The 104,322-nt window shown below is 50.1% G+C and overlaps 4 protein-coding genes across 8 annotated transcripts; 2 read left to right on the top strand and 2 right to left on the bottom strand.

Moving 5' to 3' along the window:
- The first annotated feature begins 3,962 nt into the window (after positions 1–3,962).
- Positions 3,963–12,953, top strand: LOC114199549 (uncharacterized). Its single transcript, XM_028091484.2, has 4 exons — positions 3,963–4,348; positions 5,179–5,392; positions 7,685–7,786; positions 10,540–12,953. The coding sequence occupies exons 1-4, from the start codon at positions 4,334–4,336 to the stop codon at positions 12,432–12,434; spliced, it is 2,226 nt and encodes a 741-aa protein (XP_027947285.1). The 5' UTR covers positions 3,963–4,333; the 3' UTR covers positions 12,435–12,953.
- A 13,575-nt stretch (positions 12,954–26,528) lies between these two features.
- ZNF473 (zinc finger protein 473) lies at positions 26,529–44,635 on the bottom strand. Its single transcript, XM_028091479.2, is given in 5 exon segments — positions 26,529–29,297; positions 29,299–31,783; positions 33,010–33,099; positions 35,224–35,350; positions 44,567–44,635. Coding segments are annotated over 4 exon segments (2,745 nt in total). The 5' UTR covers positions 35,324–35,350; positions 44,567–44,635; the 3' UTR covers positions 26,529–29,227.
- Positions 44,636–45,122: 487 nt separating this feature from the next.
- Positions 45,123–78,335, top strand: VRK3 (VRK serine/threonine kinase 3). 4 transcript variants are annotated; one of them, XM_028091507.2, is made up of 15 exons: positions 45,124–45,375; positions 46,258–46,321; positions 47,928–48,073; positions 51,787–51,906; positions 52,854–53,174; positions 58,277–58,338; positions 59,910–59,976; positions 60,956–61,040; positions 61,299–61,404; positions 63,094–63,186; positions 64,797–64,929; positions 66,091–66,211; positions 71,918–71,976; positions 75,259–75,407; positions 77,979–78,066. In XM_028091507.2, the coding sequence occupies exons 3-14, from the start codon at positions 47,929–47,931 to the stop codon at positions 75,405–75,407; spliced, it is 1,461 nt and encodes a 486-aa protein (XP_027947308.1). In that variant the 5' UTR covers positions 45,124–45,375; positions 46,258–46,321; position 47,928; the 3' UTR covers positions 77,979–78,066. The 4 variants fall into 4 exon arrangements, with proteins under 4 accessions (XP_027947309.1, XP_027947308.1, XP_027947307.1 ...); XM_028091506.2 differs by having other exon boundaries at positions 45,125–45,296; positions 51,787–51,924; XM_028091505.2 differs by having other exon boundaries at positions 45,125–45,375; positions 51,787–51,924.
- Positions 78,336–84,181: 5,846 nt separating this feature from the next.
- On the bottom strand, positions 84,182–92,164 carry SIGLEC11 (sialic acid binding Ig like lectin 11). 2 transcript variants are annotated; one of them, XM_028091494.1, is made up of 9 exons: positions 92,074–92,164; positions 91,603–91,980; positions 91,125–91,409; positions 90,900–90,947; positions 87,532–87,789; positions 87,165–87,449; positions 86,831–86,927; positions 86,512–86,593; positions 84,182–84,944 (listed from the first exon to the last, which is right to left on the bottom strand). In XM_028091494.1, exons 1-9 carry the CDS (start codon positions 92,105–92,107, stop codon positions 84,762–84,764), a joined length of 1,650 nt encoding a protein of 549 aa, XP_027947295.1. In that variant the 5' UTR covers positions 92,108–92,164; the 3' UTR covers positions 84,182–84,761. The 2 variants fall into 2 exon arrangements, with proteins under 2 accessions (XP_027947295.1, XP_027947296.1); XM_028091495.2 differs by having other exon boundaries at positions 84,830–85,036.
- Positions 92,165–104,322: the final 12,158 nt, after the last annotated feature.

The raw sequence follows: 104,322 nt of genomic DNA, 5'->3' as shown, positions 1-104,322 counted from the left end.
GGAGAAGCAAGGAACTCCTTAAGATTGTTGTCATTACTGGGGTTTGTGGGTGGCTCAGTCAGTTAAGCGTCTACCTCTGGCTCAGGTCATGATCTCAGGGTCTTGGGATGGGGCCTGGGTTGTGCTCCCTGCCCAGTGGGGGGTCTGATTCTCCCTCTCCCTCTGACACCTATTCTCTCTCTCTCAAATAAATAAATAAAATCCTTTTTTTAAAAAAAAGATTGTTGTCATTACTATTCAATATGGACCTATTCTTAAATATATTAACTTTATGCAGAAATGGCTTATTACTGAAGGTTTTCAAAACCCTTTTAATATCCATGGATGTGATGGTATTACTTTGATATATCAATTAGCAAATTATGTGATAACCCAATATCAAACCATCCTTGCATTCCTGGATATACATCTTCCAGCTCCCACTTTAGGGGTCTGTTTCCTTTACCACACCACCCGTTAAGAGGTGATAGGTGAAACGGAGGCAAACAGGAAGCGGATGCCCAGGGATAGTGAGTAATTAGTGACAGAGGCTCAATTCGTTCACCATCAGTTTAGATGGGGCCAACTTCTGTGTGTCCTGTGGACTTCAGCTACAGGGGAAACTTCGTTAGATGGCTTAAATGGACTATGACGTCCCCTCCTGTGAAGGGCAGCAAAAAGACTGGCTATAATGGGTATATTCGCCGGGTCAGTACAGCCAGAAATTTCTCAATACCATGTTCCCTTCGGCCCCACATCGTACTCGCAGACTCCACTTCCCAGGATTCCCCCCGCCTTTAGAGACCTTAGCTCGGGAGGAGCGTGAGCCCGTAATGGTTTCTGGGAAATGTAGTCCAGCTGTGAAACCGCGTTTAAAGAACCAGGGCTTAATAGTTCCGAGACAGCGACCGCGCAGGCGCATTCCGCGACCCGCCAGAGGGAGGGAAGGCCTGGCAGCCCTGCGCGTTCCGCGGGGGCGCACAGGTGAGTCCCTACCTGCCGGCCGGGAGCCGGAGCGTGTGGGTGCGGGCCGAGCGGGGCAGGCCGGCGGGCGCTCAGGGAGGCGGGCCCGAGTCGCGTCTGGGTGGGCGCTGTGGGCGGTGTCCCGCCCCTTCCTATCACTCGCGAGGTGGCCCCAGAGCGCCTCTGCCACCCGCGCGGCTTCGGACGATCTCAGCGCGCAGGAATTGAGCGCCTGCTGTTTGCCAGGAGTCAGGCGAGCGCGGAACTGCTGCGATCTGCCAGGAGGGAGACGATGCGTTTCCTCACTTCGCAGATGAAGAAACAGACTCCGCGGCTTCTCGCAGCTCACGGTGGTCGGCCTGGGATCACAATCCGGGGTGTCTGACCCGAAAGCACCCGCGTACTCTGCACAGTCACGCCCTCCGTGTCTGTCCTCCTTATCCTGAGCATGCTACCCTTACTCTGGGTCTCTAATCTCTCTCTGATCTCCCCCCCCCCACCATCCCAACCCCCGTTCAGTCTCCCTCTCTGTGTCTGCGCGCCTCCCTTCCCCACGAGTCTGTGTGTTTCTGAAAACAGGGCCATTATCTTCCAAGACCACAGCACCATGATCATATCAGGACAGTAACATCGATACAGACTATCAGCTACTCTGCAGACCCTCAAATTTTGCTAATTGTCCCAATAATGTACTTAATGGCAAAAGAAAATCCCTAACTAAAGTTAGGTCTCTTTAGTCTCCGTGAACCTGACGCAGTTCTTCAGTCTTTCTTTGATCTTGATGGTCTTGGCAATTCTGAAGATTACAGACCAGGTACTTCCAGAATGTCCCTTGGTCTGGATTTGTTCAGTGTTTCCTCATGATTAGATTTAGGTTTGGTGGGAATACCTTGGGCGTAATGCTGTGTTCTCCAGATCAGAAGCCCCTGATGCCCGTGTGCCCATCACAGGTCATGTCAGTCTTGATCACTTGGCTGCGGTGGTGTCCTCCAGGCGTCTCCACTCTAAAGTGACCTTCTTTTTGTAATGATTAAGTGACTGGCGAGGAAATAGGGGAGAGTCTGTAAGACTCTGCTTCTCATTTCCTCATCAGAATTTCGCCCGCTGGTCTCAGCCTTCAGCTGCTTGTGTTCCTGTGTAACTGGAAACACGTGTGAGGCCAGGTCTTTTTATTTCTGGTTTGTGTTAGTTTCCCTTGCTCCTGTAATAAGTTACCACAAACTTGGTGGCTTCAAACAACACAAATGTGTTCTCTTACAGTTCGGGAGGTCAGAAGCCTGCAGTGGGTTTCACCGTGCTGAAATCAAGGTGTCAACAGAGCAGTGCGCCCTCCTGAGGCTCTAGGGGACAATCCGTTTCCTTGCCTTTTTTTTCAGCTTCTAGAGGCTGCTTGCGTTCCTTAGATGAGGCCTCTTCCTCCAGCTTCAAAGCCAGAGGCAGGCTCTTCTCTCCCTAACTCTGCTTCTCTTGATTTCCCTCACATGGCCGCCTCCTCCAGGTCAATATCCCCCAGCCTCTCTCTTCTAAGGACACTTATGATTGCATTTAGGACCCACCCAGATAATCCAGGATAATCTTCCTATCTAGAGGTGCTTAACTTAATCACATCCCAGGTTCATCCACAAGATACAGGAGTAGGGCCATTGTTCAGCCCCCCACCTGGCCTATGTCCAGGCCTGTCTCCCCCACCAGGCAGGGAGCCCCTTTAGGGCAGAGCCTCATCATCGCTCATTATTCTGTCCTCAGATGAGCCTGTCACTCTCACATGAGTTTCAGAGCATATTTGATGAATGGATGGAAGTGACCATAGTCCAAACACCGACTTTTCTTTTGCAGAGATTTTTTTTTTTTGCAGGGATTTTTTTTTTTAATTTATTCTAGCAGATGGAACCTTTCTTCAAACAACATCTTAAGTGGGAGATCAGGATTATTATGCAGGATTTGTAAGGCAGATAGGAGGAGCTCTGCAGGGGCGCCTGGGTGGCTCAGTCAGTTAAGTGTCCAACTCTTGATCTCAGCTCAGGTCTTGATCTCAGGGTCATGCATTGGGCACCACGCCCTATTAAAAAAAAAAAGAAGGAGCTCTTCAAAAAAGAGGTAGATCCATGCCACGGAATACTATTCAGCCATAAAAAGGAATGAAGCCTTGATATGTGATGCAACATGGATGAATCTGGAACACGTTATGCTAAATGAAAGAAGCCAGACACAAAGGGCCACATATTATATGATACCCTTCATATGAAATGTCCAGAATAGGCAAATCCATTAAGACAGAAAGATGAGGAGCACCTGGGTGGCACAGTCAGTTAAGTGACTGATTGGTTTCGGCTCGGGTGATGATCTCAGGGTCGTGAGATTGAGCCCAGAGTTGGACTCTGCCCTCAGTGCAGAGTCAGCTTGGGACTCTCTCCCTCTCCCTCTGCCCCTCCCCTCTCTGTAAAATAAACAAATCTTTTTTAAAAAGAAAAAAAGATGAGGGCGCCTGGGTGGCTCAGTTGGTTAAGCGACGACTGCCTTCAGCTCAGGTCATGATCCTGGAGCCCCAGGATCCAGTCCTACATCGGGCTCCCCGCTCGACGGGGAGTCTGCTTCTCCCTCCGACCCTCCCCCCTCTCATGTGCTTTCTCTCTTATTCTCTCTCTCAAATAAATAAATAAAATCTTTAAAAAAAAAGAAAAAAAAGATGAGTAGTTATCAGAGGCTGGCATTGGAGGGTTGGGACAGAACAGGGAGATTTGGTAGTGACTGATTAACAGTATAGGGTTTCCTTTTAGGGCGATGGTGAAAACATTCTGGAACCAGATCGTGGTGATGGTTGCACATCACTGTGAACGTCCTAAATGCCACTGAACTGTATCATTTAAAGTGGTTAAAATGTTATATTGCATGTTACATGCATTTTATCACAAGAAAAAAAAAGTAAGACTAAAAAGGTGGCTTAAATAAATAAATAAATAAATAAAAATTAAAAGGTGGCTTAGCTCTGCAGCCAGACTTCTGGGCTCTGATACTTGATATCTCGGTGACCTTGAGCAAGGGCCTTGACCTCTTGTGCCTCTATTTCATTCTCTGGACATAACTCTAGTTAAACTAGTCTTTCAGAGCTGTTATGTGGGTGCAGTGAGCTGAGCCTCCTGATTGCTAGTGGTTGTTGGTATGGATTTGGGGGCCTCGGGCAGCCCGTCTGGAGCCTTTGCTCCAGCTCCTGGGAGACTATAGAGCCCCCTGTCATGAGGCATCTTTGCAAAAGCATCTGTCTGTCTGTCTGTCTGTGGGAGAACTGACCCTCCTCTGTTCTCCAGTCTCCTCCTCCAGCTCTGCGGACTCAGGCCTGCTCCCGTCTCCTGGAGGCACATGCCCAGGACCACGCAGTGGCCACAGGACCCTGATGGCTGAGGACCAGGTGATTCTGGGCTTCCCCTTCCCCAAGATGATTTTGTGGACCCCAGAGGGCCATCGTCATCTCTGCCTGTGGCCCAAAGATCTGCTCCTCCCAGGCATGCAGAAGAGGCTATGGTGGGAGGGGCTCTAGGGCTGGGAGGTGCAGCGAGGAGGGGAGAGGGGAGGGGCAGGATGCTTTGAGTTGGGACGTTATGACCCGGTCTACAAACCAATCTAACTCTCAGCAGCCTTTGAGTTGCCAAGGGAAGTGGGCAGTGGATGGTTTTGCTTCACCCCCGAGCCTTATCCTTGGAGTAAGAGATAGGCATTGGGATCCCAGTTCGGGTCTGGGATGGAGCGCCACTTAGTTATCACTCTTGCACACAATGGCTTGATTTTAAAAAAAGTGTTTCTTAGGGCTGTCATATATAGGTACGCAGGTTGCACACTGCACAAGAGTGTCTCACCTCAGTGTCAGGTTTCACATCGCGTACCTCATACGCTGGTATATTATGGCAGTTTTCATGCAGATGGCAGGAAACGGTCATTTACTAAAATAATTGGCATATTATAACGATTTTCCAACAGATGGCAGTAAAGAGTCACGCAAAAGGGAGCTTGCTCCTACCTTCTGCCAGGAAGCCTGTGGGCTAGGAGCTGGCCAAAACTTTCTGCATTTCTGTGGGCCATTTTTATTCATTTATCTCAAACCTGCTGAGTCAGTATGTTCCAGCCTGGAGTGTTAGAGCTGGTTCAACCACCAGCAGGGGTAGGCTGTTGACCCATGACCTCTCCCGGCCCCAGAGTTCTAGAAGGATGTGCCCCTCCACCGTGTAAAATTGTCTCTTGCAGGAATCAGTGACCTTCAAGGATGTGGCTGTGGACTTCACCCTGGAGGAGTGGGGCCAGCTGGGGCCTGGCCAGAGGGAGTTGTACCGGGACGTGATGCTAGAGAACTACCAGAACCTTCTCTCACTGGGTGAGGCTCTGCCCCCTGCCTTCTCAGGAAGAGGCATGATGCCCCCCTTCTGCCCTCATCTCCTTTGTGCCCACCCACTACTCAACGGTGGGTATTCGCTGAGGTCATGGGGTACCCTCTCTGCTCCTCTCACCGGTCCCTCCTGGCTGGCCTCTGTCCCTCTGTCTCTCCACGCTCCTCCTAGAGTTCCTGCGTCCCCGAGAGCCCCGCGTCCTCTGCCTGTCCTGCAAAATCTTCAGCCTGTGCCCCCACCTTCTCTTCTCACTTCCCTTTCCACATGTGGTGACCTCAGCTTCCTCCCTGGAATGCGTGTTCTAGAATCTCAGACTCCAAGTGTTCCTTGGATGTCCTCCAGTCATCTAGCTCCATTTTAGAACCTTTCCAAGACACAGAAATGCCGTTCCCAACTGTGTCTCCCCAGTCCTACATTGTCTACCCACCCACCTCCTGTGCCCCCTCAAGGCCCTTCACATTTGTCACACTCACCCTGAGCTCGGCGTCTCCACACTGGCCTGCGCCTCCTCCTCTGGGTCCCCCGTCCCCAGACCAGACACCCCCAGCCCCATCCTGGCTCCTCCCAGCCCCTCCCCAGCAGCCCACCCCATCCTCTCTGCCTCCCAATAATCTCTGCCATCCCCTCCTCTGTCCCTGCAGCCCAGCCCTGATCTGGCCTTGTCTTCACCCCCTGACCCTACTCCAGCCTCCTCAGTGGTCTGTCTTTCGGTCCACCTCCATCTCTCCTCAATTTCTTTTTCTGATTCTTCTGTCTTGCCTTTTCCCTGTGAACTCTGGTGGTTTGAAGGTTCCTTCCTCAGCCATGCTCACTCATACACTTTCACTGGACAAACTCACCAAAAACCCGCTTAAACTTCTACGTCAGGGGCCCCAGGAAAGCCCCCAGGTTCGGGGGCTCAAGGAGGACCTGCAGGCCTCAGCATGCAGTTGTACTCACCGCCCCGATTCACTGCAGTGGAAGGACACCAAGCGCAGTCAGCAAAGATGTGGGGCGACATCTGGGGGAGACCAGGCCAGAGTCCCCTCCCGTGGAGTCACGTGGGACATACAAGATGTGACAACACGTGTGAGACATTGTCCATCAGGGACACTTGTTACAGCCTCCGTCAGCACCCTGGGGTTTCTCGTGGGGGCCAGACACGTCAGCGCCCTCGGCCTGGCACGTACCAAAATTCCAGACTCCCCGAAGGAAAGCAGGTGTTCAGCAGAAACCACGTTGTTTGCACCAACAGCTTAGGCACAGGGAGCCCCTCCTGGTGGTCAGGGAGTGCTGGGAACCCTCCCGAAATCCAGCTTCCCAGATGCCAGCCGCGGGCAGCCGTGGGAGCGGGTCTTTCCAAGGAGAGCTGGCAGCCTGCTGTGTGACCCCTTTTCTGTGCAACTTGGGTGTAAAGAACAAGGTCCCTTCCACCTGTCCCCTGCAGAAATGTATTCCCTCACAGCTCAGAGGCCAGAAGTGCAAAATCCAGCTGTGGGCAGGGCCCTGCTCCTCTGAGAGTCCTTCCTGGATGCAGCTTCCGGAGGCTCCTGGCGGCCCTTGCCGTTCCCTGCCCTGTACCCCCGTCACCCCGATCTTGTCCTCCATCTTCACATGACCTTTCCCCTCCATTGTGTCTGTATGTCTCTCCTCTTCAAACAAGGACACCGGTCTTTGGACTCAGGGCCAAGCTTGCTCCCGTAGGACCTCATCTTCACTAATTACATCTGCAAAGCCCCTGTTTCCAAGTAAGCCGTGATGTCAGGACTCAGGCTCTTTCTGGAATGTAGTAGGTACTCAACAAATGAATCTCGCATGGACCATTAGAGCTGCTGCTTTTTTTTTTTTTTTAAGATTTATTTTATTTATTTATTTATTTTTAAAGATTTTATTTATTAGACAGAGAGAGACACAGCGACAGCAGGAACACAAGCAGGGGGAGTGAGAGAGGGAGAAGCAGGCTTCCCGCTGAGCAGGGAGCCCGATGCGGGGCTCGATCCCAGGACCCTAGGATCATGACCTGAGCCGAAGGCAGACGCTTAACGACTGAGCCACCCAGGCGCCCTATTAATTTATTTTAGAGAGAGAGTGAGAGTAGGGGAAGGGCAGAAGGAGAGAGAGAGAAAGAGAGAGAATCTCAAGCAGACGCCCCGTTGAGCAGGGAGCCTGATGTGGGGCTCAATCCCAGGACCCTGAGATCATGACCTGAGCCAAAACCCAGAGCTGGACACCTAACCGACTTGAGCCACCCAGGCACCTGGACCATTAGACCTTCTAATCATTAGGCACCCAATGTATGCAGCTCCCCTGCAGACCCAGGGCCTGGGGCCCAGCCCCGAGGCTTCCCGATGACTGGCAGCCATGGCCAAATCTTGTGTCTTTTCCAGGGGTGGGCCCTCTTGGGTCTAAACCTGATGTGATCTCCCGTCTGGAGCGAGGGGAGGAGCCCAGAATGGAGAAGAAGGAAGCTCGGCAAGCTACCTGTCCAGGTGGGTGAGGTTGTCCAGCAGGTGTGAGCCATCTTCCTATCCTGTCTGTCTTGATCAGTGACAAGAATGAGGCAGCCCAACACCCGCCATAGTTGTGGGCGCTGGGTTCAAATCCCAGCTCCAGCACTTCTGGCTCTGTGACCTTCAGGCGGGTCATTTAGCCCCTCTGTGCCTCGATTTCCTCACCTGCAAAATGGGGTCAATAATAATACCCCGGGTTGGGAAAGGTCAATGAATTAACACCTAAAAGTGTCGCCCAGCACCTGGCACACTAACCCACTGGTCAGAATGGGCTACAGTGATTATTGGTGATTCTTTATTGGGAATCATCTATGTAAAGACCCAGAAGTGGGACCCCACCGGACATAGTGGGGAACAGGAGGCCAGATGTTTGCCCCCCACTGGCCCACAAACTCCATGAGGGGAGGGGGTTGAAGCATCTTTGTTCCCATCACTGTCCACCGTGTTGTGGGGTGGGACTTGCCCCCTCCTTCCCGTTCACCACAGCCCATTGGTCCCCGGTCCTGTCCCTCCTGCTCCCTACCTTCTCCCAGTCCCCTGTCCTCTCTTCCACAGCCCTGGCTCAGGCCTCAGCTTCCCTCGGCTGGACCCTCGTCCCAGCCTCCTCTCTCACCTCCCAGCCTCCAGTCTTATGCCCTCCAGTTCATCCCACACAGCCCAAGAGGGGTCTTTCTACACCCGGAGCTGATCCCACTCCTCCCCTACTCACAGCCCTCCCATGGCCCCCCAGTACCCCTGACAGCAAGCCCTAGCACTGTGGGTAGCACGTAACAATATGCAATTAATAGGTGTCCCATGAACAGATCTACTAGCATCAAAAAATCCATCCCCTTCAACAAATTCCACATGGCTGTGCTTCCTGCTTATCATCTCTTCTCTACACTTCCCTTTCTCCAGATTGCAAGACTGTGCTCTAAAAGCCTCACATACACTTAATATTTATTGACATCTTTTTTTTTTTTAGAGATTTTATTTATTTGAGAGAGAGCTAGAATGAGCAGGGAAAGGGACAGGGACAAACAGACTCCCTGCTGAGCGGGAAGCCTGATGCAGGGCTCCATCCCAGGACCTTGAGAAAATGACCTGAGCCAAAGGCAGACGCTTAACCAATTGAGCCACTCAGGCAGATCATTAATTTGATCAAAAGATATCAATATTTATTGATATCTTTTGATCAAATTAAAGTTATATGTGTTCTTCGCAGAAACTTTGAAAATGTAAACAGGGTGCCTGGGTGGCTCAGCTGGTTAAGCGACTGCCTTCGGCTCAGGTCATGATCCTGGAGTTCCAGGATCGAGCCCCGCATCAGGCTCCCAGCTCAGCAGGGAGTCTGCTTCTCCCTCTGACCCTCCCCCCTCTCATGTGCTCTCTCTCTCTCATTTTCTCTCTCAAATAAATAAATAAAATCTTTTTTAAAAAATATGAATAAAAATAAAGCAGGAAATGGAAATCTCCCCATAATCCTGCTTATCTCTCAAAAACATTTACTTTTCTCATTTTACCCCAAAAGCTTTACTGTATTTTTTTAATTATAAAAGTAAATAATAACAACGTGACTAAACCTGGAGGGCATCTGATGCTAAGTGAAATAAGCCAGACACAAAAGGACAAATATTGGGGCGCCTGGGTGGCTCAGTTGTTAAGCATCTGCCTTCGGCTCAGGTCATGATCCCAGGGTCCTGGGATCAAGCCCTGCATCGGGCTCCCTGCTCGGCGGGAAGCCTGCTTCTCCCTCTCCCACTCCCCCTGCTTGTGTTCCCTCTCTCGCTGTGTCTCTCTCTGTCAAATAAATTTTTTAAAAAAAGGACAAATATTGTATGATTCCACTTACATGAGGCGCCTAGAGTAGGCAAATTCATAGAGCCAAAGTGGAATGGTGGTGGCCAGGGGCTGGGGAAGGGAAATGGCATTAGTATTTGATGGGCAGTGTTTCAGTTTGGGAAGATGAGAACATTCTGGAGGTGGGTGGTGGTGAGGATTGCACCACAGTATGAGTATATACATGCAACGGAACAGCACACCTAAAAATGATCTAAATGTTGTATTTTATGTTGTATGTATTTTACCACAGTAAAAAAGTAAATAATAATAAATTGAAAACCCTCCATCCCACTATGCACGTGCATACACACGTTAACACATACATAAACATATACAACTTGGGGCACCTGGGTGGCTCAGTCGGTTAAGCATCTGCCTTCAGCTCAGGACATGGTCCCGGGAGTCCCGAGATCGAGCCCCGCATCGAGCTCCCTGCTCAGTGGGGGAATCTGCTTCTCCCTCTCCCTCTGCCACTCCCCCTGCTTGTGCTCTCTCACTTGCTCACTCTCTTAAATAAATAAGTAAAATCATTTGTAAAAAAACATATTTTCGGGTGCCCGGGTGGCTTAGTTGGTTGGGCGACTGCCTTCAGCTCGGGTCATGATCCTAGAGTCCCAGGATCAAGTCCCACATTGGGCTCCCTGCTCCGCAGGGAGTCTGCTTCTCCCTCTGACCCTCCCCCCCTCATGCTCTCTCTCTCAAATAAATAAATAAAATCTTAAAAAAAAACATTTTCATTTTTTGGATATTTTGAGGCCATCCTTCCATGTCACAACACAAGTCTCTCCTGTCTTTTGAAATAGCAACCTAAACTTTGAAACTTGCATTTTGAAGTTTTCCAGTGTCAGTTCAACTCGATCAGTTTCCTTGGTCCCAATGCAGACAATATTCACATTTTCCATGTCTTTCAGCCTTGCACACCAGCTCTGCAGCTCCTTGGGAGTCACTTCTGAAAAAGAGTATTTCTGAAGAGGCCACTTCCCCAGTGGAAAAAAGGGAGGGAGTTTTAAGGGAAGTGCTTGGAGATGCCAGGCTGGGGGCGTCCTGGACCTGGAACTGTCAGTTGGAGGACCAGGGAGAGCAGGAGAGGCGTTTGAGGTGTATGTTTGCTCCTCTCAAGGAAGCCACCTGTGGGGAGAGAGGCCTGGGCTGTCACGAGCTCGGGCGGAGCCTCAGGCAGACCTCCGCCTTCATCAGGAAGCAAAGAGGGCCTGTGGGAGAGAGAACTCGGAAGAGGAACGGGCCAAGAAAGAGCCTGAAACGCCAAAGAATGTTTGTAGAAAAGAAGCCACTTAACTGTGCAGAATGCGGGAAAGCCTTCATTTACCATTCAGACTATATTCTGCACCAGAGGATTCACACGGGAGAGAAACCCTACAAGTGTAATGATTGCGGGAAGGCGTTCAGCAACAGCTCATATTTCATTCAGCACCACATCATTCACACGGGAGAGAAGCCCTATGTGTGCAGCGAGTGTGGCAAGACCTTTACTCAGAGCTCATCACTTACTGAGCATCAGAGGATCCACACTGGAGAGAAGCCATACAAATGCAAGGAATGTGGGAAGGCCTTCACCCAGAGCTCCTCCCTCATTAAACACCAGCGGTGCCATACTGGGGAGAAACCCTATAAATGCAACCAGTGCGGGAAGTTCTACTCACAGGTGTCCCACCTCACCCGCCACCAGAAAATCCACACGGGGGAGAAGCCCTACAAATGTGCTGAGTGTGGCAAGGCCTTCTGTCACACTTCCTCCTTGACTCAGCACCAGACAATCCACACTGGAGAGAAACCCTACAAATGTAACGAGTGTGGGAAAACCTTCAGCCATAGCTCGTCCCTGTCCCAGCACCAGCGAGTTCACACTGGAGAGAAACCCTATGAGTGCTCTGAGTGCGGCAAAGCCTTCAGCCACAGTTCATCCCTGACTCAGCATCAGAGAATTCACACTGGTGAGAAGCCCTATGAGTGTAACGAGTGTGGGAAAGCTTATACACAGATTTCCCACCTTATGAGGCACCAGAGTGTTCACATGGGAGAAAAACCCTATATATGTAATGAGTGTGGAAAGGCTTTCAGTCACACCTCGTCCTTCACTCAACACCAGACAATTCACACTGGTGAGAAGCCCTACAAATGTAACGAATGTGGGAAAACCTTCAGCCAGAACTCTTCGCTTACCCGGCACCAGAGGATTCACACCGGGGAGAAGCCCTATGAGTGTAAAGTTTGTGGGAAGGCCTATACCCAGATTTCCCACCTCATCCAACACCAGAGGATTCATACTGGAGAGAAACCTTATGAGTGCCGTGAGTGTGGGAAAGCCTTCAGCCGGAGCACCCACCTTATCGAGCATCAGAAAATCCACACGGGCGAGAAACCCTATAAGTGCAAAGAGTGTGGGAAAACATTCAGTCACAACTCCTCCCTTACCCAACATCAGAGAATTCACACTGGCGAGAAACCCTACGCCTGTAAGGAATGCGGGAAAGCTTTCAACCAGAGCATCCACCTTATTCAGCATCAGAGGGTCCATACAGGAGAGAAGCCCTATAAATGTAACAACTGTGGAAAAACCTATACCCAGATTTCACACCTTATTCAACACCAGAAGGTACACACGGGTGGCAAACGCTATGTGTGTAAGGAATGTGGGGAGGATTTCAGCTGGAGTTCACACCTGACTGAACACCGGAGACTTCACGCTGTGCATGACACCTGCGTCTGCGATGATTTTGAGAAAGGCTTTGCGTGTAGCACACAGCTTGCTGATATTCAGAGAACTCCTGCTGACCAGAAAGCCTGAGAAGGTAGCAGATGGGCGGTTCTGATGCTGGGTATGGTGTAGCCTTCATCAGCACCAGTAACTTCCTCCCAGAGAAGAACCCTAACACTATATATTTGAGAGAGTTGCTTCTCTCTTTCCTACAAGGACCTGGAACAGTTTATCACCAGGTGGGACAGCTTCTGATCATTTTAGGAGCTCCCCCCCTAGAATCTCAGCTTCCCCCCTATTTTTCAGTCTTACGGCATCCCCAGAGGGTGGTGTAAATGGAACGTAACATCATCTGTTATCTTTAATAAGGTCTCTGTGAACTTTTTAAATTTAGCGATCATTCATTAAACTGGAGCTTGAAAATTCGAGAAAAAAAACCCTGGGAAGATTAACCCTTGAGAGTAAAAGTCTATGTAGCTGAACATCAACACTAGATTTTAGTATCCTTTAAAACTCTAGGCTACAAATTTCATGGCAAAATCCACATTTGGCTTAAACACAGTATGTTCCACTATTTGCAGTCATTTTTAAAGCCTATTTTTGGTGTCTTTCCCATGTCCAGGATTTATGCTTTATAAAGGAATTGCCCTCTTAAGCATCATTTTCTGTTTTTATTCATGCCCAAAGGGAAGTTTTTCTTTCATCATATTTTCATCATAAAAACATAGTATTAAAAAAGGGAAGAGGTAGTGCCTGGGTGGCTCAGTCCGTTAAGTGTCTCACTCTTGACTTCGGCTCAGGTCTTGATCTCAGGGTCATGAGATTGAGCCCCAAGTCAGGCTCCACACTCAGCGTGGAACCTGCTTAAGATTCTCTCTCTCCTGTTTCTCTCTCTCTCCCTCTCTAAATAACCACCAAAAACCAAAAAACAAACAAAAAATAGTATTTATATTTTATTATAAAAATAATGCACATACTTTTATAACAGGAAATATTTTAAAGTAAAATAACATATACTTATCATAAAGCATAATTTGGAAAGTGTTGAGAAGTATGGAATAAAATACCAGTTCCCCATAACCACACAGGCCAGGGAGAGCCTGTCAATTTGTGTGTATTTCTTTCTGGTTTTGTTTTACTCTGTCTCCCATATCCATATTTTTAAGCATAAAACAAAAGCAATATGGCCACCTCAGAAGTCCTATTGTTTTGATTTTTTTGTATTCCCTTTCAAAGATCATCTTAAAATCAATGTTATTTTATTTCACTGTGATCAGAGTGTAGAAACAATTTTGGCTTTCTCTGATTTGTCCCTATTATACCCCGAGCATTGTCTTTTGTAATCATATACACTTCATACTCATTATTATTCAGGCTAATAATATTTCACTGGTGGGTGTAAAATAGTTTACAGATCCATTCCCCCACGTGGATTTTGTTCTAAGCCCCTGATTTTCACAGGTGGTTCACCAATTTTCCCAATTGTGAATGTTAGAATGAGCATTTCCATACTTGCTTCCTCTGTCCTTCTGAGATTATTTCTCTAAGTCATGTTCCCAGGATGGAAATAGCAGAAGCATGATTCTAATGATTTTCCTGATTACTGGAACATTTTGTCAAATTGCTTTCCAAATGGCCTGGTCCCAGTCTGCCTGGGGCAAGCTGGGCATGAGGACCACAGTTCCACTCTATGGAACCAGCACTGAACATCCATAATGTTTTCCTATGTCAAACATATAAAATGACTAGTGTTTTCAGTAACTTAACTGTGTGCCAAGTTCTGTCCCAAGCCCTTGGTATGTCTGAATTCTCATTCTTTCAACAATCCCACCTCTTCAGGGCTATATTGTCCCATTTTACAGGTGAGGACACCAAAGCACAGGGAGATGAAGTGGCCAAAGCCTCACAGCTATGAGCTCATGGAGTATAGATTCAAACCCAGGTAGTCAGGCTCAGAAGCTATGCTCTGAACATCTATGGAAATTGAACACATTTCACGTATAACATTTCCTTCTTAAAATAATGTTTATTATTATAAAAATCAATACATGCTTCTTATAGAAAATTTAGAAGACCCAAGAAATCCAGAACATTTCACCCAAAGTTCAGTGCCACCCAGAGATAACTGTTAACATTTGGATACATTTCTGCTACTTTAAAAACAATATATAATATTATGGATGCTTAAATAAATTTGGGGTATACTGAATATGCAATTTAGCATACTTCTAGTTTACTTTATATCACGAGCCCCTATCATTAAATATCATGATTTATCCATGTCATTAAATCATCTTTAACAACCAGATGTTTGGGGGGGTTGCATAGTTAATTCACCAATCCCCTGTTGGACATTTTGGTTGTTTCCAGTTTTTGACTTTTACAAACGTCCCTTCTGCTGAAGTCTTTGGCTGAGCACCCGACCAGTTTCCAAGTGAAATCTGGGCAGGGAAGTCATGGGGTCAAAGGAAGAATGTTCCAATGATCCCAGAGACATGGGCCAGTGGCTTCCAAGAAGTTCTGTGTCCATTGGCAATCTGGCCACAGAGGATGGGACTGTCTCACCAACATCACCCATGGTAACTATTACCGTGTTTAAAGTCTTCCCAGGTATTTCTTTTAGTATATGACTCCTTTTGTGGTTGAAGAAATACGTTTATGGTGAATAATTCAGAAAACAAAAATGAAAGCAATGGCTCTCTATAAATCTTCATTCCAAAGATTCTAGACTTTTTTCTGTGAATATGAACTTCCTTTTTTGTTTTTATGAAACTGGTTGTGTGTGTATATACACACGTATATATCCACATACATATATATATATCCACATAAATACAGTATACAATTTGTATGGTACATGCACACATATGATTTAAGATTTTTATTTTTTTAAGTAATCTCAAACCCACAACTCCGAGATCAAGAGTCACATGCTCCACCCACAGCCAGCCAGGCGCCCCCACACATAGGATTTTAGGAGTGACTTTTTTCACTTGGTATAATGTGGATATTTTCCCATGATAATGCAAACATGTTTATATATAAACATACATATATATATATATCCTCATTTATAACAACTGCATAATACTTCATGCTAGGGTTTCTTGAATTTATTTGACTAATCCCTATTAATGGACATTGAGATTGTTTATCTTTTCTTTTCCATCGTTGGACATTTACCATTTGACACTTGTTTGAGATATTTCCATAAGATGAATTTCTAGAAATAAACTTATGGGACCATAGGATGCCCACGTTTAAATTTTGATAATTATTGCTAAATAATCCTCCAAAAAAGGTTGAACCAATTTACATGACTCCTGGAAATATATATGAATGCCTATTCTCTGTTGCCCAACTTCCTTCAAAAATTACTCAATATTAGCCTTTTAAAAATATTTCTAGGGGCACCTGGGTGGCTCAGTCGGTTGTGTCTGCCTTCAGCTCAGGTCATGATCTCAGGGTCCTGGATCGAGCCCCGTGTTGGGCTCCTTGCTCGGCAAGCAGTCTGCTTCTCCTTCTCTCTCGGTGCTCCCTCTCCTTCTGCTCTCTCCCAAATAAATAAATCTTTTAAAAGTTTTAAAAAATATTTCTAATGTAATAAGTAAAAATGTCCTGGCAATAGTGAGATTAATGACCTTTTATGTGTTTGTTAAGGTTTTGCTTTCTTTGGACTACTTATTTATGTATTTTGTCCAATTTTGATTGGGCTGCCTTTGTGTATTGATTTATAGGAGCAAGTCTCTATGTATTACACATAGTAACCCTTTGGTATATACGTCACTAATATTTTCTCCATGTTTGTTATTGCTCTTTCAATTTTGTTTATGATGTATTTTGCTACATAGAATTTTTAAATTTTTAGGTATTCAAATCTATTTGTATTTTCTTTTGTAGTTCTTGGACCTACTATCATGCTAAGAAAGGCCTTCCTCACCCCCAAGATTATGCTATATTGTATTCTAGTACTTTTATGACTTTTTAACAATTAAATTTTTATTCTATCTGCCTTTTTAAAAACGTCTTATGGTATGAATTTTCAGTCTGTAGAGTCCACCTGCATTCTTTGGCTTGTGGCCCCTTCCTTCTTGTTCAAAGCCAGCAGGGTAGCATCTTTAAATGCCTTCTTCTCATATATTCCACCACGTTTGTACCTTTCTCGGCACAATTGATCCACTTCCTTCTCAAAGACTCACCCTCACCCTTTTACTCACATACTAATGTAGAATGCTTGGATTTTTTAGTCTAAAAGAAGCTAATTTTGAATCTTGCCTTTGCCATTGTCTTGCTGTCTGATCCAGTTTCCTTATTTTTCAAAGGAGAATAATACAACTTTATTATGAAGGATGTTTTGGGTTTCAAGTCACAGAAAACTCAAAATACCTCAAACAAGAGAGATGGCTTACTTACTAAAGTAGCCAAAAAGACCAAAAGCAAGGCATTCAACCTGTTTATACTGGTACTTGAAGCTGCCTTCAATGGCAAGTAAAAGAAAACCCCAACTCAGATCCTCACAAACGCTAGAAAGAAATCTACAGGGGCGCCTGGGTGGCTCAGTCGTTAAGCGTCTGCCTTCGGCTCAGGTCATGATCCCAGGGTCCTGGGATCGAGCCCCGAATTGGGCTCCCTGTTCAGAGGGAAGCCTGCTTCTCCCTCTCCCACTCCCCCTGCTTGTGTTCCCTCTCTCGCTGTGTCTCTCTCTATCAAAGAAAGAAAGAGGAAAAGGAAGGAGGAGGGGAGGGGAGGGGAGGGGAGGGAAGAAAAGAAAAGAAAAGAAAAGAAAAGAAAAAAGAAAGAAATCTACAGGTAGGGTAACCTCTAGCTGCCAAACAGTAATATCTCTCTACAATTCACCTGAGATTTATTTGGCTTTTATTGCCCATGTATGTTCCCAAATATTTGTATTTCATGATCACAGAGGTGTCCTTTCATTTGTCTCAGCCCCTTGCCTGTTTAATTCATAGCACAAATCATAATTTCCCTTTATATGTCTCCTATGTACTGCCTGCTCCGACTCCCTGAAGGCCGGGTCCATGTGTGTCCTTCACTATATCCCCAGCGCCTAGAGCACTGCCTAGAACATAGCAGGTTCTCAGAAAATAGTCCTCAATTGCCTGATCGACTTCAAGGCTGAAGTCATTCCCCTCCCTACCTGCATGGTACAAGCATGGTTGTTTCCCCACACCCTCATTAAGACTATGTCATACAGCTTCACAGCTTCAAATTTTGACCAGATAGGTAAGTAAAGATGGTATTTTTTTCTCCGTTTCTTCTCTCTCTGGTGACCTCCTATTCATCCCTCAAAACCTTATTCAAAGATCCCCTCCTCTGAGAAACCTTCCTCACATCAACTCTTTCCCACCCTACCTAGTTTTCCTCCCTTCTTTGTTTTATAACATACGTTTCCCATTAAGTCTTAAGAGCAGAGCACGCTGTTTTGTTGAACATCCCTGCTAGTTAAAAGCGCCTGCAATGAGGGGCCTACTCCTAGCGCCAGCGCTTAGGCAGTTGCCATGGAGACAGCCCCGTCGATTCCAGCCAGCGGTTGCCCTGGAGACGGTCGCTGGCGATGCTTCTCCACTTCGCCTACGGAAGCCAGAAGAAGCCTCTGAGATAGGTGCATCCCAGGCGAAGGCCGCCCGATGCTCCAAGTTTCCTTCCTCCTTGACCAACGGAGGATGGTTGCCCAGAGGAGCCCGAATCCCGCGGGGCTCTGGGAAGTGTAGTCCATCAGGGAGTCGGTGCAGGCGCAGACGCATGCACGGCGCCGCCATCGTGGGGATTCCTCGTGGGGAGAGAGCTCCGCGTGGGAGGCCGACCCGAGGTGCAGGACACAACTGCCAGGTACTCGGGGCCCCGCGAGTTAACGACACTCATCGTATCCTCCCCTCTTTGGCCAGAAGAGCAGCTCGAAGCGGCCTCGAGGGCTTAGGCCACTTACAGGGATGGAAAGGCGCTAGAAGCCGGCTCCTGCCAATGGGGCCGCAGGGTCTTGGGCACGCGGTGGCAGGGGCGGGGCGGTGGGCGGGGCTCGCGCGAGAATTGGCTGGAGTAAACACAGGGGGTGTGGCTGTGCCCAGGAAAAGAGGCGGGACCCCAACCATGATTGGGCAGAACATGCTGACGTTTGTTCTGAGAATCCTCATGCCCCGGCTCCTTCTTGAGTCCAGTGGAGGAACAAGTTCAGAGAGCGTGGGGGTTCGACCAGGGTTGTTAACTGATTTTCTCGTGCCCTTGGCTTAGGAATTCACTGGCTGAATTGAATGGTGTGGAACTAGCTCAGTTTCAGTTTCTAAATCACTTTCTAAGGAAGGTGATTAGTAATTGTTTAGTAATAAAATCTACCATTATTGTTTTACAAATAATACATTTTTCAATCACTTATTAATCGCCAGGTGGTGTTCTATGGCCGAGCTTAAGAATAGGGTTCCAAGTTTGTAAGTCCTAATCTTACAAAATAAATCATTAAAATTTATGATAATAAAATGGGTTGAATGCTTATTATGAGCCAAGGGTAGTGCTGAAAAACAGGGGCTTAGTTTTAATGCTAATAATTACTAAAAAATCATTAATTACACCGAAACAGCTAATATGTATGCATCCTGGGAGCCAGGCACAGCTCTAAACATTTCACCAGCATTTACCCCTCACGACCTCCTGGTGGAGTCCCGACATTGTTATTGCCGTGTTGTATATGAGGAAACAGAGACTCACAGGGTTGATGGCACCCGCCCAGGGTCACCAGCTGTTTGCTAAAGGACAGATGAGAATCTTCCTCTTTCATATAGCAGTTAGGAGTCCAGGTCTGGAGGTTCAAAATCCTGGTTCAAATTCTGGCTCTAGCACTTCCACACTGACCAACAGGACAACAGGTTAAGTTTCCTTAACCTCATTGTCCCTAGGTTTCCTCATTTATAAGGTGGGAATGATACCAGTATCTGTCTCGTAGTGTTGCTCTGGAGGCTAGTTTGATTTATGGAAAGCCCCTGGCACATGGTAAGTCCTCAGTGAATGTTATATATCATCATTGTTTTGATTTGTTGTTAATTTTGGTGTATGGTATGAGGTAGGGCTCTTTTACATATGGCTATCCAGTTGTCCAGCACTGTTTGTTGAAGAGATTGTTCTTTTCCCAGTGAATTGTGGCACCCTTGTCAAAAATCCACTGGCTTTAAATTCCTTCTTTGTTATACTTGACTGGCACTAAAGGAGCAGTTAAGCAGCACCTGAGTGGCTGTCGGTTGGTCTGAGTCTTGATTTCGAAATGATCTCAGGGCCATGAGATCAAGCCCTAAATTGGGCTCAGTGCTGAATATTCTTGAGATTCTCTCTCTCCCTTTCTCCTTTCCCCCACCCTTGCCACTTGCACTCTCTCTAAACAATAAAATAAAATAAAAAATAAGCAAGTAAGAGCATGGAATTTCAAGGCTGGGCATGGCTGGGTTTGCTACTTCCTGGCAGACCTTGGTCAAGTCACCCAACTCTCTGAGATCTCGTTTCTCTCTCAAAACAGGCTGAGCAATCCCAACCTTAGAGGGATGTTGTGAAACTACATGGAAACCATGCATTTAAGGAGCACTTACAACCGGACAGACTGTGTGCTTGGTGACATTCTCCTGTTATCTTGTTGTTTTCATACCCATTATATAGATGCAGAAAACTGAGGCATGGAGAGGTGAAGCTGCCCACCTAAAGTTCTGGAGGCAGGAAGTAGGCAGAGGGCAGATTGGCTGACTCTCAATCCTGTGGTAAACTCCTACACCTATCCCTTCAGACCCGAGGTGACTCGCGGCCAGGCACTCATCGGCACCTGGCAGAGCCTGGCAGCTTCCAACAGCCTTGAGAACACTGGAGCCCAAGGGAGTCCAGCATGCGTGGTATGGAGGAAGGGGCCTGGCCCTGAGCATTACCCGGACTGCAGGCCAGGCTGGTCTTCCTTCTTTCTGTGGGCTCAGGGCTCTACCCTTCCCTAAAAGGGGAGCCCTGTGGAGGAAGGGGCAGCTTGGTGGGCTGTGGATGTCCAGAGCTCAGGTGTGTCTTGCCTGAAAGGCCCTCAAAGGTTGGGTTCACCCAGCCCAGTCACACAAGGTGAGCTGGGCACATCCCATACCCAGTGCCCACAGGAGACACAGCAGTCAGTGACCAGTGTGTGTTGGGCCCTGGGGTTCTGGGCACAGGGGACACAGTGGAGAATGAGACAGAAGCCCCAGCCACTGTGGGGCACACAGCACAGAAGGACAGCTGGTCCCAATAAAAGTCCTCTTGAACCACCTGCCTCAAAGGGACCACACAAAAGGGTTTGCTTGAGACAAAACTCTGCCACCCTGGCTCACACTTTTATACTCCAGACCAAACCCAGGGTGCCTTCTGAATATATTGCCCAGCTTCACTGAAGTGTAAGGACTGCACATCAACCCCTATGGGGGAGGGCTGTAGTATCACCCCATGCCACAGATGAGGAAACTGAGGCACAGAGGAGCCAAGCGACTCACCAGTGGTCACACAGCTAGTAGGTAGGAAAGGAAACTAAAACTGAGACATAGAAATGGGTCCATTTCATCCTAGAGTTCACAACATGTACATTTTATTTTGTTTTGTTTTATTTTTTTAATTTTTTACAGAGAGGGCACAAATGGGGGGAGGGGCAGAGGATGAGGGAGAGAGAGAATCCCAAGTAGGCCCCACGCCCAGCATGGAGCCAGACGCAGGGCTTGATCCCACGACCCTGAGATCCTAACCTAAGCTGAAATCAAGAGTCAGACACTTAACAGACTGAGCCACCCAGCCTCCCCACAACATGCAGGTTTTAGTCTCCACTGTGTAGCAAATCTCAGGACTAGGAGAATATTAATGATTTCTTCTGACAAAACTATAGGAGGGCTCCGTGGCACAATCAGGGGAGGCATCTCGAAGAAACATGCAGGGCACCTTCAGCTCTTCCCAGCTTGCTGGGCGGGCCGGACCCATGTTGGGCCAAGTCTGGGGGCCAGGCCCTGCCTCACACTTTTCACAAGCAGCATGTCACAGAAGCATCTCGTAACCTTGGAAGGAGTGCGTGCCATGGGGCCCAAACAGAATAACAAACTTACACTTATTTTTGTGTCCTCAAGAGTGCAGGGGTCAGGCCTGTGTGTTTAGCATTGTCATTATTTTTATACTGAGGGTTTTTTTGCTCACCTTTGCTGTGTGGCATACAGCCCGCGCTCAGGGAACACTGAGTCATCATGTGGGCGGTAGAGAGAGAGTCTCAGAGAGGATCAGTGATTTGCGTAAGGACACACGCCTCAGGTAGACGGTAGAGAAGGTTTTGAACCTGAGTCATCGGGCCCCAGAACCTGGGCTCTGAACCACTCACTACATAGCCCTCACTGAAGGGCATAAAGAGACTCCTCACTGGTGATGCCACCAAGGAGTTATGACGATCATTGTCCTGGCCACATAATAACAGTGATGGTGATGGTGATGGCAGAGTCGAATCCTTGGCAGGGCCGCCCTGGGGGGAATAAGCACTTTGCCAGGTTGTATTTTCATTCATCTTCTCACCAACCTTGTGAGGTGAGGGCCATTACTATCCCCATTTAACAGATGAGGAACACTCTGGTTTCTCTTCAGATCATATAAATCTTTCACCTTTTAACAGATGAGGAAACTGAGGCCTAGGGCTTGGGGAGCCTGCCCTATGAATCCTGAGCCCAAACTTGTAACCTAACTCAATGGTTCTCCATTCTGCACCCCCTTTTTATAACAGTTTTTAAAGATTTTTTTTATTTATTTGAGAGAGTGAGACAGAGATAGAGAGAGCATGAGCGGGGAGGAGCGGGAGAAGCAGACTCCCGCAGAGCAGGAAGCCCTACACAGGACTCGATCCCAGGACCCTGAGATCGTGGCCTGAGCCGAAGGCAGACGCTTAACCAAGTTACCCACCCAGGCGCCCCAACACATTTTTTTAAATGTCCCCTTTGCTTTCCCAACATGAAATTTATAATAATATAAGCTAACTCCACAATTCATCTCAAAAAATAAAAATAAAATCGGTGCCATTCCATAGCTGACTATAATACAGCAGAGAAGAAACAAGAGGAAAAGCACTGATTGCTGTAATTTATAATTTCCGTAGCGCTCAGGAGTGAGCACACAGAAGACACACAGGCTGGGTGATCACATCCGTAGTGAGCCAGTAATTACAGATCAGCCAGACGCAAGGCTGCCGTGTTGCTCTGTTGGTGGCCTGGCAGAGTCATTGGGGATGCCATCGTCCTTACTAGGTGGGCAAAGGTTATTGCAAACATTCTGATGAACAAAACACTGTCTTCTGATTTACCCACTAGTTGGATCCCTGGGACATTTAGTGATATTAAAACTGTGTTAAAAACACTTGGGCGTCTATATGGATGGCAGAATGGGATTCTTGGCTCGGGTAATGAGTTTTTCCTCCACATGAATGTTCCGAGGACATCAAGAAGTCGAGAGGGACCCGGGAAGTTTCTCTGTTACTTGGGGCCGTCCTGCCCCCTGGAAGGGTCTGGCGTTTCCAGCTCCCACCCACTTGTACGCTAGTCACCATGACAGTGGGAAGGGCCCCTGCAAGTCACCCGAATGCCCCAGAGGACCGGCAGCCTCAGCAGCTTCTGGGAGCTTGTTAGAAATGCAGAGTCCTGGGCCACTGGGCCTGCCAAGACAGAGGCCATAGGGTCACCTCCAAGGGAAAACCCTTCTGAGGAGCCATGTTCCCGGAGTTCATGAGCCACACTTGCTGGCGGCCACCAAATTGGACAGCATGGATGGGACATCTGCATCAGGACAGCACTGCCTGAGGTGACAGATGAAACACAGCAGGAGGGCTGGGGTGAGGGTGTGTCTGTCGCCATGGTCCCTGCCCCAGGCTGGTCAGAAAGGCTTTCCCCTCGGGGACGGCCTTGCCACATCAGTGCATGAGTATCTGTCTCTCGGGTGGGAGCGCCCACGTTCGGCTGGGGTGAGCTTTGATCCAGGGGTCTCCCATAGCTGTCAAACCCATGGGGTCCATCTGTGTGTGTTCTGAGGTCTTGTGAAATTCGAATGGTGGCTGAAGGCTGGCTCACCTTTGGAGCATTCAGAGCATTTCTTGTCTGCATGGCTCACCTGGGATCTGTCTTCTGAAACTGCTCTGAAGCCCTGTTCAGAGTGTGACCCTGGCAAGTCCGCTGTCCTCTGGAAAGGACATTGTGTTCATGCCACTAGTGTTTGTAAAGCCTGCAGGTCCCTAGGGACCATCCCCGGTTTGATGATTCATGAAGAGGCCTCGGTTTATAGTCATACTCACGGCCATAACTCATTACAGTAAAATGACGCAGAGTAAAATCAGCAAAGAGATAAGGCGTATGGGGTGAAGTCCAGGGGAGACCAGTGCCAGCTTCCAGAGTCCTCTCCCCACGGAGCCACACAAGCCACGTCAATTCCACCAGCAGTGAGGTGGGACAACGCATGTGTAACGTTCTCTACCAGGGATGCTCATCAGAGACCCAGTCATCGCCCAGAGTTTGTACTGGGGGCTAGTGCCATAGACAACCTCAACCCGGGATGCACCAAAATCAGAGACTTCCAGAAGGAGAGCAGGTGTTCAGCAGCAACCACATTAAAAAGTCACCTATCATATGATTCCATTTATATGAAAATTCCAGAATAGGTAAATCCATAGAGACAGAAAGCAGATCGGTGGCTGCGGAGGGCAGGGCTTTGGAGAATGGGGGGGAGTAAATGCTTAATGGGGAGGGGGTCTACTGTTTGGGTGATGTAAATATCTCAGATCTAGATAGTGACGATAGTCACACAACACTGAGTGTACTAGATGCCACTGAATTGTTACTTTTATTTTTTTAACGATTTTATTTATTTATTCATGAGAGAGAGAGAGAGGCAGAGGCAGAGGGAGAAGCAGGCTCCCCGCTGAGCAGGGAGCCCGATGTGGGACTCGATCCCAGGACCCTGGGATCATGACCTGAGCCAAAGGCAGACGCTTAACCATCTGAGCCACCCAGGTGCCCTGAATTGTTACTTTTAAAGGGCTGCTGGTTACTTTGATCTTTATGTGCACTTTTCCTCAACTGAAAAGAAAAAAAGAAAAACAAACCAGTTCCTCAGTTCCTAACAGGCAGAAAAGACACTGGTCTCTCAGGTGGGAGATAATGGGCCTCTCGCTCTCACTCATTATGATCACCAGTGCTCTGGGTTGAATTGTGTTGCCCCCAAAATATGTGTTGAAGTCCTAACCTCCAGGATCTCAGCATGGGACTGTATTTGGGAATAGGGTTGTTGCAGATGGAATTAGTTAAGATGAGGTCCTATTGGAGGTGGGGGGGCAATCCAGTATAACTGGAGTCTCATAGGGAGAGGGAAACTCAGATCCAACACCCACAGGGGGAGACCATATGAAGCCATCCAGGGAGAAAGTGAGAAGCTGGAGGCAGACACTCAGTGACACAGCCACAAGCCGGGGAACACCTGGGACGGTCAGAAGCTGGAAGACGTGGGGAAAGAGCCCCCTGTATGAACCCTGTTTTAAATTTTGTATAATATGATACTCTGATATTTTAAAAATATGTAAGTGGCCAGGCACCTGGGTGGCTCAGTTGGTTAGGCATCTGACTCTTGATTTTGGCTCCAGTCATGATCTCAGGGTCGTGGCATTGAGCTGCATGTCAGGCTCCACACTCAGCACGGGGTCTACTTGTCCCTCCCCCTCTGCTCCTCCCCCGTGTTCTCGCTCTCAAATAAATATTTAAAATATACTTATTTTATATTTTATACTATTATATATAATATACCGGGGCTATATTATATTATTATATATAATAATATGTAATAAATATATATTTTATTATTAATATATCATACTATATATTATTTTATATATAGTTTTGTATATTAGATATATATATATATATATTTTTTTAATGTGTCTAAGGAAAGGCTGCCTCTCCCAGAGCCAGCCAATTCCCAGAGATAGTGAAGGGCATGCCTCTCTGCTGCAAACCAACCCATCTGGAGCCCATACCCCCCAACCACCAAGCCACAACTTCCCCTGCCCTAAGTCATCCCGGGGCAAGTGGGAACAGCCCTGGTGCCTCAGAGCCCACTGGAATCATCCAGACTGGCCAGACCTGAGCTGTGCTCTTCCTTGCTTTGGCTTTCCTATGGAAACCCCCCCCCCACAAAACTGGCCTCGCTTTTCTCTCCTTTTCCTGCCCCCAGTTGACACTGGTACTTCCCAGTGTAGCCCTGGGACTGCAGGGATGTGCCACATTTTGTTTATTCATCTGTCATGCATGATCACTTTCATGTGCATTCAGAGTGTTTTCATGTGCATTCAGATGGTTTTCATTTAGGGGGATCCACCCAGTGGGGGCACTTAAGCAAACTTTTGGGTCTAGAGTGAGACCAGCGATCTCAACCATGATACCTTTCAGCCGCGGGGGGGTCCTGCTCAGTTATGAGGTCTTCTCTGTATAGTTAAAATGGCACCAAAGCTTGCAAGCAATCAGTTTAAAAACCTCAATGAGAATAGATTCATTCATGTCTCCCTCACTTGATGTATTAACATGCTTTTCTGACGGAGGGATGAAGTGGCGAATTAAACCAGTTTATCAGCCAGGAATTCTTTGGCTGGGATGAATAGAAAACCCACCTCTACCTCGCTTAAACAAATAGGGGAGTCATGGGCTTTGGCCAACTTCAAAGTCCAAAGTGAATGTGCTCAGGTAAGGTTTGATCTAGGAGGTCAGCAGTTTTACCAGATTTGTCCTGTCTGCTTACTTCAGTATAAAATAAGTATATTTTAAATATTTATTTGAGAGCGAGAACACGGGGGAGGAGCAGAGGGGGAGGGACAAGTAGACCCCGTGCTGAGTGTGGAGCCTGAGATCATGACTGGAGCCAAAATCAAGAGTCAGATGCCTAACTGACTTGGGGCTCATTCTCAGGACCCTGAGATCATGACCTGAGCCAAAATTGTGTCAGGCACTTAACCAACTAAGCCACTCAGGAGCCCCTAAATTGATTTATTTTTCAAGAGGATTTTCTACTACTGCCATGAGTGGGAAACTAGTTTCTCTTGTCAGTAAAGGAAAAAGGGGGGGGGGGAAGGAACTAAAATAAATACCGAGAGGAAAATAGTATTAATTTCTATCTACAATGACTGCCTGAACCTGAGGCCTGCTGTGTCTTTGTATCCAGAGAGGCGTGAACATGAGGTTGATGCTTCAGTCAGGATCACACTAGAACGAAGTGTGGTCTGATGATGTATCTGAGGACCAGCAAAACTGTGTGGCTCCCCGGTGTCCATGCTCCACCCACACTTTGGGACAATGGACATAACTATCCCCTCTCATGGGGCAGTGTTCACCGTGAGAAGCCCTCCTCCTCCAGAACGTGGGCACTTGGCAGGCCTGGGGGTCTCCGTGTGCCCAGCATCTGGCCAGGTATGTGGCAGCAGGCTGAGAGAGGCAACCAACGCTTATAGACTCAAAACTTTAATCAGAGAACCAAAGAGAACCAAAACGCACACATGAACGGCATTTCCGCACTGCCCCACAGCAACACAGGTCAGTAGTTACAGAGACTGCCCCCACCATGGCTGCCAATTTTCCACAGGGCCTCTGACCTCTCTCTTTGGTGTCAAAACTCTCGTTGAACACACTCATCAGTTCGAGTTCCTGCCTCTGTTCTGCCCCTTTGGTAGAAAACAGGCCCGTCACACAGACTACACAGCAATTGGAGGGCGGGGACCACGTGCGGGGAGTTAGATGTTTTGGCCATTTGAAAACCAGTATGTTCCCACCGTGGTGTGGGCCCAGTGGTCAGCCAATCAGTTCTTAGTTACAACAAAACTAACCAGCAGAACTCAAGGTGTGAGGTTTAAAAAGCTCAAGAGCACAGAGCACATATTCCTAAGCTTTTGTAGCACCAAAAACATGAAAGATATCACAAGTGTCAATGTCTTCATTAGATTCTGTTTGTGCTTCAGGAAACATGTCACTGGTCATTCAGTGGGTGAGACACAAAAACCCAGAGCTGAGGAGGTATCATCAAGAGGGAGCTGATCGTGTGGTTCCACAAGGTGTCTCAGCTGTAGAACAGGCCTGGCCAAGGTTAAGCAGTTGACTTGAGGGCTCCAACAGGATGGTGCCCTCCCTGGGCTCTCCAGCACTCCGCCACAGTCCCAGAACTTGCTGTGACATGAGGGAATTTAAGATGTCACTTGTCAATGAATGGTACTTCTCTGTGGAAATGGGGCCATCCACTTCCCTTTGATTCCAGAAGTTTCCAGGCAAGGGCAGGGCTTACCGCATTGGTATTCCCTACCCTGGAGCCTGACAAAGTGCCTGGTGAGTGGCTGGCTTGAACAAACAGTACATGAGGAATATGGTAGCTGTCATTTCTGTATACTAGAATTTCTACCACCAAGGACATCTGTGAACTCTGTGGCAATATAAAATGCAGCTTTCCCAGATGAACCCCACTGCTTCCAGTACCATTAACTCCCAGAGCAAACTGGGCCTCATGCTGTATAATCAACTTTAAATTATGGGACGGGGTGACATGTATATGTGGGAGGGTGTCCTTTTGAGTGGGAGGTTTTGGAGGTTAGGAGTGGAAAGTTCTAACTAGTTGGTGTTAGTTTACATGCTCTTCTTGGCTTCTGTGGGTTAATTAAGAAAGTACAAGAGCAGAGGGAAGGAAAAGACTAGACTTTTTTTTAAAAGAAAAGAGCAAGGTGCTGGGTTTCGAGAACCAAATTTAGCCAGGGGCATTTTGGAGAAACCTTTAAAAATGAAAGCTATGTGGGGCACCTGTGTGGCTCAGCCAATTGAGCATCCAACTCTTGGTTTTGGCTGGGGTTGTGATCTCACGGTTGTGGGATCAAGCCCTACATCAGGCTCTGCGCTTAGCACAGAATCTGCTTCAGATTCTCTCTTCCTCTCCCTCCCACTCACTCTAAAATAAATAAAATCTTGAAAAAAAAACTATCTAAAAAATAAATAAATAAAAGTGATGAAAGGGCACCTAACTGGCTCAGTCAGAAGAGCATATGACTCTTGGTCTCAGTGGTCAGTTCAAGCCCCATGTTGGGTATAGATATAACTTAAAAGTAAAATCTTAAAAAAAAAAAAAATGAGGGGCACCTGGGTGGCTCAGTTGGTTGGGCATCTGCCTGGCTCAGGTCATGATCTCAGGGTCCTGCGATCGAGTTCTGGGTCAGGCTCCCTGCTCAATGGGGAGCCTGCTTCTCTCTCTCCCTCTGCACCTCACCCCTGCTCGTGCTCTCTCAAATAAATAAATAAAATCTTTTTAAAAAATGAAAGCCACTGCATAGTTTTAGCAAGAACATTAACTGCAGTAAATAGAGGATTGCTAATTCTTCCCTTTTCAATATATTTGTCGTGTATTGTAAGTATTTGTAGCTCACATTTGGTGAGTACTTGCTATGTGCTGGGCACTCAGTTCAAAGTGCTTCTTTACATCTATTTATTTATTCTCACAACAGCCCTCTGAGGTAGGTAATTGTCTTGTGCCCATTTTACAGATGAGGATGCCCTAGGAGGTCCCATGACTCTCCCCAGATCACTCAGGTAGCACGTGTCAGAGCTGGGATTTAACTCAGCCAACTGGCTCGGGTCTACCTCTGAATTCCCATGTTCTCAACTACTGTGTTTTCATGAAACTCGTGTACAAATTTTCTAATCACTCTTTATGGATAAAGAGATCTATTTATTTGGAGAGAGGGAGCTTACAATGTGATTTCAACTTTAGGACTCAGATGAACCATGTTCAGATGTCTGGGAGTTTGCTGCCACCCAGTACTAGGAAGTATTGCTACTTGTTACTTTCTACTTAACTCCTTGTTACCTGTAAGTGTGAACTTGCTGATGTCTGCTGAGACCTGCAGCAAAGGGCTGACAAGGTTGACATTGCTAGTTTCTCCTGGGTGTGAACTCTCTGGTGCTGACTGAGATGGGCACTGAGGCCAAAGGCTTTCCCACACACCCTACAGGCATAAGGCTTCTCCCCAGTGTGAACTCTCTCATGCTGCATCAGATTTGCTTTCTGGGCAAAGGCTTTCCCACATTCAGCACACACATAAGGCTTCTCCCCAGTATGAATTCTCTGGTGAACAGAAAGGCACGAGCTCTGGCTGAAGGCTTTCCCGCATTCCTGACAAACATAAGGCTTTTCCCCGGTGTGAATTCTCTGGTGAACAGAAAGGCACGAGCTCTGGCTGAAGGCTTTCCCGCATTCCTGACAAACATAAGGCTTTTCTCCGGTGTGAACTCGCTGGTGAACAGAAAGGCACGAGCTCTGGCTGAAGGCTTTCCCACATTCCTGACAAACATAAGGCTTTTCTCTGGTGTGAACTCTCTGGTGTTCAATGAGTTGAGCACCCATGCTGAAGGTTTTCCCACAGTGACTGCATTTGTGGGATTTCTCACCTGTGTGATCTCTCTGATGCTTAGAAAGGCACAAGCTCTGATGGAATGATTTTCCACATTCGTTACACTCAAAGGACTTCTTTCTAGAATGAGCTTTATGATGCTGAGTAAGGTAGTTACCAGGGGCAAAGGCTTTGTCACATTTGTTACACTGAGATAGTTTCTCTGCAGTGTGAATTAACCAATGTTCTGAGAGATGTGCACTTTCACTGAAGGTCTTTCCACATTCATTACATTTAAAGGGGTGCTCGCTTTTGTGGACAGACTGATGTTTGGTAAGGGAAGTGCTGCGGATGAAGGCCTTCCCACAGTCCCCACATTCATACCGCCTCGCCCCAGAGTGGATGCTCTGGTGGCGAATGAGCTGTGTACTTTGGCCAAAGGCTTTTCCACACTGGTTACACTCAAAGGGTTTCACCCTGGTGTGAACCCTCTCGTGCTGAGTCAGGTATTTGCTGCGGCTAAAGGTTTTCTCGCATTTTTTACACTTAAAGTGCTTCTCGCCGATTCTTGGTTGCTCTCTCTGCTCTGAGTCCTGATTCAGGATCCTCCTGCTCTCACCAAGTCCTTGTTTTTCTCTGGTGTGAACAGTCTGGTGGCAAGTTAGGGTGGAGCTGCAGATGAAGCGCTCACCACACTCCTGACACTCATAGGGGGTCTCCACATTGTGCATTTTCTGGTGTTGGACAAGGTGTTCATTGTGGCTGAAAGTTTCCTTGCATTTGGCACAGCTGTAGGGCTTTTCTGTGGCATGGATGGACTGGTGTCGAATCAGGTGGGAGGGCCGGCTGAAACTCTTGATGCATTTGTGACATTTATAGGGCCGGTAGCCAGTGTGAATCCTCTGATGTTCATTAAGGTGAGTGTTCCGGTAGAAGGCTTTCCCACACTCACTGCATTTGTAAGGCTTCTCTCCACTGTGAACCCTCTGGTGGATCTTTAGGGTTGAGATATTCCTGAAGGGTTTCCCACACTGATCACACTTGTAAGGCTTTTCTCCGGTGTGAACAGACTGGTGTTTGACAAGCAGCAAACTCCGCCTGAAGGTCTTCCCGCATTCCTGACACTCAGAGGGCGTGTTCGCAGCATGGATTTTCTGGTGTTGGAGGAGGTATTTGGGGAAGTTGAAGGTCGCTTTGCATTTGGCGCATTCATAGCGTTTCTGGGTATGGGTCTTCTGATGCCGACTAAGATGAAAGGTTCGGCTGAAACTCTTGCCACACTCGCTACATATGTAGGACTGACCCTCCGTGTGGGTTTTCTGATGCTCAGTAGGCTGTAAGCCGAGACCTGACAGCTGGTCACCATCTTGATTCTTAGATGGTTTTTCTCCAGTGTGAATTTTCTGATGCCACAGAAGGTGTGTATTCTGACTGAAAGTTTTCCCGTACTTGGTACACACACAGGATTTGTAGCCTGTGTGAGTCATCGGAGGCACAAAGAGGCAAGAACTCTGGCTGAAACATTCCTCGTACTCTTGATGTACAGTGGGTTTCTCTCTAGTATGAATAATCCAGTGCTGGATAAGGTGGTAACTCTGGCTGAAGCTCTTCCCACATTCACTACATTTATACAGTTTCTCCCCTTCCTGGACAGTCTCCTGCCGGCTCTGGTCTAAGTCACAGCCAAAGTCACTCCCATGTTCTAGAGACGTAGCTGGTGCCAGGCTCTTTTCAGGAGGACTGTGAATCACAGAATCCTCTCCTGTGGAAAGGAGAGACTCAGGATCAAGGTCTCTCTTGAGTTCGTGACTCCTGCATTCTATGGGACTTTCCTTGTTGGTAACAAAGTCAGACCTCTGAAAACTTTCTGGATCCTCTAAGATACTATCTAACCAACTCTCGCCTACACAGACTTTCTCCCAACTGGAGTTCCAGAGGCCATCCTTGGAAAACGTCTCCACGATCTCCTGGGAGAGTTCTTCTTCCAAGAAGTCTTGGGCCAGAAGACAGTTCTTGACCTCAGCTGTGTCTGAAAGAGAGAGAAAGTGTAGCTGTCTCCCGTTCCCAAGGGTAAAAAAGTCTGGAGCTGCAGGGTGAGAACACAGACAAGAGGGAGAACGGGTGATGGCTCCTCAGTAAGCCTGTCCTCAAGGTGATGAAGGAGAAGGGGCCAAAGTCGTGACCTGGCTGGAACTAGCATCACAGGAAACAAAGAGCCCATTTCCAGGACAGTTAAGCGGGGAACTGGGCAGCCACAGGGGCTCCACTGGGAAGGGGAGCCTCTCAGCAAATACTCTCTGCCATTACCCCCATCAGCTATGGCCCACTTCCTGGAGAAGGGCACTGTTCAATGGGGAAAAAATTATAAATAATAGTAACGCAGTACCGTTATTACCACCGGAGGACAGATTTGGTTGGTAAAGGCACAGCTACGTGTGCTTGGAAACAGCATATGTTGTTGAGGTGGCCGGATTCTGTGCCTGGGCTGGTCACCTATGCACTTGACAGGAGGCTATAGAGGGTCCACATTCATGAGCTCACGAGCAGTGAGCCAAGAACAGAGCTACATCCTGACTGGGTGGTGGAGGCTGAGACCAAGCCATGCGGCCACCCCCCTGTGATCTCTGATTCGGGGGCCCTTCTCGTGTTAATGATCTGACCATGAGAAAAGCCTCCTGTGCCCCAGGCAAGGCCCCTGCTCTGCCTTTTCCCACTGGGGACATCTCAACCAGGTTAATACCCTCACTGCCTAACCTGCTCCCCCCGGAGGAAGCACAGCCTAGGAGAGACCCAAACAAATGTTCTTGGCTGCATTAAGGCCTGGGCTTGCATTATTCACAGATGCAGCCCCCCGCTGTGCCCTGTGGGACGGACTTGTACAAAGAGGGGTGAAACAGACCGGGGGTTCACAGGGCTCAACAGGCACAAGGCAGGAAGGTGGACAGACTGAGTCAGGGCCTGGAAGGCCACCTCCTGCTCAGCCTGAAAAGATGGACGAGGGGACAGAGGAAAGGCACCAGAACAGCTGCATGCTGAACACTGATGTAGACGGAGACAAGACAGGCCGGCAGAGGGACGGTCCCAACCTGCCAGGATGAGCGGACAGAAGCCAGCACATGGCAGAGTGACACTCATCAGTCCAGGGTCAAGATGTCTGGATAAACATTCTGGATCTGGATGGAAGTTCCAAAGATGGATGGCACACAAGGGGCCATGTGGCACGGGCCCACCGCCCTCCCCTCCCTGCCCACTCACCAGGGCCCGCCGATTCTGGGCTTTCTCTCACCCGGACCTTCAGCTCCTCGGTGCCATCTGTATGGGAGGTCAGTTTGGGTTTGGAGGGGTCTGCAGGCAGAGAAGAGCACTGTCATCAACTAGGACATGGAGGACCAGGCAGCTGCGTAGCGAGAACCTCCTGGCTCTCCTGCCTAGCCAATGCTTTATCCAGCGTACTGCTCCTGAGGGCCAGACGCTGCACTGGGCGACTCCAGGGACACCTGCCCTGCTGGGTTCCCAGTGGAGGAGAGGGACGCAGACAGTCACGATCTAGGACAATCGGAGCTGTGACATCCGGGGCTGGGGATACAAAGGACTTGCAGCAGCTCTTGAGGCATGAGCGGTTTGCCAGGTGGAGAGGCTCGTACTTACTCAGCCATCCGTGGCTCACGCATTCACCCAGGGAGCACGCATCACCTGAGGCCTCCACAGGCCGGGCCTGGGATGGAGCATGCCGGGTTCCCACAGCCCAGTCAGCCCCACACGCTGCCCCCTGCAAACTAACTCCTTAAGGAAGGGAGCAGAGTCGTAATACTGGGGGTCCGAGCTACAGTGGAGGAAAAGCCCCTTCTGGCTTGAAAATGAAAGGGCCGTGAGCCAACCAATGCAGGCGCCTCTAGAAGCTGAAAAGGGGCAAAGAAACACTCTTCCCTGGAGCCTCCAAAAGGATCGAGCCCTGCCAACACCCTGATTTTAGCCCCCTCAGACCCATTTCATACTTCTGACCTCCAGAACTGTAAGAATTGTTTTAAGCTGCTGTGTTCGTGGCATGAGTAAGAGCAGCCATAGGAAGCTAATACGCTGCTCGGGTGTATACACACGTGTGCAGGGGAGTCAAGGGAAACATGCATTTACTGTGGCCCGTAGTTTAAAAATAGAAAAGACACAGAGGTCTGAGCCAAGCTGCTTCTATAGCACACATTGGGCAGAGTTGAGAGAAAATCTGCAAGGCTGGCCCTTGGCTGGTGTCTGGGAACCTGGATTTGAGGAGGGTGCCAGATTTCCCGAACCAAGATGAGCTGTGCCCCAAGGGTCATGCTGAACACCTGCTTCCCTTCTGGGAGTCTAGAATTCTGGTACATTCCAAGCAGAGCGCGCCTCTGTGACCAGCCCCCAGTAAAAATTATGGGCACTGAGTCTCTTTAACAAGCGTCCCTGGTAGACATTTCCCATGTGTTGTCACCTTGGTACACAACCTGTGGGACTCCACAGGCAGAGGGCTCTGGAAGCTGGCTCTGGTTTCCCCTTTGCTGCCCGTGCTGGGTCTTTTCTCTAATATGTCGTGGCCAGGAGTACAACTACATGCTGAGTCCTGCGAGTCCTCCTCGTGCACCACCAAACACAGGGTGCTTGTGGGGACCTCAGCATAGCTGAGATGGTGACTTCCCCTCTGTGGACCTCGATTTCAGAAGGGCCCACAAAACAGGGAGTCAGACTTCTTCGTGGGGGGGATGGTAGGATTGAAGGGCAGTTCTCAGCACTGACCCAGCGTGAGACACGGCTCCTGACCCAGCTGCTCCTGCATTTACTGAGCTGCCGCTCAGTGAGTCCCCACAGCAGGTACAGACTGTTCCAGACACTGGGGATATACCCGTGAGCAGCATGGGCGAACAGTCCCTACCCTCAGGGGGCACCCGTCCCAGCTGCAGGAGACAGAGCATCAAATGAGCAGTTAGCAAGTGCAGGGGTGGTGGGTGAGCAGAGCAGGAGACAGAGGAGGACTTGCTCACAGGCCGTCCTGGGGGCAGGGAGGGGACAAGTCTTCCAGCAGAGGGGAAGGCAGACGCGAGGACTCTGCCTATCAACTTTACAATGACAAAGAGGAAAGTGCTGACGAAGCCAGAGCAGCAGGTGGGGGTGATCAGGGTTTCTCAACCTTGGCACTCCTGACATTTGGGGTCGGATAATCCTCGGCTGTAGGGGCTGTCCTGGCATTCCAGGACATGTGGCAACAAGCCTGGGCTCTACCTCCAAGATGCTAGGTGCATACCCCCCACTCCCAAGTGCTGATAATCAGCAAGGGCATTGCCAATGTCCCTGGAGGGGGGTTTGTGGCCAGAACTGGCCAGCTGAGCACTGTTGGGCCATGTTATGCTCGTTCTCCGGCACTCAGGAGCCGGGAGTTTATCCTGGGGGACAGGAGCCACTGAGCAGGGCAGTGACCAAGCCCCCGGGGCTGGAGTGGACACTCACTCAGCAGGAATAGGTTCTGGTAGTTGTCCAGCGCTGTGTCCCAGAACAGGTCCCCCTGGTCCAGCCCCAGGTGCTCCCAGTCCTCCAATGTGAAGTCCATGGCCGCATCCCCAAGGGGCACAAATTCCTGAAATGTGACACACTGTCAGTGACACTGGGACTGGGGTCAGGGAAGGACCCAGTGGCTCACTCCGTGCAGCCCGCTCTCAATATACCAGGCCTTTGACAAAAATCATCTCCTGGGAGTCCTGAGACATAAGAGACTGGGCATCCCCATATTTTATAGGCAAGATATGGAGTCTTGGAGAGGGGACGTTGAGGTCCCCTCAAGGTCACACAGGCAGGACTTAAATCCACGTCTGCCTGTTGCTAAAATCTACATACTGTGGCTCTTGCTTTTGAGTGTTCATTCAAGATTTTAAGTTATTATGGAAAATTTCAGACATATACAGAAGTAGAGATTTGTTTGTAACAGACCGCCATGTACCCATCACCCAACTTCAACCCTTGTTAACACTGGTCTATTTTGTTCATTAGGTTTTTTTGCGGGGGGGGGGGAGACAAAATATTTCAAAATGAATCCCAGGCAGCATCTGATTTCCCCTGTGAATACTTCAATATTTACAAGAGAACTCCTTAGTCACTGAATACCTAGACCATATTCAAAGTCTGAATGTAGATTTGTCTGACATCTCAATGGTGGTTTTTTCCTTTTTTTTAATTGTAAAAAAAAAAAATGCCACTTCATCCAGTGGCATCAAAGGCATTCACATTATGCAGCCATCACCTTGCAGAACTGAAATTCTGTCCCCTTTAAACACCATCTCCCCACCCCCAGCCCCAGCCCAGCCCCTGGCATCACCATTCTGCTATGATTTGACCACTATGGGTTCAATGGTATGTTTTTCTGGCTGGCTTGTTTGAATCAGAAGCCAAAGTGGCCCACGCCCTGCACTGGGTTGACATGACTCTGAAGGTTTTTAATCTACAGCTGTACCCTCTGCCCTCTCATTCCTCCACCGTCCCTCCACCGTCCCACATTATAGATGTGGCGATTCCTCTCACTGTCATCTGGCTGCTCCTTGGCCCACTGCATCTCCCAGAAACTGCTTGGTAAGTGGCCTGATTAGATTCAGTACGACTTCTGAGGGGAAGCAAGAGCCCTCATAGGTGGTGCTAGGTCCATTTTGGGCTGCATGACTGCCTGAGGCACCCGAATGTCCAACTGTAAGTGACATCATCTTTCTTAATTTGAAAACTTCCTAGTGAGTAGGTACTTAGAACAAACCCTCAAATACTTGAGAAGTATTGATAATAAAGGGCCAGCCTTTGGGTGCCTGGGTGGCTCAGCTGGTTAAGCATCTTACTCTTAATCTCAGCTCAGGTCTTGATCTCAAGGTCATGATTTCAAGCTCTGTGTTGGGCTCCACACTGGGTGTGGAACCTACTTAAAAAAAGGGTTGAGGTGGCTCAGTTGGTTAAGCGACTGCCTTTGGCTCAAGTCATGATCCCGGGGTCCTGGGATGGAGCCCCACATCAGGCTCTCTGCTCAGCAGGGAGTCTGCTTCTCCCTCTGTCCCTCACCCCTCTCTCTCTCTCAAATAAAATCTTAAAAAAAAAAAAAGTGCCAGCCTTACCCCAAGCACCCCGTCTCCAGGAGGACCCATGGCTCTCTGATGTGCTCCCTCTAGACTGCTATCAATGCACACAAAGGCATGGGTTTTTTAAAAAGATTTATTCATTCATTTGAGAGAGAGAGGGAGAGGGAGAGGGCATGAGGGGGAGGGGCAGAGAGAGAGGGAGTAAGACTCTCAAGCAAGCTCCATGCTGAGAGCAGAGCCCAATGTAGGGCTTGATCCCATGACCGTAAGATCATGACCTGAGCCAAAACCAAGAGTCAGACACGTAACCAACTGCACCACCCAGGTGCCCCTACAGGCATGTTTTACCTAAGAATGGAACCTGAGTCTCTAGTTGGGCTTGGCACCTGGCCCCGCTACCTTCCGCTGTGGATGACCACTGGCAAGTAAGTCACATGCCCCTTCTGAACCCTGATTCCTACCCCATTAGTAAGATGGGACTAATGAGCCCCATGGCATGAGTCGCTGCTCCAAGAAGCGACTGAGTCCTCCTACCATGTAGAAAGGACCCAACCAAAGGGACCAAAGGACAGTTCCACACCTCTCCATCCCCATCACAAATCTCATCCAGGAGTCCTCACTCACCAATTCCTTGAAAGCAGGATTGTCCACAATTTATAGAAGGTAAGATTGAGGCCCAGAGAATCAAATTCACCTGCCCCGAGTCACACACTCGCTAAGTGGGGGCAAAGGAGTGAGAGTCCCCTGTGTGACCCTAGGAAGCCAACTAGTTAGAGGCATGACTTTGTAGTCTGTCAGACCCCCAAATCAAATTCTGGTTCTGCTATTTATTAACCATGGGACCTTGTTATTCCCTGTCTCTAAGGCCCTGTTTCCTCATCTCTAAAATACTGCTGCTGTGGGGATGCAGTGAGCCGAGGACCGTCTGCACAGCACCACCCATCGTCCAGGGACCACTGAGCACCTGCTCTGAGCCTGCTTCATGCCAGGCATATGGCAGAGCAGAGAAGAGTCTAGTTCTTATGGAAGTTAGTCTGGGTGTGTCATATTGATATTTGTGGAAAATGCTTTGTAAAACTCTTAATAACAGTCAACACACACATGTGGGTATGTTAAAAAAAATGCTCATCTTCAAAGGATGATAGGAACTGATCTTATATTGAAAATTGGTAAATAAGAGGAAAGAATCAAGCATTTATCCCACCTCTGCTATATGAACTGTACCAGTGGGTTACCAAATAGAAGATGAAAGGAAATATCTTTTTTTTTTTTTTTTTTTTTTTAGAGAGTGAGAGAGTGCATGCAGCAGGGGAGGGGCCGAGGGAGAGGGAGAGAGAATCTCAACAGGCTCCACGCTCAGTGCAGAGCCCAATGCAGGGCTCAAACTCAAAACCCTGAGATCATGACCTGAGCCAAAACCAAGAGTCAGACACTTAACCAACTGAGCCACCCAGGCACCCCAAGGAGGTATCTTTTTATAAGAGTATTCCAACTAATGAAAAGGAACGAATTAGAGCACCACCATCTTGCAAGCCCTGAGGAATGCAGAGATGAGAAGGCAGTAAGTATCAATTCCTGCCAGGATCACAAAAAGAGAGAACTGGACATTCTGGGCCTCCCCGAGTTCTTTTTTTTTTAAGTTATCCAATCATTTTTTTAAAGATCTTATTTATTTTTTGACAGAGAAGGACAGCACAAGCAGGGGGAGCAGCAGAGGGAGATGGAGGAGCAGGCTCCCCGCTGAGCAGGGAGCCCAACGTGGGGCCCAATCCCAGGACCCCAGGATCATGACCCGAGCCGAAGGCAGACACTTAACCAACTGAGCCACTCAGGCACCCCTCCGAGTTCTCCCAAAAGGACTGGCTGAGGCTGATCTAAGCCCCTGAATCCAGCCACCAACTGGGAGCATGCTACACAGCACCAAAAGTAAGTAACCAGCAAAAAAAAAAAAAAAAAAAAAAAACCAGACTGGGAGAAATTCTACAGGTCAAACAGCCCTGGTTCTTCAATGGACAAACTATTAAGAACAGAATGGGATAGAGGAGGAACCTATATGTTAAGAAACCCCCAAAACATTAAAAAAAGAGAAGGGGCAACAGGGACATGCATTTGGGTGATAAAACTATTGTTCAAAAAACCAGAAGGAAGGGGCGCCTGGGTGGCTCAGTTGGTTGAGTGTCCAGCTCTTAATTTCTGCTCAGGTCATGATCTCAGGGTTGTAGCATGGAGTCCAGCATCAGGCTTCATGCTGGGCATGGAGTCTGCTTGAGATTCTCTCTCCCTCTGCCTCTACCCCCACTTCTCTAAAAAAGGAAGTGATGACTACAAAAACCAGGTTATTTATGGGTACACGAGAGGGCTCTAGGATGGCCAAGGTCTCACTCTTGACCTGGTTGGTGTCTGCCTTCACTAAGTCATTCATTTGATGTGCATGGGTTTCTGCATTTGTGCTTTATTTTACAACGAAGATTTTGGGGCACCTCGGTGGCTCAGTTGGTTGAGCGTCCGACTCTTGATCTCAACTCAGATCTTGATTTCAGGGTCATGAGTTCAGGCCCCGTGTTGGGCTCCGTGCTGGGCTCCGTGCTGGTCATGGAGCCTACTTAAAAAAAAAAATACAACAGAAAGATTTCTCAAAAACTAAGCGTATTAATTAAGCATATTCTAAACAGGACCCTCCTCCTGGAAAAAGATAAAAGGTGGAAGGGCAGAGGCAGGGAGATGAGCAAAAAGATGAATTCCATGACCCAGGTGAGAAATGAGACAGGGATGGAGAGTGGGGTGGCAGGACAATATGTAGACATTCTGATGATGGTGCTGACAACATTTCCTAAGAGATCAAATGTAGCAGTGAAAGAGAGGAGCCCAGACGTCTCTAAGATTTTAGCCCAAGCAACCGGAAGGATAGAGCTGCAGCTTCCGGAGACGTGGGATAAGCAGGTTTCCGGGCAGAGTCTGAGTTTGGTCTGGTGCGAGTTAAGTTTCAGATACCCTTTTAGACCTTAGACATAACAGTCCCCCAAAGACATCCACGTTCTAATCCCCAGAACCCACAACTGTTACCTTGTATGGCAAAGGGGACTTCACAGGTGTGACACGTTAAGGATCCTGAGATGGGGAGGTTCTCCTGGATGATCAAGGTGAGCCCTAATTGCCATGACCAATATCCTTATAAGAGGCAGAAGGAGACAAAGGAGGGAGAAGGCAAGGTGATGACGGAAGCAGAGGTGAAAGGGATGTGACCATGAGTCAAGGAACACAGGTCCCTCTAGAAGCTGCATGAGGCATGGAAAGGATTCTCCCCCGCAGCCTCCAAAAGGAAGGGGCCCTGCAGACACCCTGACTTCAGATTTCTAGCCTCCAGAACTAAGACAATACATTTCTGTTGTTCAAGGCACTTTGTTACTACAGCCCTCGCAAACAGACACGCTCTTACCCCCCCATAACATATGAGCTACATGATGGCAGGGACCACATCAGCTGGTTCCCTAGTGTGTCAATACAGCACCTAGAACAAAGCCTACCTGTAGGAAGCATGTGGGGGCATGCAGTTCTGACAGCTGTTTCGGGACAAGGATGGAGCCAAGAGGTAGTGGGGCTGAGAGATGGGGACGATAAAGTGGGTCTTGGTCACACTGCGTGAGCTGGCGGATCAAACCAGCACCCCCGCTGGACTTTTCGGTTATGTGCCCTACAGAATCTACTGACAGTTTAAACTGGGTTGAGTCGAGTGTTCTGTTATTTGTAGTTGAAACTGTTGCTGTCTATATACCCTGTCGGAAGGGATTAGCCAAAGAGGTTTTCTCACCAGGAACCAGATTAGAGAGTCTCAAGAAGCTTCCTTTCCTGGACTCCTTGACTTTGCTGGACAGCAGCACCCCTGGAAATAGTGGTGGAGGGTGTGGGAAGACCCTGGACTTGATTCGTGGGGCACTGGGGAGCCACAGAGTTTTTAGACTGGCCAGTGACAAGGTCAGAGCATGCATTCATTCATTCAACAGTCATTTCTCCTGTGTGCCAGACCCCTCTGAGGATGCTGGAGGCACAGAGGTGTCAGACCCTGTCCTTGGCCTGGAGGGGACATTCAGGGATGCTAATAGCATAAGGAGATAGGGCTATAACAGAGGGCAGTATCCAGGGCTGTGGCCAGGAAAGGGCGTGAAAACACTGCCTTGGAGTTAGGGAAAGCTGCCTGGTCGGGTGAGATATTCAAGTTGGATCATTAAGGATAAGCAGATATTAGCAGGTAGAGGAAGGTTTTCTTTCATCATTCAAGCAACGCCTCAAGAACTCCTGTGTACTGGGCCTGTGCTGTTCCCTGGGGGCCCAGAGGTGAGTCCCAATCAGTACCCATCCCCAAGGAGCACCTTGTCTGGTGGGGCTGACAGACAGGGGCAGGAACAACCACATCCAGGTGGATCTGTGCTATGGTGGAGGCAACAGGGGACGCTATGGGAGAGCAGAGCCGGGAAGAGCTGACTGCCCAGAGAAGGTGGGGGTACTGAGCTGTGTCTTGAAGGCTGTGTAAGACTTACCAGCCAGAGATGGCGGGTAGGGTATTCTGGCAGAGGGTGGAGCCTGAGCAAAGGCTGCAAATCTGGAAAGTACAGTGTAACATTTTACCACCAGGCCAAGAAAGGAGTTTTCGTTACTTAGGGAGACAGAGAAGATGCCGTGGAAGGTGGTGGGACTCAGATCATGCAGGATTGTGCTGAGATATGTGGATTTTATCCTATAAGCAGCAAGGATTCCTGGAAAGGTACTGCACAGGGAAGCAATAGTATAAAGAGAGAATCACTTGGGGGCCACCAGAGGACAATGAGCCCAGAATAAAGGCAGGCCAGCTGTGCAGGCTTTGGGGATGACTGATTAGGACAGAGGGGCCCTCAACTCACCTCAGTCACAGCCAACTAGGGCCCAGCAGCTGGAGGTCTCATTTAAGCTCCCTCTCCTTCCCCTCCACGTTCCCCACTGGTAGAGATGCAGGGGGGACAAGGGAGCTGGGGCAAAGTCTCCCTTCCTCCAAGGGTTGACTCCCTGGCCATGCTGGATGAACCCCCAAAATGTCCTGAAGTAGGAGGATCAGGCTGAGGGCACCTGGGTGGCTCAGTCGGTTGGGCGTCTGCCTGCCTTCAGGGGCAGAAGAAAAAAGGAGGATCAGGCTGAACGTGAGGCTCCCTGCAGGAATCACAACAACTTTGTATTGGGGTGCCTGGGTGGCTCAGTTGGTTAAGCGACTGCCTTCGGCTCAGGTCATGATCCTGGAGTCCTGGGATCGAGTCCCACATGGGGCTCCCTGCTCAGCAGGGAGTCTGCTTCTCCTTCTGACCCTCCTCCCTCTCATGCTCTCTCCCTCTCATTCTCTCTCTCAAATAAAGAAATAAAATCTTAAAAAAAAAAAAAAGAAACTACCCCAGCCCTTCCTTTCCACTGTGCATCAGAACCTACAAAGCAACTTCATAACTGTTCTTGGCACTTGTTACGGTCAGTAGATACGTGTTTGGGAGAGGTGCCCATTTAAGGTGGTGGGACCTTCCCTCTTGCTCACTACTGTGTCTCAGGCCCAGTACAGTAGATACTTTTTACATGTTTTCTTGACAGGACACAATGTCTAATTGAAACCCTGGGATGACCTTTCTGGGATTTCTGATCTACCATCTCTAGGATCTCACCCAGGTGAGTTGGCCTCCAAAACCTGCTATTTCTACAACAGCAAGATTTCTCCAACTATTTTTTTTTTAAACCATGACCCACAGTAACAAAGACAATATATACCATTACTACTCCTTCACACACATAACTAAACAAAAGCTTCATGAAATAATACTGAATCTTAAAAAATAGAATGTACCAGGATCTTTTCTATTCTGGTCTCTTCTATTTTACTTCATTAAAAAAAAAAAAAAAGGATTATGGCCACTGCCCATTGAGCTATTTTCATGACCTATAATATACAAAACACTGTACCATAGGGCTATTTACACATCGGTAGCCCTGTGAACTTCCTAATCAGCACGTACCTATGAAGTGAGGAAACTACCCCTATCACAAAGCAGCAGGATTGTCATAATGACCGGCCCACAAGTCTTAAGGCTCTGGAGCCAGATGTGCTTTGAAGTTCAGAAATTTTCAGATTTTTTGGAAGGTGATATACCATATATACAATATATTTCTTTAAAATCACAGTGCAGTGTGGGACAAGCAGCATTTTGTAATTGAACACGTCGATATTTCTAGAGTAAAGGGTATAAATATTCACTCTAGGTAGGATAATTAAAGGTTATCACTTTTAGCAGTTCCAGTCAGGTCTGGACACGAAATTTATGGAAAAATATGATCTTCAGGGCTTTCCAGATTTTGACTGCAGATTAGGCAATGTGGCAGACTTGTAAGTGCTAACATCTACTCATCAGTGTCTTCCTCACATGACGGAGGTTAAGCCTCAACTTGTGAGTATAATTTGGTCCACAGATGTGGTGTTTTTTTGTTTGTTTGTTTTTGTTTTTGTTTTGCCCACAGCGTTGGCAGATAGGAGGTTTTGAAATAAATTATTTTAAGTAGTCTCAAAGTTATTTCGCTTAAAAATTATATTTCCAGTGTCCAAAAAATCCTAGATTTGGCCCGCTGATCTGTCAGTTGGTGCCTACTTAAAGCGACCCCCCCCTTAGATGGGGCAAGTGCTCCCTGATGCCCCACAGCCCTCCTCCAGACAGGTTCTCTCCTTTAACTTATCTGCCTCTCAGAGACATCTGAGCTTGAGACCTCCGTCTACAGTTTTCACATCACGTTCTGTCCACATCTCATACACTTTGAGCCATGGGACAGAAGAAACAGGAGCCCGACTGTGAAGTTCAAGGTCACCCAGCCTGTCAGAATAACTCGAGCCGAACAATTACAGGACTGAAAAATCTTGGGCCCTGGAGTTGGGAAGTCTTGCTGCTGCTTAGTGTGGAGCCATGGCTAGATCTAGATCATTCACGCTCTCTGTGCCTGGTTTCCACATGTACAAAATGGGACAAATGAAACAGATCCACAGTCCCGTATCTGTTCATTCTAAAAACCAAAAAAGCTCTGAAAACCAGAACTTTATTCATAAACTGACAGCAAAACGAACCCGAATCGCCACAGGATGCGTGTAGTGTGAAGATTCACGCCTTTCCCTGCAGAAATCAATTTCCAAGAATTGCCCCAGATCCCTCTGGGGTGTTGACTAACTATAAAACATGCACCCTTTTAACTTTCTAAACTATGAAAATATGTGATTCCCGAGATCCTGCCAAGGGAGCCGATAAAAGCGAGGAGCTGCACTTAGCGCTGCTGCGGTGATCACAGAAGGAAATCCGAGAACGGCGCGGCGGCCGCCACACAGGAGGCGCTCGAATGTGAAATACTTCGACCTCGTGAAGAAGTCCTCCCATTCATTCATCCCTCGAGATTTGCCTCGCTTCAACTTCGAGCAACTCAACCACTCCTTCGGCCTCAGACTCCTCGCTCAAAATAAAATCTAACCGCTCCTCTCAAGGGCTCCGGTAAGGACTGGAAACCGTTTCAGGTTTCCAGAAAGCCCGGCCCGGAACAGGCTCTAAACAAGACAGCCTTCAAGACCTCACCTAGACACCTACCGCCCAAGACGGCGCGCCCTTTGCCGAAATCGCCCCGTGAGCATTCCGTCACCCCTCAGGAAGGACCGAGCCCCCAAGCCTCCGAAGTACTCAACGACGCCACCCTCGGCGTCTCCTCACCTGAAGACTGTAGTCCGCCGGATTAACAGACGCTACTCCCGCCGAGAAAAAAACGCTGACCCAACTCCTCTCACTAGCGCCTCGTAACCACTTCCGGCGTCGCGTGAATTTCCTCAAACTACTCCACCCAGGAGACTCCGCGCCAGCTCGAGGACTCCGTTTCCCAGAAGACTGTGCGGGTTCCGCCCCTTGTCTTCCTATCTCCACCCGCTTCCTCGGCCTTACAGGTTCCGCTGAGCACTCTGGGAAATAGAGTAGAAACAAAATCGGGACCAGGTGGCGTGTGGGTATTGTAGTCCAGTTTTTTTTTTGTAGTCCAGTTTTTACCCTGTTGAACGACAATCTAATCAGCGCACTCCGGCTTGAAGGCGACGGAGGGTTGCCATGGAAACGCGTTGAGAAGGCAGTTCCTGAAAAGACGCTTGGAAGTAAGGGGCGGAGGTGAGGCGGGAAAATGATAATATGACCTCTCTCTGATAGGTGGAGAGATGGCTCGTAGTTCATACCTCCTTACGATTGGCTCTAAATTGGCACATGCGCAGTAGAACAAGGAGCCTTCCAAAAGAGGGTGGAATTGGGGTGGACCCTGAGGAAATAATCCCTCCCCGGCACGACCCGAGGGCGGTCTGGCGGTCATCAGCGCCTGCGCTGGCGCTGTCCTCCCTTCGGGTGGAGGATGCGCGCGCAGCGCTTTCCGCCACCCGGAAGTTTGCGCGGGACAACAAAGAAGGTGAGTCTTACTCTCCGGGAAGGGTCGGAGAATTTGGCCGCAGACGTCTGGCTCCCCATCCCGCGCACAGAGTCCAGAGGTGAGGGGAAAGTGAGGCGGAACAGGAGGAGGTCTCCCGATCCACTACCCACAGTCCAGTTGCGGTGCCTGTGACGTCAGCACGATCCTTCCTGGGAGACAGAGTCCCCGGGGGCTGGGGTCTCGATGAAAGAAACTTCTGGTCGCCGGGATAAGCGACCTACCCTTGCGACCCCTGCAAGCCACTGTGGGCTCTTGGTGGTCGTGACTACGACGGAGGTGGGCGGAGCTAGTGGAGAGCGTGACAGATGCCCCTCCTTGGCACTACGTCATCCCTGGTTTCTCTGGAGGGCGGGGCCTAGGCGAATCCTGGGCATCTGGACACTTGTCCCTCCTGCGGGAAGGTGGAGTCCAGCCCTTAGCTCTTTTGCTGTGCTGTGGCTGAGAATATTCTAGGAGGGACGCAATTCTTAACACATAACAGATGTTCAGTAAATGTTTGTTGAATAAATAAAATAAATCAGTGGATGGATGATAAGGACCCCTGAGTGTTGGAGCCTTGGGTTTAAGTCCTAGCCATGTGACCTTGGACAGGTGACTTCACTTTGAGACTCCCTTCTTGCATCCATATTTCTTGAGCGTTGACTATAGCACTACCTTCATCTGACCTATTAAACAGTTGCTCATTTGTTTATTAATTTCCTTTTCTGCCACTAGAATGTGAACTTTCCCCGGGTCAAGAGGCTGTTTGTTGCCTTTGCTACTGTATCCTCAGTGGTTAGCACATATCAGGAGTCAGTGAGTGATTACTGAATGAATGAATGAATGAATGAACTTAGCACATGCTGGCTATGTTGCCAATGATCAATAAACACTAACCATTATCTTCCACTCATATGTGAAGTGGGCCTGAGTCAACCTCTCCACTTTTATTCACTTACAGGATACCGTTAAGATGGACTCGCCAGCCCAGTGAATCTGAGGGCCAGACCGTGACCCCATAAAAGGTACCATCCCCTCAGGGACATGCCCCTTAAGGCCTTTTCACCACCCACAGCTTGCTCCTGTTCCATCTCCTCTATATTCCTGCTCTCAGACTTCACTCCCAGGAGGAAGGTTACCATGGGCATGGCAGGGTCACTGAGTTAGGCTCTTGCCCCATCCTAGAGGCTGTCTTTAGCCAAAGCACTTGGCACTGGGGAAAATTCCAGACAAAGCAAAGCACTTAAAACTGTCATGGATTTTCTTTTATTTATTTATTTATTTGTTTGTTTATTTATTTATTAGAGAGAGAGATCATGAGCAGAGGTGAGGGGCAGAGGGAGAGGGCGAAGCAGACTCCCCGTGAACAGGGAGCCCAATGTGGGGCTCAATCCCAGCACCCCAGGATCATGACTGAGCTGAAGGCAGACGCTTAGCCAACCGAGCCCCCCAGGTATCCCATTCTCACACCTTGATCTCGCACTTCTAGCCTCCAAAACTCTGAGAAAATAGGGGCGCCTGGGTGGCTCAGTCGGTTAAGCATCTGCCTTCAGCTCAGGTCATGATCCCAGGGTCGAGCCCCACATTGGGCTTCCTGCTCGGTGGGAAGCCTGCTTCTCCCTCTCCCACTACCCCTGCTTGTGTTCCCTCTCTTGCTGTGTCTCTCTCTCTCAAATAAATAAAATCTTAAAAAAAAAAAAAAAAACTCTGAGAAAATAAATTCCTGTCATTGAAACCACCCAGTGGGTGGTGTTTAGGGACGGCAATCTAAGTAAATGAATACTCCTGCCCTGTCCTCATTTGTAATGGGCTCTGTGTGTGGCTTTGGTTTTGATTTTTACAAGTATTAGGAAATATTCCAGAGAAGGTCTAGAGGATAATGTGTCTAAGTACGTCAGGATAAGACGGGCTGTGTAGCTTTAACAGACTGTAAAGTCCTGGTGGCTTCATGCAACATAAGTTCATTTGCTGATCATGAGATTCCAGTGTGGACCAGGCCACCCTCTTCCATCTTGCAGCTATGCCACCCGGAGCATGTGGCTCCCAGAGGCCTCCATGCGTGGACGCGCGGATGGAGGAGGCCGTCCAGCTCTTAACTGCCTCAGCTGGGAAGTGACTTCCACTCACATGCCATTGGCCAGAACTAGTCACATGGCCCCAGTCTAACTGCAGGGTGGGGGCGGGGGAACCTGAGAAGTGTAGGGGAGCATGTAGCTGATTGGCAAACATTCACTGTCTCTCCGATTCCTATCGTGTGTTTCAAAAAATGAACATCACGGATAATGGCGGGAGACCCTCCGTGCTCCCATGACTGGAGCAAATCTCCTGCATGACTTCCCTGGACTCCGAGGCATTCCCGTGTCTCCTGTGAAACCTGCAGTTTCACATTGCATTTTTCTGCTTTTTACCCACCCTGGGCCACGAGGGAGAGATGCATGGCTAGAGGCTGGATGCAGTGGGCAGGAACTCATTTCTGAAGTGGCCACTTCCTAAGAGAGTCTGTTCCAACGGGATAACTTCCCTCCTTTTTGCAGTTCTGTCACTACGGGGAGCTCAGATGACAACTCACTGGTGGTGCATTCAGTTTTGCTTTCAGCTTCCTTTTCCCTCCCTCCACCGATTGTTTCCTAGCATGATCACCTTCTGTCCAGACTGTGGCAAAAGTATGGAAGCAGCATTCAGATTCTGCCCCTACTGCGGAAAATCTTTGTCTGAGCCATGTTTTGAGCATGAAAGTCCCCAGACCCTTGTCAGACCGCTTACATCATCCTTCAGAGGTAAGAACCAGGCCTCCGAGGGATGATGAGTGCATGTGTGCATGCGTGCATTTGGAGAGGGAGGACAGTCGCCTTTGCAGGCTGTCTGACCCTGCATTGATCCCAGAGCTGCCCAGGACTCAGGCTCTGTCTACACTCAGTTTCTTGGCATCTGATCGGCCTCGTGGCTTTAAAGTTGACAACTCACACATTTCTGTCTCCAGCCTGGACTCCTCCCCTGAAATCCAAATTCATATGTGCATATCAGATTGCCTGCAACACCTGTTGTGTGTCCCATACGCATCTCTACACATGCCCAGAGCTGAGCTCCTGATGTAACTGCCACCTGCCTGTCTGTCCCTTCCGTAGACTTTGAGTCGTGGAATGGTAATCTTAGACCAGACCCTGCAGTCATTATCCTTTAGGCCTCTTTCTCTTCCACCCCACAACTTCAGCCCTCTGGCAAATCTTGTCCGCTCTCCCTTCAAAATCGATGCCCGGTCAGCCCACTTCTGCCACCTCCTGGTCCGTCCCTCCTTCACCTCTCACTGCTCTCTTGCTTGGCACCCAGGACCTGGCAGAGTTGGGTGCTGAGAAATCTCACTGATTGACACACTGAATGAATGAAATATCAGCTGTGGGTCCTGGCCAATGGGAAGCCCAACCACAGGTCCTGCATTGAAAAATCAAAGTGAGTTTACTTGTCTGAAGGCCACAGAAGGAATTCGGCATACATGACATTTTATCATTTGAGGTTGCATTTGGCTGCAAGTAACAGAAAAATGCTTCCTCAAGAGTTTAAAAAAAAAAAAGGCTGTATTTTTTTCATACCAAAAAAGTCTTCAGGGGCCAGTGCAGTGGAGGAATGGTGTCCCTGTGATGCCACAAGGGACCCAGGCTCCTCCTGTCTTTCTGCTCAGCCATCCTGAGGAGATGGGTTCCCCCGCCATGCTTATTGCCTTGAGTTTTCAAGATGGCTCTTCATCTCCAATATTTTTTCTGCATTCCAGAGAGATGCCAACAGTATTTACCTTCACTGAGTTCAGAGCCTGAGTTTTTTTTTTTTTTTTTTTAAGATTTGTTTGTTTATTTCAGAGAGAGAGAGCTCACACAAGCATGAGCAGGAGGAGAGAATCTCAAGCAGACTCTTTGGTGAGCACAGAGCCTGACTCAGGGCTCGATCTCACGACCCTGGGATCATGACCTGAGCCGAAGCCAAGAGTCAGACACTTAACCAGTGGCGCCCCCAGAGCCTGAGTTTTAACCACAGCCTTCTCTAATGTCAACCTAGGACTCGGTTCATTATTCATTCACCCAATCATCAGGCAACAAATATACATGGACTGCCTACTGTGTACTTAGGTGCTGTCTGTCCCAGGGAGGTAGTAACACACATGACAGGTACCTGGTGTCTGGTTTCTCAGAGCTTTTGGAAGCCAGTAGGGCAAACAGACATTGAATAAGCAACCTCCGGGAGAGCATATGATAACAGAAGGGAAATGGATGGACCGTGGAACCCAGATAAGGGAGCTTTTCTTCTGGGGGGGATTGAGGAAGGCCTCCCTCAGTGGGTAACATTTAAGCCAAGACCAAGGGATGATAAAAGCTAGGTAAGTGAAGAGTGGGGTTGAGGTGAGGGAGTCACAAGAGTTCCAGGCATTGGGGCATGGTAAAGGGAAAGGCCGTGTGGTGGGAGGAGCCATGCATGTTGGAAAAATAAAGACAGACATCTTGACTGGGGGTAGATGGGCAGGGCTATGTAGACCATGGGTAAGCTTAGTAATCACTGATGTAATCGGGAGCTGTGGAGGGTTTCTACCAAGTGAGAGATAGAATATGATTTGCATTTTGAAAAGATCTCTCTGGAAAGCGGGAAGTGGGGGCGCCTGGGTGGCTCAGTCAGTTAAGTGTCTCGCTCTTGATTTTGGCTCAGGTCATGATCGCAGGGTTGTGAGATGGAGCCCCATGTCGGACTCCATACTCAGTGTGGAGCCTGCTTAAGATTCTCTCTCGCCCTCTGCCCCTCCCCCCACTTGCACTCGCATGCTCTCTCTCTCTCTAAAAAAAAAAAAAAGAAAGAAGAAAAACCAGTTAGGAGGCCATTCATTCCTGCAGTCCAGGAACCAGCCATGTTAGTTAGGTTAGCAGCAATTCAAAGAAGACTTCTGTTTTTAGTAACATGGCAGACTAAATGATCGGCAAAAGCCCCTTAAGGTTTAGCACACCACAAAATGCTGGATAAAATATAAAGTATCTGCTTTGAAAAGCAGAACTGAGTGGGTCCTATGACTCAGTGAGTGAATTCCGTGGAAATGAGAAACAGTAAGAAAACACAGACCCACGGGGCTGAGTGTGTGCCACGGATGGTGGTGGTCCTGGACTGTTTGCCAGGCACTGGTGGTTTCGAGCCTGGGTTTTAATGGAGTATAAGAGACAAAACTTATGGCCTGAACAGTGTAAGAGATGAGATTGGAAAACTTAAAATCCGGGACTCCTCAGTGGGTAAACTGGAACAAAAACAACAAAAAATTTCCATGGAGAAAGTTGGTGAAGACATTTGTCTGTCTCAGCCTTGGTTGTGAGTGAAAGATGGAAGAATGTCCTCTCTGAGAATTCCTAACCAAGAACTCACATCCTCACCAGTTTGGGGCCAGAATTTGTACTGATACATGTAGCCCCTAGAAAAACCCAAGCAGGAAAGTTAGTGTAAAAGCCATGAGGTATGGGTGCCCCTCTCCAACAGAGGCAAACCTTCTCTTGGGGAATACCCTTTAAAGACAGGCCTTGGGGGCACCTGGGTGGCTCAGTCAGTTAAGCATCCAACTCTTGATTTCAGTTCAGGTCATGATCTCAGGATCATGAGTTGGAATCCCGAGTCAGGCTCCATGCTCAGCAAAGAGTCTGCTTGACATTCTCTTCCTCTGCCTCTGCCTTAGAGAATTCTCTTAGAACCAGGAGCTCCCAGTCAATCAGAAGGCACCAGGAAGGACACCTGGGTGACTCAGTCAGTTGGGCGTCTGCCTTCAGTTCAGGTCATGATCCCAGGGTCCTGGGATTGAGCCCCACACCAGGCTCTCTGCTCAGCAGGGTGTCTGCTCCTCCCTCTCCCTCTGCCACTTGTGCTCTCTTGCTTGCTCACTCTCTCAAATGAATAAATAAAATCTTAAAAAAAAAAAAAAAGACACCAGGAAAAGGCCAGTGTCAGGACAAACAGCAAACTACAGAATCACACCCACAATGATCAGATACCTCAGAATTAACAGATGAGAATATGTCCAAAACACATTTAACATGTTTAAAGAAATAAAAGAAGAAATTCAAAATACAGTGAAGAAGCAGAAGTTAGAATTGAAAAAGAACAAAATCAAACCTACAGTGATAAAAACAAACATGTGGCAACCAGAAACTCGCTGGATGGTTTAACTGCCGACCAGACACAGCTGAAGGGAGAATTAGTGAACCGGAAGATAGGTTCGAAGAAATTACCTAGTGGAGAGCAGGATGACAAAGCGATAAAAGGCACACAAGAGACACCAAGACCCAAGGAGGAAAAAAAAAAATAACTAAAATGAAGGGACAGTTTGCTTAGATATTTAGGTGACAGGAGAAGCAAGGCTTGGCTCTAGGGATCAGAGGGAAGAGAGTGGTCAAAGGCGCCCTCGGGGTTCTTGGTTTAGAGGTTTCTGGAAAAGGCCTTTGTAATCCCAGTCTGCATCCGATCTCCCTTCCTCTAGGCTCAAGGAGACAGAGCAGTGCCAGTCCTGAAATCCCTTCCAAGAAAGTGAAATGGTCTAGCTCTGTCACCTCCCCCTCGTCATCCCGCTGCTTGGATGGTGACAGTTCTGGGTCTGAAGGTACTGTGAGATCCAAAGGTGAGAGTTGGGGTCAATCTGGCCTGACTCGATGGGGAAAAGGTGGGTGGTTGGTCAGTTTGGGGCTTTGTTACCCTGCTCAGGGATCCCCTACCCCGCCTGGACCCTCATCCTTTCTGCCTCACTTGATGGACTGAGAGTCCTGCGTGGGCAGAGACCAGGTAGACTCATCTGCATAGGCCTGGTGCCAGCCAGCGAGCATGGGAGTTTTGAGGACCATGTGCCCATCTCCTTCCTAGGGGGCCCTTGGATTTAAAGTCACAGCCCTCGGTGCCTCCCCTCCATCCCTTGTTATGCTCCAGACCCCTCTGCCTCTTGCTGTTCTGTGCCTTGGGTGGATGGTGGGGGTGGGGGGAGGAATGGAGTAGATAATATCCTTTCTTGTGTTCACACCTCTCTCCTCACCATGCCATCCCATTCTCTTGCCAGCCTGGGAGCCCCTCAAGGGCAGGGTCTTTGTCTAACAAATTTCTGAACCTTCTTTATACTCAGCACAAGGCCAGGTCCTGTTTCAGGATGTCTTTGGTTGAATGTCTGGAATGTCTTTTTTCCCCTTGGTAAACCTCTGCTCATCCAACAAGACCCAACTCAAATGTCCCCTCCTCCCGGAAGCCTCTCTTGACTTCTCAAGGCATTATCAGTCTCTCATATTCCTCTTTACTGCCGTGTTTCAGACTCAGTTCTGACCAGCTGTGTCCAGGTCAGATTCCCCCACCAAATTAGGGGCTCCCAAGGGAAGGGTCCAGGTCTGAGTCATGTCTGGATCTCCAGCTTTATCACACAAGGACCGGACTCATGAAAGGTCCCAGGAAGCATGTGTTGAATGAGCAAATGAATAAATGAACTGTATGACAAGCGTTGTCCTATTACCCGTCCAACTTTTCTCTCCTGGATGCTGTTTTTTCTTTATTCTGACCATCCTCCTGCAGGGTCCTGGAGCAGACCCCCAACCCCCAAAAGCAGCCCACAGGCGACCAAGCAAAGCCCACAGGCAACCAAGCGAAGCCCACAGGCGACCAAGCGAAGCCCGCAGGCGACCAAGCGAAGCCCACAGGCGACCAAGCGAAGCCCACAAGCGACCAAGCGAAGCCCACAGGTGACCAAGCGAAGCCCGCAGACACTGAAGCGGAGCCGGGTGACTTCCTCACTTGAGGCTCTGCCCACAGGGACAGTGGTGACAGACAAGAATGGGCGCCACTGGAAGCTAGGACCCCTCCAGACCAGGGACGACCAGGGCATTCTCTATAAAGGTACACTGTCCGCAGGCCGGCAGGCACTGGGATGGGCCGGGGTGTCTTCGAGCCAGGGCAAGGGGAGGGGAACCCCTTTTTGAGAATGGAAATGGAAGCCATCTCCCAGCTGCAGACCTGCCTCTGGACAACTTTCTTATAGACTTGGGACTGCAAAGCTACCCACCCAGCCCCACGGAGGCTGGGCTGGTAGGGTAAATGTGTGCAGGAGTCTGAGAATGAGCAATTGGGAATGGTGGGGACTGTGGCCAACTGAAAGCATGTGCCCTGTGTAAAGAGGCACTCCCCACCTCCACCTTCGTCGTTGGGGAGTGCAGGCCCAGGGTGGGTGAATGAAAAGGATGATGTTGAGTGTTCTGTGTCCTGCAGAGGTGGCGTGGAACCCCCTCCCCCTGAAATTTGGTTTGAATGTTGAGAGTGGTGATGGAGGATATGCATGACCAATTGCTTGCATAATTGAGGTTTCTGGGGGAAAGCAGTTCTTCACCCCCCTGAGGAGAGGAAGGATAGGCGCCTGGTTTGGGTTTTTATTTGTTTGAGGGGTGGGGCTGGAGTGAGGGTTCCCACTCTGGGGCCAGGGCCTCCCATGATTTGCATCTCCCACGAGCAGCAAAGGAGGGAGCCCCACCCCCCACCCCCCAGGCTTGCTTATCAGCCTGCCCAGATGTGGGGCCAGAGAGGAAGAGACAGGACCTGGCTTAGAGGCTGGTGTCATCAAACATTAAAAAATGGAGTCAGACACCTTGTTACAATGCAGAAAAAAAGATCTATGCTGGAAGCATTAGTATTAACCAACCTAATGTTTATCAAGTGCTTATTCAAGGCCACACTGTGTTGTAAGTGCTTTGTGGGAGGTTTTGTTATTTTTTTAATTGAGATAAAAGCCACATAACATGAAATTGACAATTTTAAAGTCTGCAGTTCAGTGGGTTATAGTCCATTCATGGTGCTGTGCAGCCATCACCTGTATCTCGTTCCAGAACATTCCCATCACCCCTAAAGGAAGCCCCATACCAAAGCACTCGCTTCCCATCCCCCTCTTCCCAGCCTCGGGCATCCGCTAATCTGTCCTCTATCTCTGGGTTTCTCTGTTGTGGATGTTTCAGATTTTGCATCTGTACTCTTTCCCCCAGCATGATGTTTTCAAGGCCCATCCACATCATAGCATCTGTCGGAACTTCATTCCGCCTTGTGGCTAAACAGTACTCCTCGGTGTATGTATATCGTGTTCAGTTTCCCCATTTACCGGTTGGTTGGCAGACGTGTGGATTGTTTCCGCTTTGGGCTGTGAAGACTAGTGCTGCCGTGAGTGTTTGCTTTGTACTTCCTAACTCACGGTGGGCACCAGCACTGTCACTGTCCCCATGGCCTAGAAGAGGGACATGAGTCCCGGAGATGTCAATAACCAGCCGGGGATCTGGCTCCGAGATCTTCCAAGTTTGCAGGAAAGGCCAGAAATCTGGTTTTGCCCAGAAATCTTTGATTTGGAAGTGCCAGATGGGCACAGGCCACTGTCGGGGCGGGGAGCAGGGCTCGTAAGGGCTGCGAAGCGTGTTTGCATGTGTCCCGGGGCCGCGTCACCCCTAGGCACATCGCCTTTCTCCTCTGCCAGCTTGCACCAGTCAAGAAGTGGTGCAGTTTTATGTCCTGTAGTTAAAACCATGACAGTTAAACAACAACAGCAGCCAGAGTTGGGATTTTTTTTTTTTTTTTTTTTTACAGCCACTGACACTGTTGGCCACTCTGTGCCCCATCCTCAGTTCATCCCACCAATCAGCTCATCTTACTCCCCCTTACTCGTGCAGCCCTGTGAGTGGGCACTCTTTTCCTCGTCAGCTCCTGAGTTATGATGTCATCCTCCCTGTCTCCCCAGAACAGTTTGGGAGAACCACTAGACACCACTAGAAAGACCATGGACGCCAATAACACCCCTCCCCTCCCCTTATCGTGACAACCGAAACTGTCTCCAGACACTGTTGGATGCCCACTGGGAGTGACAGAGACCCACTGAGTCAGGCCATCCCAAACGTGCCTCCAGCTGTGGGGAGACTCCATCAGTTGCTAACTGTCAGGCGGAAGCACTGTGATTTTATTTTATTTTTTTAAAGATTTATTTTTTGGAGAGAGAGTGCACATGAGTAGGGGAGGAGCAGCAGGAGAGGGAGAGAGGGAATGTCAAGCACATCCCCACTGAGCGTGGAGCCCAAAGCAGGGCTCGACTCCATGACCGTGAGATCACGACCGGAGCCGAGACCAAGAGTCAGACACTCCACCAACTGAGCCACCCAGGCGCCCCAGCGCTACAATTTTATTAAGCACCTTCCAAACTGGGCCCATGACAAATAAGTTAGGAAAGAGATGGGCATGCCAGACGAAGGCAGGGCATAGGCAAAGACTCAGAGGCTAGAAACCCAGGAACAGGAGCAGGAAGCGTCAGGACCCTAGCATTGCTGGCAGTGAGAGGGGTGTGGGGTGCCCAGAGTCTCCAGCAAGCCCTCCCCTCACAGGGAGGTGGGAGAGTGTAGCCCGACCTTGTGAGCTGTCCGCCTGCCTCTGCTGCCAGCTAGTTGTCTGACCTCATTCAGGTTCGAGTGATGTCATGACCTTATGCCTCAGTTTCCTCACCTGCAGAATGGGATGATAATAGTACTGACCTCGCAGGGTCGTTGTTGGGAAAGTTACATGGGTGGACCAACGCACAGGAAAGCAGCAAGCACAGTACAAGTGCTTCCTGTCGCCGTTCTGGTCATGATGGATCCCAGAGCAGCTTTCTTGCTCCAGGTTCAACATCGCTCATCTTCTGGCAGTCAGGGGCTTCCACCTGCTCGCCTGCTATGCCCTTGTCGGCGTTGGGAGCACGTAGGGACTTTCCATGTATCAGGTGTGCATCAGACAGGGGTCTCCCTGGGTCCCAGAGTCTGGAGCCCTGGGTCGATAGCCAGGCTCTGCAGGAGCCATTGGCCAAGCGCACTGCCCCTCCTGGGCCTCTGTTGGCTCCCCTCTATAATGGGAATGGCCCACCTAGCACCCCAGGCTATTGGCAGGGGGGCCGGTTAGAGGAGTGGAAGAGAAAAGCCCTTCATAATCCACAGAGTAGTGCAGGAGATCGTATTTAAATTACCAGCTCTTCCCACTTGCTTCTGAGCGTCAGGCGTGTACCTGTCACCTGCCCATGAGGGAACTCTGAGCAGGGTTAGTATTCGTGAGAGGTGCCACAGTGAGCTCCAGACACCTGCTGACAGTCTCCCCAAGCCCCCTTCTCATAGCTGGAAAGGACCCCTCTGTACCCTGAGATCTGAGCCCTTCACACATTTCCCTCTTATAGACTGGACTCAGGTCACCCTTGGCCCTGAATTTGTAAACCCTGGGCTCCCACCCTGCTCCAACCGGTGCTTCTTGAGAGCAAGGATGGGTAACTGTCACCTTCCTGTCCGTCAGCTCAGCATCCTAGACAGCACCAACCTGGATGATGAAGGAGTAGGAAAGACGAGAGAAAGGGAGGGAGGTCTCAGAGAGCCGCGGGGATGGACTCCAGTGTTTCAGTTCGTGGGCTCTGGGTGAGCGAGGCGGAGCCGGCTCTGCCACTCACCGGCGGTGGGCCCTTGTGCTACCTACGATATCTTGAGAGCTGCCACACATTAGCACTCCCTGTGAGCCAGGCTTAGTGCTCGGCTCTGGGACCGGTGGGTTCATCGAGTGGTGCATTTGAAGGAGGAAGCTACCTATGATGCGCGCTCAGCCACTACCGTGATCGTGCCTGCGGGCCCGTCTGAACCCTTGCGTCCAACCCCGGGGGCGGGCTTCATCACTCCTATTGCACAGACGTGGCAGTGGAGGCCCAGAGAGGTCTAGCACCTCGGGCGAAGTCACACAGAGGGTTGGTGGCCCAGTGTGTCCCTCGGCTTCTCTGGCCCGCCTCTCTTATCTACTCCAGCAGGCGGCGTTAACGACGCCAGCGACAGCAGTAATAATAACATCGTAATAGACCCTAAAGGGAAACCATCTGTGTAAAGCCCACACTTAGCATGGGGTTGGTAACTGAACAGAATGGGACAAACATGCACAGTGTTTATGAGGCAGAGGGGAAGAAGGAGGTGGATGGTGGGTGCAGCCCGGCCCTATAGCCTCAGCTGGCCCCATGGGGACTCTGGAGCGGGAGTGGTCTTTCAGCATGGTTCTGTGTCTGGCCAACACAGCTGGGCTTTTATATCCCCCTTGAAAACCTGCTGGATATGGGCCACCCCGGGATTGCAGCTGAGGGGACTCCTCAGGGGCCGAAGGCTACTTGTGACAGCACTCCCGGGTGGGCGGGGCTGGGGCAACAAGCCCTTCCTTGCAGGGGATCTACATCTGTACTTCCCCATATGTGTAGACAAATGCAAAAAGCTGGTGTGTTGGGGGTCCCCAGGACCACCCCCCAGGCTCAGTTATTCACAGAGAGGACCCATCCACAAGCCTCAGCACATAGCTGTTCTCATGCCACGATTCATTACAGCAAAAGGACACAGAGCACAGGCAACAGGGGGAAAGACACATGAAGTCTGGGGGAGACCAGCACCAGCTTTCAGGAGTCCTCTCCCCGTGGAGTCACACAGGATGCTCAAGGAGGTGTGACAGCACGTGTAATATGTCTAACAGAGACACTCCTGAGAGGCTCAGCACCCAGGGTTTTTACTGAGAGCTGGTCACATAGGCGCACTCTGCCTGGAACATACCAAAATTCTAGACTCCCAGAAGGAAAGCAGCTGTTCCGCCTGATAGTTTGGGCACAGGGGGCCCCTGTTATTGTTAGAGAATGCTGGATCCCTCTTCAAACCCAGGGTCCCAGACACCAGCCAAGGGCCACCCTTGTAAGCAAGTCTTTCCAAGGAGAGCAGTCAGGCCTTCTCGTCAATAACCTTTTTTATGTAGCTGAATATTAACAAAGAAAAAAAACAAGAACCTGTTTGAAAATAGGAAGGAAGGGGTCTTGAAAGCCAAGAATACACTTGACCCCGAGTGAACCAGAGAAGCAGAAGTGCCACTCGTTACCAGGAAGTTTGAGGCCCATGACTCTCATCTTCCCTGTAGATAATAACTTGGCTCGTTTTGTCCACCCGCAGCTGAGGCTATCTCCACCTTCGCCTGCAAGTCAAGTCAGAAACAGACATTCTCGCTTAAACTCGTGAGTATTCCCAGGGGCGGTGCCAAGAGGAGAGGACCTGCGGCTTGGGCACCGTCAACCTCAGGGCCCCTCCGAGGGCTGGCACAGGCTGCAGAGCCCTGCCTTGGCCTGTGGGGGTCAGTGGGACCTCGGGCTGGGCACATCTCCCTCCAGCCTCAGGTTCTTTATCACGGTGGGGGGCCTCGGAAGCTGCCGTGAGGTCTGCCCCACACCCTGGTTCTGGTGCTGTCTGGCTGTGCAGTCTAGGCAGGTGTCTTCTCCCCTCCTGGGGCCGAGTTTCCTCATCTGGGTGAGGGAGCCCCTAATATCCACATTGTGTGCCCCACTTGCCTGTCTGTCTCATAGTGTGTATTTCTTGATCATCTACTATATATCGCTGTGCCGGGTGATGGGGCCCATCAGACAAGCAATCAGATGGGGTGCCTGCACTGAGGAGTCTGTGAAATCACGCACAATCTTAGCACACAGGAAATATGCACTCGAGGGGGCCCCAAGGGAAAACCAACCAACCAAGAAAGAGAGCAGCCAGGCAGGCGAGTCACATCCCTCATCATAGAAGAAGAGTCTGATAAGAGCGTATCATCCTGGCTAGTAGCCTCATTATCCCTGAGAGCTGGACTTATGGGTGACTTTTATTTTCTTCCCTTCATTTATTCGGATTTTCTCACCCCCAGAAACACTGGGGCAGCCAGTCCTGGTGCCCCACTGCCATGGCCCTAGACGGAGGCTGTGTGAGTGGGCTCTGGAGCCAGGCTCACAGATGAGTAATGGCACCTGCTTGTTGAGAGCATGTTCTGAAAAAATAATCATCATAATAGTAAAATTTTAAAAAATTAAAAAAAAAGAGACAGCCTGTTCTGTGCCCAGCCCTGGGCTAAGAGTCTCACAAGCAAGCCTGGGGGAGGTAGTTACTTTTAGTTCCCCCCATTTAACAGATGAGGAAATGGGAATTTGATCACTTGCCCAGGGGCACGCAGCATGCAAGTTCCTGTATCTCCAATGCCAGTAGACTACTCAGCACATAATAGGTGCTTTGTACAAAGAAGGAATGAATGGCAGAGCTGAGATTTGAACCTAGCTCTCTTTAACCCTGTCCTCTTAAGAAGCCAGCTGTACCACTCGTGTATAACCTCCATTTCATGGGCTGAGGTGGCTGCCCCAACTCCTGCCATCTCCTCTGCATTCTAGCCAACTGGAACAGAAGAGGAAAGGGAGAGCGTGCCCAGCCCTTTGAGGGCATAATCCGAAAGCTGCCCACATTTCATCTGCTTACATCTCTATAGACCAGGAGTTGGTCATAGGGTCATTCTTCACTGCAAGGGAGGCTGGGAAATGTAGTTTCTAGCTGAAGGCCACAGGCCTAGGAAAACCTGTGGATCCTAGCATAAAAGAAGAGGAATCTGGGCAGTGGGAGATCATGTGTTCACATGCAGCACCCTAGGGAATTTGGTTCTGATATGGGGGTCATGGTGGCAGTTGCTGGCATTAACCTGGGGTGATGCATGGCCAGTGATGACCTTGTCTAAGAACTTCCGCTGTGACAGCCTTCTCCCCCTGCCATTCCCAACTAGGATGCCAAGGATGGGCGCTTGTTCAACGAGCAGAACTTCTTCCAGCGGGCTGCCAAGCCTTTTCAAGGTATTCTGCAGGGCAGTGGGCAAAGGGGGAGAGAGTTGGGGCTACTAGCTTGGTCAAAACAGCTTACTTCCCCCTGAAGGGGTGGGAAAGGGGGTGGTGACAGTACAGGCCCAGTTGTGCCGCCACCCGTCAGGCCTTAGGCCTCAGAAGACAGACAGCACGGGCTGAGGCCGGCTATACCAGCTCTGGAGAGCCAAGCGTTCAATTTTCAGGACCACAAGGCAGTTGCTAAACAGAGTCATTATTTAAAATTAACTACATCAACTTACAATCAAATACATTATGTCAAGATCAATAGTAAATATTCAGATCCTCAACACTCTTCACTTCCTAATTGTTTGTCTAGGTACCTAGCAGCCAGCAGGCCATTTGAAACACAGACCTCATCCATTGCTCACATCCATTGTATCTGCTTGGTGAAAATACCATATGGTGGTGTGCTGGTGTCTCTCCCAGCTCCACATTCTGTGATCTGAGATCCGTGGCCTGAAATGGGCCATGGTGGGAAGTGTTCAGACCACAAAAATTGGCAAACACGAGCAGTCAGGGAGTATTTTTCCCTGGACAGCCAGTCATTAAACTTTTATCAGCACACCACTGGCTCTGTACCATCCACCTGAGATCCTGGGAGACAGGCAGACCTCTGATCGATGCCATGACCAGCGAGACATTTCCTGACCTTACTAATGATACACGTGAATTCAGAGGTCACTCTGTTGTCCTTGTCCCTTGCATGCCAGCTTTGTATATGCTTTTGGCCGGGCTCACCCCCTGTCCCTTGCAGATGTAGGTTACAGTCAGAGGTCAGTGATGCGCACCCTGTCACCACCCTGCTGTCACCCACCCACAGAGGTGGCATCTCTAACCAGGAGCCTGACAGTCTGGCCTGGGCTCAGGCACTCTCTGATTCTGCCCTGAGAACGGGCCCTGGGCCCCGGGACCGGGGGGCTCTGAACTCTCGCTCCCCTGCCTCCCGCAGTGAACAAGTGGAAGAAGCTGAATGCAGTCCCCCTACTGGCCATCCCCACCTGTGTCGGTTTTGGCATTCACCAGGACAAGTACAGGTGAGTCGCTTTGCTTGCCAGCCACGTCGCTGGTCCCGTTCTTTCTCTCTGTGTCATGTTCCGGGGACGCTGGAGCCAGTCCGTGGCTTCCTTCTCCCCACCTTTGAGCCAGGCTGATCCCCTCACAATCAGGAACCCTTGGTCTTGCCCGGGACTGGGACCTTAGAGCCACCCAGCCAGGGTCCAGCCTCGGTGGCCTATATTCTGCCCCTTCCCGTGGTCATCTCTCCCACCTCCTGGGACGCTCCTATCTTCCAGGTTCTTGGTGTTTCCCATGCTGGGGAGGAGCCTTCAGTCGGCCCTGGATGACAACCCAAAGCATGTAATGTCGGTAAAGTCTGTGTTCCAGATGGCCTGCCGACTGGTATGTACCTAGAAGCTGCTGGCTCCCGTCCAGGGGGTGGTGAACTGGATCCTAAATTATCAGTCGGCTTGTTCACTGACACATTCAGCCCGTGCCTCCCTCTCCTGGACACTGGGGGCTAGCACTTGACTGGAACAGGTGCACACTAGGCCATTAGAGCCAGAGAGATAAACATTCCCATGTGGGGGTTGGAGGAAGGGGCCCCTGCCTCAAAATGAGGGGCTCCATTGGGCTTCCTGGTGGAGGTTGTTTCTAAGCGATGAGTGAGAAATAGCAAGGTACTGGGTGGAGTGGGAGTGGAGATACGTGGGGAGAATATCCCCGGCCAAGGTTACAGCTTAGGTAAAGGTGTATATAGGAGAGGGGAGCATAAGGCATGTGTTCATTGATTTATCCCCTTGTCCATCCATCCTTTTTTTTTTTAAGATTTTTTATTTATTTATTTGACAGAGACACAGCGAGAGAGGGAACACAAGCAGGGGGAGTGGGAGAGGGAGAAGCAGGCTTCCCGCAGAGCAGGGAGCCCGATGCGGGGCTCGATCCCAGGACCCTGGGATCGTGACCTGAGCCGAAGGCAGACGCTTAACATCTGAGCCACCCAGGCGCCCCCATCCGTCCTTTCATTAAATATTTATCAGGTTGCTGCTGGGTGTCAGACACTGTCCCAGGGGCCGGGAGTAATGGTTTTTATGTCTAGTGGGAGAGGATGGTATTAAACAGTTTCACAAGCTGTGAAAGTTCTCTGAATAGAAATATCCCTTTGCTATGACGGAGGATATGAGGACCCGATTTAAATAGCTGGAGACCCGGGCGTGGCCAGGAAGTGACCTATTAGGTGTGTCCTGAAGGTCTCTGTGCTGACATGTGTGGGGAGAAAGGGTAAGGTAGGGTTGGCATGGAAAGGTCCATAGTGACCAATCACGCAGAACACCAAGCTGAGGACTCTGTCCTGAGGGCACTGGGGAGCCACGGGAGGATTGGGAGCAGAGGAAAGGCAGGGTCAGCTCTGGGTACAGAAAGACCCCAGGGGCACATGTAGATGGACTGGAGGGTGTGATAAGGAGGCCAGGTGAGGTCGGCATGAGAGGATGGTCCTGAGGAGATGGGCTGTGGGGACGGAGAGTTTATAGAACAAGTAGAACCTAGTGGATAGGTAAGCCTTGGGGTCAAGGTGGGCCTGGGGATATATTCGGGATATAACTAAACCCAGGCAGTTCAGTGTATGAGTCTGGAGCTCAGTGGAGAAGTCAGAGCTAGGGATAAGAAATACAAATTGCTTAACTAAACATATTTCTGCTCTTCGGGAGAAATGAGAAGTCTTTAGTATACGTGGGTGTTGGGTTTTGCTTTTTGGGTTTGGGGGGTACAGCGTGGCAATAAGTAACCGACATCTTCCCCTCCTGAGTTTGCGGTCAACTGAGAAATAGGTAAAAGAGATAGATGGAAAACCAGTATTACCTTTAATGCTGATTTTTCAGAAGTCTAATTAGAAGACATGCTTAGGTATGTCGTCAAGAGTAGGCTTCCTACTGCTTCACGCAGAATTAGTAAGGTTTAAACACCTTTCTCCCCTCCAATCACAAGTAGTACCTCCTGACCCCAGGCTTAACTTGGAGGTTCCTTCACTGGGCTTTGCCTCAGAGCCTCTTTCTGTTTGTCATCATGGAAATGTTTGCTTTCTTCCCCCAGCTGGATGCCCTGGAGTTCCTCCATGAGAATGAGTATGTCCATGGAAATGTGACAGCTGAGAACATCTTTGTGAATCCAGGGGACCTGAGCCAGGTAATAGCCAAGTCCCTTCCACCCTAGGGACTCTCTGGGCCCGGGATCTCATCTGCCTCAAAACCTCCATGTAACTCACAATGCTTACCGCAAAGGATTGCTATCCATCATATGTAAAAGGCTCCTTTGAATAAATAAGAAGAGATAAACAACTTAGTAGAAAAATGGACAAAGGTTAGGAAAAGCAGTTCATAGAAAAAGAAATCCACAGGTTAAATATGTGAAAAGATGCTCAGCCTCGCTAAATAATGTCGGTAATCATAGAAACAAAAAATTAAAACTTTCTATTTTAGGGGTGGACAAAAAAGAATGGTCTCTATTGCTGATAAGGATGTAAGGAAACGGAAATTCTTTATATGCTGTTCGAAGTGTGAATTGGCCAACCTTTCTGGAAGGTCATTTGGATATAGCAGTCAAAATTTTAATTTTAATTTTTATTTTTTTTTAAGATTTTTATTTATTTACTTGACAGAGAGAGACATAACGAGAGGGAACACAAGCAGGGGGAGTGGGAGAGGGAGCAGCAGGCTTCCCGCCGAGCAGGGAGCCCGATGCGGGGCTCGATCCCAGGACCCTGGGACCATGACCTGAGCCGAAGGCAGACGCTTAACGACTGAGCCACCCAGGCGCCCCTTATAATGTTTTAAAGTAAATTCTAATTACTTTATTAGTTGCAAATGACAGAAGCCCAATTTAACATGGCTTTTAAAAAAAATGTTTAAGGGGGTATTGCAAATTACTAGCCCATTGAGTGGGAAAATCCAGAACTTCATTGGCTTCAGACATGGCTTGAACCAGGTCTGTCTGGCTCCAAATGTTAATGCCTGGAACCACTATTAAAGTTCAGGGCGCCACCCAAGCGCCCCAGTCGTTAAGCGTCTGCCTTCAGCGCAGGTCATGATCCCAGGGTCCTGGGATCGAGCCCCACATCGGGCTCCCTGCTCCACGGGAAGCCTGCTTCTCCCTCTCCCACTCCCCCTGCTTGTGTTCCCTCTCTCGCTGTGTCTCTCTCTGTCAAAATAAATAAAATCTTAAAAAAAAAAAAGTTCAGGGGCCCCTGGCTGGCTCAGTCAAAAGAGTGTGCAACTCTTGATCTTGGGGTTTTGAGTTTGAGCCTCACATCCCTTTGTGGGAAACTAGAGGGGCGCCTGGGTGGCTCAGTCATTAAGCGTCTGCCTTCACCTCAGGTCATGATCCCAGGGTCCTGGGATCGAGCCCCGCATCGGGCTCCCTGCTCAGTGGGAGACCTGCTTCTCTCTCTCTCACTCCTCCTGCTTGTGTTCCCTCTCTCGCTGTGTCTCTGTCAAATAAATAAATAAAAATCTTTAACGAAAAAAAGAAAACTAGAGCCCACTCTACATCCATCTGTGTTTACCAGTTATTCAAAGGAAGTTGATTGAAACACGGCATAAGAAATTAGTATTATTAGTGGTTACTAATGAGTGATGGGTTGGGGGCTGGAGGTGGTTGGTTTAGTTCTTTTCACTTCACACCCTTCTGTACTGTTTGGCGTTCAGTTGTTTCACATTGCACCCATGATTGACTTCTCTGACTCTGGAGTCCAAGCTCCTAACCTCCAAACTATATGGCTTCTCCCCATGTCCACACAGGTGATGCTGGCAGGCTACGGCTTCACCTTCCGCTATGCCCCCGGCGGCAAACACGTGGCGTACGTGGAAGGCAGCAGGAGCCCACATGAGGGGGATCTTGAGTTCATTAGCCTTGACCTGCACAAGGGATGTGGTAAGAGTCCGGAGAAGGGATTCAGGACCATGGAGACATGCTTCTCATACAAGGGCAGCTCTAGGTTTTCATAACCACAGACAGCAGGTAGCCAGACACAGGAATCACGCTAAGCAAGCTAGAATAGGGATTCAAAAGCATGGACAGCCTGCATTAGGGAGTTGTAGGGCAGCCATTCGGCACCAAGGACAGCAAGCAGCTGGACACAAGGAGGTTCCACAGGTCCAGGGGTCAGATTCAAGGTCTGGTTTAGACTTGGAACCCATGAGAGTTGCCCAAGAGTCATTCAGGAGAGGCTGTCAAGGAGGCATCTAGCTGTCCATGCCTGGAGCACAGGAGAAAGTCTGGATGGAGACCCACATATCAGCAGTATCTCGGGATTTGTCAGCTGAAGCCCTGGGAGAGGAATGAGATTATCCAAGGAAAGTGTGCAGAGTAAGTATGAAGAGAGTACTTTAAGGAGAAGATTCCTTGAGGCTGAGCCTCTTTCCCAAATCCCTTGATGTCATGGCCATCCACGTGTCAACCCATGTCCTCCCACCAGACTGAGCTCCCCCAGGAAAGGGGTGGTGCCTGTGCCTCCAGCATCGAGGAGCAGAAGGTCCGGCACAATCAACTCTTGGTCCTTGTTATATGCTTACACAAATGGTTGTGTAAATCATGCCGTTTAGGAAGCATAAAAAAAATCCCACAGTCTCTGTTACTCTCCTCTATTGAGGCTGCATTCGGTGTCCATCCTTCTGGGCTCCCTCAAGCCTCCTCTGTAGCTCAGGTAATCCCACACCATACTTTGTCTCCATTAGACTGTCAAGGGTTTGACTGGTTAGGAGCTAACCAAATTCTTGCCTGGGATTTAAGAATGTGGAATGGGGTCTGGTGCACAGAGCTCTGAGGACCCACTGAATGAATGAGTGCATGAATGAAAGACAACTAGACGAGGGAGTAAGCTAGTGAAAGCAGGGAGGTAGGGACAGCCGAGAGAGTGAACGAGAGTAATTGAGAGACTCATGAGAGCACAAGAGCAGGTGAATGAAAAGTGAATGAACAGACAAGAGCCTGTGTGCATGGATGGTTGAGTGCATTGAGTCAGAGAAAAGGAGTGGAGGCGTCGGTGCATGGAGCATTCGGATTGAGCTGCCACCTCTCGCCCTCCCTCCCCAGGGCCTTCCCGCCGCGGTGACCTCCAGACCCTGGGCTACTGTTTGCTGAAGTGGCTCTATGGGACCCTGCCTTGGACAAACTGCCTTCCCAACATCGAGAATATCATGAAGCTGAAACAGAAGTGAGTCCGGGGGTCAGCAGAACCCAGCACTGGCCCAGCACCCCCGAAAGTGGGGCAGGAGCTCAGAACCCAGCAGGGAACAAAAAGAGGGAGGCAGCGTCCAGCAGAGCCAAGGCCTCTGCAGTACTCAGGTGTGTCCCGTAGCGTCCATTCCACCAGACAAGCGTGGACTCTGGAGTCACGCTGCCTGGGGTCAGATTCCGACCCCACCACTGCAGTGTGTTGGGTGGGCAGCCTAATAACCTCCACAAGTCTCGGTGTTCTCTCTGGGATGAGATCTTATTAGCACCTACGTCAGGGGAGTCAGGTACGTAGCACTCAGCACAGAGCCTGACCTGTAGAAAATACTCATGGTGCACAGGACGCCATGACTCATTCATTCCTTCACAGACAAGTGGGCAACCTGGGCAGTGAAGCCTGGGCCCTGCTTCAGCATGTGGCAACACTGGCCACCCGAGTCCACACTTCCTGTCCCCGCCCTCTGCTTGTAAAACCACCCTATCCTGCTAGCTCTGGTTTAGACATTCAGTACCAAGGACAGCGGGAGACTAGCTGGCCCTGGAGAGACATTCAGCACCAAAGACAGCAGGCAGCAGGGCTGGGAGGGAAGTGCACACGGCCACTTTGGTCTTCAGCGCCAAGGACAGTAGACAGCCGGGACGAGGGAAGCCCTGCGGGAGGTTGGGATTCAAGATCTGGTACAGCTGCGGGGGTGGGGGTGAGAGTTGCCCAGGAGTCATCCAGAGGGCCCATCTAGCAGATGGTTGGCCATCCATGTGTGAAGTGCAGGAATGAAGTCTAAACAGAGACTCAGACCTCATTGCTATCTCAGGAGTCGTCAGCAGAAGCCCTGGGAGAGAATGGGATTATCCAGGGAAAGTGTGCCTGGTGGGAGGAGGGAAAACTCCAGGGAACAGCATCGAGTCCCTCGTGCTTCTCAGTTCTCTGTGTGCCGTGTCGCTGGTTCATGCTGAGCCTCTCTCTCGTATTTTTCCCTTTTATAACCCCCCACCATCTTGTCTCAACCATGGACACCCACTCAAACGTACTCAACATATGTTCTACTAATACATTTGCTTAAGTATATCTGTATCCTTAACTCGTGTGGTAGTGGCGGCACTATGTGCGTTTGACCTGCATAAATACTATTCTGCTCTAAATGTCATTTGTTTCTGGCATTTTTCACTCAGCACCGTGTTCTTCAACTTTAGCCGCATCGTTACACGTGCATTGCGTTTACTGCTTCTGATTCCTGCTTTTCAATGAGTTGTATAGACATGTTTGTGACCTTGAATAATCTATGATGAGTGTATTTAATTTGCATAAATAGTACTGAGCTCTAAATTTCATTCTGTTTCTTGCTTCCTTTCACTTAGTGCTGTATTTTCTAACTTTAGCTAAGTTGCTAGTTCAGTGCCTCCAAATACTGCTCCTGGATTTGTTTGTTTGGATGTATCTAGATCTCGAAAAATCTGTGATGTTGCTGTTGGGTGTGTATTTGGTTGGCACAAATGGTACCATGCCCTGAATCTCCTCCTTCAGATTTCTGCTCAGTCACTCCCCAGGGGAGGGCCTCAGGTTTCCTGCCTGTGGTGCTCAGAGGAAGGGACCTGCCCCCATCACACCGGCTTGCTCATAATGACCTGTTTGAGGCCAGCATTTATCATACATTTGTCTGTGCCAGGCACTGTGCCAAGTGCTTCCTGTGTCATCCTCCGAACAATTCTGAGGTAAATGCTCTTATGACTGAGGCACAGAGAGAATCAGCCCAGGTCACACAGCCACTAAGGAGAGGTCCTTAGACTCACAGCCAGGCCATTTGACTCCAGAGAAGGCTCTTTCACCTCGTAGCTGTGTGGGAGGCTTATCACAGATGGATTGGTGGCATTCAGATGCAGCCTTCCTTCACTCATCAGATACTTACTGAACACTTATTATGCACCACACCGTGGTCTAGTCCCTGGGGTTACGGGAATAACTGAGACAAATGCCCTCTGGGAACTCATATCCTAGTGGAGGTGACAGTAAATAGACAAAGAGTGAAACAGAGCATGTCACAGGCCAGACTGGTTGGGACCGTTGGGCCAGAGCCCTGGGTACCCACCAGGAGGACTGTCAGGGTGTGGCCACACACCACTCCTTTAGATTTAATGGCCGGGGCAGGTCTCATGGCAATGGTGACAGGTGAGTCGCCTCCAGAAGGGCAGTGAGGCAAGGAGGATGTCTCACTTTGGCGCTGATATGCCCTTGACCTCTCTGCAGAAGGAGAGAGAGACACACAGAGAGAGGCCCTGGGCTTCCAGGCTTCCACAAGCAACCTCTGCCTCAGAAGCCAGCCTCAGAACCCACCAGAACATGAGCCCATTGCCCTATTTTCTCAGAATTTATTTTTGCACTATCTTTCTAGTTTTCCAGTAGCTCTCCATTTTTGAAACGAAGCCAAGTAAAAAGGAGTCAGAGAATTGGTAGCAGTGGCAGTAGGAGCGTATGGCCCAACTGCTAAAGCATTAAATGTGCCCGAAGCCTGTGAACGGCTCCTTCACGCACTTCCGTTGTATTAAGGACAAAGCTGAACTGCTCTTACAAGGAGATCCTAAACCGCGGTGGCTCAAACGAGGTAGATGTTTACTTCCCTCTCGGGAACAGAGCCTTGGCCGCTTCAACATGCATATATCCTCCTGTGGGGCTAGCTCTGCCACCCCCGTCTCTCGTTGCTTTTGAAGGGCAGGACTGGGAATGGCATGCGTCTCTTGGTCACATGGTCACCCCAAGCTGCAGTGGGGGCTAGGAAACATCTCTGGCCTGGGGCTGCTGACCCTTGGGATTGTGCCCTTAAAGGGGAGAAGTGACAGTGGACAGCAGGTAGAGACCCCTCCACGGTGCCACCTTCAGCCAAATTTCTGTGCGGGCAGGGACCGCAGCAGCTCTCCCCCTCACCGTGTTGCTCACAGCACAGCACTTGGCACATGGTGGGTGCTCACGGAATAGTTGCGGAATGAATGAACAAGGAAAGCATGCGTGAGCCTTCATTCACCGGCCCAGGCTTCCATGTGGACACACAGGTCAGGCAGATGCGGCCCCGGCCTTGGGGAGTTCCCAGGCTGGGAGGAGACGCCTGGGCAGGAAGCAGGTGCTGCCCATGAGGGTGGAGGCAGCCCCAGGAGCACCGTGGGAGCAGAGGGGAGGCAGGTCACCCGGCCTCAGGCCACTGGGTGCCTTTACCCAAGAGATGCCTGACCCAGTGTGTACAGAGCAGAGGGCTCTCCCAGACAGGCAAGGGAGGCAGGATGTCTACGCAGATAGGATAGCACGTACATGAACTACTCATTCATCCAGAATCTGTTTCCCGAGGGCATTTATGTGCCGGTCCTTGTGCTAGGAAATGCTGAAGACCCAGATGTGAATTAGCGGAGGGCACCACTTGTCATCGGTGAAATCACCCCTCGAGGCTTCACTGGGTTGAATCCTCCTTCCACTGCGTCCTCTAATTCCTAAGAACAGCCCTATCCCCCTTTTCACATCTCTGCCACCTTCACTTCACAAGAGATCATCAGTGAGTGGGACGTGCTTCCCTAAGAGGCTCTGCACTCACCAAATTAGTGCAGAGTAAATAAGATAGGTCCTAGTAATAATTTTAAAAATAGATGACTTAAGATAACGGTTCATTCCCTGAGCCCCGGCTCCCAATCACAACCACAGAGGGAAGGTCCGAAACATCAAGATGCTCCACAGGGGGATGGGGTTGGTGGTGATGAGCTCATTATAGGCACTGCGCCCAGCCTCGAGTGCACTAACACAAAAGACTACGAGGGGCATTGTTGCCACATGCACATTTTCTGGAACCCTAACTTGTCCTCTAGGGCGTCCTCCTGGTGTGCATGGCCTTTTTCCATTCATTCAACATTTATTCATTTTTTGTACATTCTAGTTCGCAATGGAATGAATGAATAAAAGAAACAGGAGAGACATTTTGGTTCTCCAGGGCTTTCTGGTGTGCAAATCCCCTCTGCGAAAGCCCAGGTGCCGGTGGGATTTGGTCCCCGCTCTTAAGGCTGCGGGTTGGCAGGGAGGTTCCACAGACACCAACAGCCAGTGGTAGAGTTACTCGTGCAATTTAAGGCATTCGAGGGCCACAGCTCTTTGGTGCCATCACTCAGCCATTCGCCACACATATCCTGAGGCTGCCGGGAGAGATGAGGGTCAGACCTGCATGGCCCTTCCTGTGTCTTTTGACAATTGCCTTAGGGCATCCAGGGACTATGCACACAGTGCCCAGGCACCCGGGAAGGATCTCTTTCTCTGTCTGGAGGGGTTATGGGGAGGCTTCCAGGAGACCAGCCCTTGAGCAGTGTCCAGAAGGGAGAGCAGTCACCTGCTGGGGGCCAAGATGGGGGAAGACTGTCCAGGGAACAGTATGTGCCGAGGCCAAGAGACGTGGGTGGATGCTGGACCTAGTTAGGGGACCTGAGAGGGTTTGGTGTGACCGGAGCATGAGATGAAAGGAGGAAGTCAGAGCGGCAAGGCCAGAGGGCCTGGCAGCACTGCATGCTAGGGGTTTTCCCCCAGGGCACTGGGGAGTCCCCTGAGGGCTGTGAGCAGGAAGGGGCAGAGTCAGTTCTGGGCATAGAAACTCCAGCGCCATGTGGGGGATGCACGGGAAGCTGGGGAAGAGGCTGAGCTCCAGAGAGAGAGAAGATGAGCCCTGAAGTGGACAGAGAGGGTCAGGGAGCAGGAGGGTGGAGCTTAGGGACTTCTGGGCTGTGGCAGGGGGAGACACGGACAGCACCCAAGCACCTGTGTGGATAGTGGGGAGCCACGCTGGGGGTCCAGGCCAGAGAAGACACAGTGGGCCAGGACTGTGAGGACGGAACAAAGGAAGTAGATGAATGTCTGTTTTTTCTTGAGTGGTCCAAGAGGTTTTGCGTGTGCGTGCGCGTGTGCGTGTGTGTGTGTACAAATACATGTGCGCATTTATAAAGAGGAAGATAATCGATCCTCATGATTCACAACTTCCGTATTTGTGAATTTGCCTGTTCACCGAAAGGTATTTGTAACCGCAGATTCTGCACTCACAGTGCTTTCCAGATCATTCTCAGACACACGCAGAGTAGAGAAAATTTTGAGTTGTCTGATGCACACAATCCCAGCTGAGGTCAAAAAAGGTGATGCTCTGCCTTCTCATTTTGAATCTCACCCTATAAATAAGGGTCCTTTATGCGGTCCATTTAATGCCAGATTTCTGTGCTTTTCGTTGGTGATTTTGCCCTTTAAAATGGTCCCGCACATGGTGCTGAAGAGCTGTCTAGTGTTCCTAAAGTGTAAGAAGGCTGGGATGTGCCTTACAGAGAAAACAGGTGTGTTAGGTGGGCATCCTTCAGGCACGAGTTATAGTCCTGCTGGCTGTGAGTTCAATGTGAGTAAATTAACAATATATTAAGCAAGGTATCTTTAAACACAAACACACGTAAGACAAAGTTAAGTAGGGATCAGTTGAAGTCACAAGGAACACATTGTAACCAGAACCTTGCAGGAACCTGATGCTGTGTTTCCCCTAAAAGCATTCACTGATTGGGTGTTGGCAGCCCCACTATAGGGCATAACTACCACAAATAACAGGAGTCTATGGTACATCTGCTAGACATTCGGCTTTAAAAGTTTGCTCTCCCTTCCCTAAAAGACCTCTTACATACACCTCTGTCCCGTCAGGTTTCTTGACAACCCGGAGACCCTCGTGAGACAGTGCAGTCGCTGGATCTGTCCCTCAGGTATGTCCTGCAGGGCAACGGAACAGTTGGGGGCCATGGTGGGGACAGGTGGCTTGGGGTCCATCCTGGAGTTGCCTCTCCAAATTGTATGTGCATCTATGCTCTTCTAAAAAAACCAAAATCTTCCCCCCAAAATCCAGAAGTGTCTCTGAAGAACAACACATACACACACACACACACACACACACACACACACACACACACACACAGCCACACACAATATTGTATTTCTCTACGAAAATTTCTTTGGGATAGCAATACGGGCGAGGTTCTGTCAGGTGCTTCTTTTCCTGGTCCCACGGGGCAGGGGAATGCATGCTGATGCCACCATTCGGCAGCTCGACCGGGGCGGGCTTGTTCAGTGCTCCTCTCTCCTGTCTGGCCATTGGAGCTGGCTTGTCACTGGCAGGTCTGGGAGGCCTCAGCTCTAGGCTTCTCCTCAAAACTCTGTCAGAGGCAGCTTTCTGCAGAGCAGAAGAGGCCCAGAAATCACTCTGCCATGTTCAAACAAGTCACCAAGGCTGTCCCAGACTCTAGAGGTGGCCAAGTAGCTCCACCCCATGATATGGGAGAAGCAGCAGACATTGCAAAGGGACACGGGGCAGAGATGGGAGGTGCTGCACCTCTGCAAGCTGCTGCCGGGGCTTCCTCTATGTATGAAGCAAACACAGATAAATACGCGCACACCTGGCTTTGTCTTACAGAACCATTGTTTTTACAAAACCATTTTTTTAAAGATTTTATTTATGGGCGCCTGGGTGGCTCAGTTGGTTAAGCGACTGCCTTCGGCTCAGGTCATGATCCTGGAGTCCCGGGATCAAGTCCCGCATCGGGCTCCCTGCTCAGCAGGGAGTCTGCTTCTCCCTCTGACCCTCTTCCCTCTCGTGCTCTCTATCTCTCATTCTCTCTCTCTCAAATAAATAAATAAAATCTTTAAAAAAAAATAAATAAATAAAGATTTTATTTATTTATTTATTTGAGAGAGGGTGGGGGGCGCAAGCAGGAGGGAGCAGCAGAGGGATTGGGGGAAGCAGACTCCCTGCCAAGCAGGGAGCCTGATCCGGGGCTCCATCCCAGGACCCCAGGATCATGACCTGAGCCGAAGGCAGACGCTTAACCAACGGAGCGCCCCACAAAACTATTATTTTTAAAAATGAAAATAGGCTCGCCTTACATACATTTTGGTCAACATCTTGTTTTCATTAATTGACACTGGCTTTTCTGTGTTCTTACTCCTAGATCCACCGCAACCTTTTTTTTTTTTTAAATAGCCACACAATATCCATGATTTGGCTAAACCATCATTTTTTTTTTAAGATTTTATTTATTTATTGGACACACAGAGAGAGCATAGGCAGGGAGCGGCAGACAGTGGGAGAAGGACAAGCAGACTCCCCGCTGAGCAGGGAGCCCAATGCGGGACTCGATCCCAGGACCCCAGGATCATGCCCCGAGCTGAAGGCAGACGCCTAACCAACTGAGCCACCCAGGTGACCCAAAACCATCATTTTTATTTTTTTTAAAGATTTTATTTATTTGACAGAGAGAGACAGCGAGAGAGGGAACACAAGCAGAGGGAGTGGGAGAGGGAGAAGCAGGCTTCCCGTGGAGCAGGGAGCCCGATGCGGGGCTCGATCCCAGGACCCCAGGATCATGACCCGAGCAGAAGGCAGACGCCTAACGGCTGAGCCACCCAGGCGCCCCACCAAAACCATCATTTTTAAAGCCAATCCCCATGACTGGAAATTTAGACTGTTCCTTTTTTTTTTTTTTCCTAGTGTCCCTTCTGTAGAACTTCCACATTGCTTTCTAAACATGAGGCAGAAAAGACAGAAGTAGCTTGTCCCTTCTAGCTCCGTAAGGGCTCATTTTTTTAGTTACCTGAAATCCTGGGTTCAGATCATGGCTCTGCTCAAGTCACTTTCCCCTCCAGCCCTGGGTTCTTGGGCCATGAGGAATGAGCCCCTGGGTTAGTTCCCTGAGGCTCAGCCATTCTAAACCAAGCTGGTCACGGGGTGTGGGGGGAGGAGAAGGTTCTGCACCCCACCACCACTCCGCTCTGCGCTACCGGCCAGGGGACTTTCAGTGGGTAAATGCCCCTCTGAGCCTCAGCCTCCCCATTGAGTAAAATGGGGCCCATGATAGCCCCCACCTCCCAAGTTGCCCTGAACACTCAGGGGCGCTGCCTTGGCTTCTGCCGCAACCCTAATTAAATGTACTTTCTAACTGAGAGCCCAGCCTGCGATAGGTAGTCCCCAGGTGCAAGCTCTTATTGACTGTTGTTGTTAGTATCATAATTGGCACTTTTTAAAAGTGTGATAATGCTATTGTATTTATTTAGGGGGAAAAAAAACAAGAGGACCTTTATCTTTTATCCTTTATCTTTTAAAGTAGCCCTTTTAAACTGTATCTCTGGCGCCACTGCCTGTTTTGTGGTGGGGGGAGGGTTGTTTGGTTAATTTGTTTTACATTTTGAAATAGCTGAGGTTAAGCATCTGACTTCGGCTGGGCTCAGGTCATGATCCCAGGGTCCTGGGATCCAGCCCTGGGGGGGACTCCGCACTCAGCAGGGAGTCTGCTCCTCCCTCTCCCTCTGCCCCTCCCCCCACTTGCCCCAGCACCCCTGCTTCTGCTTGTGTGTGCTCTCACTCTCTCTCTCAAATAAATAAATAAAATCTTTAAAAAAATTAAATAGCCGAGGGAAAAAATCAAAAGAACATCTCATGGTACGTGAACCTTGCCTAAAATCAGCCTGCAGCGTCCATAAACAGACCTGTGTTGCCTCACTCACAGCCGTGCCCATCGGCTTACATGTCATCTGTGGCTACTTCTAGGCACACAGACCCCACCCCACCCCACCCCCACACACACACAAAGCCATAACTGTCACCCTCTGGCACTTTACAGTGAAAGATTGCTGGCCCCTGTTTTAGGAATACCCACTGAATATTTATAGGGAAAATGATATCATTAGCTGGGATTTGCTTTACCCCAATGCCAGAGGGGGAAGTGACGGGGGTATTGATGAACAAGATTGGCTGGGAGATGGTAGTTGTTGAAACTGGGTGATGGGGTATACTGGTGCTGGACACCACTCTATTGTTACATATGTTTGATGTTTTTTTAAAAAAAAAATTTAATCGAAGTGCCTGAGGCAGTTCTAGGCACAGAGGAAGCACTGAGCAAATGGGTACCATGGTGGAGACTGGGCACAGCCCCCCAGGCTCTGGGTTAGGGGCCCTTCTCAGGCCTCTCTCATGGTGGGGGATGTCTTGACCATAGAGACCCTGCAGGAGTACATGAAGGTGGTGATGACCCTTCAGTATGACGAGAAGCCGCCCTACACCGTGCTGAGGAACAGTCTAGAAGCGCTGCTGCGGGATCTGCGGGTGTCAGCCTACGACCCCGTGGACGTCCACATGGTTCCATAGGTGGGTTCTGATAGGAGGAGTTTGTGAGTCTGAACCCCAGGCCCCCATACCCCCACCCCTGCTTCCCGGACACCATTTACTCCAGGGCCAACTTCCCAGTTAAATGCTGGATTTTTCCGCAGGGTTCTTGAACCTTCCAGCCCTCGGGAATGGCAAGTAGCTTGAAGCTAACTCAAATTGGCTTTAAGGAAAAGGGGGATTGATTGGCTCTTGTAGCAAGAAACTTCCAAGGGGAAAGCTTTAGGCGTGACTGGATTCAGGGCCAGGAAAATAGAATCAAGACACCATCGCTCTCTCCGTCTTTCTCTCTTTCTTCATCCCTCTGTTTCTCTACCCCCGTATCCATCCATCCATCCACCTGCAGCCTCTGCTTTCCTTTGGGTTGACTCCCCACCCCCTCGTCCCCTGCCCCCATCACAAAACTCGCTGGCTCTGTGCCCGGTGCCACACCCAGCTCTTCCCTGTGCACACAGAAGGTCCACGACCTTGTTTATGGCGGCACCATATTCCCCTGTGGGTGGAAGGCTACTCTTCATAACCAGCGGCTGGGCTGGTTTGCTTGGTTTCCTGGGTGTTTGTTCTACAAAAGCAACGTTGCCTTGAACACCTGTGTGCACGGGCCTCACTCGGGTGTGCGTGTGTGTCTGTGGAGGGGGTTCTTATTTTGAAAGAGAACTGGATCACTCTCTGTCAGAGCCGTGTACCTGTTTGCACTCCCGTTAGCCCCTGGGAGGGTGTGCAGAAATTTGGGGGAGGTCAAAACTACATAAACTAAGTTCACTCACCAGTTAACTCCGGCAAGGCTGCGTGGACGGGTTCTGAAGTGAAGCTTCCCCGGGGCCGGAATCAGAGCTCAGTGTTTGTCTAAGCCAGGGGTTCTCAGATGGAGGCCATGTTGCCCCCAGGGGGTGTCTGGAGACACTTTTGGTTGTCACGGCTGGGGAAAGGGTGCTGCTGGCATCGAGTGGGTGGAGGCTGGGGACACCACTCAATGCCCCATGATCTACAGTGGGCCGCCACCACAGAGACTCTCCAACAGTGACGGCGTGGCCCTCTCCACCCACACAGCTTGCCCGCTGCCTCTCTCCAGCTCAGCAGACAGCTGTCCAGGAGACCGCCTGCCCCCCACCCTGTCCCACAACCCTCATCTACTCATCCTGTCCCTCCAGGCAGTGGCCAGCCTCCCTGGTCCATCTCCCCCGGGTCTCTGCCTCCCCGCTTCTCCTGGGATCTCCCTGGGGGTGGCCAAGAGCGGCACAGTCACTTGGCAGAGTCGCCTACTGGTGGTGAGCTCCATGAGGGCGGGTGTCCTCTGTCTGGCTTGTGTCTGCGATCCCGCCGGCCGCTTGATGGCCACACGCACGGAGACCCCACCCATATTTACCGACCGAGACTCCGGGCTTCATGTCAGTGCTGGCCGGTCCTGCAGCACCTTCCTGTCTGCGCGGTGCAATGGAAATTTTATTTTATTTTATTTTTAAAGATTTTATTTAGGGGCACCTGGGTGGCTCCGTCAGTTAAGCGTCTGCCTTCGGCTCAGATAATGATCCCAGGGTCCTGGGATGGAGTCCTGTGTCGAGCTCCCTGCTCCGTGAGGAGTCTGCTTCTCCCTCTCCTTCTGCCCCTCCCCCCGCTTGTGCTCTCTCTCTCTCTCTCTCTCTCTCTCTAACAAATAAATAAAATCTTAAAAAAAAAAAAAAACTAAAACTAAAAAAACCTAACAGCCCCTTCCCAGGATCATGGTGGTTTGGGGTCTAAAACTGAGTAAGTCCCCTCAGTAGCAGGTTTGTGCCATAGTTAGGAACTTAATGAAGAGGTGCTATTCAAAGGGCCTGGTGACCTGGAGTAACTGGAGGATTATCCCACCTCAGCTTTATGGCAGCTCCTTGCCTTGGCCTTCGAGGCTGACCTGCCTACCTCCCCTCACCCCCAAGTCCACTCTGTGCCAGCCACACCGTCCTCCCCTCAGATTCTAAACCAGGCCAAGCTTGATCCCACCTCAGGACCTTTGCACTTGCCATTCCCATTTTTTTCCCCTTCATCTTTGAATGACTGGCTCCTCATTATTGACTCTCAGACCTGAGCCTTCCCTGACTGCCCCAGGGAGGCACCTCCCCACCCCCTCTCATCACATTACCGGTTTCGCGCACAGCCCCATCCCGTTCAGGAGGGAAGCGTGTGTTCAATTTGTAGCGTCTCTACCCCCTCTTCTTTTTTTTTTTAATTATTTTTTTTAAGATTTTATTTATTTATTTGACAGAGAGACACAGCGAGAGAGGGAACACAAGCAGGGGGAGTGAGAGAGGGAGAAGCAGGCTTCCCGCGGAGCAGGGAGCCCGATGCGGGGCTCGATCCCAGGACCCCGGGATCATGACCTGAGCCGAAGGCAGACGCTTAACGACTGAGCCACCCAGGCGCCCCTCTACCCCCTCTTCTAAATCATAAGCCCAGCAAAGGTTCTTGTTTATGGTAGTATTGCCTGTCTCTAGAAAGTGCCTGTCACACAGTAGAGGCTTCATGGGTGCTCCTTGAATGAATAGGACACTAACAGCCATTTTTATTGTCTTCCAGAACTTTTGACTCGAGGTTTGAAACAGAAAAAACAAAACAAGAAATGTGACTCAAGGCCTGCTGTAGTATCACAGATATGCTTCTAGAAAGATCCCTCGAATGTGCATACCTGCTACTTTAAGCAACACTTTGAATCAGTCTTGCTTAGCATCAGGGAACCCACAGTTAAGCTCCAGATAATGTGAATTCCTCCGTTCGACTGTCCCGGCCTTTCAGCTGTCATCTCTCACCAGCCACTGGGGTTGTAGACAGAGAAGACCCTGAAACTCGTGGTTGGGGGTGAGCCACCCCCTCAGTGGGGACCCGTCCTGCTACTCTTATCACCACTATCCTTTGGTAATAAATTGTTTCACTGCAGTTGGAGAGTTGAGTGTCTGTAAAAGGAGTTCCTTTTGGAAAAGTTTACCTTTTTTCCTCCATCTATCCAAAGTTTCATGCAGATATCCATCCATCCTTCCTTCCTTCTGTCCTTCCTTCCTTCCTTCCATCCATCCATCCATTCTTACATTCATCCAACAAACCACCCATCTACCCATCCATCTTTCCATCCATCATCCATCCATCCATCTTTCCATCCATCATCCACCCATCCATCCATCCATCCATCCATCCATCTTTCCACCCATCCATCCATCCATCCATCTTTCCATCCATCATCCATCCATCCATCTTTCCATCCATCATCCATCCATCCATCTTTCCATCCATCATCCATCCATCCATCCACCCATCCATCTTTCCATCCATCATCCATCCATCCATCTTTCCACCCATCCATCCATCATCCATCCATCCATCCACCCATCCATCTTTCCATCCATCATCCACCCATCCATCCATCCATCCATCCATCCATCTTTCCACCCATCCATCCATCCATCCATCCATCCATCTTTCCATCCATCATCCATCCATCCATCTTTCCATCCATCATCCATCCATCCATCCACCCATCCATCTTTCCATCCATCATCCATCCATCCATCTTTCCACCCATCCATCCATCATCCATCCATCCATCTTTCCATCCATCATCCATCCATCCATCTTTCCATCCATCATCCATCCATCCATCCACCCATCCATCTTTCCATCCATCATCCATCCATCCATCTTTCCACCCATCCATCCATCCATCTTTCCATCCATCATCCATCCATCCATCTTTCCACCCATCCATCCATCCATCCACCCATCCATCTTTCCATCCATCATCCATCCATCCATCTTTCCACCCATCCATCCATCCATCCACCCATCCATCCATCCATCCATCCATCCATCCATCTTTCCATCCATCATCCATCCATCCATCCATCCATCTTTCCATCCATCATCCATCCATCATCCATCCATCCATCTTTCCACCCATCCATCCATCCATCCACCCATCCATCTTTCCATCCATAATCCATCCATCCATCTTTCCATCCATAATCCATCCATCCATCTTTCCACCCATCCATCCATCCATCCATCCATCCATCTTTCCATCCATCTTTCCACCCATCCTTCTATCCATCCATCCATCCATCCATTCTTCCATTCATCCACCCATTTTTCCAGCCATCCACCCATCCATTTATCTATCCAGTCATCAGCCATCCATATACCAATCCATCCATCCATCCATCCATCCATCCATCCTTCCATATACTTTTCCATCCTCCACCCTGCCACCCACCTTTCATCCTTTCATCCATCTCATTCTCCCATCCATGTACCCTTCCTCTTCCATACGTTTACCCTTCTTTGTAGGAAACAAATATTCAGCAGGCATATCTTGACACTCATCATGCTGCAAGGAGGATCCTGATGAACAAGACACACTGAGGTCCTTGAGCTAATGAAGCCTCCAGTCAAGTGGAAGGAGAAGGCATTAAATGAGACAACTTTGGGTTGTGCTCCACACACTGGAGAGGAGGCACGGTGCTGTGATGGAGACCAAGGGTCCCAGGGAGGGGAGGCGCCTTTGCAGAGAGCCTGGATAGAGAGACGGTGGAGGAGGCAAGCACAGCCGTCGCCCCTGGGAGCGTGAGGCCTGGGCAGTGGCCATGGCTGGAGGAAGGGAGGGCTTGTGGAGAGATTTTGGAGGCAGCTCAACCAGCAGTGTGTGGTCAGTGACTAGACTGGAAGGGATTCAGAACAGAGGGATACATTCACCTCCAAGATTTGCTCTTGAGGATCTGGAATCATCCACCATTACTTTTTCTTTTTTAAAGATTTTATTTATTTATTTGAAGAGAGAGTGAGATAGCACAAGCAGGGGGAACAGTAGAGGGAGAGGGAGAAGCAGGCTTCCCGCCAACCAGGGAGCCCATTGTGGGGCTCGATCCCAGGACCCTGGGATCATGACCTGAGCTAAAGGCAGACACTTAACCATCTGAGCCACCCAGGCGCCCCTCATCCACCATTACTTTGGCATCGGGGAGGTCAGAGGCCGGGTCGGGGAAGAACTTGCTCTGATTCTCCCCGATTCTTGCCTGCTCAGGGGACGCAGGCTAGATTAGCAGACTGATGATCATTTCCTACTTGAAAGCAGATGTGTATAGAGCTTTCCAGAAGGGGATGTTTCTCAATGAGAGAGAAAACCCACCTGAAAATCTCCTGCTTAAAGAGTCTTGTTTACGAGTCCACAAAAAAATAGGGACGTCAGCTGCCCTTCAGGGCCCCATATCAGGTCACGGGATGGTCACAGTGTCAACATCTGGCCCTCCCATCCCCCTGCCACGTGGTGCACTGGCCCACAGCCCCTCTGCCCTTTGCCCTCTGCCCTCATCTCTGAGCTAGCAGTCATCTGGGACCCAGCGTTGCTCAGGCAGCAGGAGAATCGCACAACCAGGCAGAGCAGGGAGAGTGTAGACAGTTTCCCTCTGCCTCCGAACCCGCTTTTGTCTGTCTGCAGAGCCCAGGTTCTGGACCTTGTGTGTCTTGGCATCTTGTACCCCGACCTCTGCAAGAGGACGGTGTTGTCATCTGCATTAGAGGAGCACCCCCTGGCCCAAGGGAGTGGAAATGACTCGCATGCCACCCTGTGGTGGATGGTGGCTGGAACCCATTTGTCCTCTCCACCTCGCCTCCGCCCCCAAGTGAAACTCTGGCCCAAAGTTAATCAGATGTTCATGGTGCAGGGGCTGGTGGTGGGTTTTGGGTTTTTTTTTTTTTTTTTTTTAATAACTTTTACTACAGGTTGCCTGGGTGTCTCAGTCGGTTAAGCACCTGCCTTCAGTTCAGGTCATGATCCCGGGGTCCTGGGATCGAGCCCCACCATCAGGCTCCCTGCTCCGCGGAGAGTCTGCTTCTTCCTCTCCCTCTGCTCCTCCTCTCTCTCACTCTCTCAAATAAATAAATAAAATCTTAAAAAAGTAAAATAATTTTTACTACAGGACACCTGTGAGCCTTCAGTAAATGCAGGTATGTGGTATGTCTCCAAGAGGGGCCCCCAGTAAGCAGCTGGGAAGGACAAAATCATTTCCCCTGACTTCTGAAATACTATTCTTGTGATCAAAGCTTGTTTCTAAGACTTGTACAAGTAGAATCCCTTCCAGATGAGACCCCAGAAACAATAGCAAATGTTCACGGAGACTCCCTTACTGAGGTTAAAGAAACAAAACTCCACCAAGCAAAGTTTAACGATCTTACTGGCTCTAGTCCATGATTCATGAATTGGGCAGCATCCAATGGAGCAAAGAGAAAGGTGCTCCAGCGAGCTGGACGAAGTGAAAGACTTCTATGGGCCGAAGGGGGCAGGAGCAAGGAAGTTACAGGAGGCCAAAAAACAGGTTGCTTGTTGCAAGGTTGCTTTCCTTCAGGGGTCTGTCAGGCAGATTATCTGACGTGTGCCAATCAGGGCGATTCCTGAGTGACTCAGATTCCGCATATGAGAGAGCCGAAACTGTATGCCTGGGTTTGGGGACATGGGGCTTAGCATAAGCAACTCCATGTTGGGACTGTTGTCCTATTTTTCACAATGAGCTGGCAGTAAACAGGAAGAATTTTACTGCTTTTGATGGGAGATACTACAAATATAAATTTTGCTGGCTGTTTGTGGAAGATGTAGACAATATTTATTCAGAGCAGGATTCTGTGGGAGGCGTTGGCTGCCCTGCCTTTCTACACAATGCCGCTCAAACAGCCTTGTGGGCTCTTGTACTGACACTGAAGTGTCGGGGAAACCTTTCTTACCCTTTGTGCTGTTGCAAATGAGGGATCAAAGGATTGTCGCAATTTGTTGGCAAGCAGTATTTTTCAATTCTCTCTCATTCAAAACCCCCCAGTGGCACTCTCTAACAGCTAAAGTTGAGAAAATCCTCAGTTTGTTTATCTGAGGTGCTGAATTATATTTTCATTCTGAAGAAAATACTCTTTAACAACTAAAGTTGAGAAAATCCTCAGTTTGTTTATTTGAAGTGCTGAATTATATTTTCATTCTGAAGAAAAGCCACCCAAATTCTTGATGTTTAAAATAAGCCACGGGGACGCCTGGCTGGCTCAGTTGGTGGAGCGTGTGACTCTTGATCTCGGGGTTGTGAGCTCAAGCCTCATGCTGGGTGTAGAGATTACTTTAAAATAAAATCTTTTTTAAAAATAAAAATAAAATCTTTAAAAAATAAAGTAATCCATGTTGGGAAGCCTATTTTTATTTTATTTTTTTTACTTTTAATTTTAGCAATAGAATTATGCAAATTGAAAGAACAGAGAACAGTGTTAAGTGCTCTGTGTTAAGCGTCCCCACTCTTGGTTTCGGCTCAAGTTGTGATCCCGGGGTGGTGAGATGGTGCCCCAGGTCAGGCTCTGCACTCAGTATGGAGTCTGCTTGAGATTCTCTTTCTCCCTCTCCCTCTCCCTCTGCCCCTCCCGCTCATTCTCTGTCTCAAAGTCAGTCAGTCTTAAAACACACACACACACACACACACACACACACACACACACACACACACAAACTTTCTTGAATATGTTAAAGAAAGAATTGATGAAAATTTTATCTCTTTATGGATCAAGGCTATTTTTTTTAAGATTTTATTTTTTTATTTGAGAGAGAGAGAGCACCAGTGAGCACAGAAGGAGAGGGAGAAGCAGACTCCTTGCTCAGCAGAGAGCCCGATAAGGGGCTCCAACCCAGGACCCCAAGATCACAACCTGAGCTGAAGGCAGACCCTTAACCAACTGAGCCACCCAGGCGCCCCTATCAAGGCTATACTTAGAACAGAAAGAGAATTTCTGATTTGAAGTGGATAATTACTGCAGCCTTTCCATGATGACCTTTCCAAAACGGTTTTAATCCCTGAAGAATTTTATTCTTTTACATGAACATCACTAAATACCTGCATGGGAACAAATGGAATCAGTGTTGAAGAAGGGAATAAGAAATGAGAAAAATGCTTCTATTTTGTCAGTAGACACCACTTTTAAAAAAGCAATGTCGATCAGGTGATGCAGCATAATCCTGAAGAAGGGCAAAGCGAATTGTGCTGTGAAAGATGGAATCTGGCACACTGAAATTTTGTTTAAAGATTTTTATTTTTAAGTAATCTCTACACCCAGTGTGGGGCTCGAACCCACAAACCCGAGTTCAAGAGTCACTCACTCCACCGACTAACCCAGCCAGGCGCCCCTCGACACTATATTGGGTCCTGATGCTAAGGTTGAGCGCGTTTTCTCATTAATGCACACAATCGAAAAAAAAGTAAATGGACATTCAAAGGAAAAAAGGAATAAACTGGATGTGATCACTGCAAAAACTACAGTGAAAATTAGTTAACAAGAAACCCACGCTGAAATGAAGTGGGTGGGTTCGGCAGGGAGCGCTCTAATGTCCTACCACGCATAGTCAATTGCAGACCCAAATGAGAAGCCAGAATACTTCCAACTCCCAGTTTACTCCAATGGACTTTTAGTTTATAACAGCCTTCCCCATTTGCCCCTTTTCTCCATAAATACGTTCCTCTGTTTTGATCCTCAGACTTGCCTATGGTTTGGGGGCAGGCACTTTTTTTGTTGCACAGCTCTCGTTTATTCACCCAATAGATCCATTTTCGCTGGTAAAGGAGCTGGCGGTTTTTACTTAAAGGTTAACACCATATTGCAATGTTAATGGGACACAGACCATAACTGCAAGGAGTTTTATAAGCCAGTTCTACAAAAAGAAGACACTGTTGAGGAGAACGAAATCATCCGGGACGTATAAAGAAAATGGTATATAATTTAGATAACCTGTCGTTTATTTCAGAAAAGCCATGAATGATTTTCTGTGTGGTGAAAATACACAAGTTGGGTTCCCAGGAAGCAGGCTCAGAGTGTTCCTGAGGAAGCACCCCAGGGGTCAGGGATCCTGGGGGGTGGGGGTGGGGCCTCTGGAGCTAGAACATCCCTGCAGAATGTCCCCGCCAGAGCAGACCCTTACACCAGGTGGGCTGCCCTGGGAAGAGGCGTGAGCTCGGGCAAGGTGCTCTCCACACCTGCACCCTTGTTGGGCCCTTCGTGTTCACTGCCACCTTGACGCCCCACAACAACCCTGTGAGTCAGGTTTATTGCGTCCGCTTTACAGAGGGGGAGACTGAGAAGTAAAGTGACTTGCTCGAACTCAGGCTTGTAATTGGGGCCGGGCTGAAATTTGAGCCCCGTTCTGCCCATCACCACACCAGTGGGATGCCCACTCACTAGTTGGTAACCCGTTTCCACGGCAAACTATTCTCTGAGGAATTGTCCCCCGATGTCTCCCTTCCTGAGAAGCCCTGGGCCCTCTACCCAGAGGTCGTGGGAGCTCGCTGGAGTCTGGGGTCATCACTTGCAGATCTTGATCTCTGAATACTTGGGGGTGCTGAGGCCCTCAGGGTCCTGAGGCGTCCAGGGCCTCAGCCCATGGAAGGTGAGGGAGGCGTAATGGAGCTCCTGGTCCTCCTCCAAGGTGGGGGCAGCCATGGCTGGGGGCAGGCAGGCTAAGGGGATACCTGACGGATACTCAGGCTGGTAACCCCGAGTGGAAGCGAAGAAGGGGGTCCAATTAGGGTAATGGGAGCTGGCAGACAGCAAAGAGGATCCGCACGCAGACCTAGAAACTGAGCACTTAGTCTTTCATCTATTCATTCTGCAAACATTGGCTGCGCCCCTATTCACTCATTCATTCATTCATTCATTCATTCATTTCAATAAGTATTTGAGAATAATAATGCCTGGTCCTTGGTAATCAATTGCCAGACTCCTAGAGTCCTCACAACAAACCATTAGGGAGACACGATTATCCCCATTTATCAGGTGGAGAAACTGAGGCTGAGTAAATATCCCAAAATCACACGCTGAGTTGTTGGTAGGGCCAAGATTAGCACCCAGGTCTGTCTGGCCCCAGTGTCTGCCACTTTCTGGAACAGCTGACCCGTGCCAGGCCCTGGCTCTTTGGTGGGGAACAAAGCAGACATCATCCAATACCTCCAGCTAGCTCGCACTGGGGGAAGCTGACATTATGGTAGTAGTCAATTATATTACTATCTAATAGCAGATTGTGATAGGATGCTCAGGAATGGGGTGGGTGGTGTGAGAAGGACAGGGATTTGCTCAGAACTGAATTGCCCTCAGGGACCACTCAGCATTTCAGAATCAGAAGTTCAGGCAAACACAATCACAAAATGATACGATGAACCTCTAAAAGCAAAAGATACTGCGCAGTAAATGGCTCATCATGCCCAAAGAAAGGTTTGACCCTTTGCCCCAGCACTGGGAGGGGACCTCTAAGCCAATGGAAGGTCCTTCCTGATGCGTACGTCTCTGTTCGCCTGGGGCCTTGGGCCACACAGTATCAGCTTGACCTCTAGAGGGGCTGGAGACCGGGTAACAAAGGTCAGACATACACGTGCTCCATACACACGTGACCAACCCCCAATAGAAACCCAGGAGACAAGGCTAGGGTGAGCTTCTCTGGTGGCAACAGCACTGCCCTCCACCTCTTATCACACACCGGGGCTGGGAAAAATCAGCGATGTCTATGGGACTCTGCCGGGAGAGAGACCTGGAAGGTTCGTGCACGGAACGTCCCTGGGCAGAGTCCAGGTGGCTCTCCCCTTGGCTGCTGTAATCTGTGTCCTCTCCCTGTAATAACCTAACCACGAACATAACAGATCCCAGTGAGTTCTGTGAGTCCTTCTGGTGAGCTCTTGAACCTGAGAGTGTCTTTTGGGGGGCCCCTGAACTCTGTCATTTTGGGGTGATCCCTCTAGCATCCTGTGTGGGGGAGGAGAGAGAGGAAGGAGGGGAAAATGGGTCTGGGGTCCAGGAAGGGATGACGAGGCGGGGGTAGGGGAGGGTCCAGGTGAACACAGGAAGATGGACAGACGTGAGTGGTCCTTAGCTCTGCAAGACATCAGAGAGCAGAGGGGAGAGGGACTCCCAGGTCGCTGGCCTGGGTGACTGAGTCCATGGGGACCTGGGAACAAAAGTCTGGGGCATGACGACCATCTAAGTCATCTAGAGGGGTGTGGCCGTGGCCATCCCGGGGTGGTGGCTAGATGATATCCTGATGGACAGAGGACTCATCACTCACCTGGGAGAGGGGACCCAACGTGCAGGCGGCATCCTTCCCACCAGCTGCAGGCTCCGGTGCCTGCTTCCTGCAGATCTTCACCCTGAGGGGGAGGCCAGGACCCGTCAGCTGCCCAGCTGACTCACTACTGTCCCAGGCTTAAGAGGCTGACAGGGGACGTACAGAGCCTGTCGACTTGTGAGAATGGGCATGGCTGGGATCCCCAGTTCTCAGGGCCTGGGCGCCATCCAGGCTCCTCCGGCTGGGGCTGCCCAGGACCCCAGGGCACAGACCCCTTCCGCCCCACACACTCACCCTTTCTCCCAGGGGCAACACTCACATGAAAAAGATGAGGCAGAGACAGAGACTGAGCAGGCCAGCGACACCAGCGCCCCCGACAGTCCCCAGAACGAATCCTCCCCCAAGCTCAGGCTTCCCTGCAGGTGAGTGGGGTTTCGGGTGAGTTCCCTCCGAGCCCCAGGACCCTGGTGCTCCCTCTTCCCAAGGCTCTCAGTTCTTCAGCCCCCGACCAGCAGAAAACCAGGATTCTGCCCCCCCCCCACACACTTCCTCTCTCTCACCCCTTCCCCTGCAGGCCCCAGCCCCACCCAGACCATCTTTTCTAGGACCCAGACTCCCTTCCCCTACACCTCGGCCCCCGACAGCCCCCGGACCTGGCAGCAGCAGGAAGGCGGCGCTCTGCTTCCCGTGGGCGTTCCGGGCCTCGCAGCTGAGTCTGAGGCCGGAGCCCAGCGGCCCGCTGAGGCTCAGGGAGCTGTTGGCCCAGGGCCCCGCAGAGCTGGAGGTGATGGTCCAGGAGGCGTTGCTGTGGTTCCCCTCCAGCAGCCCCTCCCCCAGCCGCCAGCGCAGGGTGGGGGCCGGCTGGGCTCGGGAGGAACAGCTGCAGTGCAGCCCCTCGCCCTCCCAGGAGCAGGAGGGGCTGAGCAGCCGCGGGGGGTCTGCGGGAGGGAGGGGAGGGGTCAGCGGTGTCTCTCCTCCCCAGGCCCCGGGCAGTCAGCCCCCAGGGGTCCCCACACTCACAGACCACAGAGAGACGCAGGGAGACGTGCTGGGAGCCCAGCGGGTTCTGAGCTTGGCAGGTGAATTTGCTTCCGTGGCCCAGCTGCACTCGGGGCAGCTCCAGGACCCCCGGCTCCCAGGGCTGGGAGGGGCCCAGAGTCCGGCTCCCCTGGGCCCAGCTCAGTGTGGCGGGAGGATTGCTGTCAGCAGCACAGACCAGGAGCAGAGACTCCCCTTCGAGGACTGGAAGAGACGAGCCATTCCCCGGGTATTTCAGTTCTGGCGGGGAGGAGAGAAAATGCGCACTCTGAGTCCAGGCCGAGGAGAGAAAATGCGCACTCTGAGTCCAGGCCGGAGGCTCTGAAGCCCGGATCCTATTTCTCTCTCCTCTCCATTTCCTCTAAGTTGGGAAGGGGTCTCCACGAGTAGTCTTGCAAGCAGCTTTATAGTGATATAACTCACATACCAGACAATTCCATTTACACACCACTTATGGGGAGTCGTGGGGTAACCATCACCACTATCAATTTTAGAACATTTTCGTCACCCCCCAGAAACAACCCTGTACCCCCCAGCTGCCTCCCCCCTTCCTCCCAACCCCCAAGCCCCGAGCCCCTGGCAACCCCCAACCTACTTTATTATGTCTCTATGGATCTGTCTATTCTGGACATTGCCTGTAAATAGAATCATGCTCCACGTGGCCTTTTGTGTCTGGCTCCTTTTGCGTCGCATGACATTTCCAAGGTTCTCCCATCTTGTGGCGCCTGCTGGGGCTTTGCTCGTGTTCATGCAGAATCATGTTCATCGCACGGACAGACTGCGTTGTGCTTATCCATCCGCTGATGGACACTGACTTCTTCAAGGTGAGCATTCTTTTTTTTTTTTTTTAAGATTTTGTTTATTTATTGACAGAGAGAGTGTGTGCACAAGCAGGGGGAACAGGAGAGGGAGAAGCAGTCTCCCCACTGAGCAGGGAGCCCGATGAGGGGCTCGAACCCAGGACCCTGGGACCATGACCTGAGCCGAAGGCAGACGCTTAACGACTGAGCCACCCAGGCGCCCCGAGGCGAACATTCTCAACTACACTTCTCCTTATCTGTTCTGAAATGCTGAACACCCCTTACTCAAGTATCCAAAAGTCAAGTACCAAACACTTCAAGGCTCTTCAGGACGTGACCTCTACCTCTTCAACTCCTTCCCCCTGCCTTCCCCCTTGTCTCAGGATAAGTAGGGCATCCACATTGTGCATTCTAAAATTCACAGAGGAAGAAGGGGAGTTCAGAGCAGAGTCTCCCTTCCATGCTGACTCCCCAGGCAACAAACCCCCGTCCTCAAAAGCAACATTGATTGCCGTTTCTTGTGCGGCCTTCCAGAACTATTCTATGACAGCCTTATCTAGGAGCATTGAAAATATACATCCCCGAGACCCCACAGTTTTGTTCCTGGGCATAAAATGTACAGTCCCAGCCCTCAGAGCACTGGCACCCTCCAGGAGCTGGTTAGAGATGCAGAACCAGGGGTGCCTGGGTGGCTCAGTCGGTTAAGCATCTGCCTTCGGCTCAGGTCATGATTCCAGGGTCCTGGGATCGAGCCCCACATCGGGCTCCCTGCTCATCGGGAAGCCTGCTTCTCCCTCTCCCACTTACCCTGCTTGTGTTCCCTCTCTCACTGTCTGTCAAAAAATAAATAAAATCTTTAAAAAAGAAAAATGCAGAACCAGAGGCCCCTTGGGCCGCCTGAGTCACATCTGCATTGTCACAAGATCGTTGAGAAACCTGTGTGCTCAACAGGGCTTGTGAGGTACGGCCTAGGGAAACACTCTTCTGTTCACGAGGGGAATGTTTGAAGCGGCATCATCATGAAAACTAAAATTTGTGGACAACTCAAGTGCCCATCAAGAGTGGAATGTGAGGGGCGTCTGGGTGGCTCAGTCGTTAAGTGTCTGCCTTCGGCTCAGGTCATGGTCCCAGGGTCCTGGGATCTAGCCCCGCATCGGGCTCCCTGCTCAGTGGGGAAGCCTGCTTCTCCCTCTCCCACTCCCCCTGCTTGTGTTCCCTCTCTCGCTGTCTCTCTCTCTCTCTCTCTGTCAAATAAATAAATAAAATCTTTAAAAAAAAAAAAAAAGAGTGGAATGTGAGGGGCACCTGGGTGGCTCAGTCGGTTAAGCATCTGCCTTCGGCTCAGGTCATGATCCTGGAGTCCTGGGATCGAGCCCCGCATTGGGCTCCTTGCTCACTGGGGGCCTGCTTCTCCCTCTCCCTCCACTGCTCCCCCTGCTTGTGTGCACTCGCTCTCTCCCTGTCTGTCAAATGAATAAAAATCTTAAAAGAGTGGAATGTGAAACTAACATGTGATACCTACAGACAAGGAGAGGCAGAAATTACAGCCACAAGCAACACAGATGAATGTCGAGAACATGAGGTGGTGCCACATCAGAATAGGGGGTCATGACCCCACAAATCCACTCCTAGGAGTAGATCTGAAAGATCTTGAAGCAGGGAGTCAAGCAGATCCTTGTAGGGAAATGTTCAGAGCAGCCCTGTTGACAGGAGCCCCAAGGTGGAAACAACCCAAATGTCCATCCGAGGACAACGGATGGATGGATGGATGATGGTCTCTCCATACAACGGAATAATAGTCAGCCTAACGAGTGAACCGCTGACCTGCGCTACAACAAGGATGAACCTTGATCATGTCATGCTGAGTGGAAGAAGGCAGACATGTATTTCGGAAAATTATAAGAAAATAGAAGATACATGGATGTGTTAATTAACTGGATTGTGTGCATCCTTTAGCAGTGTAAACGTATATCAAATCTACATATATGAAATCATCACGTTATACACTTTAAATATATACAGTTTATTCATCAATTATACCTTCATCAAAAATAAAATATAGAGAAAGGATGGTAACACAGCGTCCAGTGTAGTGGCTTTCTGTGAGGCCAGATGGAAGGGGCTGAAATTGGGAAGGAGCACTTAGGGTGTTCCAAAGGTGGAGTTGCTGTTCTTTTTTTTTTTTTTTTTTTTTTTAAGTAGGCTCTACGCCCAACGCAGGGCTCAAACTCATGACCCTAAGATCAAGAGTCGCATGCACCACAAACCAAGCCAGCCAGGTGCACCTGTTCTATTTCTTAACCTGGTTGGTGAGTAACAAGGTGTTCATTCGATGGTGATTCTTTGTAACTTGCATGTATGTGACAAATAGTCTTTACATATACTGAATAGTAAGCAGAGATCATCTGTCACACAGTGACGGGGGGGCCTCCTGACTCTGCTCTCCCTGTGTGTACCCTGGCCCTCCCGGCTTGGCTTCGAGCCCCAGGCTCTGCTCTCTTGAGGGGATCTGCTCCCATCCAGCCTTAGGGAGGGGGCCTCCGGACCTACCTGTGCAGTTTCCTTGACAGATGCCAATGCTCAGGTTCTGTGGGGCATCTGGGACAGAGAGACACAGTGACTAATGGGGTCGGAGCTGGCCCTTCCCCTGCCACCCACCCCCAGGAGACACAGGAATGGGAATTGACACAGACAAGTCCTGTGTCCTCCCTGCAGCCCCTCTGAGCACCCCCCCACCCTACCCTGCAAGCACCCGAGTCCACGCCCTGCACGCACAGGAGACGTTGAGCGTAATGGTGCTTTGGGTGCTCACGCCAACCCTGGGGAAGGTCACCCGACAGGTGAGGTTGGTTCCGTGGTCCTGAGGGCGGGGTATGAGCAGGATCTCCGAGGAGTTAGAGGCCTCCAAGTCCAATTCTGGGGCTCTGAGGGCAGCCCCTGTCCAGGAGATGGTGAGGGGCATCGCCCCATCACAGGCCCCTGGCACAGAGCATGTCAGGTGGCTGGGGCAGCCAGACTCCAGGGGCTCCTTGACCCGGATATCCGGGGTCTGTGTCAGTGCTGGAGAGGAGAGAAGGAGAGGCCGGACCCCAGAGGGGACCCCCATGTGTGCCTCTGAAACAGGCTGGGTTCACCCCAATGTTGAACGGACCATGCTCCATTCTCCCCATTAAAGATGAGCAGCAGAGGGTCCATTTCTGCCCTTGAGGACATGCCCCCCTCCCCGTGACTGACTCTTGGGGACCCTCCCTACCTCTCACATGCACAGTGAGCCTGTTACTCTTGTAAGTGTGTCTCATGAGACCTCTGTCCAGGTGAAAATAATAGTTTCCACCGTGTCCCCTCTGCGCATCCATGATGCTCAGGGAGCAGTTGCCAGCCCCAGGATCTCCGGGAAGGTGGAATGGAAATTTGTTTTTCCTCTTTGCTTCTCTGGCTGGGTTGTTCGTGGCCATGAGAACTTCCACTTTGGGATTCTTTATCCGGTACCAGGAGCCGTAAGCGGGTGTAGAGTTGCTCCCGCCGACCCCGGGGTAGGAGAAGGAGCAGGGCACGTGGACACACAGACCCTCCTGCACCGTCACCGATTCCTGCACTCGGAGCTCGAACCCCGGATCCTCCTGCGGGGCCCCTGGGGGGACACAGAGGCTCAGCAGCTGAGTCCGGACCAGCACCCCCCCACCCCCCAGGGGACCCCCCCCCCCCCCGCCGTCGGCCCACTCACCGGCCCACAGCACGGACAGCAGTGGCAACAACATCTCCACGATCCCAGGGGCCTGTCCTCAGACCGACTGGCTTCTGGACCCGCCTGTCTGTCCCAGAAGGAAACTCTAACAGGAAGCTTCTTGGGGGAAGAAGAGGGTAGTGACTGTCCATGGAAGAGGAACCTCAGAAAGGGAACCACAAAGACCTGACAAATCCCTTCTTCCCACTTCTCCTTTCACAAATGGAAGCAGCAGAGCAGAAAGGACACGGGGCTTGCCCTACACAGGGAAGGAGCCCGGCCTCGGCCCAGGTGAGGTGCTGGGGGCAGGATTCATTCCCTCATCCATTCATTCACCAGGCAAACATCTACTCCCTACAGGGGCTGGGACACAGGGAAGAACCTGACCCGCCTGACTCCCGCCCTCAGGCACCACACCTCATGTGACCTCCAAACCCAATGCCCTCTGGCTCCCCAAGGGCACTCAGTTCCCCACCAGCCTTGGGGCTGTCTGCTGTCCACACAAGCTCCCAGCTCCACAGTGAAAAGCTGGCAGGGACACAGGGTCCCCGCACTCAGAAGGGCCTCACACTTGGGGTGGGATGCTCTCTGAGGTCACCACCTCGAATACTTAATCATTTTATTCCTTCTTTAAGGGCTTTTTTTTTTTTTTAAGGACGCAGGGCTTGACAACCCTGAGATCAAGAATTGGACGCTTGATTGACTGAGCCACCCAAGCGCCCCTAGATTTGAATTTGTGTTTTGTAACTGAAGTCTAATGGGATGAGGAGTACCAGAGGGGGAAATTGGATCCTTGGATCACACGCCTCTCCCACCCTCCACCTCCCCCATCCCCCATCCCCCGGGGCAGGTTCTCAGCCCCATTCCCACCCCCAAGCCCTACCTGGGCACAGAGAGGATCTGAGCTTTGCTGAGTTGAGAGTTGGGAGCCCCAGACACCTGTGAAGGTCTACACTGCCCACCCCCGAGTCAAACCTGAGGGGCAGGACATTAACTAGCTGTTGGGGAAGGTCATCGAGAAGATGGGACCCAGGCCACTGGAGGCACCTCACCCCCTCCCTGTGCTTGGAATGTGGGTTCTGCATGCCTTTCCTGCTCCCAGATGCTGTTCCAAGGACTCACAGCCTTGAGAACTCCTGCAGCGTGTAGGTGACTGAGCCCAGTTAAGGCCTCCCTGTACATAAGATTTAAGATTTGGAGGGCGGGTGCAGGGTCCACTGGTCTTGCTGCTGCCCAAGATAAGCCCTGTATTTAAGTTCCCTTTGCTTATTAAAACTGCTGCCTGGGGCGCCTGGGTGGCTCAGTCGTTAAGCGTCTGCCTTCGGCTCAGGTCATGATCCCAGGGTCCTGGGATCGAGCCCCACATCAGGCTCCCTGCTCGGTGGGAAGCCTGCTTCTCCCTCTCCCGCTCCCCCTGCTTGTGTTCCCTCTCTCTGTGTGTCTCTCTCTGTCAAATAAATAAAATCTTTAAAAAAACAAAACAAACAAACAAACAAAAAAACCTGCCGCCTACTGGGGCGCTTGGATGTCTCAGTTAAGCGGCTGCCTTCAGCTCAGGTCATGATCCCGGGGTCCTGGGATCGAGCCCCATGTCAGGCTCCCTGCTCAGCGGGAAGTCTGCTTCTCCCTCTGCCTCTACCTCCTGTCATTCTCTCTCTCTCTCAAATAAATAAATAAAATATTTTTTTTTTAAAAAGGTGCCGCCTGGGGCACCTGGGTGACTCAGTCATTAAGCGTCTGCCTTCGGCTCAGGTCATGATCCCAGGGTCCTGGGATCGAGCCCCGCATCGGGCTCCCTGCTCCATGGGAAGCCTGCTTCTCCCTCTCCCACTCCCCCTGCTTGTATTCCCTCTCTCACTGTGTCTCTCTCTGTCAAATAAATAAATAAACTCTTTTTTAAAATAAATAAATAAATAAAAATTAAAAATAAAGGGGCGCCTGGGTGGCTCAGTTGGTTAAGCCACTGCCTTCGGCTCAGGTCATGATCCTGGAGTCCCGGGATCGAGTCCTGCATCGGGCTCCCTGCTCAGTGGGGAGGCTGCTTCTCCCTCTGACCCTCTCCCCTCTCATGCTCTCTCTCACTTTCTCTCTCTCTCAAATAAATAAATAAATAAAAATCTTTAAAAAAATAAAAAAGGTGCTGCCTACCAACACATGCTATGACATGGATAAACCTCAAAAAAGTATGCTAAGAGAAAGGAGCCAGACACAAAAGGCCACATACTGTAAGACTCCATATTTATGAAATGCCCAGAAGAGACAAATCCATGGAAACGGGGAGCGGATTAGTGGTTCCCAGGGGTTGGGGGAGGAGAGGGTGGGGAGTGACTACTAACGGGTATAGTGTCTCCTTCTGGGGTGATGGAAAAGTTCTGGAACTGGATACAGTTAAAATGATACAGAATGTATACAGAACTGTATACATTAAAATGATAAGTTTTAGGGCACGTGGGTGGCTCAGTCGGTTAAGCATCTGCCTTTGGCTCAGGTCATGATCTCATTGTCCTGGGATCGAGCCCCGCGTCGCTCCCTGCTCCGCGGGGAGCCTGCTTCTCCCTCTGCCTCTATCCCTCCCCGTCCGTCTCTCTCCCCGCTCTTTCTCTCTCTCTCAAATAAATAAATAAAATCTTTAAAAATAAACTAATTAAATGGTAAATTTTATCTTATGTGCTTTTTTTACCACAAATTTTTTTTTAGTGTAAAGAAGATTCAAAAACCAAACCACACCACAGGTCAAGAGAGACAGTCCCTGGAAGAAAGGAAGGAACTTTTTCCTGCTTTTTGTCACAGGGCCCCCCACGTTTTCGTTTTGCTCTGGGCCCCACAAATTACGTAGCCGGCTCTGGAGAGAAGCCTCCAGGCTCAGACCTGCCCTGACAGGGGGGCGTGGTCACCACCGCCCAGGGGTTGGGTCCACGAGCATCTCTCTCTTGAAGAGTTGGGACAACATAGGAATTCAAGACGCATACACGGGGCCTCCCTGCTTCTCTGCAACCCAACTCCTCAGCTTCCTAGCTATGCATGTAGTAAAGAATTAGCCTGAAGCAAAGATTGGTCTGGCCTTTGCCTGGGCTCCTGGGGGAGAACCCCTGAGCTCTTGCAATGTCCTGCCTGGTAAGAGTGCCCTGGTTTACCTGGGGGCCTTGGGCCACAGCAGATGGGCCACAACAGATAGGCACTGGATCAGTCCGACCCCTGGAGGGGCTAGAATCTGAACAACTTAAGTCACCATGCAGTCGCTGCACGTCTTTGCGACACCGGGGCTGCCCTAGCAAAGTAGTACGGGCTAGGTGGCTTAAAACGATAGGAGTTGTTCTTCGGGTCCTTCTAGTGAATCATCGAACCTCAGGGTGGTCGTGGGGACCCCCAGAACAGACTGTCTCCCTCCTCCGGGGTGGGGGCAGGAAGTCAGGGGGAGGCGGTGCCCAGCGGCCTGGGTCCGCGGGTCCGCAGACCGGGGCTCGGCGCGCCCCCTGGTGGCCCCGCGGCGGTCTGCTCGCAGCGAGCCCCAGCGCAGAGCCTGCCTCCGCCGGGAAGTTGCTGACCAGGAAAATTGCTGAGTTCCAAATCGAACAAGCCCAGTCCGAAACCGCACACAGAAAGCTTCAGTTCCTTTGCATCTGTAACCGGTTCCTCACTTAACTCCTCAACCACTTCTCCCTCAAACATGAGGGAACTTGTCACTTTTAACTAAATGGTTCTCAGGAGGTACCACAGAGACACCACACAGCATCAGCAGAGCACGTCCCCAGCCCATGGCGTGTGGATCCAAGGGCATTGTGTTCCCTGCCCGTCCCTCCAGTGGCCATTGCTACTATATGGTCCACAACCCGACCTGGGCCCCGTGGACAGAAGCCCTGAAGGGTCCCCCCCCCGGGGGGGGAGGCTCTGTGGATCAGGGACACCGGGACCTCGGTCTCCAACTCAGTCACTCGGTTTGAGTCAGTTTTTCGATTTCTGCAGAGTTGCAAGATGGGCCCCTCAAACTTCCCTTCTTTCAAATCAAGTAAGCAGTTCGTTGCTTTTCCAGTAGATGAGCAGAAAGAATGAGGGGAGGGGGTGAGCCACCGGCAGGATTCCAGGGACCCAGGATCACATAGCATTGACCCGTTGTGGGTGCTGAGGACCGAAGAGTCACCCAATGCCAGGCAGCGTCCAGGAGAAGAGAAGAGCCCTAATTCTTTCTCTTCTCTAGGAGACATTATTGCCTCTGGGTCTCCTTGGCCTGACAACCAGGATCCAGTTGCCTGGATACAGAGGCCACCCTTCCTGGGAGAAAGAGGAGGGTAGAGAGCCTCCCGGGACTCACAAGGAATAACATCCAAGTGTGTGTGTGTGTGTGTGTGTGTGTGTGTGTGTGTGTGTGTGTGTGTGTGTGTCAGTCTTGCGTGTCTGCTTTATATGTATGTGTGTGTGTATATCTGCCTGTGGGTGTGCATGTCTGTGTCTCTGAGTGTGTTTTGTATACATAGGGGGTGAGGATACCTAGTTGTGCACACATGCTCAGTATTTGATATTTTTAAGATTTTTTATTTATTTATTTGAGAGAGAAAGAGAGAATGAGCAGGGAGGAAGGTCAGAGGGAGAGGGAGAAGCAGACTCCCACTGAGCAGGGAGCCCGACGCAGGGCTTGATCTCAGGACCCTGGGATCATGACCTGAGCCAAAGGCAGACACTCAATGACTAAGTCACCCAGGCGCCCTGTGCTGGGTATTTGAAACCAACCTCAGAAGCTAATATTGAGAGAGACCATGTATATCTTGGGTACCATATTAGGGATTTGGATCATTATTTCTGGAGCAACGGGAGCCCCATTAAAGTGTTTAAAAGCAGAAAAATTGTGCTTCTAACAGTGAAAATATGAAGTGGTCCTGCAGAGCCTGCTCACTCATTAGGGAAGACTTAGCAGTGGCTGCCCCCAGCCTCTGGCTCGTTCTGCACATGAGACTCATTTCTTCCAGTCTTGGAAGGGGTACCTCCACACCTGAACATGCCTGTCAGGCTGAGCTGGGCTGGGGAGAGCTGAATCCTGAGCCCCGCACAGCCTTGAACCCTGGAGACCTGGAGCTGCCCCGGGTGGGGTCAGGGCATGAAGGTGGATTCACCTGTTGAGCTCAGGTCCATCAACTAAGGACCTGCAGTTGCAGGGTCAGCATGTGACTTCCCCAGACTCCTTGCAGGGTCCTGGCTGTGGTTCCTGGGGGCCAAGGCGGGGGAGGGGCTTAGAACAGGTGCAGAGGCCAGACATCTAGGACTATGAGATGTGACATTGCCTGGGGAGAGATGGAGGGGGTGGCGAAGGGGTAGGGCTGAGACTGTTTCTTTCTCTCCCCTCCCACAGACAGAATCAGAAAAAATGCCATATCCTGGGCAGAAGATTCAAGGAGGCAGTGGATATAACAGACAGAATAGTGGCCCCCAAAGATGTCCACACTCTAATCCCCAGAGCCTGTGAATATGCCAGCTTGCAGGGCAAAGGGGACTCTGTGGGTATCATGATGTTAAAGATCTTGGGAGGGAGAGATTATCCAGGTGGAACTTAAATGTAATCACAAGTTTGTAAGAAAGAGGCGGAGGGAGATCTGACAGCAGAGTAGATAGGAGCATATGTGACAACGGAAGAGCTTGTAGAGAGACCGTCGGTCTGGGAATGCTGGTGGTCACCGGGAACCTCAGGAAACTAGAACCTCCAGAAAGAACCGACCCTGCCAACGCCTTGGCGTCGGCCTCGGGAGGCTCACTTTGGATTTCTGGACTCCAGAACTGTAAGAGAATACATTTGTCTTGTTTTAGCCACTACATTTAAGTTTAAACCCCCTCTCCCTTGAGAGGCTCCAGGGGAGGATCCATCTCCTGGCCTTTTCCAGCTTCTAGAACTGCATTCTGTGCCTCGCAGCCCCTTCCTCCATCTTCAAAGCCAGCCATGTGGCATCTTCTCTCTCGGGCTCTGCTTTGAGCTGCTTTTCTGTCCCTGGCCTTTGGTTCTGTGTCCCAATCTCCCTTTGCTTCCTTCTTAGAAGAATGTTTGGTGTTGGGTGATGGGCATTAAGGAGGGCACGTGTTATAATGAGCACTGGGTGTTATATGCAACTGATGACTCACTGAACACTACATCTAAAACTAATGACGTACTAAATGTTGGCTAATTGAATTAAAAAAAAAAAGAATGTTTGGAGTTACATTTGGGGCCCACCTGGATCACCCAGGATAATCTCCCCACCTCAGAATGCTTAACTTAATCCCATTGGCAAAGTTCTTTTTGTCATCTAAAAATTAACATTTACAGGTTCCAGGGATTAGGACCTGAGTATCTTTGGGGGGCATTATTCAGTCTACCACAAATGGCAATACCCATTTCAATGATGAGCAGTGGGCAGGTATTCCTCCCTTCTATCCAGGACCCTTTAAAATAGGGAAGGAGGGGCGCCTGGGTGGCTCAGTCAGTTAAGGGTCTGTCTTCAGCTCTGGTCATGATCCCAGGGTCCTGGGATCGAGCCCTGGAGGCTCCCTGCTCTATGGAGAATCTGCTTCTCCCTCTCCCTCTGCTCCTTCCCTCTGCTCCTTCTCTCTCTCTCAAAAATAGATAAATAAAATCTTTTAAAAAATAAAATAAAATAGGCAAGGAGGTAGGATGAGTTATCTGTTCTCCAACAACACTGTCTTACTTCCCCGGGGGCTATGAAACAGACAGCCCCTCTCCTTCCCGGGCAGCCAATCCACACCAGCCAGAGAGAGTGAGAAGTGATTCCACTCAAGAAGCAGAGGTCACGAGGGGCGCCTGGGTGCCTCAGTCATTGGGCGTCTGCCTTCGGCTCAGGTCATGATCCCGGGGTCCTGGGATCGAGCCTCGCATCGGGCTCCCTGCTCTGCGGGAAGCCTGCTTTTCCCTCACCCACTCCCCCTGCTGTGTTCCCTCTCACTGTGTCTCTCTCTGTCAAATAAATAAATAAATAATCGGGACGCCTGGGTGGCTCAGTCATTGGGCGTCTGCTTTTGGCTCAGGTCATGATCCCAGGGTCCTGGGATCGAGTCCCACATCGGGCTCCCTGCTCAGCGGGAAGCCTGCTTCTCCCTCTGCCTGCCACTCCCCCTGCTTGTGCGCTTTCTGTCTCTCTCTCTCTCTGACAAATAAATAAATAAAATCTTAAAAAAATAATAATAAATAAATAATCTTTAAAAAATAAAATTAAAAAAAAAGAAGCGGAGGTCACGCTATTAGGAGAGAGGGATATTTGGTAACTTCAGGGTTTGTACTGTGACTTTGTTTGTTGTCTGCACTGAGAGAAAATTATGAAATGGGCTTGTTTTTTTGTCTTATCTCATTAAGGCCAAAGAGTGCCCTTGACTGATGTTTGTGTTCTGCAAGATTGGTTTGTGTGTGTGTGTTTTTTAAGATTTTATTTATTCATTTGAGAGAAAGAGAGAGTGAGAGAAGGAGCATGATGGGGAGGCCGGGAGGGAAGGGCAGAGGGAGAAGGAGAAGCAGACTCCCTGCTGAGCAGGGAGCCTGATGCGGGGCTCGATCCCAGGACCCTGGGATCATGACCTGAGCTGAAGGCAGATGCTTAACCAACTGAGCCACCCAGGCGCCCAGGAAGGATCCTTTTTGACCTCTTCCAGCCTCTGGTGGCTGCTAGCAACCCCTGGCTCATGACGTCATCACTGCCCTCCCTGACTCTGTCTTCACATGGTGTGTCTCCCCGCACGTCTGTCTCTGTGTTTCTTTTTCTTCTTGTAAATACACCGGTCATCATCGGAACCAGTTACGTCTGCAATGACTCTATTTCTTTTTTTTTTTTTAAGATTTTTTATTTATTTATTTGAGAGAGAGAGAATGAGATAGAGAACATGAGAGGGGAGAGGGTCAGAGGGAGAAGCAGACTCCCTGCCGAGCAGGGAGCCCGATGTGGGACTCGATCCCGGGACTCCAGGATCATGACCTGAGCCGAAGGCAGTTGCTTCACCAACTGAGCCACCCAGGCGCCCTGCAATGACTCTATTTCTAAATAACTCACATTCTGAGGTTCTGGGGAGGATATGAATGGAGGGGAGCCATGGGTTGTGGGGGGGGGACCAGTATGCTTGATCAGATGGCCATCAGGAACTCCGTGTGAAGTCACGGTGAACGTTCAGGGCAAGACCTCGGAGCCGCAGATGCAGAAGACAGGGCACTCGGGGTACCTGTTCGTGCAACTGGCCAGTGCATTCTGACCTCGTTAGGTCCCTTCTCTGAAGGGAGGGCTGAGGCCACGCCCAACCTTGCTTCAGAGTTCATCACAATTCTGAACTGAAGAGGCAGGGCATCTCCATGGACTGCTACTGGCACTTCACTTTTCCTCCGTGTTCTTATTACAACCAGGATGTAGTTCATTATATGAAAATGATTTATTTACTCGTCGAGCTATTCCACTGACCCAGACACAGAGTCTCACTCTGGCTCCATGCCTGAGTCCACTACTGGCCCATGTGTGGCTGGGCCCTGGTCTCTGCTGGAGGATTTCACTCTGGGATTTGACTGCCCTCCACCATGCAAAGGGAGCTGGGTTTTTACTCCTGCAAGTGTAACGCAGAGGAAAAGCCCCTGGGCTAGGAATCGGAATCATTGAACTCAACTCAGAGATCCTCCTAGAGCGTAGAAACGGGACTTTGTCAATTCATTCATTACCCTGCTCTGGTCCTCGGTTTTTCTTACAAATGGGAATTTGTAACAATTGGTTTACAAACATACCAAGCCCCTTCTAAGTGCTTTACAAATATCAATTTGTGGGGCACCTGGGTGGCCCAGATGGTTAAGCCTCTGCCTTCGGCTCAGGTCACGATCCCAGCATCCTGGGATCGAGCCCCTCTAACGTTCCCCCTTGAATGTGCTCTCTTGCCCTCTCTGTCAAATAACTAAAATCTTTTAAACAAACAACAACAACAACAACAACAAAACACAAATATTAACTCGTTTCGTGCCCACGACAACCCTGTGCCGTGAGTGTTATTCTCCCATTTTATAGTAGAGAAAGAACATTGAGGCACAGAGAGGCTAAGCAAGCTGCCCAAGGTCACACAGCCATCTGGAGGCGGGATGGGATTCCACCCCCGGCTGTCCCGCGCCACACTTGTCTCTAAGCCCTGGGCAGGGAGGCGCCCCTGTACTGGCGGGGTCGTGACTGGGGGTTCTTGTCTGTCCCCCTCTCTGGGATGCGAGCTCTCGGAGGGGCGACTCCGTCCAGCGCACAGAGGGAGGTACTGGATGATCACTGCAGAACCAAGGGAGGCGTGGGGCTCAGGACTGCCGCATCCCTTCCCGACCGCCCGAGCCCTCCCTCCGCGCTCCGCTGGGGGAGCTGTATTCGTGTCCAGGGTCTCCGGCCCCAGCAAACGGGATCCTCGGGGCGACACGGGACCAGGAGGAAACCCGGGCCTGGCGGTCGGACCGAGGAGAACCCGCTCGCGGCGGGGCACGCGCGCCACCTGGCGGCCGAGTCCCGCCAACACAGCGCCGCCGGGAGACCGGGAGGGTTTGCTCTGGGCGAGGTGGGATCGCGTCTGAAAGGGAGGTGCTCTCGGGAGTGGTCCCGGCGGGGGGTCTGGAAACCAGTGCGAGGCTGGGGGCCGTCTCCCAGTGGCTTCCAGACTTTTCTGACCGTCATGCACAGTAAGAAATCATTTCACATTAACATAGCTTCAGGAAACACCCCCCGTACAGCATGATATTTTTTATTCTCTTCCTATCTCTAAACACTGATCAGAATATTTTCTTTTTTTTTTTTAAGATTTTTATTTTTTATTTATTTGACAGAGAGAGACACAGCGAGAGAGGGAACACAAGCAGGGGGAGTGGGAGAGGGAGAAGCAGGCTTCCCGCGGAGCAGGGAGCCGGATGCGGGGCTCGATCGCAGGATCCTGGGATCATGACCTGAGCCGAAGGCAGACGCTTAACCGGCTGAGCCACCCAGGCGCCCCTGATCAGAATATTTTCAATCAATTCCTGGGCTCTATAATGGGTACCCTGCTGCCTCATTTTTTCCCCAGCTCACACAGAAAGTTTATGATGGAACAAAGGTTAGCACCCAGGCTGGACTCCCTCCAAACCCAGGGTGATCTCTCTCCATGTTTGCTGCCTCAAAGGTCCGTGCTGGCCATCCCCGCCTTCCAGATAAGGAACCTGGGCTCAGAGAAGCAAAGACACCTGTTCAAGGCCACACAGCTCGGCTTTGCAGGGCCAGCCTCTGCCTCGCTTCTGTAGGAGAAAAACCACTGAACGCTCCCAATTTCCCTGTTGGGTAAAGCTTAATTTAGTCCTTTCTCTGTTTCAGCCAACATGAGTGAGCTACACTGGCCGCCTGTTTTCCCGTAATATACAATTTAAATCACGGACCTTAAAAGCTTAGGCCTAGGGGCGCCTGTGTGGCTCAGTCGTTGGGCATCTGCCTTCGGCTCAGGTCATGATCCCAGGGTCCTGGGATCGAGCCCCGCATCGGGCTCCCTGCTCGGCAGGAGGCCTGCTTCTCCCTCTCCCACTCCCCCTGCTTGTGTTCCCTCTCTCGCTGTGTCTCTCTCTGTCAAATAAATAAATAAATAAATAATCTTAAAAAAAAAAGAAAAGAAAATGTACCGTCAGTTCATACTAAAATTAAAAAAAAAAAAAAAGCTTAGGCCTAAAATTGCAAGACTTCATATGTAACCAAAGGGATCTGAGATGGAGATATGCAGTCTGTGTCTCTTCTCCATTGTTCTCAGAAACCATCCCACTTAACTATATGTAAAGGCAACAGGTAAAATACATCGGCTTTTGGGCAGCAGTTGGCTGGGACTAGCTCAGGGCAAAGTCCAGAGAAATGCTAGAACCTGAGACAGGCGTTAGCATGGAAATGTATTGCCACGGGGCAATTACCTGTGTCCAGGTAAACTTGAACTTAGGCCTTGAGATTTGCCTTTGTTCCTGCCAAGTACCAACCACCAGTCAGGGGTGCTTCAAACTAAGTTCAAGCTCTGAGGGGTCCTGACCCTCAACTGTGAGTGCCCAGCATGGACATCCCCAGGAAGTCTCAGCTACAGACAGCTTCTCAGAGAAGTATTTTTTTCTACTTTTTTTTTTTTTTTTTAAATCTTGCTCTGCTCCATGCCAAGAGATGAAAGAGAATGAAAAGTCTAGGGTCACCCAAGTGGGGCATCTAAAAGAAAAACCTCATCACGATAAACTGGGGTCCTATATGAGTTTCCTAGGGCTTCTGAAACAAAGTACCACAAACATAGTCACTTTGAGCAACACAAAGTTCTCTCGAGGTTCTGGAGGCCAGACACCTGCAGTCAAGCAGTTGGCAGGACTACTCTGTCCAAAGGCTCGAGGGGAAGATACCTGCTTGCCTCTTGCAGTTTCTGGTGGCTCCAGGCGTCCCTGGGGGTGTGAATGCATCACCCCAGTCTCTGCCTCTGTGGTCACATGGTCTCTCCTCCCTCCTCTCTGATGGTTTCTGTCTTCTGTCTCTCATAAGGACACTTGCCATTGCATTTAGAGCCCATATCTCTGTTTTTTGCAAATACAGTCACATTCATAGGCTCCCAAGGGTTAGTTAGGACATGGGTGTATCTTTTGGGGGGCCATTATTCAACCCACTACTGACCCCAAAGACTAAAACCATCAAGGGTGAACAAGAATTAAATTCACTCCTCCAGCACAGAATCGCAAGCAACAAATAAAAACAAATGGGGGGTGAGGGGAATGTGAAGTAACTGCCCCATGGACATGGAGTGATGGGAATGTTCTGGAACTAGATAGAGGTGGTGGTTGCAGAACACTGTGAATATACTAAATGCCAGTGAACTGTTCGCTTTAAAATGGCCAATTTTATACTATGTGAATTCACTTTCATAAAATGAAATTCAGACCTGGTAAGGAGAGACGTTATTAGGGTTATGGCAAGGTGGAGGAGGGCTCAGGATTCCGGGGAGTGGGGGGGAACAATTCAATTTAGGTTTGGTTAACAAGCATTTTGCTCTGATGAATCAATGGGGACAAAACAGTTCAGCTAATCATTCATTCAGTCCTTAAGCTGAAGTCGTTAAGACCTTCAGCTCAGGTCATGATCTCAGGGTCCCGGGATCGAGCCCCGCATCGGGCTCCCTGCTCCGCGGGAAGCCTGCTTCTCCCTCTCCCACTCCCCCTGCTCGTGTTCCTGCTCTCCCTCCCTCTCTCTCTCTCTGTTAAATAAATAAATAAAATCTTTAAAAAAAAAAAGCCTCCAGGAGATTCTGATA

The sequence above is a fragment of the Eumetopias jubatus genome, unplaced genomic scaffold (assembly GCF_037043125.1).
Source record: "Eumetopias jubatus isolate StellerSeaLion01/CBP00866 unplaced genomic scaffold, mEumJub1_p1.0 scaffold_10, whole genome shotgun sequence".
Classification (NCBI taxonomy): Eukaryota; Metazoa; Chordata; class Mammalia; order Carnivora; family Otariidae; genus Eumetopias; species Eumetopias jubatus.
This window is presented reverse-complemented; position numbering and strand designations above follow the sequence as displayed.

What these genes read in the sequence shown, in the direction of transcription:
- LOC114199549 (XM_028091484.2), top strand. An exon ending in TGCCCACCCACTACTCAACG is followed by an intron (nt 5,393 to 7,684) that starts GTGGGTATTCGC and finishes TGTCTTTTCCAG; the next exon opens with GGGTGGGCCCTCTTGGGTCT. An exon ending in TCGGCAAGCTACCTGTCCAG is followed by an intron (nt 7,787 to 10,539) that starts GTGGGTGAGGTT and finishes CATGTCTTTCAG; the next exon opens with CCTTGCACACCAGCTCTGCA.
- VRK3 (XM_028091506.2), top strand. Translation starts at nt 47,929, where the DNA reads ATGATCACCTTCTGTCCAGACTGTGGCAAAAGTATGGAAGCAGCATTC. An exon ending in AGACATTCTCGCTTAAACTC is followed by an intron (nt 58,339 to 59,909) that starts GTGAGTATTCCC and finishes ATTCCCAACTAG; the next exon opens with GATGCCAAGGATGGGCGCTT. An exon ending in TCCAGATGGCCTGCCGACTG is followed by an intron (nt 61,405 to 63,093) that starts GTATGTACCTAG and finishes TTCTTCCCCCAG; the next exon opens with CTGGATGCCCTGGAGTTCCT.
- SIGLEC11 (XM_028091494.1), bottom strand. Translation starts at nt 92,107, where the DNA reads ATGTTGTTGCCACTGCTGTCCGTGCTGTGGGCCG. An exon ending in GCTGTCCGTGCTGTGGGCCG is followed by an intron (nt 91,981 to 92,073) that starts GTGAGTGGGCCG and finishes GTGTCCCCCCAG; the next exon opens with GGGCCCCGCAGGAGGATCCG. An exon ending in CGCCTTCCTGCTGCTGCCAG is followed by an intron (nt 86,928 to 87,164) that starts GTCCGGGGGCTG and finishes ACTCACCTGCAG; the next exon opens with GGAAGCCTGAGCTTGGGGGA.